At 40.5% G+C, this 144,179-nt stretch overlaps 2 protein-coding genes across 3 annotated transcripts; one reads left to right on the top strand and one right to left on the bottom strand.

Annotated features, from left to right (window-relative positions):
• The first annotated feature begins 5,514 nt into the window (after positions 1-5,514).
• LOC118699607 (chondroitin sulfate proteoglycan 4-like) lies at positions 5,515-42,648 on the top strand. The gene is made up of 10 exons (XM_036403707.2): positions 5,515-5,593; positions 10,864-11,027; positions 11,614-15,174; positions 16,026-16,496; positions 17,299-17,475; positions 23,333-23,531; positions 27,496-27,627; positions 31,673-31,845; positions 36,287-36,470; positions 36,971-42,648. Exons 1-10 carry the CDS (start codon positions 5,515-5,517, stop codon positions 39,019-39,021), a joined length of 7,191 nt encoding a protein of 2,396 aa, XP_036259600.2. The 3' UTR covers positions 39,022-42,648.
• A 39,202-nt stretch (positions 42,649-81,850) lies between these two features.
• SNX18 (sorting nexin 18) lies at positions 81,851-143,544 on the bottom strand. Of its 2 annotated transcripts, none has more exons than XM_036403507.1 (2): positions 141,870-143,544; positions 81,851-82,632 (listed from the first exon to the last, which is right to left on the bottom strand). In XM_036403507.1, exons 1-2 carry the CDS (start codon positions 143,413-143,415, stop codon positions 82,508-82,510), a joined length of 1,671 nt encoding a protein of 556 aa, XP_036259400.1. In that variant the 5' UTR covers positions 143,416-143,544; the 3' UTR covers positions 81,851-82,507. The 2 variants fall into 2 exon arrangements, with proteins under 2 accessions (XP_036259400.1, XP_036259398.1); XM_036403505.2 differs by lacking the exon at positions 81,851-82,632 and adding an exon at positions 120,433-124,719.
• Positions 143,545-144,179: the final 635 nt, after the last annotated feature.

The following is a 144,179-nucleotide window of genomic DNA, read 5'->3' as shown; positions in this document are numbered from 1 at the left end:
AGTTATTATATTCTATAAATAAGTAAATGTGTTGCTAGAAAATAATTACAGTTTGATCTATAACTAGGAGAGACCACAGGGTGAGTGCCCTGTGTTTGCTAGCATTTACCCTACAGGGGATAAGGCAGACTCTATGCCATGCCATCATAATATGCACTCATGCTTCTTTGTCTCTTCTAAAACTCTATTGGTTTAGCAGTCTTTATTAGAGCAATTGAGCAGCCATGACAATTCAAGCATGAATGTGAGGACAGCAAGTGAGGACAGCAGAACTCTCACTGCACAGTCTGAAGATGCGCACAGCTGCAAACTGATGTAATTGAGCCTTACTACCCACAGAGGGAAAAAAGGAGGATGAGCAAACCTATATCTTATGAATAGCTTAAGGGAGAAAAGTCTGCTATATGGCCTGCTTACAAGGCTGTGATTTTTCTCTTGCCCTGATAACATTACTACCGTGGGGATCTCCATTGGTCTGGCCTCTTAATAGCTTAATCTCAAAGGCACACTACTGCCATGCAGGTAAAGGGCACCACTCCCCACCAGGGTCATTCCACCAATTTCTTCTCTGGGTTCTCCAAACCTCTTCCTCACAGTAACAGTTGCAGCCTCCTGCGCTGACTGCTGTGTTGAGTTTCTCAGACTATACCATTGTAGCAGAAAAAGATAATTATATTTTCCTGGATGACTTATGCCCGAGTCAATCTTAGAGCTCTCTAATATTGCTCACTCAACATCAGGAGAGGAGCAAGAGGTGAGCACTCATTCTGTGATATCCTGGAAAGGACAAGAAAATGGTGAACACCTGAAGCAGGCTAAGAGGTATTGGTTTGAGCCATAGGGAAGAAAGGAAGCATTTTGATCCGTAGTGAATGCCTATGTCTTCCTCCTGCTTAATTAAGAGCATAGGACTTTGCCTTGCTTTAGGCTTACAATTTAGGATCTGCAACATCACAATAAATCACAGTGGCACAGGATAAACTATAATTGTGAGCTACTGAGTACTTCCAGTCCTGCATGCGCATGAATTTCTCTTTCAGATACCTACAGTTTCCAAAATTGTTAATGTGGTTTAGGAACATGCATGGGTCAGCATACCACAGTAACTTGTGAGATGCATCAAGGAGCTTTTAGGAAACCTATTATTATTGCAAATGTGATGCTGAGAGCTGACGACTGCCAATGACTTTAGTAAAAGTCTTTAGTCTAACTTGAAAACATAGAGCCTATCAATCTTAAGAGAAAAGCATGAGGAGAGCATAGCTTTGAAGAACAGGTCCCTTGTAATTTAAATTACCAGAACAATAATGTGAGAGATTAATTTTGAATGATGACTTTAAATACACTCTTTACTAAAAAAAAAAAAAGCTTTTATTAAAAAAAATGCCCTTTAAAAAATTCAATTGTATTAATGAATCATTGCAAGCTTAGAATTTAGAAGTTAAATACTGTTTGATCCCATCTAAATTAACAGCTCCTTCACTTTTCCCAGAAGCTCTGTTTCAACATTTTCATTTGTAAGGCACTATTTACTTAAGGAGATGTTACAAGAAAAAAGGACTCCCTCTAGTGTCATTCCAGCCAACATCTTTGGGGATTTGTATGGACCACTGAAAGCTTGTGCCTGCTTTTGATGAGACAACAGAGCATACATACACAACTACTTTCTATCTGTGATATTAAGAAGCTTTGGTCCACTACTCTGCACCTCCATTCAGGAAATCGAACTTCAGTGTTTTCCACCTGACAGAGTGTAGCCAGTGTTCAATCTTTCGCATTATATTTATCCAGACACACCTGCTAAGTGTTTGTAACTTACCCACAATGGCAATTTCAGCATAATTTAACCAAATTCAAAGAAATAGGATAGAAGATGTTTCAAAACATGTTGAGACCTTTGGTGGGGGATTTTTGTTTTTTTGTTCTTAGTTTTGTATTTTTCCCCCTTAATTGTCTGAAAGCCTATGGGAACCCTAAGAAAATCTTGTCTGCAGCCGCAATTTGCAAAGAGTATTATTAATTGAAAATTAAATAGGAACTAATCTTTAAAGTGGTTTCCAGTATCACATGAGAATCCTGTCTTCTCAGTGGAACCTTTTTCCAAACAAGTAAAATAAAAAGAAACTGTTATACTGGCTGTCAGATGCAAACAAGCAGATCTCCATCATTATTAGGAAAGAATCAGTCAACTAGTTGCATGATTTTACACATTTGCACAGAACTATTCAGCACTGAGATCAACTACTGGATATGCAGCTGGCATACAGAAACCATTCCATGACTGGGATTTTTTTATAGGCAACAAATCCGGGTGTGCTTTTAAGACATAATAAATTCCTTGAATAATATATGCTAAATATTATAAAAAGGGGGAAAAAATTAAAACCCCCAAATCAGAGACATATGGGAAAAGCAGAAATAAAAAAGGAAGAAGATTGATGGTGCTTAACAATGATGAAGTATAGTTTAACAAGAATAGTATTTATCCAAATCTTTAACACTTTTCTTTAGAAACATATGTTCCACTAAAAGCAAGTAGGACCCATGGTTGGAAAATCCTAAATGACTTAAGAAAATGTGCCTTAAAGCTATAGCCATGTAGGCATTGCTCAAGATATGGCCCTTCTCTTTTCAGAAGTCTCAATGTTTGTTTTAAACATCCATGAAGATTTCTGAGTCACAGCACCACAGAACAGCTGAGGTGGGAAGGTGCCTCTGGAGCCTGTCCAGACCAACCCCTCTGTTCCAAGTAGGGCCACTGCCAGCTGTTGCTCAGGGCTGTGCCCTCTCAAATTTTGTGAATAAAGATGGAGACCCTGCCTGAGCAACCTGTTCTAGTGCTTTATCCCAAGCATGAAGAGGATTTTTTGTATTTAAATTCAATTTCCTCTATTTCAATTTACACTGAATTGTGCTTGTACTTTCCCTGGACACCTGTAACAAGTCCTGCTCCCTCTTTTCACATGCTCCCATCACCTGTTCATAGACATTGATAGAATAATGGATTAGATTCCCCCGAATTTCCTCTTCTCTGGGCTGAACAATCCCAGCCCTGTCAGTCCCTTCTCTGAGTCAATTGGCCTCAGAGTCAATTGCCTTTCTTTGGACAAAAGGCAAATTTTAAATGAGCATACAAAAAAGAAGATTATTTTGTTTAAGGAAAGTATTAGTTCAGTGATTCCTGCCATTACTAACTAGAGACTGATTACATTTTTGTGACTGTACTGGTTGCTCTAATGTGAAATAGATTACCTAAAATAACTGCATCATATTCCCAAATTTCATCCATTCATACCATGAATCATGAGGTATTTAAAAAAATATGCCTCGTTCATATTTTTTCATATTCACAAACTTTCTGTAGCTCAGCCCAGCAATATTGTTTATTTATTTTTCCTTCTCTGAACTCAGACCTCCAGTGGTGCTCTGGTCCAGCACAGACGTGCCCCTTGCTTGCACAGTGTCCTTCTGCATGAGCCTCAGCAGGTGTGCATGTAAGGCACACCTGGGCCCTCATGCTCCCTATCTCGCTGTCTTTGCATTTAGCCCCCAAACCCCTCTCATGCATGGGACACTCCTTTACCTACCTTGTGCCCCTCATTCAAGAACCTTGCTGCAGTATTTTTTGACTACTACTTCTCAAGGCCCACAGTGCAAGTGATGCTGTCCCTTCTGAGGTATAATCCAATGACTTTCTCTGCACAGGGTAGGGATAAGCTAAGTGAGACCTGTGTAACTCAGGTAAATGATGCAAAGGCAAAACTTTTCCCCAGGCATCCCTGTTGCAGCACAGGAGTTTGTTTATGCATATGTGCTTTTCCAGTATCTGTCATGCTATAAATTGTTATCCCACATTAAATCCTCTTTCTGACCTTCTTGTTCACATCTTAAATAGATGCTTTTTGCAATACCTTCTCCAGGTTTTCACAAATCTTCACTGAGTGCAGTCTGAAGAGAATGAAGTTTATCAGGCCTCTGCCTTTGAGATCTTTAATAAAGTTTTAAAGTGATATTTAGGAGAAGATCCTTCTCCATGATTTCCATCTGGGCACAGATTCCCCCTGCTGTCACATACATTATTCTAAAACTGTAAAGATAGCAAAGCCTGCCAAAAATTTCTAAGGAAAATCTAGACTAAATGCTGATTGCAAACCTAAAAGGAAGAGAAGAACCAGACAGCTGACCCAGAAAAGATATTCATGCCATCACCATTTTTTCTTCTTCTTCTTTTTTTGTTTTTTAAGTTTTGGTATCTCAGTTACTTACTCTGATTGCTTGGTGTCATATTTCAGGTCACAGATTCCAGTCCTGTGCGTGAGGGAGTAACAAGTTAAAAAAACAACCGACCTGTTGAGACACATTGCAATGCACCCTGCTAGCTGATAAAATTGCAGAAAATTTTATGACTCCAAGGCAGTTCCTGGCACGAATCATTTATGCAACTTAAGGCGTGTCTGCATATTTGAATTAAGTGTGGTAAAGGCTTATAAATGACTGGCTGAAATGTGCTCTTTAAAAACGTTTCCTAAGGTGACTCTTTGTGGTTTTAAGAACAGGACTGCAGTGAGGAGGTGCAAACTGTATATTTTTTCTAATTTAGGACCTGTACTTGTTATAATCAGACCTTACCACTACAAATAGCTTGGAGGATGTTGTAACCAGGTAGTGGTTAGCCTCTTCTCCCAGGAAACAGGATGAGAGGACATGGTCTTAAGCTGTGCCAGGGGAGATACAGGATGGACATTAGGAGGAATTTCTGCTCAGAAAGGGTGATTAGACATAGGAATGGTGTGCCCAGGGAGATGGTGGAGCCACCTTCTCTTGAAGGTGTTGAAGGAAAGGCTGTATGTGGCAGTCAGTGGCATGGCTGAGTTGTAGTGGTGGTGTTTGGTCATAGATTAGCCTCAGTTTCAGAGGTCTTTCCAGCCTAATTGATTCTATGATCATCTCAGCTTCTGAAACCATTGTTTGGTCTACCTGTAACATGTTTCTTTGCTAAAGCAGTGTGATGCATTTCTTTATGGACAGCACGCAAACACTGTGAGGGATGTAGATGTTCCAACCAGCAGAGGGAAAGGTTTGGGGTACCTCAGAGCAGCCTTCCACTGCGACAGGCAGGCAATGGAGACACAGGGTGCGCAGTGGATGAGTACGGACAACAGCTGTAACCCACATCAGTGGGACAGCAGGTCCCACCCGAAGCACGCTGTAACCCACATCAGTGGGACAGCAGGTCCCACCCGAAGCACGCACTAACCCACAGCCGTGAAGGGCACTCAAGGCCCTGGGAAACCACTTCCCCATCTGCCGTCCCAGGCCGGCGCTCCTGGAGCGGGGGCGGGCCGGCGCTGGGGCTGCGCCGTGAGGAAGGCGGGAAGGAGGGGAGGAGGGCGGAGGCCGTCCCGGGCGGCGGGCGGGGAGCGGGGCCGTGACACTCCCCGCCGCTCCCCAGGGCTGCCCCGCGGCCCCACCGCCGCCGGCTCTGGGGGAGCCCGGCCGGGCCGCGGCTCCGGCATGGCCGGCGCGCCCGCCGCGCTGCTGCGGCCGGCGCTGCTGGTGCTGCTGCTGGCCTCCGGCCGGCCCGCTTTCGCAGGTAGGGCCGTGGCGGGGGTCGGAAGGCACCTGCGCCCACGGGGAAGGGGCGGCCCGGCCGCAGTCCCGGCGCCCGCGCTGGTCGGAGCGCTGGAGCGACTTGTGGCCGGTGTTCCCGCGAAAGCAGCAGCCGGACGGGGAGTGGCCCTGCCCCGGCCCGGTGGGGCGGCGTGGGCCCCGTGCTCGGCCCAGCTGCCGCCGCAGCCCCTTGGCCGGGAGCGGGAGCAGGAGCGGGGGCGGCGGGAGCGGGGGCGGCGGACGGGCGGCGCTGGCGGCGCACAGGTGGTGGGACGGCGGGCATTTTGTGAGGGCGCGGTGTCCTCTTGTCCTAGAGTGAAGGCCGAGCTGTCCGCTCCGATGTGAACCCGCCTTGTGCCTGCCCCCTCTCCTGCTGCAGAGACCCTGGGACTTGACATGGCTACCCTTCCCAATAAAAACGTGGATGCTTTGCAAGCAACGTAGATGTACACCTTTTCCCTCCAACTCCTATCATAATTTTAGTATGTCATGAGGAAAAGTGCTGAGGTAGAAACAGGAATATTCCCTGCAATTCCTTCCCTGCTCCGTGCGTGGGAAGTAGTAGTCCCGATGATAAGTATCAGCCAGCAGCTGCAGGTATCTGGGTTTTAGCATGCAGCTTCGGCTGTCCTGTGGCTGGCTTTTCAAGACAGGCCAGGCACCTCACCAGTAGTGATGCACATTAAGGTATGCGTCTTGGGCAGTCATCAAAACCACTGAAACAGCCAAAAACTTAACCTGCAAATTCTGTTTCTTCTTGAGATGTAACTTGAAGTGCATTGCAATTTGAGCTTGAAAGACTGCTAATAAAGTTTCTTAGTTATATATATTTTAAAAACTATTGGATTAGCACGCAGTTGAAGAAATATGGTTTTTCATCCACCTTCATCCACCTTCTGTTCCTCACTGTAATCCCCTATGAGACAAACCAATTGCTGTAACATTCTTTAGAAATCTCGAATGGTCAGTTTCTGTGGTTGTGTGGCATCTGTTTCACTAGCTGAGAAGACTGGTTAGAAATGAACTAATATTTAATTATAACCTTAAAAAAATAGTTTTTATCTCAGAAGTTAATGAAGATATTAATGAAAGGATTAAATTCAGATACTGTAAATGAAATACACCAATCTTTTCTTTCCATGAGAGAATTTCAGTGATGGAGCTCTAAGTGATGTTCATCAGTTTTGTGAGAGAAGACCCTGCAGCCAGAGTGGATGGAGGAATTTTTTTATTCCACATAGAGATGTCTCAGATGTACCAAGGATGTCAGAAGATTTGAGTGCCACTGAAATGGCAACCTCTAGTAATAGTAGCATTGTCTTAAATGACATGAAAAAGGGTTTTGTGGATATTACTGATGGGGGTGTTAGGCCAACCAGTGCTTTATAGCTTGTTAGAGTAGTGTCGTCTGTCCCTGGCGCTGCAGGGAGTGCAAGGCAAAGCCAGATGATACATTTCCAAACCACCTGGTAGGAGCACAAGCCTGCTGCTTCTAGGTGCACCAACCTGTGATGCTCTGCTTGAGCTGCCTTCAAGCTGAGATTTGCTAGGCCATGTGGACTGACTTCATCACCAGGAGAGCTTGTTAAAATCCAGCTCTCTTCATTTACTCCAGGTGCTTTTACAGCTATAACCTCACCCAGAGGCAATCTAGCAAAAGGAAAGAAAACAGTCGAAGGCTGGGAAGGGAAAAACCCATGAGCTTCTTAGAGGCAGTACACTGAAATTAGGTTTTAAGTGACTTTCTCAACTCTTCAGTTGTCAGTGAGTTTCTGTAATAGAACCAGAAAATAACATTAGTACTGTTCATTTCACATTCAGTGCTTTAACTACAGGACTGTCTTTTATCTGGAAGTCATAGAATGCTTTGGTTTGGAAGGGACATTTAAACATTGTTTCTGGTGTGTAAAGCATTTGTAGATGCAGCATAGGGATATTCTTCATTGTGTCCATTTTAGGTGAGTATAAGAGGCTTACACACTCTGGTAGTTTTTGATTTACCCTCAAAATCTCACTAGATTTTACACTGAGAAAGTGTGAATCAACCCTGAGAATTCCCTTTTGAATAATTGTTATATTTAGCCTTAAAGGGCATTCCCAATGAATCTGGCAGCTTCCTTTTCCACTTCCATTTTTCCTCTGTCTGTACATTCTGTTAATACCATGTGCTATCAGTTTAGATAAGCTGACAAAAATTGGAGGAATGTTTTGTCATTATAAACTGTCCTGTTTTGATTCTTTGGAGGTTTTTTTCACCTCTTATTCTGCTGCATTACTTTTGCTATTTGTCCTTGTAACAAAGCTTCATTAACCCAGCTCCTGTGGGTTGAAATATCAAGACCATGTTTTGGAGAGTGTAAGATTTGTGAGCAAACCATATTATATATTCTGTGGTAGTGGTGATGTTTTTTTCAATCTCAACAGTGGAATTTGATCTTATCTATGATACCGCAAGTAATGTGTCAAAAAAAATAATAAAAAGGTTCTACTAGCTGTAAGAGAAATCATACCAAGGTACTGTAGGTGGCTCAAAATCTTGTTAACTGGTGGATCAGTGCCTACCTGCCCCACCTTCAGTGATGCATTCTGACTCTGAGGAGTTTTGTGGAAGGCAGAAGGTTTAACTTATGTTTCTTTTTTTCTTTCCAGAAAATTCGTTTATAGTATAAATATCAAACTGTTGCCCAGTGGTACTCTGCAAAATATTGACTTCACAGCTTCATTCTAGTTACTCTAAATTGCAGTGAATGATGCATAATCTCTCTGCCTAATTTCTTCCCCCAAAATCCAATATATGAATTTAGCATAATATAATAAAAAATTACAATTATTTAACCTATTTCCTGTCTTTTTAGTTAGTCCGTATTTATACTGGGGATTTGTCTCTAGTTATGTTATTCCACCACTTGCTTTAAAGAGGAGGTCTTTCTTTATTTGCCCCACAGAATAACATTTTTACATACAACAATAGGTCCTCTCAGTGTATAAATTTAATCTAAAACCTGCAAGGTGTATTTGAGCTTTTTGATGAATGCTTCTTTTAAACTAGAAGCAAACTGCTGGAAAAGCATTCCTTTTTGTTCCATTTGGGATCAGTTTTTCTAGGCAGAGTGGTGACTCTTTGGAAGAAATGTATGTATTTCAGTAATGTAAAGATCTTTCCTGTGTTTCTCTGGGTACTAATATAACTTGATATTACATAGTTGTTGGCTGTGAGTTTTGCTGAAATCTTGCTCTTAGAAAAGCTACGTAGAATTCTTATATATCCCATAGCAAATTTTTAGATACTATTACTGATTGTTGTTTCATGAATGAGCTACTAAATTAGGTCTTTGATTTGGTACTCTGCACAGAATCCAGTTCAGAGTCAAAGTCACACTTTATAGGAGTTGTCAGAATGTATTTGATTAAGCAAGGAGACAGCTAATATAGGAACTGGAACATTTAAACCTCAAAAGTCCTCTGTAGTAATGCTTGATTTTAAAATGAGAAAATTCTTTCAGAATGAAGCTAACAACTGCAAAATAAATATTTAACTGGTGGTGTTCTTACAAGCTGTATCCAAACACAGCTGAAAGCATCATAAACTTTGGCAGATGGAATTTGAAAATAGATATGTCTAGAAAAAAAAAAAGGTCAAGGATCAGCTTGAAGGAATCAAAGCTTTTACTAAGTCCTCCTTAAGTACGTCAAGAACAAAAGCCCTGCAGAAGGTCCATGCAGCCAGTTGATGAAGTTACTAGTATAAAAGAGGCACTCAGAAAGGGCATGGCTGCTGCAGAGAAGCTAAACTAAATGGCATTTACTTCTAATTGGGAAGATTCCCAAACTGAAACTCCTTTTTTGGGGTGGTGGAAGGGGAGAAGAGGTGTTGACCTAAAAGAACTTGGTGATGAAATGACTTGCTTGCTAAGGGTAATATCTGATCTCATGCTTAAACTCCCTGGTACCCTGGTACTCCCTGGATGGTGGCAGGTTTTATGCTAATATTTAAAACAAGAATTACCAGGGGACTGTAAGCCTGACATCCATAACTCAAATTTGTAGGTATTGTAACAAATGATAAAAGATGCACAAGTGAGATGGATCAGTTTTGAAGGAGTCTTTAAGATATCTTTAAAAAGTTCCTTATAAACCCCTTGGAGTTTTCTTGATGGGGGTGGCAAGGTGACCAAGATTTAGAGTTTCGAAAGACTTCTTATAAAGTTTGCTGCCAAAGGCTTTTTAGCATTTATTGGAGTGCAGGGCTTTGTATATTGAGTAATTGATTAAATAGGAAGAGTGGTAGATGATTGATATATTTTTTTAATGTGTCAGAGAGAAGTTACCAGCAGAATTTTGGAGGATTTGGTCTTTGGATCTGTTGCCTTGTTCAAAATAGCAATAATGGGGATGGTAAAAGTAGTGAGCAGTCACATGAAAACTCTTACTGATGTTACTGTTCCTCAGAGCAGAAAAGACAGGAGAAGACAATGAAGGAGGCTTGTTCAGATTTGAGTGGGTGGCCACCAGGATGGTGGGGTGGTTGGAAGTTGCATACAGGAAAGAAGAGGAACGCCCCACATTAAACTCTTCTTGATCAGGTCTAGCTGCATGCCTAGCTCTCCTCCTAGCCTTCATAGTCAAAGCTCCCGTATACGGCCTACACCTGTGACTGCCTAAAGCCCACGTAGAAGCCCCCATTGCTGGCTCCATGCTGCTAGCAGCCCTTATGCCTGGAAGAGAGGTATGAAAACATCTGAAAATGACACAGGTGGCAGGAGACTTGTGGGTCTTACCTGCAGAGATGACATAGATCGTCTCTGATGGAGATGTAAGAGCATGTTGTAGATGAACATGTCCAAAGAGAAACTAGAGGAATACTTCATAGAGAAATTCTGTTGCAACTCCAAAATAGACTGGGTGTGACAAGCTCAGGAAAAGACCTGAAACAAACAAACAAAAATTAAGGAATACTTGAAAAAATTTTTCAGTACAATTGCATGGTTCTTACCATTCCAGTCATCATTGTTGGAGATAAGAAAACTGGGCTGTATTCATCCCTTGTCCACTCTGGTATGGCCGTTGGCCTCTTATTAAATTGCTTGGACAGATGAATTTGATATCTGAGATTTATTTTCATTTGTACGTGAATAAGTATATAGAAAATAATATAAATTGTTTACATATATAGAGGTATGAATGAGAAAGACAGATTTTGTGTGTGTGTGTGTGTGATTGAGTTTCCTATTTCTTTTCCTTTATTTCTTTCAGTATCATTTTATGGTGGTAGCTTTGTGGAGCTGAACATGGCAGAAGCATCCCCTCAGACATCCTTACAGTTGCAGTTTCGAACAAGCCAGCCACAGGGACTGCTTCTTCTTGCAGCTGGGAAGACCGATTATTGTTTAATGGAGCTGCGCTCAGGATATGTACAGGTATGCTTTGTAACTGTAGCTAAAAATTATGTGTAGCCTGTGCTTATCAGAGTTTTTCTTAAGCATGTTATCTCTAACAAGATATCTAAACAAGTTGCTGTTCAGAGAAATTGAAATGTCACTTAATATAATTGATAATTTCAAAGTATGGCTTTTATTTCTTACAGTTATATCTCTATAGCCTTTGAGGTCTCTAGATCTTAAAATTAAGATCGTTGTGTTCAAAGCATGAGGTTCAGCAGAGACAAAATTTCAGATTTGATGATGTTAGCATTACAGAAAATGCTTGGATCTGAGTAATTGTATTTCTGTAAGGTAAGTTTTTGAAAGATCAGTTTCAGTTGGGCTCTCAGGAGTTGTTGTTTCTAGCAGAATTGCAGTCCATTGCTTCTTCTGCAGTTATTCAAACATCTGTGATCACAAGTAAACACAGAATGTTATTAGGATTTAATTTTTTCAAATCTATTTTGTAACTTATATGGTTAGTGTGAAAATATATGAAAATTAATGTGTTAACTATATCTTAATGTATGATTGTGAAAAAGATAATTTTGGATTTTTATACTTAAAATTCTGTCTCTTGCAGTTGAGAATTAACTTTGGTGTGGGAGAACGAGTACTGCATTCTCAGCAAAGATCTCAGCTGAATGATTTGGCTTGGCACCTTGTTGAACTACATCATGAACATGATAATGTCACATTGGTAATTGATAAACATGATAGAACTAGTGCAAAAATGCCTGGAATTCTTTATGAATTAAACATTGATTATGGCTTCTACATAGGTGGTACTGGTAAACTTGATGTTCCCTACCTTGTTGGAACACTACCTAGTTTCCGAGGGTGTATTGATGGTGTGTTATTCAATCAGTTAGACATTCTGATGCCTCTGAGACCTTCTCCTGGCTTCAAAAACATCCATGAAGTTTCAGTGGGGTGCAGTGATGAATTCTTTGCAGATGAAGAAGAACCTATTAGTTTCTTCAGTTCCAGGTCCTATATTTCTTTCCCCTCATGGAATGTGGACAACGAGGGAATCTTCGAGTATGCTTTACAAACCTCAGCTGCACGTGGCTTGCTGCTTTACCAGCCTGGGCAAGCAGGAGATTTCATTGCAATGGAAATGGAAGATGGTTTAATTAAAGCTTATGTTGGAAAACATGAAAGTAGAACCCATCTTTCTTCTCATAGGTCAGTCAATGATAGTCATTGGCACTACATCAAACTGAAATTTACTGCAGAATATTTGCAGCTAACATTGGATGAAGAAACTGTGAAAAAGTCATTACCCCCCCAGAGTAAGTTGCCCCTTCTGAAGGGATCCTTCTTTGTAGGTGGGGTAGATGACAGCATACGATCAGAAGTGATGAAGTTAATCTCAGTATCTGGGAAGTATGCCAGAGGAGGATCCTTCAAAGGCTGCTTAAGGAACCTGAAAGCCAACTCAGAAAAGAAATCACTGAAGAATGTTCTAGTAACTAAGGACATTTCAGCTGGATGTGAACTGCCAAGTTCTTTAAAAGCAAATCTTTCTTTAGAGACAGCTGAAAAGAACCCTCCTGTGAAAGCAGCTCCTGTATTTGCCATTTCCCATGAAAGCTCGATTTCTCTGGGCAAGGAAGACAAAAGCCACCTTTTAGTTCTGAGTAACTTGATTGTGCTAGAGGGTGAACAAGCTTCACTTGAATCTAAGCATATTAAAGTTAACTTAGACTTTCAGAAATTAGGAATTAATCAGTCACAAATTCTTTTTGATATAAAGAAACCACCTTCTCATGGACACTTGAAACTGAATGTTGAACCATTGCAGGAGGTAAATACATTTACTATGCAGGATGTGTGGCAAGGGAAGATTCTGTATGTCCATGATGGCTCTGAGGACACTTATGATTATTTTAATTTCTCCATTTCTGCCAGCAGTGAGAAGATCGTGCCTCCATATTTGCAAGGAAATGAGCAGCATATGTTTAGCATTACTGTTACTCCAGTAAATGATGCACCTGAGATCATACTTCCTGAGGGAAACTTGCTTCTTCTCTTAGAGAACTCAAAGAAACGTTTGACTAATGACCTGATAAAGGTTCTAGATGAAGATACTGATTCTGTGGGTCTCAGACTTTCAGTGCTTGGAAATCTGAATGCAGATGCAGGATTTTTAGAAAATTCAAGGCATCCTGGAAAAGCTATCACTACCTTTTCTAATGAGGATTTAGACAAAGGCACTGTTTTCTTTGTCCACACAGGTGTCAGGAACTCAAGGATTGTTCTCAGGGCAAGTGATGGTGAAAAGGTGAGCAACACTGTTGTGTTACGTGTCATGGCAGTTCCTTTGGATTACAGAGTTGTCAACAACTCAGGAATAAATCTCCTCCAAGGTGTTACAGCTCTTATAAGACCTAGGCATCTGGCAGTTGAAACAAATGCTGTCCTCCAGGAACTGGAGATATGGTATGAGATCACAGAGCCACCTCACTTTGGTCAGGTCCAAAGGCAGCATTCAAGGGGGGTATGGAAGCAAGTCAGCTCTTTTTCTCAGCGCTCTCTTCAGCGCAACCGGGTGAGATACTGTAGCACTTTTAAGGACATTCAGCTGGAAAACATTACCGACCAATTTAAGTTCAAAGTTAGCATAGGAAACAGAATCAGTGAAGAGCACACATTTCCAATCAGAGTGAAATGGTTAAGGTACAATCTATTGAAACATGCTCCTCTAGAAATTGAAAAATCAAAAAAGAAGTACTTGAATTCTGATAATCTGTTTGCTGTGATTGCAGATCTAGAAATACCTGAAGATGAGCTTCATTTCAAACTTCTGTCCCTACCAAAGAATGGACAGATACTGCTTAATGACCAGCCTTTGAAAGAAGGTTCAGTCTTTAGTCAAAAAGATATTACTGATCGAAAAGTGGCATATGAATTAATCAGCCAGTACCATGAAGGCTATGATTCATTTAGATTTCTCATTTCTACAAAGTATCTGGATTCAAATTTCTATGACTTTGAAGTCTACATCAAATCAGATTTCCGAAACATTATTTTGACTAACAATGGCCTTAATGTTGTTGAAGGGGAAGGAGAATTAATAACAAGCACAAAACTATTTGTGCAAACACCAGATAATAAAACTTTCCAATATGAAGTTATACAGTTTCCTAAGCATGGGAAATTAAAACTTACTAATTTTTCTGGTTCATTTGAGAATAATGACAATCTTACAACTTTCACTAATAAAGATATAAATGATAAGTGCCTTATGTATGTGCATGATGATTCTGAGACCGTGTTTGATGAACTTCTTGTCAGAGCTTACAGCAAAGAATCAGGAAAGGGGGCAAGCTTTGATCCAGAAGTAGAACCTTTGTCAGTAGAAATCAGATTCTATATTTCCATCCAACTGAAGAATGATGAGAAGCCAGTTCGCGTAGTTGATAAGATATTTGACATAGTGAGAAATGGGCAGCGATTATTAACTTTGGCAGATCTTTGCTATCATGATCCTGATTCTGATTTTGATGATGGACAGTTGCTATATACTAGACGTGGTATTTCCAATGGGGACTTGGTGCTAACAAATGATACTTTGCATAGACTCTTCCAATTCAAACAAGTGGACCTGGAGCAAAAGCAAGTCCTGTTTATGCACCATGGTGCAGATTTTGGGCGTTTTGTGCTTTTTGTGACAGATGGCAAGCACTATACTTCCTTGCTTCTGGAAGTTAATGCCACCGACCCTTATGTTAAGTTGGTAAATAATACAGGATTGTTGGTTCAAAAAGGGAAAGAAGAAACTGTTTCAACAGCTAACCTCAGTGCTATTACAAACCAAGACATAAGAAATGATCATGAACTTACATACAAGATACTCTCTTTCCCAAAATACGGAAGAATATATGTGAATAATGTGTTAAAGGATTCCTTTACTCAGCTTGATCTGATAAAGGGACATGTGACCTACAGACATGATGACAGCAACAACCTTATTGACACATTTAACTTTACAGTCCATGCTGGAGATGGCCATCTGGATGCTGGACTACAGGTTCGCGTGTACTTGGAAAGTCAGCAGCAGCCACCAAGGATTGTGAACAGAAACAATCTCTTGGTTGAAGAAGGAAAACCAGTTAAAATCAGTAAAGGAAAACTGCAAGTAGGTTAACTGTGTTGTCCATTCCTCCAAACTTGTAGTAAGTTTTCCTCAGTTCTTTTAGCCGTTGGCAGTGTCTTTAGTTTGTGTCTTGTCTTCTTTAACTCCATTTGATTGCCGCTAATATGACTGCATTCTGGGTGCTTAGTTCAGGAGAAACTGACACTAGCAAGCTTCCATTTTTAGGAAGGAAAATGGATCATGTTAAAGAAAATACTGGCCATAGTTTTTGACTCTCTTACATATTGGTGCATAAGAAAATGATCATTTGGAGATTCTGCATGTATATTTTTGTTTTAGGTGTAACAATTATTTGTACTCCATGTAATTGGTCTTAATTGAGCTGATGGGAAATGCCAAGGAAGAAAGGAGTTTTTTTGATTTAATTTGGAGCTAGCCCAGTTAAAATTGTTTAAGAGTGACATCCAAAATTTAAAAAAAAATAAGTCACAAGCCTGAGGCCATTTCTGTGTGATTAATTCTTCTCTGCCCAATTTTTGTGTGTAGCCTTCCAGAAGCCACCACGAGAGGGCTCTGGCTGCATGTTGCTGAAATCCTGAATTCCTTGTTTCAGGCAGGGATCTGTAGATGTGAGGCCAGTAGGTAATTATGCAGTACATTCCTTTTAAAAACTTACAAAACATATTTGGGGTTGCAAAATGGCTCCCATGCAACCTTTATTTAACATGTGTCTGCTTAAAGTATTATATTGTTTTGGGAACTGTGTAACCCAACTAAGTGCCAGTTTAGTTAGGTAAACAATCCCAGAATTAAAAGTGAAAAATTCAGAAGAGAATTATAGAATTTTTCCCACTTCCATTTGAATAATTTTGGGATATGTTCTTGAATTGAAGGTTGTTCATGAAAATAGTCCTCCATCTGAGATTGTGTTCACAGTAAGACAGCTTCCAGTACATGGATACATTCGGAAGTTTTCCTCGGAAGAAAGTTATCTCAGTTCTGACCAAAGGCCAGCTTTGAGCTTCACACAGCAAGATGTCGACGAGGGCAAAGTTCAGTATGTGCAGACAGTTTCTGACCAACTACATGACCATTTTTTTCTGGATGTGACCAATGGTGTCAGAACAGTGAGTGGAATAGAGATCTCTGTAGACATCATCCCCAGAATGATTCCACTGGAAGTACAGAATTTTACAGTATTTGAAGGGGGCTCAAAAGCCCTGGTGGAAGACTATTTAAAGATTTCTAGTAGACACTTTGCAGGACTCAGCTGTGAATTCATTTTAACTGAGCAGCCAAAACATGGGTATGTTGAAAATTCTCGTGTTCCTGGAATAAAGTTAGCCACATTTACCAGAAAACAGGTAATGTCTGTAGATCTTCTTAGACATAGTCTTGATTAATTATTTGCTTTGCTGAAAGCTGTGAGATTTTGTGAGAGGTAGTGAGATACAGGAGTTTGAGCTTTATTCTGGCCTTGAGTTAAAGACCTTTCTGTTTTTTCTGTCTGGTCTTTGGAGTGGGGAGGGAGGCTGCCTCGTTGTGGTGAACCACGTCACTTCCTTGATGGCACTATTGGCACAGACTAATGTACTGTAGCCACAGTAGACTGATGGGCCACTCACATTCAGGCAGAGTTGTAGATAGTTCCAGATTTTGCACTCTGGAAATGTGAGACTTTGGGTGCATTTTGAAAAGATCAGAGGAAGTGCTATGTAGATTGAACAAGTAGAAAAGTGGGAAAAAAAGTAATTTTTTAGGTAATTTCTTTGCTCACAGATAGCCACTATATGCACAATGTGCTAATTTTCAGTAATTCAGCTCCAAGAAGCAAGATGGTATCATAGGTCACCATCTACTACTAGCACTGTGTTCAGTTTATAGCTTCCAGGAAACACTGTTAAATATAGTGGGGTTGGATTTCCATTTTTCCTTCAGGAGGAAGGAAAGAATGTCAAGACTGGCAAGATATTCTGACTAGAGGAATGGACAGATGAGCAGTAAAATTTACTGTTGTGAATGGAGCAAAAATAGAGGTACAATCTGATATTACATCATAAACAAAATGTTAATAGAATAAATAGAGAGCCATGACTAGGATGTTTTTCAATGTGACATTTATTTTCTTCTAGCCTCTTTAGTTTTTCAGCTTGTTATATTTTTCAGGTGGAACAAGAATTAATCTACTATGTTCATGATGACAGTGAAGAACTGATGGACAGTTTTACTGTGATAGTAAATAACACGGAGTTGTGGAAACAGAGTTTACCCCGAACTGTGTTTGTAACTGTTACTGCAGTAAATGATGAAGCTCCTGTTGTAAAAGTAAACAGAATTCTTCAGGTATGTTTGTCAACCTTTTGAAGTGTTAAAATAATTCCATTAATTCTGATGCCATTTAATGCACCTTCATTAACAGACTTATGTCTGGTAGGATAGTTAGTATAATATGTAGTAGTCCTTGGGTTTAGAGAAATTAATGCTAATGAAAGGAGGCAGTGCATAGGTTATTTGTATTTAGGAAGATTTTAGACATGGAGAACTATTTTGGCTGTTGTAAAGTTTATCTAGATGGCCGAATGAGCATTCTTTTAATCTTAATGTTATGTGAAGTCTCTTGGACTGATGTAGGGCTTGTGAGGGTGGATGGCTTGCACCTGGAGGTTTGTTATATTTTTGTGTTGTTTGCCGAGGTGTCTTGAGGGCTGTTAATGAACATGTAACTTAGGAAAGTACCAAGAATAGTGATGAGAATGAGAATGCCAACTTTTCACTATTGTATTTGCTCAGCCTTCCAACCCTATGCCTCTTGCCATGAAGTGCACTAAAGGGTCAGACCTGCTGAAGTACATTCTACTGCCTGCTCTTGTCCAGATATGCCAGTAAGATGGGACAAGAGAGAATTTATTATGTGTTGGGTATCTCTTAAAGCAGGAGTGGTTTTCTTTTAAAAAGTTGCAATAATATAATGCAGTCTGTGGAAATCTAGGGTCATCAAAATATTAGTCCAATCACTGAAGCTATTACTTCACAATATCACAGTGTGATACTGTGAGCTAAGAAAAAACATGTTATCTTTTTAACTGCCTTCTCCCCAGAAAATCCTGAAGAAAATTTTAAAGACACCTTTAGCTAAAGCTACCTTCAGCTCTTAATAACCATATCTGACTTTTTAATTTACAGATCTTGGAAAAGTTATCTACCACTACAGAAGTGACTACTGTCACTTCAGTTTCAGTGCATTTTTAGATTGATTAATTATTTTGTTTTTGTATAGTATTTAAACCAGGACATATTGGTATAGTATTTGTTTGTGATACGATAGCAGTCAGTAATGAGAACCATTTTAGTAAGGACTCTGTGCCTAAAAACCTCCCCACATGTAAAGACTTTCAATCTGAGATCTGATGAGTAAAAACAAATTAAGTGACTCCAAAAATCAGGATGAAATGAACATGGTCAGCTAAGTGGTCACAGTAAACCAGCTGGAAGACATTAACATGGAGAAGGTATTTAGGAATAGGCTTGAAAGAAGATAAGCAGGATATTTTGAAGCTCCAATCATTCCCAGTGCTCTGTGTTGCAATTTATAAATGGGTGGTACCAAAACATGCATTTAATTTTATGTAGTTAATTGTGTATTGAAGAGGGAGAGTGCATTACCCTAAAGATGATGGTAACCTTGTGTTGTATATTTCACATCTTTTCATATGAGAAAATACATAATTTTTAAACTAGCTGTGGTGTAAGTATTGTACAGCTTCGCAGTGGAAGCAGATAATCTGCAGATGCCCACAACAGAAGATAGCCTGCCCTGTTCAGAGAATGCTGACAGAAGGGCAGACTGCATTAACAAACATTTGGGTGGCACAGAGCACAGTCTTCCCCGGTTTAAGTAATCACAGTAGTACTCTACAGACATCAGCACAGCATGCAGCAATCTTTGTCTAGTCACAGAGAAGAGAGCACCGTGTTCAGCCAAGTTTTTTGGGGTCTCTGTTCTGGTGCATTGCTGGCATTAAACTGTTGGCATTGAACTGCTGGAGTTGCAGTCTGTTAAAAAGATCTAAGGCTGTGTAGTGCACTGCAATGCAGCTTATGGATTTTTCTAAAAATATCTGTGAATCTAGGCTTCCCAAGAGCAGGATTAACAAAGCTTCACCTACACAGAGCTGGTCCTTTCTACTGGGGAGGCAGTCTGTGTACTAGAACCGGGATGCTGCATTTGTGCCTGTGGTTCTGCTAATCATGCAAAAGCTATTGTTGAAAAATCAAGTTTGTATCTGTTTTGAGTGGCTACCATTATGTACACATATGGTGGATTCACGTGCAATCTAAAACAAATTTGGCAGTCAAGTTATCTGATGGGAGGACAATGCTGAGATGAGTCTTCCTCGAATCAAACTGGTACATCCTCAGTGGATGGAAGAAAATGGGTTTTCCTTAGTCCTCCTAAATATTGAGATGAGATGGGCATTCCTGTGTAGGGTGATGGTGGCTGGCTCCATGTTCAGCCAAACAGTCTGTGCTCCTCAAGAACATTGCTAATGTTAGATACTGAATAATAGACAATGTTGCTTTTCAAAACTCAGTAGCTCTTTTATCTATTTTGTAAGGTTGGAAATGTATACAAAAGTATAAAATGACTGACCACTACTGTAAAAACAGAAGTCTACTAGAACTGTTGGAGTTGGCTGAAGTTTAGGACCTCAGAAATTTTGCAGATCGCAATACAAAGAGTCAGAAAGAAATGCTGATTGATTAAAAATACAGGCTAGGATATGGCATCTGCTGCTGAGAAGTAGCTTATGTGAAGAAGTACATGTCAAGAGGTGAAGAGGCCAGTGATGCTGCTGTGGGCGTGTGGAAGTTAATTTAGGCCTTTGGGCTTCTGTCCAAATTCAAGAAACTTTTGGGTTTAGCATGTGTGCACACATGCTAAATGAGTCTAATTCTAGCTTTCTCACTTCAGAGACAGCCATAACATCCCTTCTTCAAACAGCCTTGTCTGTTGCTATCAATGTTATGAGCACCGTGGGGGGAGTTTCAGAGTGACAGACATCCAACCATTTTGGGAATTTTTCTCTGTTTTTTTTCTAGGAAGCAGAAGTAAATGAGGGTTTAAAGTGTTTTGGTTTTGGTTTTTTTTTTTTTTCTGGCTCAGAATTTATGACATAACATCTGAGATGCAGAAAGTTTTACTGTCCTGAGAACTTCTGTAATCCATTTAATTTAAATACTTTCCATTGCAACAAATTTGTGAGATGTATTTTTATTTAGAAACTTAAATTATTAGCATTTTAGATATAATTTCTTAAAATTTCCACAGGTTCTATGGACTTCTTTTTTCTGAAATGGGAATGGGTAAAGGAAAAATGATGTTTTGAAGAAAATCACTATTCTGGCATTATATGCTGCAATTATACGTGTTTAAATACATGGGTGGCAATGCTATGAAATGACTGTATTCTTCTGCTGCCACAAGAGGGCTATATTTTCCTAGAATTAGTTTTTTTTTTTTTTAAAGCACAAATTTAAACTGATTATTTGTGTTGTTTTCTCTAAATTGCTCTCTAAAGTGTTAAAATGTGAATACAGACTGTCTGGTAGAATATGTGGCATGCAAGAGATACTGATGAGCTGAATCCTGTAAGTAGAGCAGAATAAATTATTTTACATCAGCAAGGTCATGAACCTTTTTTTGGACTATGCCTGTGGAATATGTTAGGCCATGAAAAATCAGTGTCATGCTACATCATGGAGGTTCAGATATAGTTTTCATGGTGCTCTTCAGGGAGATTTTGATCTCAGATATGAAAAATAATATACTTGTAACACTCTGCTGTGTTCTCAGTGTTTGCTTCCCTATGGTTCTTTTAGCTCTTAGATCTTTCATTCTTCAAGGATCATGTTGCAGGCCATGTATAGTACTTAAAAAGCATTAAGTGGTAGTGTGCTGAGACAACAGAATTAAATACTGACATTACAGAAAAAACGGTTTTCTATAATTAGAAATTTTAATTTCTAATTATCTAAATTTCTAATTTAATTTCTTTTTTCCTTTAGTAAGGAAAATAACTTGAAAGTTAGTGAGTCATTTGTAATAACATGTGTCCATTATAATTTTATTTCTTTGCATATTCTGTATGTGACCTTTTATTTTCTTCATAAAATAATTACACAAGTACTACTGAGACAAATTAAAATGTCTCAGTGCAAAACCTGTGACACTGATGTGCTTATTTGGTGCCACTCACTAAGTCACCCTGTGCTGTTAGTTGTCATTCTGTGCCATAAGTGCCATTCCTTATCAAAACTTAATATTAGTAATTACGTTACAGCAAAATACATATTTCAGGGGAGAAAATAACTATTTGTTAGTTGAAAGGTATTTTTTATTATAAACTTACTTCTCAAACTTCTTCTGATTAGAAAAAAAAATCAAACTTCATTTTAGTACCTCTTTTTCCATGGCACATATTTTGTGACACAATGTAGGATCAAATCTTTCCTCTGTTGAAGTGTGGTGGCACAAATTTCAGTCTCTTAAAATGTTTTCTTTCATGGTTCATGTTAAAAATAGAATTAATACTTAGTGAATTGTGATTGCTGATTTTTGGCTCTGTAGAGGTAAAATGCTCTTTGTTAAGGATCATGTGTCCCCTTCAACCATTTGGTGTGATGTTACTACCAGATATTTATTAAGTGTACTTAGACCCTAGGAAGACAGGGAGGAATGATGCAGTGTGTTTTGAAGCTCAAGCTGAGGTATTTAAAGGTTTAGGCTGTTAAGATTTTACGCTATGTTATAAATTGTGTATGGAAATAATTGATATTGATGTAGTGAATATTTTAGAAATTTCACTTCATGTTGAGATAAATATGTATTGTTCTTTGTTAGCACTTCTGTCTGCATTTCCAGATATATGCAGCAGAGATGAAGAACAAAATAGGCCATTGCTTATCCTTTCCAAACAAGAAATTACCCAGTCAGATAGGAATGAAACCCAGAGGGCAGTCCTTTCTGCTTGAAATAAGGGACCTCAAAGATCATCTAACTCCCCCTGCCGTGGGCAGGACCATCTCCCACTAGACCAGGCTGCTTGAAGCCTTATCCAGCCTGGCTTTGAACACTGCCAGAATTCGGGAATCCACAACCTCCTTGGGCAACCTGTTTCAGTATCTCACCACTCTCACAGTAAAGAATTTTATCCTAATACCTCACTGAATTTCCCCTCTTTCAGAGTGTACCCATTTCTTCTTGCCCTGGCACTCCAGTTCCTGTCAGAGAATCCCTCTCCAGCTTCCTTGTAGACCCCCTCAGGTACTGGAAGGTGTCTGTGAGGTCCCCATACAATCCTCTCTTCTCCAGGCTGAACAGCCTCCATTTTCTCAGCCTGACTTCATAGAAGGGGTGCTCCAGTCCTTTTATCAATCTCGTGGCTCTCCTCTGAAATTAGGCTTAGAATGTGCTCCAGCTTTATATTTACCAGAAGTAAAAAATGGTTTTTATACCATCTTTCTCAAAACTAGTTAACTATTTTTCTGCAATTGTAACCTGCTAAATGGTAGGCAGCTGTTGTTGGAGAAGGCATTGGTTGTTTCATCTCCCTGAGTGCTCCAAGTGTCTCTGGGTTTTCAGTGCACTAAAAAAGGGCCTCTGGTGCATTCAACTAGAAGAAAATAGTGCAGCTACAAGAACTGTTCCATTTGTATTAGAGTTTGTGCTGTCCCCAGGCTGTTTTTCTTTCATCTTTTCTGCTGGTGAAAGTAGAACATACTCAGTGTCTTACCTGCTGTGAAATACATGACACTAATATTCATGTGTATGTGTTGGAAAGCAGTTCCTTGACTCAGTTATCATAATACAATTTTTGTTATGTTTCTGAGAATTTAGAGCACTTGCACTCCAACTGTCTGAAACTCTTAACTGGTGTAGGGTGTGTTTGCTTGTATTATTTCAAGGTCTCGTATTTTACAGACTATTTGCCAGGATGAGCTATGCCAGTCTGTGATCAGAGATTTGGATGAACAGTTAGGAAACCTATTATAGCTCCGAGTGTTGCACAGCACAAATCTTTATTCTTCCTTTTTCTTGGAGTCATGTGTCATCCATCCCCATCCCTTGTCTCCTGTTGTTCCAATTTGCTTTTGTATGCATTTTCTTTATTTATTTTTAAAATTGTTTTTGCTTTTCTAGGTCTGGGTGGGTTCAGTCACAGAAATAACTGTTGATGACCTCTGTGCAGAAGACAAGGACTCCTCACCATCAGAACTGGTGTATTCTATTACTCCACCTAGCAATGGATACTTGGCTCTGAAGTCTTCTCCAAACAAGAGCATCCTTACTTTTACCCAGGCTCACATAATTAAAGGGCAGCTGGTATTTGTACACAATGGTATGTGGTTTCAAAAATATCACATCTGATACCAGAATAGTGCTCCTATTCAGTATATTTGTGTTTGTAATGCATCAAAGATCCCATTGTAATGTCACAAAGATCTTGGAACACTGGTTATGTGAAGTACTATACACTGGTTATACATTATCTCTAAAACTAAACAAGATGTCTATTTAAATGTGTGCTCACTGAGAAACCTTGATGTTCTTTTGGTTCATTAGATAGCAGCCTTCTTTCTGAAAGCAGTTTTGCAGTAGGGGAACATTTCCATGCACCTTTCTGAGATAGGAAATCCATTTTTTTGACTCCTGTGATCGAAAATTTCCTGAAGCCTTTCTGTCTTGCTACAGTACAGAGCTGTTCATGGACCAACAGTCTCACAGATACCTGCCATAGTGCAGTGATGGATGATGAAGTTATGGTTTATCTGTGTGATGTCAGTGTCCCTTTCAGGTTCTGAAAAAATTAAGTTTTAAACATTGACTCTTTCTCTTATTGTCCAGAGCTAGAGATCAGGGATTTTTTTTCATGTGGAAGAATGTGTGGGAAATAAAGAAGTTGGGGCAGCTTCATGCATCCTTGAGTGGCAGTAATGGGAAGCCACAGGAAAGAACTTCCCAGTGGGGTTCTAGCCAGAAGAGGTAGGGCTTTCATAGGGTGATAGCTACCTGTTTTCTGCTCCAGCTGTATTACTACTTGCCTCAGTTGAAAGAAGAAAGGAGTTGCTACAGAAGGAATAAATCATTGTTTTGGGATGGAGATAGAAGAGACACACTGCTCTCCTACCAGCCCTGAGGCAGGCTGTGCTCCCTTGGGTGCAGAAGTCACTCCAGATTTGTGCTGTCTTCATGAGGCTGAAGTACTGTGCCTTATGATGCACTGTCTTGGAAGGTGCATATGTGTTGCTGAAATTGCTTTACAATCAGCTGCTGGTGAGCTGTAAGTATCCTGCTCAAATAATTTGGTCAGGAAATAAAAGCTCAAGAGCATGATAGAAGTGAGCCAAGCTATTTAAATTGTTCCAAGGGAGACTTTGACATGTAAGAAGCCCTATGATGATGGTAGGACAGGGGTAAGTGTGGGGAAATTAATCTGCTCTGTGTTCCAGAAAGGGCAAATGCACATATGTAGTCCTAGAGAGTGAATCTTGATTAATAAAACTGAAAAGAACAGAAAATTTCATTTTCCAATGAGTGGGAATGTTGTAGAGTAAATTTGTAACATAAAATTACCCGGCTTGTGTGTCAGGTCTTGCAGCTGCTCTGGCTTTGCTGTCTGCTCAGCCTTATGGTCTCCAGTGCTTCACAAAGTACTCTGGTCATTTTGCTTCTTTGCATTTCTTGTTCAGTGGTTTTCCTCCCTCCTTCATCTTGACCTGTTGCTGGAAATGTAGTTGTTACTCCCATCTTACTGCCTCCAGCCTTACCTGGGGCCTTTCCTTATGTTGTTGCTGTCATTCAGCTTTTTATCCCTTTTCTCTATGTTTCCTCTGTTCCTTGTTATCAGTCTTACAGTGTGTGCTGGCTACTTTGTCTCCTCTTGGAAGTACCCCTGTCTACTCTTCCTACTCACTTCAACCATTTCCAAAAGCACAGGTTCTTCTTGGCTGAGGCAGCTCTTCCATCCTCTGGCTACTCCCCATGGCAGTATGCAGTTTTTACACCTGTACATGGCAATGACTCTTCATTCTCAGTGTGTTTTTTACTGCAAGTGAAAGTACTACTCTACTTTGCTTTTATGCCTCTAAATTAGACCTCTCAATTTTCCCTTCACATTGCTCAGCCTTATGAGTTACATTTTGCTGCTTATTCTGTAGTGTGAGTTGCAAATCTTCCTCTTTCTCTCATGTTTTCCCTTGGATTTTTGTTTCTTTCCTCCATAATCTCTGATTGTTCTATCACCAGTGTAAATGCAAAACTAGAACACACTTTCCCTTTTCTGTACCCCTCTTTCAGCATAAGAATTCCTTCTCTTTTTCACTCTTGCTTCACTCTAGGGTTCTCCTCTCTCACTTTTGCAGTATGAGCCCTGCCCTTAAAACCCTCAGAGTATTCTTCTTAGGGGCAGTAATAAATTGAACTCTTGTTGCTGATGAAGTCTTTGTGCTTCTCAGTGTAGCTTTTACAAACCCTCTTTCTAGTGTCCTTTTAATCACCTCTGATCAGACACATTTTAAAAAATTAATTGTGATAAAATGATAAATACTCCACCCAACCAGAACTTCAAGATGCAGTTCTGTTCCTGACTGCTGATGACAAAATGTCTATGTCAATCAAGCAGTTGACCTGCCTTAGCCAAAAAAAGCAAGAGAGTCTGCATAAGCAGGTTCATTTTGGGTTATTTTTCAACTTAGTACAAATAGTAGACTCTCAGATGCTTTTTTGAATAAGCAACTGGTTCTTTTTTGTTAGAATATATAATAAAATAAAAACTTTTAAAATAAAAGCAATATGATCAGATCTTCCAGTGCTTCTTCAGCTGTCTGGCTAATATAAGAGCATTTCCTAGGTATATTTTTAACTGTAATCTCAGAACACACATTTGATTCTTCTGATATGTTAATTTATAGTTAGGCAAAGTATGATGATCTTTACATGAAAGTATGTGGTACTCTCTGGCTTTTAGTATCTATATTCTTGTAGCAATATCTTATTGCTAAATTGGGCAAAGCAAATACAAGAGCGTGGTAATTCTTTGCAGCAGTTAATGTTTCACTTCTTTTTTTGTTTTTTTACCTAATTGAATAACATGGAGAACCTCTGCTTAAAAGCAGCCTGTCAGTTCTGAGATATGTATTTTTACAGGAATCCACTCAGACTCCTGGAGCTATTTTGCTATTGCTTCTGCCAAAGTACATACAGGTCCTAAGATTAAAGGGAAAAATGTGCATTTATTATGAGTACACATAACCTCTGAAATAGTTTAAGCTGTGACAACATACCTTCTTCAGCAAAGCTGAAGTGCAGTGAAGAGGCTAAAGAAACAACCCAAGAGTTTATTCAGGCCTTTAAATGTAAAACAAAACGAAAGAACATTCAAGTTACCTTTCTCCCCAAATTCCTTCTTTGCCAAAATCTGACTGCCTAAGTGCTTTGGACCCTCCTAAGACATAAATGGAGTTGAACATTTTGGAGTAATTTTTTCCCCAAGTTTAAAATTTCAGCTCCACCATGTCAGTGAAGAAGAGAAGGGGGCACTCTTGCTGATTTACATCTAAGGGGTGTCTGGCTTTCACTGAAAACAACAGCCAGTAGTTCTTCCTGGGGAATGTGTTAATTGCATTATCAATTTATTTAATTGTAATTAAGATAGAAGGGCTCTGATAAAAAGTTGCTTTCAGGGTGATCTTGGATATATTGCTAAGGAAACTTTCTTGTCTGCTCATCTGGGAGTCACTTTGGCAGTCACACTGATACCACCCGAGACTTTGATTGTTGAGATGGAACCCCTTTCTCATCTGGTGCCTCCAGTGAACCCTGCTTGACTCTCTACATACCCAACACACAGTCAAACAAGGTTTCCTCACTGACTTCACTTCAGGCTTCCCTTAGCAGAATCTCAGGTGCCTCTATCCTTAATTTAATTATTGTGCAACTACAGAATAAAGGCTCTGGCTGGGAGCCCCTGACAGGGGACCCTGACCAAAAGGCTTTGCAGTCTAAGCCACGAAAGTCTGAAGTCCTCAGCTCCTGCCATGTCTCTGAGTGTTGGTCCCCTGGCAGCAGGTCCCAGTGCCCTTTGTTAAGCAAAGGCTCAGCAGTTCAGGGCTGCTTGCCTCAGGCTCTGGCCACCCAGAGCTCAACCTGCACAGCTCCACTGCAGCTGCACCCAGAGCTACCTGCCCTGAATGTGTTCCTCAACAATATTTCACGGTAGCCAAGAATGAAAGGTGTCCAGTGTATGTTTGTTTTTTGTGTGACAGAGTAATATAAGAATAAATTTATGGTTTTGATTTCCACAGGAACAATGTCTGGAGGCTTCAACTTTCAGGTGACAGATGGTTTGAACTTTGCACCCCGACAGATTTTTAGCATCACAGCTCAGATGCTGGTCATTAGCCTTGAAGTGAACAAAGGGCTCGGAGTCTTTCCAGGTAGATTTTTTGAGATGGTCATGATTTTGTCCACTTGAAAATATTGCCTAATAGAGAGTTATTTGTCAGATAATTAACTGACTAAACTATGGAAAACTGTAGCTGGGAATATTTATGTGTGTTTTTTAAAAAAGGGTGAATGTTTTCTCAAACAGCATACTGCTTTTTTGCTTTGCAGTCTTTAACCTTTTGATACGTGCATGCTTGGAGTCATAGAAATTGGCAGTGAAATGTTCAACTACAATGTGATAACACTGTCTGCCTAAGCTCTGGAGATTTCCTATTTAGGTTTGTTTAAAATCTCTGTACTCCATTCAGATATTTAGAGATTTAGGAGGTTGTGATAGTGCCTTGTAAAAGCAATAGAGGAATGAAGATTGTGGCCATGAGATTCTGAATACCACGTGACAGCAGCACAGACTCACTGAGGAATCAGAAGGCTGGAAAACTTTGATTCACATTTGTGCATTTGTAGCTAGTTGGTTCAGCAGCTGAGTATTTTTTAATGAAATCATACCATTGAAGGAGTTGATGTGCTAAGAGGTCTCATCAGAGCCATTTATTCCTTTACTGGCAAGAGTAATCCCTCATTGAGTTAGGAATCTAACATTTATTGCAGGATTAAAGGAGAAATAAAGATTAGTTTTCTCTCAGTAGTATCTTGCATCACACTTTTGTTTGTGATGCCTTCTTTTTTTGTTTCTCTGAATGTGATCTGTAGAATCAGAGAGATACTAAGAATTGGCAGAGTTCTAGAGGTTGTAATCTGTACCTTGATTTATTAATTGGATATGGAAGAGGAGCACTTTGTCTTCTTACACTTCCTGAATTTAAGTTGCATAAACAAATGTTTGCAGCAAAAGCCACTTAAACACTTAAACACAGGCAACAAAAAATGAGATTGTAGCAGCATGATCTTCTAATTCAGTCAAATAAATGGGATTCACATAAGTCCACTTACAAAGCTTATTAATCTGCAATTTTGGTGTGTAAGGTTGCCTTGGGCACAGGGATTTACTGGAATTCTATCTTAAGCCAATGATAATTGTAAGAAAAGTATGCCTAATACTTCCATAGAAGGCAAAGTCTCTAGGCTGTCAATCAGTTCTTCCGTTTATAAAATACAGTATTTCTTTCAGCACTGCAAACTGTATTCATCCAAGATTGCAGTTTTTTCCTTGCATTTTCACTTATTTTGGGTTAGCAAAATTCCTTTTAGATGTTATAAAAGTGTTACTAGCTTTTTCACTTGTTCTCTTTATGGTATTTTTTAGAGACATTCTGGAGCAATATGGCTTTCAGTTGTACTTTGCCATCATGAGATGACTATTACAACAACTAGAGTGCCAAATGGTTACTATATATAAAAACAACAGCCAGTGTCCTGTTAGATTTTATAGCCCTACTAAAAAGGGATAATTTTGAGCCAGCTTGAGAAATCTTCTCTCTGGGGTAGTAAAAATTGAATTTATTGTGAAGAATTTACCATGTCTTTGTGACGGGGTGTAAACTATTCTCTAAAGCATATTGTTCTGCAATTTTATAAGAGCATGAACTGCTTTTTTTCATGTTGGGTATACCAGATCTGTTTATATAATTCATAGATTTTTTTCTGTTTTAACAGAAGCTTGTTTTATTCAGCATACTCAGAAAATTGACTGCTAGATATATTAGTTTTTTCTACTGTATCCTAGATATGTGCAGTGGAAGGATTTGCTTCTTCAGGAAGGCAATTGCTCAAAAAAGAAATGAGCTGAGTTTCTCTGAGGAGAGTTAAGCCTGACTTGTAGTTAATTGGAAGCAGAGCTGTCAAATCAGTCTGTAGATGAGATGATTTATAACTCTTCAGCAGTGGTAGGGAGAATGCTCATGCCAAAGCATTTTCCAAATCTTAAATGTAGGCAGTAAAAATGTGTAACAAAATGATGAGGCACCAACATTATGCTGTTGTACTCTACTTGAATTGATTAGCTTGGCCTTACTCAGTGTCACCTGTTCTTGTGTGTCTTCCTCCTCTATCTGTTCCTGTCCCCTGTGTTTGGGTGGGGTTTTTGTGATTTCTCCTTCTGTGATTGGGAACACACAGGCAGTGTTCTCACTTCATTTTATTTCACCCAGTCTGCTGGCTGGCAAATAACCTTCCTCTCCCTGTTGAGGTGTCAGACCTGAGAACTACTGTGAGTGCCAGGGAAGTTCTCAACTCTCAGGTGAGAAGTGGATGAAGGAGAAGGTTAAGTTTGAGGAGGATGCTAATTTACAGAAGGGCATGATAGACTGTGTTGTCTGTGTCTCTAGACTGTATTTCAGCCTGTGGAGTTCAGTGAGTGAGGTCAGGTCTGCTAGGAATTGAGGGAGTTTTGTGACAGATGCCCTTGTTCCCCATGGCCATGCTCTGTGATGGCAGTGGTGTGGTACCCTGGTATGGTCAAGAAAAATTGCAGCAGTAACTTCCATCACTACAGTGTGACCATGTTTTAGAGTTACTTTGTCCTAGTCTGTTAAGGCAATAAGGCCTGATTTGCATAACTAGCAGGTTGTGCAAATAACTGCCTTTGCAGGTTTATGTGGTCTGATTAACTGTTGTGCTAAGTTGTACATTCTTGACCACATCTGCTGTATGCACAAGGTCATGGTTCCCTCCCTTCCTGTCACAGGAAAAAAAAGGAAAAGAAGGGAGGGGTAGAGGACGGAGACTTCTTGAATTAAATATTGTCTGGGAGAATTTTTCTCAACCTGAGAGACTCCTTCACTTTTCAAAAAGTGTGCACACAGAAAGACACGGGAAGGTAAAAATGGGAAAACAGGAAGAGACAGAAGATCTTATAACAGCTCTGTTTCAAATCAGTTGTTATTTGAACCAGAGCACATGCAGATGTGAACAAGCAGGCTCCTGGTATTAATAATGGCTTTAAAAGCATCCCTATTCTTCACTGTCCTTACAATGTTTTTTCCTTTTGAATATTATGGCATATATATGTATATAATACATGTGTTATTTTGTGTTATTCTTGTATGAGATAGATTGATAATTCAGACTTCAAGTATATTTAATACCATATAGTCTTTGAAATTATGTATTGAAACCTATAAAGCTTGTTGCTCAAGGAGAAGATAAAATGTAAAAACGGAGGTAGAAGTGGGGATACAGGGGGAATAGGATGATGGGAATCTTGCTCCTCTAAAATGATCATTGAGCTTAAATTTTAGTTTGCTGACTGTGTACCTTGAAACTGCATTAAAAAGAAGCCAGATTTTTTTTTTTTTAGGAAATTACTAGCTAGGAAATTATTGCCCCAGCTGTGTCAAAAATTGTCTTGCTTTGGCTAACTCCAGAAAGCTCTTTATAATCTTTAAGACAGAAGATAGTAACCTTAGTAAGGTTAGCGTCATGCTATGTATTAAAAGAATTTTGTTATCACTCAGTCTCCATCTATCTTAATAAATAATGCATTATTTCAGTTCAGGCTGTTACTTCTGTTACATGGTGTTCTTCCTAGTTTGTTTAATTCAGTACTTATGTTTTAATTTTATTAATGAAAATCCTATTTCACATTGATAAAGTGTACTTTTGTTAATAATTGATTTTGGTTTATGTGTTCACTAGAAACTTTGCCGTTTTGAGTCTTCTCTGAGTCAAATCACCTATGTCTCCTGTCACAACTGGGAATACCAAAAACATTGGAGTTTGAATTTGGTTCTAGACATGTGATATAGAAACAGAACTTCTTATACATGCTCTGATCTATACTTCAGGTAGTTTTTGCAGAAGCCAGTATTTAGCGATTACATGTGCTGAAGAGAACTGCATTTTTTGCATTTTTAAAATGTGGGTACATCCTACTGATAGGCTTTTTAATTGAAAAAGCTGTTGAAGAGTTGTAACCAGAAGGTAACTAGAAAAAGAGTAACTCTGCTGATCTTATAAAATGTTATTAAAATGGTAAGTAGAATACCTGGGTAAGAGTGTGAGTTGTGCATGCAAAACTTAGACTTTTGGAAAAAAAAATCTGTTGTAAATCTTCTTCCTATACTTCACATTTTTTAGGTTCCAGGAAACCTATTTCACAGCATGATCTGAAAGCTGTAACCAATGATGTGACCAGTGCAGGAAACAGAACTATAACTTTTGTGATTGTAACTTCCCCAAAACTTGGAAGGCTGATCAGAGTAGATTCTGATGATGCCACTCAGGAAATCTTCAGTTTTACACAGTCTATGGTAAGCATTTACTTTATAACAGCTAGTTTAGGGGTAGATTGTTACTTCAGAGAGCATCTCAGTTGCTAATTCTTTGTGTAATCCACTTATATCTGTTAAGTAACCAGGCATATGTGACCCATCAGTACAATCACCAAGATTTGCTATGTCATTAAATATCTGGCGTCTAGTAATGAACACAAGAGGAACCTTTGTTCCCTTCTGCTTGGATACTAGCAGGGTCTTGGCAATTCCCACTGTTTTGCTTGTAAGACTGTTTGTCAAGAAGAGCTGTTCTGGTGCCATTAACCAGCAGTCAGAGGTTGGAAGCTTTTAGTTTTTGGCAGAAGGAGCAGCCTTTTTCTCTATGAAAAGTCCAAGTATCAGATCTGTTTCAGCTGTACAAAGTCCTCATGGCTGTCCCCAAGATGACTTTTATTGACTATATTGGCTGTGGTACTAAATGTGTGAAGTATCTTAACTGTGATACAGACTCTCTTACTGAATGACTAAAACGTGGCAGCTTATGTAACTTGATGGAAAAATTCTTCTGCAAAAGGAACTACTTGTCTGTGGGCAGAATTCGAATATAAATATCTTTAGCATGCATTAAACTATTCTCAGAAAATTAAAGGGAGTGAGATAAAAGAGGGTCAGTCTTCTGACTTTGCTCATGGGAAAATGTATTTTTACAGATTTTAAATGCTATTTGATTGAGTATATGAAGGAATAAGAAAATCTATTGGCCAGAATTTGAACTTGGTCAGTAAAACCTGGTAAAAGGACAACATTTTTATTTGTTGTCATCAGGCTTTGAAACAACCTGACCAAGGATGGTTGTAGAATGGGTCTCCACCTAGACTTAATAAATCAAGATGAACACAGAATGGTTTTCATGAAAAACATGTTGTAATCCTGTTATGTCATTGGTCTTGTTTCAAAAGTTGCTGAGTTTTGTCTTGTTTTATGAAAGCAATGAACTGTATAATGACACTTTACCCTTCTGATCCCAAAATATGTGATTTTTTGAGTAAATTAAGCGTGTTAGACAGAAAATATTTCAGCTAAGGTTTTGAAGTGTCACTCCTTTTGCCTGTGGATGTGACCATTATGTGTGTTTATCGGACAGTACCATGTCAGAACGTGTCACTTATTCTCTGTAGCTTTAGTTCTTAGTAATGTATAGCTAACTTTCATTTTAACTTTGTAAACTGTGAAAGGTTTTGGGCTGAAATAATATGCATGCTTTTCTTGTCTGTTGGAGATACTTCTATTGACCATTTTAATTTCAAAAAACTAGAGTTAAATGACTTCTTGCAGGGGGAATTCAAGTATCCAAACAAGATTGCTGTTTATTCTGGTAGAGGGTGGGATGTATGTAAGAGAGAGAAAAGGGATCCTAAATAAACTTTCAGTTCATTGTGTTGTAATCACAGGAAGTTAAATATGAGTGAAGAAAATAGCATTTATGTTACAAACATTGTACATTGTCCATGTAATGGAGACTAAAGCATTTAGTTTCTGTTTGGTAATAAGCTTGAAAAACTGATTTGAATTGAAAAACATTTTGCATTAGTGTAGGTCTGCGGGTATTCATTGACTTAATTCTGTGTTGAGGAACTTGAAATTTCACTTTGGAAAAGTAGTTACTCCTTTTGCTGGGGTGCTGAACTCTTCTGTATTCGCTGTGGTTTATTGCTTTGTTGCCAAAGGGGAAAAAAACAGCGAAAAGAAACAGAAATTACTATTGCATTCCAAGACATTTTTCTTGAACAGATGTTGTTCAGCTAATATAAGAAAATTATTTGCACATTATACACTCTGGAGTAACTCTGGAGTTTTTCAACATAATGTTTGGTTTTTGTTTTTCTCTGTAGTACTTTCTGTGATATCTTAGAAGTATTTTCATCTCACAGTAAGCCACAGCTTCTTCATTATATAGAGTCATTGCAGAGGTAAACACAGAAATCCTCACCAATTACATTCAGTTCTTAGACAGACATTAGAATGGATTTGCAGTCAAAAAACCCCAAAATAACCAACCAATTAAGATGGATAATAAACACTGCTGAATTTAAATGATGTGTACTGTGCCTGTATTTGTTACAAAAATTTGCTGTCCTCAGCTTGAAGTCCTAAAGAGGTTTTGGAAAGTTACCCTGAGCTAACATACCCTTTTGCTATTATTTTTTTTTTGTTTGTCCTATAATAGCCATTAAGAATTAAATCAGTATAGGGTAAGCAGAAACCTGGAGATGTGCACAAAGGATTTTATCACATCAGTCTAAATTTTTTAGAGAAAAATTGGGATGGTTTTGAGGCTGCTGAGAAAACTGACCTTGAAAGCCCAGTTTGCCTAGTGATCTCAGTGGGGGCTGTTGCAGTAATTTCAGGATTCAGTCTCTCTGTATTTACACCTCAGATTCTATACTTTTAAACTTCATCTGTGATAACACCAGGGGGGTTTTGGTTTCTTTTTTCACATCTTTCAAGCATATATGATAGAAATGTGTACTAATGAGTCCCTTCAAGGTGTTTGCAGGGTGTGAGGAGTGTGTTAAAATAGTAAATTTAAAACCAGCACCATCTCAGACAGGAATCTCTCAGGCAGTTACAAACTAATGTGGAGGTCTGGTCAGTGGTTGCCTGGGAACTTGCCAAGGATTTAATGGGTGTAGCTGTCATCTCTCCAGGGCAGTGAATGAATTATCAAGCAGACCAGATGCTGAATCTACTGGATAAGATTGAATAAGTAGTCTAGTCTTGCTATCATTAGGAATTCTATTACAGTTCTAGTGTATTATAGTATTGATCATAAAATTCAGGTATAGTTCCAGCTGGTGAGAAATAAATCTGAAAATACTGCCTTTTGCTTTGGGGTCTAAAGAGATAAACGGTTTTATGTTACATGTGCATTTGTTTCTCTGGAGAAGTACTGCAGTATCTTGCAATACTTTGAAGCTTGATTACTTAGAGTGGACTGATTAGATTCCTTGAGTGGACTGATTAGATTCCTTGAGTGTGATGGTCTGCAAGGTCAGTGCAGTCAGGGAGAGGACAAACTAGATTCCTTCTCATCTTTTAGGAATCCCTGTCTTGCTGTGATGTAGAAATGTTCCCCTGTGTAGTTCCATCAACTTTTTGCTTGTAAGTGAGAGTAAATATCAGTGGTCATTACACTTCCTTCAGATTTTCTTAGTCTCTTACCAAGTGTCTTTTGCCATTTGAAGGAAATAACTGAATCAAAGTCCTTCTTCAGCCTTTCATATGCTTTTTCAGGACAAATAATTCAGCCCTGCTAGTGTCCTTGCAAAGAAAACCCAAGACATTGTTACTTTGATTTACTAAAAATACTGTCCATCTGAGCACATGATCACCATTACTAGTTTAAGGCAGTTTCTCAGTGTTATGTATCTCTTTGCTCATCATGTAAGGCTTTTACTAAGCATTCATGCCCAGTAACATTTCACTTATTTTCATGTGTTTATCTGGCAGCACAGAGTCCATCTTAAGAGAAATGCGGGATTATCTCAGTGTACATACAAGCTGGATTGATGGGCTGAGGCCGATGGTGTCAGGTTCAACAAGGCCAAGTGTCAGGTTCTGCCCTTGGGTCACAACAGCCCCAGGCAGTGCCACAGGCTGGGGGAGAGTGGCTGGAAAGGACCTGGGGGTGCTGGTGACAGCAGCTGAACATGAGCCAGGCTGTGCCCAGGTGGCCAAGAAGGCCAATGGCATCCTGGCCTGGATCAGCAATGCTGTGGCCAGCAGGGCCAGGGCAGGGATTGTCCCCCTGTGCTGGGCCCTGCTGAGGCCACACCTCCAGTGCTGGGTCCAGCTCTGGGCCCTCACTGCAGGAAAGGCACTGAGGGGCTGGAGAGAGTCCAGAGAAGGGCAATGGAGCTGGGGCAGGGTCTGGGGCACAAGTGCTGTGAGGAGCAGCTGAGGGAGCTGGGGGTGTTTATCCTGGAGAAAAGGAGGCTCAGGGGTGACCTTATCACTCTCTACAGCTGCCTGAAAGGAGGCTGTGGCCAGGTGGGGGTTGGCCTCAATCTGCCCAAGTAACAACTAGTAGGATGAGAGGACATGGCCACAGTCTGTGCCAGTGGAGGTTTAAATGGAATATCAGGACACCTTTCTTCATGTGAAACACAGCTGAGTATTGAACCAGACTGCCCAGAGAAGTAGTTGAATCACCAACTGGATATTTTAAATGACGTGTAGATGTGGCACTTGGGACATGATTTACTGGTGGAGTTTGCAGTTCTGGATTAACAGTTGGGTTTGATCTTACAGCTCTTTTGCAACCTAAACAATTCTATGATTCTGTATACTCTATGCATGAACTAAGGTACAAAGGTCTCTTTGAAGAATGTTCTCAAGATACTTTTTCTGACCTTAACACTCCTCTGCTTATAATCACCTTGCTCTTACACATATGTCTACTTTTTACCTGAAACAGGTCGATGAAGGTGTGATCATGTATGAACACTTACATGCTGAGTCAGCTGACTGGAGTGCAGAAGATTTCTTTACATTTACTGTATCCTCTCCACCATCAGCTCTAGATATCCAGATGTTCCATGTTTTCATTTCATATGAAATTGACAGGCATGATCAGAATAGTCGTCTTCTAGCAAATACAGGTAAAAATGCTTCACTGTTTTGGCTCAAAATTGTTTTGGATCTGTCAGTGATCCATTGGAGAAAAAACAAAAATTTCTTTCCCTTCAGTAAGCAGTGACCAGAATACTTCTGAGACAGAGAGTACTGTAGGGTAGTAGCTTGGAATGCTGCATTCACTGCACCCTTAGAAATGAGATAGCTACGTAGGTTTGATGCTATAGAAGATATTTTGTTTTCTATAATGGTAGGTGAAAAACACTATCAGAAGCTTTGAGATACTCATATTTCTTTAATCTTAGTGTATGCATCATCAAAAATCTTGTCTTTCATATCTGATTGTATTTTAAAAGTAGTGATAATATATTTTTGCCATGACATGGAAATCAAGGATACCATGGAAATCAAGGATACCACAAAGGATAAAAAATTTTTGAGCGTTATCAGTGTTTGATATGTAGTTTCTAAAATAGTGCAACTATAAAATGTTCAGTTTCTAAGATTCTCTTGTCATTTCTGCCAGGTGCCATAGTCCAGGAAGGAGGTAGAGTATTAATCAACAAAACAAATCTAGATGCTTCAAACCTATTGATTAAGCTACCTGATGTACAGCGCTCCGCATATGAGGTCTGGTATCAGGTTGTGTCTTTACCCCAACATGGCATGATTGTTGTTGGAGAACGAAACGTTACCAAAGAAAAGCCTAACTTCTCCCAATATGTACTGGACAAATTTGGAATTATGTACATACATGATAATTCTGAATCTCTATATGACAATTTCACTTTTGCTGTTTGGTTGAACCTGAAGAGCAAGCCTGCTACAAAGCCCCATAGTGAAGTTTTAGAGGAGATGTTTAATATCACTGTTTTCCCAGTGAATGACCAATCTCCAGAACTGAAGACTAAAAGACTGCACTTGAAAGTCCTGCAGGGAGATGTGTCAATGCTGGGGGCAGAGAATCTGAAAGTTGAAGACTTAGATAATGCTCCAGCTGAGCTGAAATACACCATTGTTAGCAACCCCAATAATGGTTACTTAGCAATGATAAGCAATCTCAGTGTCTCTATAAAAAATTTCACACAAGCTGATGTTGACAGTGGTAAAGTGTGGTTTGTACAGGATGGAAGTGCATCTTCTGGGGTGTTTTATTTCAGTGTGACTGATGGTAAACATCGCCCTTTATACAAACTGTTCAGTCTTGAAGTTGTACCAATTGCTCTCGTCCTCGTCAACCTTACCAATGTTGTGCTGCCACAGGGCCAGACATCTGTCACTATTACTGACGTTCAGCTTTCAGCCATCACAAATGGAAAAAGCACTAATATTATGTATGAAATAACTCAGCCACTCAAATACGGGCACCTCATGATTGGAAATGAGCAGGTTACTAAATTTGAGCAGGCAGATTTGTACTCAGGGAGGCTCTCTTACCACCTGACAAATCTTACTGCTTCCAGTGATGTACTGGAGTTTATGCTTTTTACTGCAGAAGGCAATATAACAGGACAAGTGCTGAACATCACAGCGAAACCTTTAGTACAAATTGTGTCTGACCTGCAGGTTTCAAATCAAGCAGCTTATAAATTTGGAAACAGTGACCTGGATGCTTCTGAGCTAGCCAATTTGACAAGTAGCAATCCTAGATTTGAAGTGATAGTGCCCCCCTCTCATGGGAGGATTGTTAAGAAAAGGTTTGTAAATGATGCAATGTTTGAAGATATTCAGACGTTCACCCAGGCTGACATTGATAGTGGTGTTTTGCTTCTAGACATAGACACAAACATGACGGGCATCGATCTGTTGAATGACTCATTTACATTTATACTCAGGGCAGATGCTGTACAGCCTGCTGTTGGCTGTTTTCAGTATTCCATTGTGCCACACAGTCCTCCACTTGTGCAGGGTTTTACAACAGAAGTGCTTTTTCTAACCAGCATGACCACTTTCAAGGCTGACTCTACCTCAAAGGATGAGGCACTAGTCTCCTCACAGAATGAAGAGCCTGCAATAGCACCACAGAAGACTGAACCAACCAAGTGGCCAGGGCAGAATCACTGGGGAAACCTACATGAAGAAGGTCCCTTGCTAAATCAGGCCATGGGAACAAGTGCATCTGTGGAGTTGAAGATGACAAACCAGGTTAATGCCAGGAGTCCCAGAGAGCAGGCAGGTGAAAGCAGCCCTTGGTACATTATTATCCCCCTCGTCCTGGTGTCTGTCCTACTCATGATTGCTGTTACTTCTGTGTGCATTTTGTTAATGTGTCAGAAGAAAGAGAAGAAAAAACCTTTAGTCAAAAGTCAAACAGATGCAATCCTCAGTAGTGCAGATCGATGTCTGGAACGGAGTTTGACTGTGCCCTCTGTCACAGTGACTCCTCTTCTGAAGGGGGCTGAGAGGAGTACAGCCTCTGCATTTGTGGCAGTAAAACATGAGCAGCTGCTTCCTACAGTGGCTTCTCCAACTACAGAAAGGCATCTGAAAAACAGTTTTTTAAATCTTGATCCTGAAATGATCCAGTATTGTCGAAAAACAAACCCAACTTTGAAGCAGAATCAGTACTGGGTATAGTTACACCAGTTTTGCTCATGCTAACTGATGTCATATGGAAAAGTGAATATACATTGTTGACATATAATTTGTTCTTTATTACACGCATTTATTATAGGTTAAATGATACACTGTGTGTTAGATAAAATCTAAATACTTGTGAACCTGTGAAATAATAATAACAAAACCCCTACTGATTACAGTAGCCATGACAGAAGATTTGCAGTTGGTATGTCAGCAAAATTCTCACTTAATTCAATGGGGAATTTGGCCTTATGGATTTTGAGTGCACCCCATGTATGCAGTATTTTTTATTTCCCATGAAGGGTAAAATAGAATGTTCTGTCATGGATTATATATTTTTTATTGAATTGTTGGGGTTTTCTTTAACTGATTTTGCTATAAAGGTCTTTTATTCCTTCTGAATCACTACTTCTCTTTGAAGAACTTCAAATTGTCTCAATAAGTAATTTTTCCATGATGCTAATTTCCATAATGCAACTTTAACCTGAAGGCTGTTCAGAGGCCAGTAGTAAAGAAACAAAACTGCATATTTTGACAGGTCACTAAACTTGATATCCAGAATTCAATTCAGCAACAACAGTACAGCAGCGAATAAGGATTCTGCTGGAATACTGTGAGATGTTGTTGGGTTTTGTTTCGGTTTATTTTTTCCTGATTTTGTACTGAACTCTAGCCTTTAGTGTCTGAAAACTGCTAAAATATATCCTTTAACTCTACTCCATATGGCAAAAATTGAGTATCTGTCAGTCAGCCTGTCTGCTTAATTACCTTTAGGCTTAGATTATGTCTGGATGTGCATAAAATTTCCTGCTCCTGAGAAACAGGTAAATTCTTCCAGTGAAGCAAACACAATTTTCTCTGGAATCTGTGTACTCAAGCAGATGGCAGTAGAATCAAGGCCTGGGCTGCATACTGTCATGGGTCCTGAAGCTACTGACAGAAGCAATCCTGCAAGGTAATATGTATCCTCTTTGGAAGTTTCACAGTTTACCCCTCATCTTCCAGAACACTGAACAAATATGCCTTATGCACTGCTACCAAGTACCAGGTACTCCAACTTTGCTCTGGTGATAAAGTGTGCAATAATTTCTGTGCAAAGGGAATATTACACTCTTTTTGAAAATCCAAGCTCAGTAGTGATGTGCAGTCTCTAGTTAAGACCCAATTTTATTTCCACTGAGAACAAATAGTATAATTCCTGTTGACTACAAAGAATGAACTGTCTTCAAGGAAATGGCAGTGTGATAATAACCAGTCTCTTACTAACAATCTCTTATGAACTTCTCATCTATTTTTCACCTTTAAATTGATATGGGTTCCATCCAGTGTCTTTGTAAAAACTCTCTTCTCAGCAGTCTCAGCACTGCACCCACTCAGTAAACACTGGACTATCATTTTTATTTAGGCCTAATTTTATTTAGGTACTGCCATTTTCACTTTTATAGAATGGATTTGCTGACCTCAAGATCCTTGGTGCTATTAATCTCATACTACTTTGTTTTGGATGCTGTTTAAAATTTTTGATGATTAAGTGTTTCTGTCATTTATAGATTCTAGTTATGGGAAATTTCACCCACAAGGTGGGCCAGATGTAAACTGTGCTTACTGCTGTGTTCTGGGAGCTGAACACATGAGCGGTGGGGGTAGTCCTCATCTCTACTGCCTCTGCCTTGGGCAGAGATGATTGTGGTGCATTTTTAGAGGCCACTTCAAGAAGAGTAGTCCATGACAGTGGAAAGTATACAAGCCATGTCTTCAGTTGATCAAGTTAGAGTACTAGAGACTAAAGGTATGAACCCTTCATATGCTCAAACTAAATGCATTAGAACCTTGTTACACAGTTTTTACATTTGTCATTACTCTATCTTCCCTGATGCCAGTGTGGAGTTCAAGCATGTGATCAGTGTGAAGGGCTCTGGGTGTTCGGTGTCACAGCTGGATCTCACTGTAGATGGTGGACTCTGTGTGGTGGACCTTTTCTGCTTTCCCAGAGGAGGTCTCTGGGACTTTTCTGAGCAGCTCTCAGCCAGAGGTGGTGTTGCCAGCCACCACAGGGACACCCCTGCACCCTCTGTGGAGGTACAGCTCTATGTCTCTTGCATTTCCTGGGACCCCTTCTACCAACACTGAGCAGACACCAGCTCCTCCAGATCCCAGCTGTCAGGTGCAGCCTGCTTCCAACACCGTCTAGACAGTAGCAGCAACCTGATCCCTTTACACCTTCTCCAGGACACACTCCAAAGAGGAGTAAAGAATTTTAATCTCAGCACTTTTGTAACACATGAAGAAGCCTGCTTCGCATTTTTCTGGCTCTGGGACCTTCCTGTGAAGAGCAAAACACACGTCATGCTCCAGATCCTTCCAAACAGTGCACCTACAGTTTGATACCAAAATAGTGCACTGCTGAAAAGTCCTGAAGTCTGGTGACAAAATCCACAGTCAGCTTGTGACAGGGTGAACAAATATACAGAAATTAAATATGTACTTTATGAGATTTTGATAAGTTTATCAGTGTAAAGACACTGTGCCTTAATTTGTGGTGTTTAGTGTGTGGTGGAGATGGAACATAAGGCTGATGTAGTGCTGGTGGTGTAAAAAATGACACTGTGACATAATAGTCAAAAAAACTGCCATTCAGTTATAACTCTGCAATTCAATGGGCATTCTTGAGTTCCAGCATTTGCACGGTAGGAGAGAAAAGCACTATATAAGAACATCAAAAAAGGTGGTAGAATTTGTGCTGGCTCTTTTGGCTTTAGCATAAGGGGCTGAAATCTTGCTCTCTTTCCGAAATGGTTTTGGTTGACAAGAGATGTTCATTTCCAGTAAATTAGCCATTATGGGATTATATCTTGTGCATTTTGCTCATTTTTTAAAGCATTGAGGGTTTTTTCAGTTTTGTTTTTGTTTTTATAGTTAAAATCAGCCTTAACACCTAATTAATCAGGGAAGTGTGCCAGCATTCAGTTTTCTTCCTCAGTTTTTGCTGCTGTGAGACAACTGTGCCAAAGTGCCTGCCATATTATGGAATGTTTTGATGAAAACTTTGTATGAATGTAAGTTTATTGTTAATCAATGATTACTTGGTTTAATGCAAAACGCAGAGACGATATTGTAACTGATAATTACATGAGAATTTAGCTTTATCCCAAGTATGAATCCCTAGTAAAAAAACCCCAAAATTAAGAACTCTGATTATGTTACACTTTCCCTGTGGACAGTGCAGAATAGTCTTTGGCAGAGGATGGTTTATCTTGTTCATACATAGATATGTAATATAGATAAATCTGCTCTGGCTTAGCTAGTCTAGGTTTGAGATGATAAAAACTAGCTGGCATGAATCTCATACTGGGTTTCCTAAACCACAGTCAATCTAAAAAATGCAAAAAAAGCCTACCCCATTTTGTGGTTATGGATTCTTTTGAGATTCTAGGAACACACATATTTTATGGTCAGAATCTGGGTTGAATATTTTTGTTGTTTCCCTTGCCCTTGAAATTGTGTGGGTTTTTTATTGGAGATGGGGTTTCTGAAGGATTCCCCTTTTTAGCAAATGGAGTTATAAACTGCAACATGAAAGTGCCTTGAAAACGTATATTAAATCAATAAACTTTTTGTTTATAATCCATGCTTATAATTGTGCTTTTTTTAAAGACCTCTGAAGTGCAGAGACAGAAGAGAATCCCATTGCCAGTAACAGCGTTCTTCTGAGTTTTCTAATGTATTTTTTAAATTGCACATGTGCTGGGGTGGATGCTGTGCTGTGCCCAGTGCCTCTCAGTGTGTGTGGCTGGAAAAGGAGGCACTTCTTTCTCACTGTGCACCTAACCTGGCCATGTCCAGCACTGGCAGGAATGTAACATCAAAATAAATGCATTGGTTTGAACTTGCTCAAACAGGACTGCACTGGGTTTATTTCAGAAAGATTTTCTGTTATTTAACTGCATCTGATTTTAAAATATCAAGTTCTTAAATACATTAATGTTAATACATTAGTGCTGTTTCTTCTTTGATTTTCATCTTGATTGAAAGTACTCCCTCACTCCAGCCTCGCTCCAAATGTACTCTTGAACCCCATTATTTTTCTCAATCAGAACTTAGCTGGTTTGCAGTTGTTCTTGTAAACTGAGGTAAGGAACTTCCTCTTGAGACATCAGAAATGCTGGTGGCCCTGGGGAGCAGCTTCCTGTACACCATGCATTAGTGCCCTGTGCACAGAAATCTGTCCACAGTAATGAGTTGTGTCCCCCTCCTACAACTCACAAAATACTGGTTTGGAAAGAAGAGAAAATAGGACAGAAATGGTCATAAACCCTTTACATTCCCCTTTTATTTATGTATGGATGAGGGCCAGGTACAACTTTTGCTGCAGTAGCCTTTGCTACCTTCTGCAATTCCAAATTCAGCAGAGAGTCTACTTACGTGGCCTCCAATCTGCTTTGCACCACTTTTTTCAAGTCAGTCCTTGTGATGCTATGTTGAAATACATTCTGTGAATATTTTTATACAGGCTGAAAATAATTGTCCTGGCATATTCAATGGAAACTGTATTAATTTATCTTCCCTCATTTCAAGCTAAGTAATTCCTGCCAGAGCTTGCATATCCCAAATGCAGTCCCAGAACAAAATGTTCTTTCATTGCAACTGGTGAAATCTATATTTTCACATCTATTTGTAGGGAGATTCTGCATGGTGAAATGCTTGCTTTACATGATCATTTCCTCATTTCTAGTCTTCCTGCTTGGTTGTTTCTGTGGGAATGCTTTATACATGCTGGTAGGCATTGCTAGACGTGAAATTATTTGCAGGTTGAGGTTTTAGCTGTGAAGCATTTTCATGGCTTCACAGTGAGAGGGGCATTACTTCACATAAATTTGTTGAGGAAAAACAAAGGAGGAGCAGATTGAGAATTGGGATGGGAGTGTCAAAACTCGTTGCAAGAACACAGGCAATAGATCTGAATAAATTAATGCAATGTAAAACGTGTGACTGATCACACGTGCTGGAGTGATTTGCTCCAGCTCATACACTTCATCTTGCATAGGTTCAAGATATGGTGCATGAAAGCACATTAGGAAGAAAATTCTCGAGACAATAATAAGTAATCAAAAGCTTGCTTTTCATATACAAGTATAGACATCCAAGTACATATCAATGAAAATGAATCTCTTAGGGAGAGGCATGTAGGAAGCTGTTTTGAGACATGCAAAGCCGGCATGTAGGAAGCTGTTTTGAGACATGCAAAGCCCCTGGGAAGCTGCTTTGCTGGCAGTGAGTGCTGAGGAAGGAGTTGGTTAGAGAGGCAGGGAGAGATAGGAGGATTACAGAGGCAAGCTTTCTGGGATTAGATGGAGTTTCTAAAAATGGGAAGGTCGTTTGGAAGCAGACCCATGGGTTTGTTTGAAAGACAGAGGTGATGTGCTGGGCTGTGCCTTGGGCAAGCAGGCTATGATCGGCCACACTGCCTGGGAAAAGAAAGTGTCAAGGTGAGTTTTGCTCCTACTAGAAGGGAGAGTCCTGCTTAGGCATGGGGGTCAAGAACTAGAAGCTCAGTTTGCCTTTTCTTTTGTTCCCTCTGTAGCTAGAAAGAGCTGTTATTTCTATTAGAAATAAACAGTGTATGACATGAACATTCTGAATTTTGACTTAAGAAGGTTCTTTCAAGAAGTCCAGATGTGGAGTTCATCAGATCAGATCACTAAAATCCTTCTTTAAATAACCACCACCCAGACTGGCTGAGTTAAATTGCCTAGGACGTAATTCAGATGGTAGGTCTGTTGACATCAATGTTACCTTAAAAATAGAGTTGCAGGGTTCCTAGTGTCTTGTCAAAGTGCAGAAAGGATCAGGATGGACTTGCTTTGGATTTTGACTGATTGTATTAATTGGAAGCAATTAACGATTAATGGTAAATCTAGCAATCTGCAGATACAAAAGGTATTTATAAGTAAGGCAGCAGAAGTGTTGATTTTGAGCACTGAGCTAATTACACAGACAAAAATGGACCTGAGCTTAATCCTTGAAGAAATGAACGTGTCAGGAGAGCTGATCGCATTTACACACGGTTGCACAAAATACTGTTGAAAAGCAGCATGAGGATTAGATCAGGCGTAAAAGTAAGCAGAAGTGGGATGAATCAACTAGAACAAACAACTGCCTTCTTCATTAGCCATCTGAGCAAGACATTGACTCAATCTGTATTAGCCATTTAGTCCTATACACTTCTAAGAATGCTGCAATATAATTATCAGCGAGTGCCCATTTTCCTTCCTGAAGTCACCTTGTTCCTGGTTGCAGCACTTAGGTTCATTTAGTCTTCTCTATGGTGCTGATTTCTGGGATCCAGAGACATCTCCTTGGTTCTCATTGTGGAATCTGCACTCAGAAGACAAGTACTTCTGTGCATGCCATTCAAGAACAAGGAGGGAGGTAATGGTTGTTCACCACTGATCTCTGTAATGGCCTACTCTAATCTGAACCCCCAGTTTAAACTTAAAGGCACTTTAAATCCATTTCTGTTTTATTGGTTCCCCAGGAAGCCTGAAAGGTTGTAAAATGGCGGGTTCATGATGCCTCTGTGTGACTCCACAGCTCAGGAATCAGCAGCTTGTTCCCTCAACACCAAGCTCAGCTTGTGCTGTGCTTGGCAGACCTTGGACATTTAGCAGCCTATTTCATGTCCCACTTGGCTGCTGCACAGACAGAGGGCGAGAGCCTTCACTCACGCAGGTCAGTGCAGCCTCTCTGCACTCCTCCTGCTGTTAGAGAGAGGCCCTCTCCTGCATCTTCACTGCAGCTGCAGAGGAAGAAGTTGCTCTCAGGGGCTGTCAGGCAGTGGAGCCCTGACCTAGTTTCACAGATGTCCTACTGCCACCCTGCTGGGGAGTTCTCAGGCTGGCAGCTGTAATCAGAGGGCAGTACTTTGCTAAGAAACGCCTCAATAGGTGCTCTGCTTTAGAGTTTTATCTTCCTTAAAAAAAAAAAACCCAACAAACCAACCTCTTTTTTGAGAAACACAAACACAGAAAAAGAATATATAAACACAGATATATATATATATATATATATATATATATATATATATAATATATAATATAAATCAGACGCTCTGTCAGATATTGGAATAGTTGTAAACAGTGCATCTCCTTCCAGGCACTTGTGCTACAAGCTGTGTAGGATGGATGTACATACTAAATGCAGTTTTGCCCATTACCTGAGTGGTAGTTTAAGTCATTCTTCATTTCTTTAACAAGTCTGACTGCCTAGGAATTCATGTGTCTCTCTTAAGTAACTGTTATGTGGTTGAATTGCTCATTGGCCACAAGTCACCAATACATGTTTATATTATGGGAAAGTTCAATGAGAAGATGTTCCTGTGCATAGATTTTGGAACAGAAAGTTTCTTGTTCTTCAAATATTTGAAAGTCTTTGTAAGTCCAGACATCTTGGAGCTGATATGTGTATTTCAAAGAATAGCTTGGCTGCTGCCAACAACTTGTCTAACTTTTACCACTCTGGGAAAAAATACACCAACCCTGTTACATGTGGGTAACTGTAGAATAATTTGAAATAAATAGCAAAATTTATTTTGTCTAAACACTCTTTTCTGGTATGCAAGACATGGACCTGCTTATTTCTTAGCTATTGATAAAATAAAGCAAAAATGATGATGCCAGTTGTTTGTACAGCCAATGCAGAGTCCACTGAGACTGACTGCCTTTCTTTAGCAAGTGCAGAGCAGCTGTAACTGGAAATGTGTTTGGATGCTGTGTGGGTAAATCATCCAGCTGGTTATGCTGACAGCATATGCTTAAGAAATACAAAAGCAAGAATCCAGCAAGTATCTCAAAAAGGTGTTTTTTCTTGTTTACGGTTTCCATAGAGGAATGGATGTTGTTTTTTTCCTGTTAGGAGATACTTATATTTACAAAGCATTTGACTGAGCTCAACTTTTTGTCCTATGCTAGAATAGAAGACACAAGTGACTAATAGCTTCTACATAAGCACGTGATATGGAAAGGGGGAGATGCCTGATTCAAAGTCTCTGCAAACTGCCTTTGAAGATTCCACAGACACAGGAAATGGCATGGCCTTTCTTGCTTTTAGGGCAGACAAACAGGATGCCTACATTCTTTGAAAATAAAATGGATGCTGGAAATTTGGATGGTTACACAGCAAATCTGTAGGCTGTCTGATTGGAAGTGACTCCTCTGTGTCAATTTGCTACTTCAAACCTGGCTCAGGGGGATCTCACACAGAGGTGTAATGGGAGCAAGAACTGTTAGCACTAGGGTGTTGCTCAGCCTGTGAAATCTCCTGGGTTGGCCATAGCCACTGATAAAAAGGAAGAATATCAAGTGAGCTCTTTTACTCTGAGGATAAAGAGCAACAAGGACCTGGAATCGTCATACCTGCATATTGATGACATACACCAGCATTCACTAAACCTTCAACACCCCAGCCAGAGTCTGACAGTGCCTGGTTTCACTGGAAGGTGCTGAAATCAGAATGACCTTTCTTTGGGCTTGCCTGGGATTTACACTCTGCTGACTGATGGAGGAGAGAGCCTGAGCTGGCAGTTCAGGGTCTGAAGTGATCCAGCTCTAGCCTACATATTGCCACTAGGTTTGCAAATCCCATATACTCTGGGAAAGTCTTGGTGAGGCTAGATAAGGATCATGATTGGGGCATTCATGTAATATTGGGGAAATCCAGATTTAAACCTTCTGTCTCTGACTGAGAAAATGTCCCCTTCACTCCCACAAGAGAGTCCAAACCTGTGAGCCATACAGGCTCTTCGCAAAAATACTGAAGGAGCAGGAGGACACTAAATCATGCAGGGTGCTCTCCAGACAACCAAGACTTCACTAAGCCAGGTGAGTGTTCTTTTTCCATTATTATGTGCAAAAAGCAAGGGAAAATATGTTTTCTTGCCGATGATTCTCCAGGGCCTTCTGGGGAGGACTGCTGAGCTGGTTTAGTTGTTACCTGAGTCCCTGACTGGTGAGTGCTGGCAGTTCATGGTGAAGGGAGACTGGCCCTGTCCTGCAGCCCACAGCTGGAAACCAACCTCTCTTTCATGACACAGACTTGTTCCTTTGGTTTGACACAGGCAGCTGTATCAGATCTGTATCAGTAGCTACTATGAAAAGTTTTTTCAGATATCTAATGCTCCATGTCTAACACATTACCTTGATGGTTTTATTTGTAATTTTTTTTTTTTTTTAATGTAAAGCAACTGACTCCCAGCATGTTTTTGTCTAAGTATTCAGGTATTCTGCAACAACATCATTGCATACATTTTCTTCTCCAGACAACCACCTGTAGATGTTAATACTAAGGGTTTTTCTTTCCCAATTGTTTTACGACTTCTTTTGTTATTTTCAGTTCTCACATAAATAGTCCCACAGAAATCATATCATCACACTTTCCTGCAGCCCCAGGCAAAGCAAATTTTTGGACATATTACTGCCACACAGCAGTTAACCAACAGACACATTTTCCCATTGCCTTTGCAACAATGCTTATTTGGTTTTCAAATTTTGATGGGTTATATTCAACTATGTCTTCTTTGTCTTGACAGATTGTTTTCCAATTGCTGCTCTATCTTCTTCTGTTTTCTCTAACATCCAATAAATGGGCCCAGCTGGCAGCAGATGTGATTTCACCATGGTAGAGTCTCTTTCTCAGATGAGTACAACACAAAATCACACTCATGCTGTTTTCGAATCACTTTGCAAGAGGTTATTTTGACTTGCTTTTAAAAATGCAGGAGTCTTCACAGAATACTGCCCAAACTTGCTGCTGAATGAACTTTTGTTAAATGCTACTTTTTGAGAGTGGGAATAATAACATAAGGGTGCAGAATCCCTTGTGACATCTTGCTAGGTTTCTCAGGTTTGTACATTTCAAAACCTGGTTCTGTACTTACCTGAAAGCAATACAAAGAGCTACACATGTCTAAGCTACAAATAGGGTAGGGGCAATATTGGCACAAATTAAAGGCCCCATCAAGTATAAAAAAAAAGATTTTTATTGGAAGCTGATAGAAAATGTAATCAGCTCAAATATTTCATTTGGCATGGTGATCTTTTGCATATAGTAAGGATGGTGTGAGGTGATGACTACACATTAGGAAAAGCTGGCATAACAGATGTGTTTGTATAATGCTGTCATCTCTCCATTGAGTTTTCCAGATTTAATGGAATTTCCCAGTGTCTTGTCTGTGCTTTCCTTATCATAATGAAATAACTAACTAAAGCCAGTGATCATGTGGTACTGAGTCCAGAATTTACCAATTCTTCTCCTTTCCTTGTTCTCATTAACAAGGTGGTAATTTCTTGAATATTAAACGGTGGGAGATGAGGAGCAGCAACATGAATACCTTCCTGTGGTTGTGTGTTTTATAGGCCCTGGTTCTGCCCTTGCTCAGCTTCACCTTCACCTCCTTTCCCCCAGTCTTACACAGAAAACATTCAGTGTTTCCTGTTGCTGATCCAGAGCTACATGTGTAGGCCCTGCAGAGGGATCTGGGCAGGCTGGATTGATGGGCTGAGGCCAATGGTGTGAGGTTCAACAAGGCCAAGTGCCAGGTCCTGCCCTTGGGTCACAACAGCCCCAGGCAGTGCCACAGGCTGGGGCAGAGTGGCTGGAAAGGACCTGGGGGTGCTGGTGAGAGCAGCTGAACATGAGCCAGGCTGTGCCCAGGTGGCCAAGAAGGCCAATGGCATCCTGGCCTGGATCAGCAATGCTGTGGCCAGCAGGGCCAGGGCAGGGATTGTCCCCCTGTGCTGGGCCCTGCTGAGGCCACACCTCCAGTGCTGGGTCCAGCTCTGGGCCCTCACTGCAGGAAAGGCACTGAGGGGCTGGAGAGAGTCCAGAGAAGGGCAATGGAGCTGGGGCAGTGTCTGGGGCACAAGTGCTGTGAGGAGCAGCTGAGGAAGCTGGGGGTGTTTATCCTGGAGAAAAGGAGGCTCAGGGGTGACCTTATCACTCTCTACAGCTGCCTGAAAGGAGGCTGTGCCCAGGTGGGGTTGGCCTCATCTCCCAGGCAACTAGTGACAGAATGAGATGACATAACCTCAATCTGTGCCAGGGGAGTTTCAGGTTGAACTTCAGGAAAACTTTCATCATGGAAATGTTTGTTAAACAGTGGAACGGGCTGTCCAGGAATGTGGTGGAATCACTGTCCTTGGATGTCTTCAACAAATGACTGGATGTGGCACGTAGTACCACTGTCTAGTTGCCAAGGTGTGATCAGTCAAAGGTATGTTTGGAGATTTTTCCAGACTAAATAATTCTGTTACTTTGTGATTCTGTGATTCTGTGTCTTGACAAACCAGCCAAAATGTGCCTACATGCTGGCCAGATGGCTGCTGCCTCTTCAAATAGAGACATTGAGATGGATCTGACTTTGACTCACCATGAGATACTAAATTTGGCTTCTTTCCCCTTTTAGGCTGCTAATTTTCCAATGAATTTGTAATAACTTGTCATCTTTGAGAATGCTGCACCTCTCTCAAACTTGGCTCAAGGTGGATGTTGCACTGAATTTGGAGATGGGAGGCAGACAGGCAGATGGCATGGTTGTACAGGGGTGGTTCCTGTGGAAAAACAAACTAGAAAGAAAGAAATACAATTCAGAGTTCAGTAATTTTTCGATGTTTCTTATATTGAAAGACTGAAATGTAAAACAGCTACACCAACAGTACCTATTAATGTGGATATTTGTAGATAATTGAAGAGTGAGGAATTGTGTTTTAAGACATGTTCTGTGATTGTCAAAGATAGATGTTATTAACACACTGCTAAAGTTTTCCCTCCCCTTCTTCTTCCTGTGGTACTCTTAGTTATTGGGTTATTTTTTTCGCCCCTTCTGACTCCATTTTTTCTTTTCTGAACTTCATTTGCAAGAGGAGAGCGGACTTTGGAAAAACCTCCAACTGCATTCACACGTAACCATATCTGAGGAAAAAAAAGACAAAATGAAGTTTTTCCTCTTCCTGGAAATCAGTGACACTGAACAGGACCTGCATATGAATGCAGATGACAGTAGAAAACCTGATCAGTGTAACTGGTCTGTAGCTCAGTTTTAGGTCAAAGAGGATAATCTTAGGCTCTAGTAGCTTAAGGAAGAAGTATTATATCCATGCAGCATTGATAGGAGCAAAATGAAATTGATTTTTTGATGCTGATGTCCATGTTTGTGAAGGAAGGAACCTAGACCAGTGTTATAGTGAGGAGAGATATTTGAGGAAATCAAATTTCTCCCTCTTGTGAAAATATGAAGAAGTCACAAATATTTTGCTTTATGAGAAAATGACCGAGATCTGTCTTGTTGATGGCCTGTAGTAGGTTAACAAGTAACCAAGGTAACAAAAAAAGGCAGAGTGAGTAGAAGAAATTTCTGCTGCACAGCTTAAGCATTGCAAAAACATACATGGGAACATAATTTTACTGTTATTTGGAAGTCTTCAAATTGAGCCTTCAAATTGAGCCTTTCTTAAATATGAAGACCTGAAGACATTCACAGGCTTGACCAGACTAAGTCTGAAAAATTATGAACTCAAGGGCAGAGTAAAGTGTTGTCAAGCTGAAGTGCTGTGCTGAAAGAAAGAAGTAAAAATGAATGCCAGCAGGCAAGCAAAGAGACCTACTCACCTCATTTCCTTGAAGAAGGGGGACATGAATGGCTGGCCTATCCTGATTCCTGAGTACATCCTCATGGGCACAGCACAAGAATTCTCCCCTTCCTCGCCTCTACTTTCTCCCATTCCAACAGTCTCCAGTTTCTGGGTCCAGTGAGGGTAGGTACTGCCTGCCTGAACACATGGGCTTCTGCAGTGGTGGGACAATCATTCAAGTCTTGACTATTTCACACTTTGCTCTCACAAACAGGCTGGTGTCAAATGTTCTCCTAAAATAACAGTTCTTTACCTCTTGGATTCAGTCTATGGTGTAAGTATTCTGCCAGGCATTTTTGAATCTAATCAAAGCCACCTTAAATTTTAACGTTGGCCCCAGTGCATTCAGTCTCTGTCCTAGCAGATGTTTTTCTCAAAGACTAGTCAAGTTTTGGTTTGGGAGGGAAGTTAAAGGCTTGGGAGGAAAAAGCAAATCTAGAAGGGTTGCCCTGTACTTCCTTAGGCTTTTGGTAACTGATACTCTTTTTTGGAAGAGTCAAGGAACCATCTGTCTGCAGCTTGGTACCTGTGCAAAGCCCAGCAAAGACAGTCCTCACCGTGCTGTGCTCCCTGAGCACAGCAGCTCTCCTACTGACCAATGCAGAGACCTTTGGGTCATTCCCCATGTTTAAACAGAAGAAATCACTATTCCTTTTCAAAAGGAAATGACATTAGCATGAAACTTAACCTATCTACCTCAATGAGCAAGGCAGAAAGTGTCTACGGTACCGAAGAAAAATATTCTACATGTTTTGTCCTGCATTTTCCCACTATGTATACTGCTTACATTCTTGGAAAAATGAATAAAAGATGTTTCTCACTCTGTTTTTAAATTCCTAAAAGGCATTTTTATTGTATAACACCTAGCTGCTGTTTAGTGTCCTCAATGAAAAAGGAGAGTAGTCAGAACAGGTATTTGTATCAGTGGCAATTACCAAAGTAATTGATAAAGAGGCCAGAATCTCTGGGGATATGCAGGGTAAGTAACCTTTCCTTAATGAACTTTTTTAGACTGGTAAACTGTGTAAGGTTGAGCCTGTAGGTTTTTGGCTTTGTTTTTTCTCGGACAAAAATGTGAAACACCCCGATGCCAAGTTTTTGGTGTTGCTGTATTTCTAATTATAAAATGGCTTAGGCTGGAAGGGGCCTTAAAGTTTCCTAATTCCACTGCCTCTGCCATGGGCTGGGACAACTTTCACTGGACCCAGTTGCTCAGAGCCCCACGTGGTGGGTGCTGTATGCCTGTCCTGAGCATCTTAATCAGGAAATAAATATTTGTGTTAAATTAAATGATGGAAAATACAAATAAAACCAAGATGATTTATTTTTAGAAAGCTCATTTTCTTGTCTTTTGACACTACTGTTTTGAATTATAATAGCTAAATTGCTAGGGTGAAAACAATGTAAATTATTACAAAAGAAAAAAAAAACAGGTTTAATACCATTAATTGCAACTCAAGAAGTAAATGACATGAGCCTTTCCTGTTATAAAAATTCGCAGTATCTTATAAGCATGATATATCAGCAAAATAAATAAAATCAGGTTTCAGAAAATTCGTTAAACATTTAAAGCTCAACAACAAAAGATTATTTTGAGCAAGAACAGATTTGTTGTGGGTTTTCTGCCTCAGAGTGGAGTTTAAATTAGATTCAATTATTCAGTAGTTTTATGCTTTTTAAGGCCATTAGATGGTAATACCATCCCAGAAGAAACTGTTTGCCAATCAATTAGAGAGACTCCTAATGGGTTGTTTTAGAATGTACCCAGTTATTTGGGTTACATTAGTAACGGCAAGAACTATATATTTGAGGTACATATTCAAAGCTGAGTATTTAGAAATTTGGGGAATTATAGCAGGTGTAAGGACCTTAATTTTACTAATAACCTGAAAATATTTTGAGTGTGACTTTTAGCTTTCAAATGTTAAAGGCAGACTAGTATTCCCCTCTCAACTTCACAATAAACAGAGAATGACACATACTTGTGGTTGGTTCTGCCTGAGATCTCTCTGTCATGAAACAAAACCCTTTCATTGCCCAGAATTTACTGCTGGTCATTCAATTTTGCAGGAAAATGTAAGCTTTTGTTTCATTTCTGCTTACTTCAGTTGAAGTTGATATACCAGTGACTTCCTAAACAAAAGGCGTATTTGTATTCCTGTATTGATTAGAATAGCATTCAAGGATTGAAGAGAATTCAAGGATTCAAACTTAGCAGCAGGCAGGAACATTAAGACAAGCAATTAAAATTTTATCTCTATGCTCCTCATATTTCAGTTCAATTATTTCCACAATTTTTATGCCATGTACAAAACGTGCAGATCTGTGGTTTATCCGTGATCACTTGCTCTAAACAGGAGGAAGTAGATAATAAGAGGTAGCTAAATATGCCTGTCAAGATTTTAGAAATCTGGCTTTGCATTGTAATTCACACTGATTTAGTCAGTGTCTTTAGCTGAAGTTCATTCAGATGGAGACCATTTGCACACATCTTCAGTGCCTAAATATTAAGAGCATCAGAAAACAATGGCTAAATAAACATCTACGCCTTATCTTTTGTTTGTCCCCAAAAAAATTTATTGACTTTGAATGATGATCATATTTGCTGACTTGACACAAATTTTTACATATTAATGTTTTTAAAAGAATTTTTTTGATGCTTATTATGACTAAATCTATGCAATTCAGTCATATTACAGTCTCAGAAAAGGAGGAGAGCATGGAAAGTGAATTGCTGCTAACAGGAGAACATAGGAGTGGGAGATCTGAAAATGGTCTGAAAGCAAAGGTCCCTGCAAGGATGTAGCAGCAGTCTGGGGTGCCAAGGCAGGGGCAAAGGCTCTAGTCATGTTTTGCAACTCATGTTCTCACTTCCCCTCATGCCAATCACCCCAGTGGGCAGCAGGCAGACAGCCAGTGCCTGCAGTGGCATCCACCCCCTCCTTTCCCACCGCAGTGGGAATAACCCACCTGTAATATAACAAGGGCATGAGGTCCCACACCTGCTCATGGTGGTCGATCCCTCTCTGTGCCTTGCTCATCCTGCTCAGATCACACAGCTAACTCTCCCTTTCTCCTGCTTGCTTTATGCCACAGAGCCCTTGCCTACAATTGTTGAATTAGTTCCCTTTAGCTGAATTTAACTGTCTTGATCTTCTGTAAACGCAGCTATGGCTAATTCCACACACATCAATGTGTGATGGGTAATGCTGTAGTCTGATAGGCTGCTCATTGTCCAGAATTTTCAATACTGAGAGAATTCCTGAATACATGATTAATGTCTCCTCAAGAGCATTAAAAGTGCAGTAATTGTAGCAACTGGAGGCAGATACCCACACATCTGAATCTGTCCTAGTGGCAGTTCTTGGCAGTTCCCCTTCCTTGCAATGAATCTATTCACAGGATACAGCCATGCTACAGGCTGAACATTTTCTTTTTCATGTGTTTGTGGAAAGCACTATTTTTGTGCTGACAACAAAACCATTTTGTTTGACTATCATAAGGCCTTTCAAGGCAAAACAAAAAAAAAAGTAGTGGGCATAAAACTTGTGTGACCTTGCTTGCAATGTGTCTAAGATGGAGAATTACTAAGATTCAGGTTTTCTTTGTAACTCCATTATGTCAACATTTCCTGGTTGCAATAGTCATGGGTTTCTCTTTCACTGAAACATGAAGAGTTGAGCAACTGGCTTCTTGCTGGGCTGTCTGGAAAGATGACGCTACAAACTACATTAAATCCACTATTGCAGATCCCTTCTGTCCTCCACTCCTGCAGTGCTTGGTTTTCCCTTTGTTCCATGGGCACCTATGCTTTCAAATTTTATTTTTCACTGGTCTGATGAAGAAAGAAAAAATGAAAGAGAAATACAGGGGGAAAAATATAGTGGGAAAACTAATTGTCCCAGTCCTTAAATAACAAGGCAGCTTCTAACTGCACAAAGAATAAGGTAGTTCTTATCTATTATTATTTTGAAGTTATTTATTTCTATAGGACTCTTCCTGATTTAGAGGGATGATACATTGATTAAAGTTGACCGTCTGCATGATATTCACTTTTTCTGAAACTTTTGTACTCTTTTGCTTTATTCTGACATTACAAGTTGATAACACGACAGTTTGCAGAACTGTTGCTGCAACTATATCTGAAGACCAAAATTAAGAAAAAAAGCAGCCAGTTTTTATGAGTGGTAATTTCATATGTGGTTTGTTCATAAAAATGCCAACAAAAAAATTTCTATTGGCTTCTTTGGACTGAGCTCCTATTGCTGGTATTTGTTCTCTTTTCTCATCCAGGAAAAATTACTTTTAAATTTCATTCCAAAAGCACAAGAACTTGTCAGTGCTTTTTCTTTTTTCCAAAGACAAGTTCCATTTTCCTGTGTTAGCTGTCCAGAAGGATGTGTACTGGGGCTACCCAGTCCTGCTGGTGCAGTTATCACTTCCACTGAAAGGTACTCATGGAACAAGGTCTCACATCATCTGTGTCAGCCTCAGAAAGAAGATGGAAAAGTTTGATTTAACCTAAGGTCAAGTCAGGAGTCTTGCAGACAGCGAGGCACTGCTGTTATGGGTTTTACCCTACTGTGCTGTGCATGCTCTAGGGCAGATTTAGAGGCCATAGAATGATTTGTAGATACCAGCTATTGTAATAATAAAATCCAAAGATCACAATTAGTGAATCATTGAAGTAAGAGTTCCATTTGTTGATTACATTTATGCTTGTATATCAATGATAACAGATTTTAAATGGCACAGAGGCCAATCCTCTTAGAATTCTGAGCTCACGGCTTGTTAGCCCCACTTACATTTCTAAACGTGATGGCCGCAACTGGAAGTTACCATATCTAGGAGGTTTTGGGAGTCTGCTTGTTTTGTGAGACCAAAACCACACTGAGGGTGATCCTAGTGATTTAACACCATTGAGTGTCACTGCTTAGGCAAATCCCACAGCACTGAGCTACTTAACATAACTGTACTCCTGAGCTTCAGTGCAGTGCTAACCCCCAGTACACAGTGGTGCAGCTTGTGGCAGCACCATGTTACATCACTTTTTTGGGCAATGTTTCAGTTCCTGGACCTTATGTTGAAAGAAGTGCATAATCCCCAAAATATTAAGCCTCTTTCAAAGAGAGATTCTTCCCCTAAGCACTGGAAGGCTCCACTGGAGGAGATGAGAGCACAGGTACAGCAGTGCCCTGTGTCTTGCCAGCTGTATATTCCACTGTTCAGGCACTGTCATGTGAAAAAATAGCCCCACCTTCTGTGGGACTGCAAAGTCCCCAGAAAGATTTCCACATATAAAATCAATCTGGGGCACAATTCGTCATCAAAAAGTGTAAAGACTATTTACACCAGCAAAATGCAGTGACAAAATGCTTAAAATGATAGTGGATGGTAAGAGAATATAGAATCCCAATGACTTCACTGTCATATGTAGCTTCCATCACTGAGTTGTGTTTGCCAATCTTTAAAAAGTATATGTGTTCATATGTATGGTTTGGCTTCATGATTCTCTTGGCACTGAATTATTCTGCAGAACACGAAGGGAATGGCTTTTGTACTGGTTATGTTTATGAAACAAGCCGTTAGTAGGCAGATCTTCTCTAGAGGATGTTGCATGTGAAAGGAACAGGAGAGAAACGAGTGCTCAGAGTGATTTTCATGACCTCAGCACTGAGGAAGACAAGTAGTGGCTTACACCCTGTTCTTGAAAAGTATGACATCTGGGGGAAACTGAGTCCTGTGAAACTACTTGTTTTTATGGAAAAAAGAAAAAAACAGCTGACTGAAAACAAACAGGAATTTAAGATTATGACCGCAGACATTCAGCATCTGACACAAAGTGCTGAGTAAGTTTGAAAAGATTTCTTCTCCAGCAAACAGGAACTGTTAACTAATCTACTGGCTTAGCTCTGATATATTTTTAAAAGAAATGTCAAAATTCTTGGGGTTTGTTTCCTGAAAGAAAGGTCTCATCCTACAATTATCACCCATCCTAAGTGCTGTTGAGGCTGCCTACCCTAAATTAAATTTCTCAGCAAGGTGCACTTTAACATGGCAAACTGGGTACTAAAAACTAGGTCCTTTAGAGTAATGTTGCTCAGCTGGAAGAGAATAGACAGCATGGCTCCAGGAAGAAACAATGAAAGGTTGATGTTTTAGTTGCACACAACTGAACTGAATGACTGAGTACATCTCTACTATGATCTAACAGTCCTGCTCACACAAATGAGAACCCACATTTAAAAATGAGGAACTGAAGATAGTCCTTCACTTCCTAGGGAATTAAAATTATTTCAGTGGAAGGAACCTGATTTATACACATTCAGCTTCTGATTCCACACTAGCTACTCTGTCCTTAATTTAATTTTAAAAGACTTTTAAATATTTTAAAATTTAAATTTTAAATAGTCACAACTAGTATTGCAGATGATCACATCATTTTTGTGTGATTGGTAGCCTAGGAAAGGTAGTTGGACAACCTGATTCAATGTTTTAAAGTTATTTAATGGAAATGGATGAATTATTAATAATGAGTAGTTAAGCTGATCAACATGGAAATTTCTCTGCATAGAAATAATACATTTTAAAAAATTATTGCTATTGTTAGTTATTGTTATTGTTAATATTCATCCTGCCTTCATGTTTAAAAAGGCTCAGAATTTGGCCCTACGTACATTAAACATTTCAAAAAGTGTGAAACAAAAGATCTTTTAGACTGACTGCCTAAATTGATTTTTCTTCCTTCTTCCTTTTGTTATGATATTTTAAGGTAGTGTGAACAAAAAAAACCCTCAGTGACTCCCAATGTGAAAGAAAGAAGTGAGAGAACACAGAAGTTCCTCATGCAGACTTTAGGTCATGAGAGTTTGTGCTGGTTTATGCATTTACAGTTAAAATATGGGGAAGGCATCAATTTCCTCGTGCAGTTGTGTATATTGAGCAATGTTTAACAAAAGCCCAGTGCACACTTTTCTGCTTCTCTGCAGAGAAGTGTGGTAGTATTGAATTAACTGATAAATAAACTGACAAATTTAACAAAATTAAATTTGTTGCCTTTTATAAAACTGGGACTGCTTTTGGAAAAAAACTAGGTGTTTAAAAAGTTCTATCTGAAATGGCACAAGTTGATTTTATTTTATACTTTCATCTGCAGATGTCACCAGTCTTTTCCACTGCATGGAAAAATACAGCTCATTTAGAGGAAATTTAAGCCTGTTGATAATTCGCTTGGCTTTCTGTTGCTGCTTGTGAACCTCACAGTAATAGTCTACAGATCATAAATTAAAAATGGTAAACTAGGAGAGAGCATTGTAAAATGCTTTTAAATTACTTCTGTCATTTCATCGGTAGGATATAATGTCTGAGTTACTTAAAATGAGGGAAAGAGTGCTCACTGTGACATACTTATCACAGTAAAACTATGGTGCTAATCCAGGAAGACTGTAATATTCACACTGAATGATACTGGGAGAGTTATGCATCTGCCTTGACATTTCAGAAAATAACCACCAATGGTGATTATTCCTCCAAGACTCTACTGTAAACCATATGCTGGATCACTACACTTAAAAGTCAGGTCATGATCTGCATGTCTGAAATAAAAGTTATCTCAGCTGTTGCTGGTAGTCCACAATCTTGCTTGTGTTTCTTTACATCTGTGCTCTTCTGGGACTATTTTCATTACACCAAATAATCCAATTAGTCCATTACCTGCACTTAACCTTTATCAAGACAAAGTGACATATTGACTTACAAGCATTACACAAATGGACAAAGCAGGAGGTGCCATTTGAACATTAGTATTCCTCAGAAATTAAGTTAGCTCTAAAATTCACAAGGCCTTTCTTAGTGTTTCCTTCTGAGTAAACAGATTCATTTATAGAAAAATGTGTTGTATGTGACAGAAACATAGTATGTTTTAAAATTTCTCACTTGGATACGAGTTTTAAGACATTTGGAGGTGTAGTTCCCACAGACAGTTTAAAAAATAGTGCTGTTTCTTCCATGTTATCACCAATTTTTCAAGATGTCCTGTGCACATTAATCCATATATGATTTACAAACCCATGAAGACTGAGATAATTTCAGCAGCAATTTTAGAAGGTAGATATGTAACAAGTGCCACACTACACACAGGTGCAAAGGTTCATCTATCCCATTATCCTTTGTCCACCACTGGCCAATATTGGCTACCTACCCAAAATGTAAATCAAGAGAGGATGCATACATAATATTTGTTCAAGTGCTCCTAATATCTTTGGTGGCTTTCTCTACTGCTATTTTGTTTGGTTGCTTCCTAAACATATGTGATTTTTTTTTGCATAAGTTTCTGTGGTGCATGACTAAATAACTAGCACTATGTTGGGATATTAAAAAAGAAAAGAGTGTTAGCCTGAATCTCTTCATAGTATTCATGAGCTTATCTATGTCTTTAATATCTCTTCTGATTTGCCACTTTCCAGTCCCAGTCTATATGGTCCTTCTGTATTTTCAGTCATCTGGGTCCAGTCAGGATCTTATTTACAGGATAGCACTGTTTGTCTAAATGCATATTGAATGCATTTAGAGGGAGTGCCACCCTCAAAGCAGGTAATCCTGCTTTGGATTCAATTTTCTAATTGAATTATCCAGTGTCCCTGACGGAAAAGACCTTAAGAGCCCAGACCATGCAAAGAAGATATAATCTGAAAGCAAATCTGGTTCACATAGCATATCAACCTGTGCATCTTTCTGAATTTTGCCCTATTTATGACCCAATGCATGCAGTATCTGCTATTTTTGATGTCTAAGATAAAGATTTATCTCTATTTCTGGGACTGAGTGGATAATACAGGAAATCCTTCTGTTGGAACAAGAAAGAGCTATAGCTGTCACCTAAGTTATTGGCAGCTCTCAAGCAGCTCCCTTGGGATTCCCACCCAGGACTCAGTTAACACCTGTTTGTGAGGCTATGATAATCTCCTCAGCATTGGGAAGAAGCAATCCCAAGGATGCAGTGAGCCTAGGAATGTTGTGAGACTGGAGATGTGGTGAGGCTGGGGATGTGGTGTGTGTCAAGTGCCACACCCTGCACAATGCAACAGAGTCTGGCTATGCCCTGGCTGCAATCCAGTCACCTGAGCAGCTCAAACCCTGCTTTTTGCTTTGGAAAACCCCTCCAGGTTCTCCTCTTCAGTAATGCCTTCAGTGATCACTTTCCATCTTGCACCTCTGATTCTGTGTCTCTTACTGACATGAGAAATTCTGTAGGGTCAAGATGGTAGGATGAATCCTTAGCAAAGTTTGTGGCCCTGTCCTACAGAGCAAGGACCAGAGGCTGCCCCTATGGCTGAGGGCTGACTTCAAGGCGGAGGCTGCCTGTGTGCTGTCCCACTCAGGAGATAGGAAGATCTAGCTGGTCCTGTAGGATGTGAAAGTAGACAATGAGTATTCCTGTCTTACTGCAAGGAAACTGAGTCAGGGAACTGTCAGGACACATCATTTCATTTGATTGTATCATTGTTCTTGACAATTTCCTCCAGATATTTACCATCCGGAATGCTAAAAAACCCCACCACATTTCCTCATTTATCATGTATATTTGTTTGTTCCAGCTTCCTGACACGGAGACTTTTGCTGTCTGAATTTGCTTAGGTAATAATATTATACACACTTCCTGCATAGCCTTTTTTTTGGTTAATATTTTGTTAATATTGCTTGTGCATTCATCCTTCACTTCCAGTGACCCCAATAACAAAAATGAATTTAGTAACCCTTATAAAATAATGTAAATAAAATTTCTAATTTTTATGCGTTGTCAAACATTTGAACTACTCAAATTGAAAGAAGAATAGCACAATACAAAAAATGTATCAGACAACAGCCAGATAGGGGAAGGAGGATTCTCCTGGGTATATAATTGGACACTGCAAAGTAGGCTAGCAAAAGGTCTCAAGTGAAAAGGAGAAATCTTAACCTAAAAAGTTAAACATTCTGACTAGCTGGTGACTCAAAAGGTCTCTATAATCTGATAGTTAACTTAATCTTTCAATTTTTCTTTTTTTTTTCCTAGAAAGGTAGGAAAAGGGGAAAAAACTTATTTCCCATTAAAAAAAATTGAAATGGTGTGTTTTGGATGACTTTTGTTTATAAGAAATTAAATGCTATATATTAAAAAATACTGTTGTTGCATGCAGGAACCAGCAAAGAGTGGATATATTGCAATACTTTACATGGGCTGTTTTCCTCGGAAAAAATTGGCACTACACTGTAGAAAAGTTTTTCACACTCTACTTCTGAGGCAAACAGTAAGCCTATATAGAAGTTCTTGTACAATCTGTGGGATTTAGTGTAGCTTTCTCATTTTTTGCAGGGCCAGTGAAGTGGGGCAGCAGGAATAAAACATTGAAATTCTAAAATACAGAATCAAATCACAGAAAAGAGAACAATTTATCCTAAATTTAGGTGGACCTTTTTCATGTGGTTGTGATTTAACTTGCTGTGTAGAGTACAAGACACCTTGGTAAATGTTGTGATTTGCTTTATGTGCACTCTGCATTCCTTTTATTTCACTCTCTTCGATCTGAAGTTTTGATATTTATAGTGAAGAAGCAGATAAATATGGAAAATATGTGTAAGATTATGTAGAAAGGCAGAGGAAAAATGTGGAGAAAGTAATTCATACACTCTATTAATAGTCTACTTGTAGAAAAGTCACTGTAAGTTTGACTTTGTTTGACAGCTCCTTTCTCTAACTCCAGGCAGGTACAGCTTTGACTGAGGCTGGGACAAAAGTGGAAACAAAGTATTGACTATTCAAACTTTTAGTTGAGAAGTTAGAGTCCTGGGCCTGAGCTCCATTTTGTCATGAATCTACTGACAATAACAAGGCACAAAAAGGTCACCTTGAGCAGAACCTTGGTCTTATCATGAGTTTAATCATGATAAGATGATTAGTTATAAGATATATTATCATAATCATGATCTTATCATGAGTTTAATCATGATAAGATCATCAAACTAATCTTATCATGAGTTTAGGCTGGCCTCAGGCATCCTGGCTGGCTTAGACCTGGTCAGAGAGGCACTGCCTCCCCTCCTGGTGGCTTTGCTTTCTTCTTGCCCCACTTCTTCCCATGTGCTGCACTGAGTAAGGGAACTGATTTTCTGGTTTAGATAAAATATATGGTTGAAGTAGGGGCAAATGTTGTGGTTGTCATAATCAAATAAGAACACTGTTTACAAGGCTGAAAATTTTCTTGTTTCTGAATGCTTTAAATGAATCCCATTCACATCACAATGTTCAAATATGAGAGGTTTCTGAGGAGGCAACTCCCTAAAGTGTGGGAAAAAAGCAAGGAATACATAGATGTACATAGGAAGTTGGTAGAAAAAGTAAGAGGAAGGAACAAACAGCTAAAATAAGCATGGAGTGAATAAGGAGGAAATAATATGAAGTTGTGTGTAGATAACCTAATGCCTCAAGAGAAAACAGGAAGAATAATACCAGCAGAAAAATGGCAAGCACCAAAAAAGTAATAGGAAAAGGTCACTGTTGAGTGTCTGTAAGCAAAACCACAAAACCATGGTATTTGGAGATAGTGGTAGAAGCATGTAATGATGTAATGGTTGATGTCTGACAAACTGATTTCTTTTGTATCTATATTTTCACAATGGAGGGAAATGGATACTGTTCTACCAGTAGCATCTACATACCATCATTTTAAAAAATTCTATTTCCTTTGTGAACTTCAGAGAACTGTAATCAGCCTTTGACAGGATCATCATCTCTCAGACTGCAACATAATTTGAGCAACAAAACCACTTCATAATCAGTCATGAAGTCTGTAAGCTTCAGGCCAAGCTGATGAGACCCTGGGGCATTCCTGTGAGTGTGAGACCCATTAGAAGGATGTTAGCTGCATCTTTGGGCCTGGAGGCAGTTGAGGGGTATGATGCGGACTCAGCTCTATAATATTCACATCCAACAGCTAGATACTGAAGAAACCATATCAAGTTAGGAACATGAGAGAAAATGTGCTTCTTTACTGTCAGATCATCTTATTCTGGCTCATCAGAGCCACTTCCAGCTCAGCAAGTGGCTCTGCAGCATCACACGCTTACTCATCTCACCCTCAACTGACCTGCCTACCATTGTCACTCCCTTTTATTTGCAACTGTGTACCCTGCCTTTGAGTTTTGGATGCAGCAAGAACAACCACAATAAAATGTTCTAAAAATCAGCGGAGCAGAAAATTTTTTAGGGGGTGAGCAAGATATATGAAGGGACTAATAGCTGAGGAGCTAATATGACAGAAGGTTTGATTTGAATTGAAGTTGTAGTAGTGCTGCAGGAATAAAAAGTTGCAAGTTAGACTGCAATGTGAGTAGTTACTGTCATCCTCAGATAGCATGAACACATGAGCAAATACTGGAACTGTTCAGTTTGGGAGAAGTGGAAATGAAGGAAAAAGATTCCAATCCGTAGAGAACTTTACCTAAAGTAACGCTAACAGCATGCTGTCTAACTGGAAATTGGATGAAGAAAGAAGAGAAAACAAATCTATGATTTCAAAAAGTACTATCAGAATTTAAATCTCCATAGGTGCCAAGAGGCTATCTTTTTCCTATCACAGATACTCTGTATGGAAGTTAGTTGGGAACATCAAGATTGGAGGAAGGCTGGGCTGTAGTGATCATGCACTGGTGGAATATGCAGTCCTGAGGGATATGGGTCAGGTAAGGACCAAAGTTAGGATCCAGAACTTCACCTAAGAAAATTTAGACCCTGCCCTCAGGTCCAAGGGAGTGGAACAACTCTTTAAGGAAATCTTCCACAGAGTGTGAGACCTGACAAACCCCAGGAGCAAGAATCTGGACACAGAAGGCAAGAGACCAGGATGGCTGAGCAGGGTCCTGCTGGAAATACTAAAGGGAAAAAAGCAAACAAAGAGATGAAGTTCAGTTCTGTAGGGATGGGGTGAGAAAGGCCAAGATGAAGCTGAAGCTGACAAGGGATGCAAAGAACATCAAAAAGGGCTTCAATGGGTGTGTTTACCAGAAAAGGAAGGACAAAGAAAATGTATCACCCTTGATAAACAAGGCTGGGAAACTTGCAACAACAGATGAGGAGAAGGCTGAGGTTCTCAACAACTCTTTTGTCTCACTCTTCAAAGGTTTTATCTCTTCCCACACCTTTTGAGTCAGTGGGAGTCACTGACTTGTCAGCATCACTTCTGTGCCTGGGAAGACCATGGAATAAAGCCTCCCAGAAGCTGTGCTAAGGCACATGGAGGACAGGAATGTGATTTGAGACACCAGCACAGCTTCACCAGGTTTAAGTCCTGTCTGACAAACCCAGTGGCCTTTTGTAGTGGACTGACTGCATCAGCGGACAAGGGAAGGGCTGTGGATGTCCTGGACTTCTGTAAATCCTTTGACATGGTCCCTCACAACATCCTACTCTCTAAATTGGAGAGAGGTGGATTCCATGCATGGAATGTCCTTTGGATAAGGAACTGGTTGAGAAGTCACATCCAGAGGGTCATGGTCAAGGACTCAGAGTCTGAGTCAGTGACAAGTGGTGCCCCCAGAGGTCTGTATTGGGACCATTGTTATTTAACATCATCAATTACATAGACAAAGGGCATCCTCAAGCAAGTTTGCAGATGACCCCAAGCTGAGAGATGCTGTTGACACAGCTGAAGGATGGGATGCCATCCAGATGGACCTGGACAAGCTCAAGTGGTCTTATGGGAATCTCATTAGGTATAAAAAAACCAAGTGCTGCACCTGGGTCAGAACAATCCCAGACAAGAGTAGAACACCGACTTGTAGCACATGTAGCACACAGATTTGCTTTTGTAGCAAGAACAAACACTTAGAACTGTATCCTAATGAGGATCTGAAGGTGCTTTCTGCCTTACAAGCAAAACTGAAATGCCTGATGAACTTAACTATCTTCTTTTAATTTTTGGTGTGTCTGGTTTTTTGTTGTTTTGTTTTTGTGGTTTTTTTTTTTGTATGGTTTTATTTTTTTGGGTTTTTTTGGGGGGGTGGTGTTGGTTTTTTTTTGTTTGTTTGTTTGTTTGTTTTGTTCTTTTTTTTTTTTAAATTCAGGCTTTACCATTCAGCCAGTTTCCTCCCAGTCTGCCATCAGCAATAAGCATAAATCAGCTGCAGTAGGATGCTTCACACTCACCCTGTCTGAAGGCACACACTGTTCCATACTGTTGGGTCCGTGGCCTTCTCTGAGGAGCTGTCCTGGCAGCCTGGCAGTCTCTGGGAAAGAGGTGCACAGACTATAGCTGCATTAGTTGTAGGCAAAGGATTTGTCCCACTTTCTGTGGCAAGGTACAGAACAGACCACTCTCATAAAAAGGAAAATGAGCTGTGGGTAAGAGACAGGCAGAAGTAGACTGGAAGCTTGACAGATGGGTGGAAACTGTAATGACATCAGCCTTTTTTCCCAAGAAGTCAATAGGTGACAGATGTTGCATGTGAATGTAGATTTCCCCAGGGAGGAAAAAGAAAGGGTGAAGTAAACTGAGTTCACAGCAAAAAAATTAAAATTATGAGACCATACATCAACACTTCAGATTAAAATACATGTAGAAAGTACCTGTTCCCATAGGGGAGATGTGAGCTGGATGGAGCCTGGCAGTGAAGCAAGAATCTAAGACAATGTCCTTAAATATAGAATAGGCTCCAAATAAGCTTGGATGTGGATATCATCCTCATGATGATATGCTCAGTGCTCTTTAAAAAGTAAATTTTCAGCACAGACACTAAATGTAATCACTTAGTCATATGTTGTCCTGAAAATACACCCTGTACATGTTAATTTTTGAATGTTGGTTAGAAAAGCCCACGTCAGGGCTCAAATATAGTACCTATACTGGAAAATCTGGAGAATAAAAGACTTACTCAAATTAATTCATATTCTATAAACATGCAAAAGTTGATTCAGCTCTGTCTATTTGCACAGCTCAATGTCTGGTTTGCTCTGCATCTTTGATAACACGTCTATTGCCCAAGAGTAGAGGTGATTGCTGAATGAAGATTTCACGATAGGATATTTCACAATAGGCATTACTGCCCTATTCCTCCATTCCTAAATACAGGAGTTGGTGTGGACATTGTGGTGCATATTCAATAGAACTACTGCATTTTCCACATTAGAGATATTCTCCAATCTTTCCCATAATTTGTTAATCTTCTGCCATTTCCATTGGTAGGGTGTTACTGCATAGCAGGATACTGACTGGGGTAACAGTGAAACTTTCAGAAAAAGTTTATGTTAAGCAGCTCAAGCTTTTAGGAAAATTCCAAGTCTCCAGACTGTACAAATATTCACAGGTTTTTCATAGCTTATGATATGCTGAAGTTTGGTTCACAATGTTTTGTTGGTTTTTTTAGACTTGAGATTAAAATTAAAGTAGCTGGTGATTCCAAGTAACTCTCCAAACTGCCTGCAAGTTTAAAGATAGCCTCACAGGATCTGAGAGTAGTCATGTATGAGAGAGGGGGCTAGAGTGAAAAAAATGTATAAATAAACTCTGGAGTGCTTTTGACAGCTCAAAAATTTGAAGAATGCTGACTGTCACAACAGTAGAAATTAAACCTGCAGTTGGATTCCTACTTGTGAGATTTAAAAACCCAAATGGGATTCATAATTTTCCTACCCTATTCGAAGACCACAAAAAATAAAACAATAACACATCCATCCCCTTCCACTGTGACAGTTGTTGTTCAATGCTCCAACAGTGCATACATGGAGCACTTTGTGATGGGTCTGTGCACAGAGCAGCAGCAGCTGGGTTACACTCCTTGGGATGCTTTCATCATTGGGCAGCATGATATTGCCTAAGCCAGCACCTGGAAGAGGAGCAGGATGCTAGTGAATGGAGCTCTTGATGGTGCAAAGGCATAAGAACAGACAAACAGACATTGCATCTACAGCCCTGTCACTATGGGGAGGTGATTAATGCACACTGGTACAGCTGGATGATTTATCACCCCAAAACAACATTAATTATTGCTTTTCCTATAGCTGGTACCAGGGCTGCAAACATAGCTGATGATGTACATGGTGTTCTCGATTCTGGTCAGTCAAATGGGTGACACATACCCAGCCTGTAGGACAAGCCATTATATCCCCTCTTACACTCAGCTTTTTGTGCCACCCTTGGCCTCACCAAAGAAATTGGGGCCATCTGATTGCAACCCCAGGCAAATACAAGGGAGTAAATAAAATGACCCAGACTTGCTGGTTCCTTACTCTAGTTTTATTGTACTTTGTACTTATAAGATTACAAGTGCATTTGCTTACTATTCAAAATAAAGATTTTTAAAAGGAAAATGCATCGTTGTTAAAGTGACTTCTGAAGTTCATTTGTAAAGAATTCTGGGAAATGTGATTACAAAAGCCTCTAGTCAAAAAGCTTTATAGTCAAACACTGACCACAAAGTCTGCTCTCAAAGTAGCATAAATCTAGTTTAATACCCATGGTTTGGTGGAGCTACTCCAGTTTTACACAGCAGTAACTGGGAATTGAACCTAGCTCTTTGCCTTTACTTTTTTTTTGTCCAAAAATGGGAAAATAGAAAAAGTATTCTTTCGACAGGGAGTCCCACAGGAATTCAGAGTCATCACATTGAATAATTTTCCCAATTGCTCCCCATGACTTCCCACAAAACAAGCAAACAAACAAATAAACAAACCCAACAAAAAAAAACCCCAACCCAAAACAGCAGCAGCTCAGTTGCTCAGTGTTGTGTCAGCTCAGCTGTCAAGAGAAAAATAATGCAGATTTTCCTGATGTGCACATGAACATAGGTGTGAAACATCTGTAGTGCGATAACTTGCTGTACAGTTGTACTGTGGAGAAGAATAGTTATTATATTATTTGTTATTTTCAAAGGCTTTTTAAGTGTAGGTGAATTATGACAGCCATCACATTTATAATCATTGTAAAAAGTCTTAATTAAGAAGTCAATAGCAGAACTGTGGTATGCACTCTTTGATCTTTGCAAAGACTGAAGGCTCAGGTATAGATTGCAGCACAAGGCACAGTGCTGAGGGATTCTGTGATCAACATCTCGTTCCCAGGATGTGGTTAGAAGCCTCAGCATCCTTCAGAGTGGTGTGTTAAGTGTAAGGGCTTGTCCGTATAGGGACTTACCCCTGATCAACTCCATATGTGGACACTCCCATTCCAGAATAGTGGGTGGAGAACTAGTCCTTAAACTGAAGAAGCATTGTCTCCCTCACCGTATTATCCTTGGCCATGACCTCAGTGATGGTTCTGGGGACCTCTGATGAGGAAGCTGAGGACAAACTGGCAAATAAAGCAAGGATTGCCTCCCCAGACAGCAGAAAGGGCCCATAGTCTGCGGTACTCTCTGAAACAAAGCCCTGGCATGATTGCTTTTACATACAGCACTATGGCAGGCTTCCTCTGGAAGGAAAATTGGAATCAGCTGTGTCAACATATGCCATAAATAGAATACTTTTCTCAGGAAAATAGCCAGCAAAAGTAGAGCACAGTAATCTTCAGCGCAATATTTGCATATTGCCAATGCCAGAAAAAAGCATTAAAAGGGACAATGGAAGAGGATTATTCTACTTAGAAGAACAAAGCATTAAAAGGATGTTGACCCTGGTATTAGAATTCTACAAACCGGTGTGAAGAAAAAACAATTTCATGACAATAGATGAAAATTCAAGAGCAGCATTATGGTTATTTGAAATAGCTTGAATCATTGTAATCCTGAAGAGTCTAGCTGGGAATCCACCCATTGTGGCATTTTGCCAAGATGAATGTGTATATCTCAAAGTGCTTTAAGGAGGCAGCTTATAAAACGGATTGAGAAAGAGACTAAAGTGTTTTATTAGAATCTCTCTCTTCTCCTAAGACTGTGGAATGTAACTGGTGGATTCCCAAAGGAAAGACACAGCTCAGCCCAGTACACTGGCATTGGCAGGACTGTATGGCTGTAACCTTCCTGAGTTTAGTGTTTGCAGCATGCATTACTTGCTGATTTAATCACCATTTCTACAGTGACACTTGGTCAAACAGTTGAGCACACCTTAGACAGCTGTGCTGTGTTATTATGGGAATGCTTGCTGCAGTGGGGGGAAGTGAAGGGCAAGGTCACATCATTTTGAGAGGCTCTTTGTCTGATTGCAATACTGAGGTCTACACATATATAAATTCTTCCTTTCCTGTGTTGCAGGGTGAGACATACACAAAACAAAAAGGCTGTTTTCTTGAAATATTTTTATAGGGAATAAGATTTCTGTTTCTCCCATGCACTGTAGAGAAACAGGAGCTACTTTAAAAAAAAAAAAAAGGCAAGCAGATTACTGAGCTTGTCTTACTCTTCTTTCTCAGGTAGTTTTATCACCTCTTTGCATGCATATCTCAAAGGGGGCTGTTACTCTTTGTAAATAGATGGTTTTTATGTTGTGCTGAGCAACAGAAGAGGAATGTGGATTTGCAGGGAAGGCAGGGAAAGAGCAGTCAGCCTACCAGAGGTCCTGATGCTGACTGATACCAAGGGCCAGTTTCTTACAGCTCTTGTGGCAGGCTTGAAAAGCTTATTCATTTGGTAGAGCAGCCACAGTATTACCCAGTTGTAAGGATAATAATAGCCTGTGTTGAATTCAGTAGGCTGTGATTAGGTATAGCTAAACAACTATTCATTTTAAGTAACTCACTTTTTTATGCACCTTACTCTCCATCTGCTTGGGAATTAAACGCATAATAAAGGCCATTCCTGTTCCTCACTTGTAGTGTTTTACTCCTACAGTGCATTTAGATATTTTAGTGTCTAGATTTGAACAGCTTATGCAACGTTTTGCTATTTGTGAGTGCTTTAGCACCATCAGAGGCACACAGTGCTATCTCCATTTACCCTGTGTGTGTGTGTGTGTGTGTGTGTGGGCACAGGGGTCTGAGCTGAGCAGCCGCAGTCAGAGCCCTGCTCACTGGGCTGGTGGGTCCGTGGGGCCAGCACGTGGGGCAAGGGAGCGTGGGCAAGTGAGCGTGGGATCACAGCAGGTCCCAGGCTGTGGTGAACAGGCAAAAAGAAATCAAAGGAGGCTGATGATTTTGAAAAGAAAAAGTGCCGGTTTATTAAAACCAAGAACAACAGAGGACGAGGCCTCAAGGTAAGTGTAAGTCCTACACAAAAGCTGGGGTAACACAAACAGTTTTGTGCAACAAGCGGCTTTGCCAGACACAAAGTACCTTAGAAAGACAGGAGGTGCTCGGAACCAGGGGTTTTAAAGTCTCTTAAAGGTGCAGGATTGGTGCGTTTTCAATCCACTTGTCCCTTTTCTGGTGGCTGGTTGGTCCATAAGATGGGGCATTCCTGGCCAATCATTCTGGAATTCGAAGGCCTCATTGGCTGGCAAGTCTTCCAATCACAGTCCATATTAATGCCATCAGCTCATGAGGTAACTTTCTAGAAAATTCTCTTACTCAGACTTTACCACGCCCCCTTCTAGTGGGCACGCTCTCATGTTACAGTACTATTTAACAGTGCTATTCAACTCCATAACTTATTACTTCATAACTTATTACATAAATTAGGTATAACAATCTATTACATTAATTAACAACTCAGAATAAAATTACATTATTAACAATTCATAACTCTGCCTACGAAAGCAAACTTTGTTTATAACAAGGTGGGACCCATTGGCGAGTAGATTAAGTGGCCTGGAGGCCACTCTGGGGCAAGTTTCTCCTTGTTACTGCAGCAGGTGCTAAGACATAAATCTGATATAGTTTATAATGCTGTACTCATGAAGGTGGCTTCTTTCTAATTTTTGTTTCATGGAGACATTTTTGATATATTGTTAACAGGAAATTTATGGAACAAGGGGCAACAGCTTTAAACTGAAAGAGGAAATATTATTTTTAGGAAGACATTCTTTACTGTGAGGGTGGTGAGATGCTGGAAGAGGCTGCCCAGGGAAGTTGTGGATGCCTCACCCCTGGAAGTGTTCAAGGCCTCATTGGGTGGGGCTCTGAGCAACATGGTTTAGTAGGAAGGAAGTGTCCCTGCCCATGGAAGTGGAGTTGGAATGAGAAGATTTTCACAATCCCTTGCAACTCAAATCATTCTATCATTGTGTAATCCAGTGGCTGTAAGTCCTACATGTCAAAACTAGCAGAGAAAAAAAGCAACTGCTGAAATCAGGTCAAGAGACGTAAGGGATATTTTCTAGATAATAGGAAGAGAAGGTATATCTGTTAGTGAATGCATTTTATTTTAAGATGTGTTTTTTTTAAAGGCTTGATGTAATTCTTTTGAACATCTGGTGACACAGAATCACAGAACAATCTGAGCTGGAAGGATCATCAAGTCCAACTCCAAAGTAAATGAGTTGGGAGTATGAATACAGGGATCAGACCCCCAACTTTGGCACTATTAGCACCATCCTCTAACTTATTGAGCTAGTCCCAGTATAGTTGATGGAAATAATCTCATTTTTGCATGGTTTGAGCTGATGACCCTGTATTGACAGCAATAAAGACAGAGTAAAAAGAGAAACGTTTTGGATTTGTTTTACTTCCTAAGGTGGGCAAGGTGGGTTGTGCCTAAAATGTGTTTCTCTTCACTAGTATGATAAAGGAGCCCAGGATTATTTGTTCCATCTGTAGACCTACTCATTGTAGGCATTGAATGTTCAATTTGCCTTGGAGGAAGAAGTTTACATTTTATGCCATGTCTTTAGTGAAGCTTAAGAGGTAACACGTACAGAATTTGATAACAGCCAGGGAAAATATCATAATGGAGATCAGATTTCTTGGTTTTATTAAGATCTGAAAAAAGTATATGAATCCTGAATTATACTAGAATTTCTAAACTGTGCAGCTGTATGAATGTGTTTGACCTTCTTTATGGGTTTTTTGTGATTTTCTTGGGGGTTTATTTGTTTGTTTGTTTGTTTGTTTCATTTTGTTTGTTTGTTTGTTTCTAGATTTTTTGCATACCATACAATTTCTTTCTGATGTCTAACAAATATCTGTCTATATTACTAGGCTCATTAGGAGTCCCAAATATTTTTATTAAAAAAATATTTCAGAAGTTGCAATGAAACTGTACTTTAAATTGACATTTACAGTTTTTCCTTAGGAAAAAAGCCTTTTCAGCTTACTTATCCTTTATTTTCTGGAGGGCATTTTCTGTTGTGACCCTAGCTATGAGAAATTTTTCTGGCTAGATATTGAGTTTGCATAATATTAATTGGTCCATCTGTATTTGATTGATAACACAATGGAGCCCTTTAGAGTAGCTATTTTTTCAGCCTGACTGTATTTAATATTTTACTGTGGCAATTCCCAGTGTGAAACAATGAATATGCTTCTGAAACACTTGGCTTATATTCTGTGCTTTAGAGGATGCACAGAGAAACATCTCGCTCATAACAAGAAGCCACATCAAGAGAGGTTCATGCTAACCATAGCCAGAATATATTTACAATGTAATAGCAAAGATAGTCCCAGGTAAGGAGTAGATATCATGCAGTGCTCTTGGAAAGCTCTCAACTTGTGATGCAGTTGGTATTGGAGTGTTTCACACAGTGAGCAGCAGTTTATGGCACAGCATGGAAGCCTCTCAAGAATGAGGTGTCCCAAACCTGGCAGTTCTCCAGCTGGCAATAGGCAGCACTCTCTCCTTTACAGTTAATTTGCCCCTGCATCTGAATGCACTCTGATTTTGTGTCATCTTCACAAAAGTGTCCCTAAGGTGCTGGGGTAATCTTAGATTTTACGAAATTGACCACACTGGGGATACTTGGCTAAGTGTGTCTGCAAAACTTCCACGAGAGATCAGAGAATTGTAGAATGGTTTCAGCTGGAACGGACCTTAAATATCATCCATTTCCTGTTTTTCACCACAGGCAGGGATGCCACACAGTAGGTCAGATTGCCCAGGGCCCCATCCAACCTGGCCTTTACATTTCCAGGGATGGGTCATCCACAGTGTCTCTGGAAACCATGTTCCATTGCCTCACCATCTTTTGAGTTAAGAATTTCTTCCTAATATCTAATCCAAATCTCTCCTCTTTCCATTTAAAAACATTTCCCCTTGTTTTATCACTATCTGCCCATGTAAAAAGTTCCTCTCTCTTTTTTCATAAGCCCCCTTTAAGTACTGAAAGACCTCAACAGGTGCCCCCAGAGCCTTCTCTCCTCCAGGCTGAGCAACCTCAACTCTCTCAGCCTGTCTTCAGAGGAGAAACGTGCCAGCCCTCTGATCATCTTGGTGGCCTCTTCTATTGTATTGGCAGCCCCAGAAGTGGATACAGCACTCTGGGTGAGGACTCACAGGGGCAGAACAGAGGACAGAATCCCCTCCCTTCACCTGCTGTTCAGGGATGCAGTGCATGGATGCTGTGCTTTGGAGACAGCCCAGGACACGTTTGGCTCTCTGAGCTGTGACATGGCTGGGTCATGTCCAGCCTCTCACCCAACAGCACCCCCAGGTCCTCCTGAGCAGGGCTGATCTCAGTGACTTTTCCAGTCTGTGCCCATGTCTAGGATTGCCCCAAACCAGGTGCAGCACTTTGCACTTGGCCTGGTAAAACTTCATGAGGCTCTTGCTAGCCCATTTCTTAAACTCGTCCAGGTCCTTCTGGATTGTGTCCTGTTCTTCTGTTGTCAGGTGCGCACGTCAGTTTGGTGTCATCTGCAAACTTGAGGAGGGTTCTCTTGATCCCACTCTCTGTGTCATTGATAAAAATATTAAAAGGCACCAGTCCCAAGACAGAGCCCTGAGGGACAGCACTTGTCACAAATCCCCACTGGGACATCCAGCCATTGATCACAACTCTCTGGCTGTGTCCATCCAGCCAGTTCCTTATCCACCAAACAGTCCATCCTTCAAATCTAGCTGTCTCCAATTTAGAGATAAGGATGCCCCTTGGACCACATCAAAAGCCTTACAGAAGTCCAGGTAGATGGCATTGGTTGGTCAATGGATGTTTGCTTTTTCTACTCACAAAAACAGGGTTACTATTTTTTCATATGTGTGAGGAATTATCTTCAAAAACTGCAGTTAATTCTGTATTGCCCAAAATATACACAACACTAGAGAACAAGAGAATTTCTCCTTGTTTTCTTTTGCACTTAAAAGGGCTTGTGACACATGCCGGTGTTATTTAAGTTGGCCCAAAGATTTGTTCACTAACAGGTTGGTTAATTTCATGTTTTATATTCATAAGAATGCCAGACTACCAGTCTGTGCGACCAAGGAAAGCGGGACTGCAGTTGTTATGCTCCAAGACCTCTTTCATTCAAGCTTCTGCAAGTTTTTAACTAAAACATGTCACTCTCCTACATATTTGGTTCCTGGCAAATGTGTAATTCTGGCTGGAGTATTGAAAGCTGCAGAGTTTTCCTTTTAGAAATGTAACTGTAGCAGTTTCCAAGGAAATAATTTGCTCATAAAACTCATCAGGAAAAAGACAGTAGTACCTAATGTGTTTACACATCTTTCAGCTGGTATCTGTATTAGCAATTTGTTTTGAGGAGATTTTGTTTCTCTCTTTACTATGTGCTGTGTTTTTCCTCCAAATTGTTGATGTGTTTATCAGATTTCCTCCAAAGGGAACTAAGTCAGATGCTCCAGTCCCCTGCCTGCTGGCATCATTAGGTTCCATACCCATGCATGAGCCTTATCCCCAAGAAAGTACACAAAGGAGACACTTCCATGATATCACCATCATAAATAATTTAATTTTTTAAAAATATTTTTAAATTTTTTTTTTCTTGTGTTGCATATTTGTAATTCTTAAAAAACAAGCTTAGGCTTTTCTGTTTTGAAGACCAGATTTAGCCATGCATGCTTCGGATTAAATCAGTTTTTGGAAGCTCAGCTGCTTTACAATGAAGTAGAATTAGTCCTGCTGTTTCTGGCATATAAGAGTCATGTCCTATCCCTTCTCATTTTGTTCCTTTCCAACATTACTGCAATACCTGAGTTTCCCAGAAACCTCATGACTGCTTCCAAGCTCTGGCAGTGCGTGGTAAGGAAGTGTGTAAATTTTTGGTTTGTGTGTGGAGGATAAGGAAGCCTCCAAGACATCATGGAACAGCTAGCCTGACACACAGAAAGTTTGTTAGGGAGTCCTGAAACTAAAACTTTGTCTGCATGAGTAACTTATGCTAACTTTTTTTTTTTTCATAGAATCACAGGATCATCAGTTCTGGAAAAGACCCTCAAGATCACCTATGCCGCCACAGTCACCCTAAATGTATGTGCCACATCCAGGGACCCTTGAAACACTTCTAGAAGTGGTGACTCCTCCACTTCTGCAGCCCAGAAAAGATTTGTCATCCTTCAGATGGCTTCCTAAATGGTGTCAAAGGTACAGACAGGCTGTGGACAGCAGTCTGTGTTTAGCGATTAAGCCATGCCACTTCTTGCCTGCTTCAAATATTGGGTGTAGAACAGGCCCTGTAAAAAGCCCCCCAAAAATATGAGCCAAGATGACAAGGAAGAAAAATTGTCTCTAGCTATCAAAATCAAAAAGCAGGAGTTTTAAAAACTTTAACTAGTGCTGAACAATCTTCAGTATTACAAGAGCATTTCAGCTCACTCTATGTGTTTCAGATAAATGTGAGAGGCAGAGGGAATCACAAGTGAAATAGATTTTTTTTTTAAGAAGACTCAAGGAAACTTTATACAAGAAATTTTCAATGAATTGAAAAATTGGGTTATTGATGAAACAGACAAAATTTTATTCTTTGATGTTTGAATAATATTAGTGTATAAAAGTGTACCTATTGTAGAAAATTATTTTCAGTGCTCATCCTGAAGAAAACAAAGCTCTAATATAATCCTACAAAAAGTGAAGTTATAGAAAAAGCAGAGTAGGACCTTCTCAGAAGTGCACAGCCAGAGCACAATGGGCAAAAAGCAAATATCCAAATGGCAGTTGGATTTAGAGGAACAAAAAATCCTCATGATGAGAGTGATTAAGCACTGGAACACATTCCAGAAAAGCCATGAAATTTCTCTCTTTGGAGATTGTTAAAAGTCAGCTAATAACACCTTATACTTTCAGAGATTTCCTTGCAGGAAAACCTGCAACCTGCATTAGGCTAACTAGCACATTTTTACTTTTTTAGACCTAAATGTGACTTTTTTGGTTACAAAACATAAGCCAACAGATGGAGGCAAGGATCCAGGCAGAGGCTTGGGTATAACCCTGTTTTTACTGGATCTCTGTCTTTGAAGAGTAGGGTTGCACTCCTATGCAAAGCCTCCTCTTCTGTCAGGAGCTTGTGAGTTACAATAAACAGCAGAGAGACATTTTTCTGTGTGAATTTATTATTTCTCATTTTCTTTAAAATTCTGTAAATATTTTAATTCATCATGAGAAAATTAATTATATTTTAACAGTATCTTATTCTTTTGAGGAGAAAAAGCAGCTTTGATTTGAAATAGTTTGTTTCCTTTTAGGCACAAAAAAGTAAAAAAAGAAGGTAAACTACATGGCAGAACAGTTTTCATTGGTTTTTGTCAGCTTCAATTCAGAGACTGCTTTGTGTGCTTTTTTTACCTTCATTAATAAGCAGTTAAGATGTTGCATATTTTAAACACATTTTGTAGCAGGAATGGGGAGGAAATTGAACTGGAAAGAGAAAAAAAAGATTAAGAAAAATCCCAAGATATTAGACTTTTTTTCCAAATCCTTAAGAAGTTCTTTTTGCTAGGATACTTACACAATATATCCTTTTGAAGAATTGCATTGTTTGTAAATATTTTATGAAAGGGGATCTTAGATTAAACTCTGCTGAAATCTTAATTGGAAAGATTTCAACCAGCCCTGACAAATAGCCTTTAGCTGCATAATGTTTGTTAGAGTCTATTTTGTTATCTAATCAGCAAAAGCAGTGAAACAGATTCCATTTACATGCCAGGAAGGCAAAGGGGTAATAATTCAGTGCTGGGATGCTAAACACAAGTGCTGTGTGGAAACACATCTACAAAAGTAACGGGCTAAATTCATGGTAATGGTCTGTATTTTAAAAGAAAGGGGGTTATCTCCTGTTGCAAGCAACATTATTTTTCCCCGTAGAGGTCACTTATCAAAGTGTTTGGCCACACTCCCCTGCTGTTTAGCAGCAAATCTCTGGAAGAACACTTCGGCAGGCCTAGGAATGTATGGTGTCTATGTTCCCTGCTTCCTGCTTTTGTTAGGCTTAAAGCTGAATTGCTGCTGGACTCTTTCCAATCACAACATTCTGTAGTGTACTGGTAGCACTCTAAGAATTCGGTTTAAAAGCCAGAAAAACTGGAAAGGATGACAGGCACCTGTTTAGGGGCAGATCTGATAATCTGAACTCACTGGTACCACAACATTTTCAGAGAAAAAAATTCAGGCTTTAGTCAACCGCAGTTAAACACAATTTAACAAAATCTTTTCCCTGCATGCTTACTTGAGAGCCTTGCTGGGTAGCAAACACTTCAATGAGTGCTTGGAATTTGTGATAAAGTACATTTCAGAGAGATTCACATTCAGATAAAGATAGGTATATTCAAATAGAATATTCTTCCTTATTATCTGTGTGATTAATGATGCAGCGATAGAATATGCTGTGACTTGAATGATCCCTGAAGGAACTGAGAGACTTGCAGGAAACCAGCAAGGGAAATGTGCATCAGCTCTAAGCTATGCATGACGTTTCCCTCTGAATTAAATAGCTGAAAGTGTACTTAAAAGGGTTTTCCTTGGGGAATTTTATGAATAAGAATGAAGATCCTAGGCAGCTTATCTTAGAAGCAAAATACTCTGTCCTGGACAGGAAGAAATAATATTTACTTTTACTTCTTTGGATTTGACACTCTGGTGCTTATTTCACTGGGAATTTTATTCAGCTTTTAACTGCAGGAAAACAATTTCACAGTTAGCACTAAACATACACAGGATTTTAGAAAGGAAGGGTAACGGTTATTTCCTACCTCTGTACAAAATCCTTTTGAAGTCAGACCTTCTCCCTCTTATAATCTTAAAGCTTTTCCTCTAAGATCTTAAGTATTTTCTTGAAGGGACAGCCTGCAGTTCTTCAGAGAGAATAAGAATATTAATTCTGTAACTGAAGTGCATCCAAACTTGAAGTCATGTACTTGAATGTCATTAAAAGGAAAGCTAGGATGCAAACATCAGCTATGCATTAAGTTAGTAACCACTATTTCTGCACCATTGATTTCATTCTGATAATAGCTGACACAGTTAAATCAACCCATCACTTCATTCTTATGCTGTCAGTGTGAAAACTCAGTCGGTAAAAATGAAGTTTCAGCAGAAAGATGGTCAATGTGCCATTATATAAAGTGTGAGGGTAGATCTCTTTTTACTGAGTAACAGAAATCTCTTTTTCTACAGGCAAAAGAGATTTACAGCTAAATACAGTAAGTTAAACTATATATCATCATTCCCTCTTTATAATGTACATTTTAGTAATGCTGCAAAATGCAAAGCAACTGTAAAGTTCATTGAGGAGGAAACTAAACGCTCACCACATAAGTTTACTGCAGCTTGTTACCCAACTCTCCATCCTTGCAGAACGACTTTTGGAAAGCACAAGACTTTATAAAAGTGTCCTATATTAATTTCTGCAGTGGTGGAAATTAAATCCCAAAGAAATGTGCTTGAAAACATTTAGTGTTTCTTGCTTCACGTAGAAACATCATCAGGAGGAGAAAAATGTGAGCATCTGCTGTTGAACTGCAGAAAGGAGCAATCAGTGCACAAACCTTGATGGAAAAGCAAAAGTCATGGCAATGAAATAGTATAAGAGAAAATTAAATCAGGCTCAAATATCTTGGATTTGTTGACAAGATGTTGAGGTGGTTTTCTGGAGCTGATGTTCCAAATTGATCCCCAAATCACACTGCTATAGTGTGACAAGTGTTTCCATTGCCAGTCTAGAAACAGTCTTATAATTTCCCCATGTAACACGTTATAAATACAGTGTTAATGCACTGTATTTATAGAAATTGTAGAAATTGTGAAAGTGATGGATTCTAAGTTACTGAACTTTTAATGAGAATTCTAAATGGAGGGAAAAGTAACTGGTCTTTACAAATGATGCAGTTTCTGCTGTTAAAATGAGTCAATAATGGGCTGCAGGCACAGCAGTTATCATATGTAGTCACTGGTGTTTGCTTCTGAACCTGTCAGAGGCTATGCAGCAAATTGTACAGTGAGATTTCTGGACACCTGTGGGAGAGATGCAGACACTTCTGCTTATGATGAGCATTTTGCCTGAAGACAGAGGAAAAGAATGTACGAAGGACTCAATGATTTCCGGGCTAATTACTAAACGAATGCTGAAATAAGGGTCAGAATTTTTCACGGACTGTGCTGCTGTGGGTGTTTCACACAGTGGGTGTCTCTATAAAACTCAGCCTCTAGAAAACACCACTGTATTTCCTCTTGGAGGCATAAATTTAATGTCACAATGGATGTTATATGGTATTTTCTGAAGCTGGCTGGTTTGGCATTCACAAAAATAGCTTTGCAATTTAACAGGCAGGATTTTGTATCACACCAAAGCAATCAGTATTTGACTACTATTTGCCAGCAACTCTCAAAGAGATATGTATTTCTAGAACGCCAAAACCTCTAGAATCTCTGAAATGAAACTATGTACAGGTACTCAATACTTAAAAGGAAAAGTACATACATTCCTAAGATTTCTGTTATTCCTCTTATTATTTCAGACCTCCAGAAGTTTCCTGCTGGCAATGGCAGAAATTCCCTTCCCCCAGAATTGAGCCAGGCTGCAGTTTTCCATAGTACTTAACATGCTGCTACATATTCTCATTTTCCTACAAGTACATGCTCTGGGTTTCAAGTGCTTGTTAAACACAGCCACAGTAACTTTGTGGGGAATCATCCCAGGAGGACCTCTGGAAGCTTGAAACAAAGAACTCAGTATACAATAGGCATCTCTCAGAGTTTCCCAGAATAACGAGCAGTACACATGACACAAAGGATTTCTGTGGTTTGAATGCTGCCTTTTTACCAGGAAGTGAGTTGGAAAAGGCTTGGCTTATTTGTAAATAAAACATAAATGTTTGGATGCTTATGTGATCAACAGCATGACTTGCTCAAAGTACAAGACTGTAAAGGTCAGTTCTAATTCTCTGTTCCCTCACATCATAGAACAACACTGATAATATCAGCATTTATAACATTTTTAAAGTTTTGAAAGAAAGCCAGGATCAATATCATGACTGCCTTCTTATGCAGTGTCTTTCAAGATAGGATATTGCTTAATGGTGATCTCCTGTCCTGGCTTGTGCTATCCCTTAAATAATGTTGACAATAGTGGCTTTGTTTTTTTTGAAGTACCCCTAATTTTGCTGGCATTAACAGATTCTGCTAAAAGGAAAAGATCCATAAAAAGTGTGGGCCTGGTTCTTCTCTCCCTTCTCACTTTTTTACTGACCCTGGAAGAACTGATCTCACTGACTTACTTTGGAGCTAGCCCTGACTCAGCCAAGCCCTACAACACTTAACTTCCATTACACAGGAGATCCTTTTCCTGTTCACAAATCAAACTATGAGCACTTAATCAAGTCCCCCTAGAGGCCCAGGCAGGTAGAAGGAAAAATTCCTAGGGTGCCAGGAATTAAGACCAATCCAGGGAAGGATGAGCAGAGCACTGCTACACACAAACACATCATTGGGAGTCATAAACCCACTTGCTTGATCTACAAACAATCACAGGGGTGCTTTTTGCCATGAAACAGATGGTACAGGGGAAAAAATGTGTTCCCTTCTCCTCCTGTTAGCATTCTTGATTTTCAGGAAAACTGAGGAGTCCAAAGCCCTGATGCCTGCTCCTGAAGGCTTAAAGGACTGTGCTTGAGGCAGCGGGGTAGTTCACTGAGAGGGGAGCTTGTCCAGCCCTCACATGCTTGGCCACAGGACAGCGATGCAGGGAGGCAGCTGTTTCAGCTCACCAGACCCACAGTGCTGTGTGCTTGCTGTGCTCTGTAATCCTGACAGAACTTCAGGCACTATTTCCTCTCTCCACCTCGAGCCTCTGCCCAGGTTTTAGCCAATTACCAGTCACTGTCTGCCTCCAGTGGAGAGAATCTACCTATGGATTAACATCCCCTGCTTCTCTGAAGTCCTTCACCTTGCTGTAGCCCTGCTCTTTACTGAAAGCTAACCTCTATGCCATGGTTTACAGTGCAATTGCCTAAAAACCTTTCTGGGTTTCAGCCATTACATTGCAGACTGAACTGGTTTTACCCCAGCCAGCATGGGAAGCACTCGTCCTGATTGTGAGGCAGATTGAACATTTTGTAGTTAGATCAGTGTGAAACACCAGGTAAAATAAAGTTGGGAGAGGCCTTTGGCAGAATTTTAGCTGTGGTGTGTCAGGTACTTTAATTGTATGTGGGCAAACACTGATGTAATCCAGAACAAGAAGATTATGTACAGACCAAACAGTTATTACTTTACCAGGATATGCTTGACTGACCTCTATAAATAGAGTAACAAACTTTAAGGCACTGTTTCTCAACCTTGTTTACAGTGGATTCTTTTTTTAAGTTATATCCAATTCATTAAACAAAAAATCTAACATTTAACTCAAGCTGAACTACCAACCACTGCCTCTATGGGAAAATATTTCAGAACAGACACAGTGACACATATAGAAGCCATTTCCTTCTATGATCAGAATACATTTTTTCCAGCAAGGACTTAGGTCCATACAGCACACCCTGCAGTCCTTATCCTTGCTGGAGTCCCCATGGGTTCACCTGAGAGATCACAGCATAATTCCTTTCTGGGATAAGAGGGAGGACACACCTTCATCTTGCCCAGGTACAGGTTTGGGATGCAGCTGGGTCACATCTCCAGGAACACAGGCACTGTCCTTGCCCCAGCATAGGCCTAAAAGGAAACAGGGGATGGAGGAAAATGAAAGATCCAGGAAAAAGATAGAAAAACATATAGCCTAGGAGAGAGAGAAGCAGCAAATAAACATGCAGCATGCAGACATAGAGTCCAAACTGAACCAGATCTGTTCACATGTCTTTTTCAGGTTGAAACCACAGCTGGCCTCAGGGAAGAGCCAGTCTTGAGAGAAACAAACTATTTTAAACTGGCCTCGTGCTCCTGCCCTTTCACAGTGAGTCACACTGTTCTGCCTGCTGCCAGCTTCAAAGCTCAATTCCCTGCTTGGACTTTGGTTGAAAATGTCTGGAGGTCCATACATGCATACTGACAGTGTGCTCACCTTGGCTCCTAGAGAAATTGGGGGCTGGAAGGGATTGGAGTATCCCAAACTATTGAAAAAACATTCCTGAAAAAGGAAAAAATAAAACTGAAATCACAAGGCTGCTAGGAAGTGCAAAGTGCAATGTCAGCACTGTGCTTGCCTGTTGGGCCAGCAGAGGTAGGGGATGCAAATGACTCTGAGCCACAGTGGGAGTTTTTATTGAAACTGTGAATGGTATAGTTAGAGCTGGACCCTAAAAAGTAGCCAAAGCAATACCACCCAGAGAAAAACGAAGACAAGACCTTATCTGTAGAATTCTTTTCATGGTGTGTATCTGGGTAGAGGACAATTTGAAGTCAGATTTCACATCACCACTTACAGTAGAAAGTATTTTTCAGTTAAGTCCTGAATGGGGCAGCATCAGTCACATGGTTAGTCATGTTCCAGTCAGAGCATTTGTTCTGAAATAATCTCCTGTAGAAATGGTGGTACAGAAAGAGCTGTAGCATGGGTATGCCAAAAAGCAAGAAAATGAATGTCCTGACTCTTATGGTACAGCTGCCTTTGCATACAGTCAGTCTCCATCAGTGGTTATACAGTTGCCACTGTTAAATCATCTCCTAAATTCTGTCAGTTTTTGTTGCTGTACAAATCTGACCTCATCCTGGTCCCCTGCCAGTGCCAAAGAGCTGCTCTATTTACCCACTGCTGATGCAATATCTAAACTCAAAAGGTTTACAGTAAGATATTTAAAGTGGAGGGAGAATAAAAGCCAGTGCTAGTACAGCAACTTATGCGTGAAACATAGTTTAAGGTCGTTTGCCAGTTTAAGAAAAAAACAAAACCCCTTTGGAAGGGTTAATCAGCTTATGGAAAATTCCAAGGAGTGCCAGAGCCCTGTGTTAGGATCAGGGAGGTTGCAACAAGCCTGTCCCTAACCCTCAACCTGCAACATTAGTCCTGCTGCCCATAGCCTCAAACAGCCAGGAAGTACAAGGAAAGGCTTTTGAACTGTGTGTAAATACAGACTAAATGCCGGCTCTGCAACACTGCTTTTACATGTGTTTAATTAGATTGAGTAGATAAATGTGCAGTTGCATCCTGGGGAGTACAGGGAGGGACCCTGTACACCAGGGACAGACATCAGAGAAGTCACAATGGGTCTAATGTCTTTAAAATAAATTTAAGGACTTTATTAAGTCCTTAATTTTTCCATAATGATTTAGTTCTCAGGACGGTTGTGTAAGTATCCTTCTTTGGATATTATGACCAAGAACTCAGTATGATGTGACCATTTCTTTCAGAAATATTCTCAGAGCAGCAAGTGCATGGCTTTTTTTTGTTTTGTTTGTTTTGGTTTTGTTGTTGTTACTTTTATTTTTTCTTGGTTTGAGTTCACTGTCAGGGTTGCTTGGTTCCATCCATATAATATTTTTCAGGACTTGGCATACTGGAAATACACCACACTTCAGGATAAACAGAATAAATGAAATATCATAACTGGTTTTATGTGTGTGCAATATGTGGTAGCTTTCATTAAGAGGGTGTGGCTGAGCAGCAGGGCATCTGGCTGCTCTGTTTGCCCAGTTTTAGCTCTACTTCATAGATTCAGATAAAATCATGAAGAGGAAGAAAAGTGTGCTTTGAGACCTGGGCATGGTCGGCTGGGGTAGCCCAGGATCCACTGCAGATGTGGTAAAGGCCTTTTTGGGTCACAGCAAGGCAGTGCCAAGCCTGAGAGATATCCACGGAACAAGCAGGCCTCCTCAAGACCCAGGATTGGCTCCGTGCAGTTTATTAGAAAGCCAGCAAACTGCTGGAGGTCATTAGAGCAAGAGCAGGAAGAAAAAAGGATGGGCATTGCACTGTCACCGTGCGTGCAAAGAGGGGGAGTAGCGATGGGGATACTTGTTTTCAACTCTCATGCTGGATTTAAAAGCCTCTTATTTTAATATACAATTGTTAGTGCTTTTGGAGACAAGTTGTCTCTATATTGGTGGTGTTACTGTAATTATATTTGCACATTGGGTTTGCAATAACTGTAACATTCTGAATATTGTAATACATTTAAATTAACTTGCAATACTTGGAAGTATGAGAGAAACCTCTTTTTGAGGTTGCTGTGCTTCCAAGAGCCAGAAAGAAGATTGTGATAAGAGATGAACAATGCTCCAGTGTGCCTATCCCTGCCCCAAACTGGGCCCAGTGTGCATTTTTCACACAATTTGTTTAACTGTCACTTAATCCAGACCCTTAGTTCCTGGATCACGCAGACTGTCATTCTGCAGCCCCTCCCAAGTAAGGCTGCAGCACTCAGCTCTCTTTCCCCCCAAGCCTTCTTCCAAACTCAGTTCCAATTAAGTCTGTCCCAAGTCCTAGCCTGGTTGTAGCTTTTGGGCTCCCCCAGTGCTGCCTACCAAGACCCCTCTGGTGGGCTGCTCTGACAAAGTCTGCACAGAGGAGGCTCCAAGAACAAAAGGTAGACTACAGGCAGAAAAGGAAAAATGCTATTTTTAGTCGTGTCAGATGTCAAAAGGTTTATAGCAGGTTCTTTATAAAGCTCTGAGATTTCCTGAAACTCTTAAAATTCTTTGAACTACACCTTTCACAGAAGGAACAATCTTTCTACATCAATTTATGTATAGATCATATGCCAGTCACCTATCTTAGCTTGGCAAACTTTTCCTTCAGTGCAACTTCCAGTAAAACTTTATGTTAAACAGAAAGGAAAATGTTTTATAGATGTCATAAACTCCCCACTTTTTACTTAAAGCCAAACCACAGTAACTTCATAAAATGAAAAAAATTTCCATAATGCATCAGAGATACTGTGATCAATAGAGTAGAAAATAATCTGTTGTAAAATTCTGACATGAGAATTACAAAAAGAATTAGAGTACATGTAATCTGTCTGATAAGTAGCACAAGATTTGTTTTGTGTCATAAAATGTTTGAAGTAAAAAATTACACCACAAACAGTATGTGAATCTAACAAAAGCCATAATGTGTATGGCTGGTAAATAATTTATTTTATGATAGAGAAGTTTTTCTGGTGTTGCTGTCATTTTAATTATTTTGCTCAAACATATTTCTCACTGGCATCTTCTTGTAAGTCACTGACCTTTTTGCTTGTTTTGACTCTTTTTAGGAGTGTAGGAATATGATGAATGATTAACTTCCTTCTGATGTTATCTTACTCCACAAAATTCAAGTAGATCATTAGATTTTTCTTTTCTCCTTGCTAACAAGGAAGAAAAGGAAAGGAAAGGAAAAATACTTTCAAAATGTTTTCAAAATCCTTGGTGGCTGATTCGCAAAATAGTGAAAAAATCTCATCTTTTTTCTGAGAAATAGCAAAATAAAGGTCAAAGATTCAGCAGAAATCATTACACTGAAAGAAATATATAAAATGCTCACATGAGAAACTTTTCAAGTTTGCCATGTTGCTCAGGCTTTCCAGTGATTTTGTTTGATTTTTGTTGTTTTTCATAAATCTGTGAAAGACATTTATTACTCGGCATAAAATCCTTCTGAAATTTCTCTCCTTCCTCTGCAGATTGGTGGCTGCACAAAAATGTGCCAGTGCTCTCCATCATCCATAAATCAAGAGCATTAGCCACAGCTGTTCACAACACTGCAGCCCTTCACCAGGGCCAGTGGTGTTACTCACAGTGACACACATCAGTTTTACCCTTGGTCTAATCCCCCAGTGTACCCCTTTGTAACCACCAGCCTGCTCTTCAGAAATTCACAAGTCACAGCCTTGCCCAACCCTTCATTCTAGGTTAGCACACAATGATTGGGTGTTGTTCCCTGGAAAACAAAAGGCTCCAGGGATCTTTTTTCTCAGCTCCCTCTGGTGTGTCCGCAGATTATAGAGATGAAGTCAGTACTAGTTTTTTATATTCTTAGTCCTAAAAACCTCAGCACAGCTGAACTTTGCTCTGTCTTAAAATACTTTTTCTCTCCTTGGGGCTTTTAACACACTAAGTCTTTCAGTTTTACATCAAACCTTTCCTGGACTCCTAACAGTGCTCCTTCAATAAACTCCTTGGCTCAGCTGGAGTCAATGACCTAAATCCTTTGGCCTGCAGGAAAGGCAGGATTTCAGCTCTCATTCTTGCAAACTCTCTTCATTTTCACTGTATCCCTTCATCTTTATTTTTCATTTCCTATTGCTATTACCTAAACCTCCTTCATTACTGGTTCATAGAAATTTGTCTCAAATTCTCTATTTCCTTGGCATTTGTTGCTCTTCAGATTCTCTGGTTATAAATTTTGTGTATGTGCTTGTTGTGGGTGTCTATGTCCTGTTGCAAATGAAATCATCAGAGCCTTTTTACTGGCTGGGTACATCTAATGCAAAGTTTCACTGCAAGTGTATGTGTTTGCTCAGCTCCCTGAGCCAGCTGACTGTTCTTTTTTAACACCATGTGGTGATTATTGCCTTGGGATTTAGGTCATTTGAGGATAGAACATGGAGAAATGGACACAAACTGAAAGTGGGGAAATTTAAGCTAAATATAGGAATAAATTCTTTACTGTGAGAGTAGTGAGTCACTGGAATGGGTTACCTAGAGAAGTTGTGGATGCCTCATTCCTTGCAGTGACAAGGCCGGGCTAGATGAGGAGTTGAGCAATGTGGTCTAATGGGAAGGGTCCTCTATGACAGGGGGAGTTGGAGCTAGATGATATTTAAGGTCCCTTCCAACTCCTAATATCCTATGTTTTCTAAAATAATGTTGCTTGTGAATGCAAACAATTCAGGGAACTTTCCTTCTGAATGAAAATGGAACCTCTGATAGCTGGACCCACTCACATTTCTGGTCCTTGCTGGCCAAGTGATGCAACAGGCACAGACTCACAGAGTGACCTTTCTCTTTGTTGGAAAGATGCCCATGCCTCCTCCTCTTCATGGCCCTTTGTTTGGAGATGATTAAGATGCCATGATTTTGAGAGGAGTGTTTGATGTGTGAATTGTTTTGGCTGGCTATCCACAGGATGATATCAATGTGTCCTTAGTGATTGCTCCTTGGATGTGATGTATTTAAAGCAGGAGCCTGAAGCTGTGTTCTGGAATGCAAACAAGTGAAAAACAGAAGGGAAATACTGCCAGCCTGAATGGTGCCCTGCTGTCTCCTCTGAAAGGGTAGAGGTACAATACAGAAAGAAAGATTGATTCAATCTATCTACTGGCTGCTGGGCCAGGCTGGGCTGTAAGCAGTTGCTTCTCTACATGTAGAAAAGATGTTTATTCATGGCAATCTCCACTTAGAATGTACTTGTTATCTTGAAAACTGCCAAGCTGGGAAGCACTGCTCTTCCTGTTTTCTCTACATGCATTTACAACATAGTGAGGTCTTAAACTTTCTTTGAAATGCCACAAAAAGTTTCTCTGTGTTGAATCTCTGTTCTGAGTCTTTGAAGATTCAAAATCACTGCCCCTTTGGATAAGGAGCTTGCTAACAGTGGTAGTCTTTGAAACTTGAGCCTTCAAATTGTTGACTCATACAGCACTTGGCTTAAAAGAAATGACAGTTCTGTAAAACGTTGGTTTTAGTTACAAAAATATCCCCTCCCTCCCTGCAGGGATCAGGAAGAAGGTTTCTCACTTCCCTTCCTCACCAACATTCATGTTCACCAGAATGTTCCCTGTTTAATTCACTTCATACCTGCTGTTTTTTCAGACTCCTGATGCTATTAACATTTCTTTCAGCCTTTCTCAATGCGATGGTAGAAAACAATGGTTTTCTTTAGGGCATGGGGTGTGAAGGACCAAAACTTAGCTACTATCTGAAAGCATAATCAGAAAATGGATTTTGCAAATATTGTGTCTTGTGGATGGAGTTACAACAGCATTTTTTTGAGTCCAGCCTTTCAGTATCAAAAACCATGTTGAAAAACCAGGAGCTGGCTGAAGTATCTTTTAGAAGCTATATGACATGCTTGTCATACATTCTTAAGACACATTGTTCCAAAAATATCTCAGGTCTAGATGATTTTATCCTAAACATGTGGGTAAATGCACATGCATACAAAAAGGCATAATGATAAATATAATTTTAATTTTCCTTTGAGAATAAATATTATCAGTTATAAACCAGTCACTAGCAATTAGCAATTCATTAAAATTTAATCTCCTTGAGTAGATGGTAAGATACTAGATGTGAGTTATGACAACCATGTCTAGACTAAGAAGCATAATCTTCTTTACTCTTTTTTTGTCAGGTGTGTTGGATACCTCATATCAGATTTTTTAACATCACTTTGGCTGTTTTTAAGCTTTCCCTCTGCTTCCAAATTGAAACTGGCAAAAACTGGATGTGAACAAATATTCCAGCAGTGGTATGAATGCAATGCCAGCGGTTCTTGAACAATAGAGTTCCCTGCTGAAGAGCTAACAAAGTTGTTTGGTGTCTCTCAAGCCCCATTTTACTTGTCTTTTGGGAGTGGTCCTTGTGGTCAGCCACCTCCCTGGTGCTGTCCAAGCCCTGCTGTGGAGGGAGATGGCAGGAGGAGCCTGTGCAGAGCTGTGAGCCAGCGGCTGATCAGCAGAGTCAGTCACGCCAGCAGCCTCAGACTGACGCCTGGCCCTCCTGCATCTGGCAGATAGGCATAGCCCTTGACTCATCTTATAACAACGTCCAAGGGCTTATGTGGTTTGTTTTTGCAGCTCTGATACTTAAAATCAGTTTAATAACACAAAATCCTTCCATTCAGACTGACCTCTTCATGAGAACTGGAGCTAGATTTAAAGAACACAGAATAAAGTTCTTGCTGTAGACCAGAGTTTGAGGTCACATCAGGATTGCTGTGTGCACCCTAGGGCTCCTGAGTCTGAGAAAGGCATGAGCCTACCTGCAGGAGGGAGTCCAGCAAAGGGCCTTGAAGGTGATTAAAGAACTAGAACATCTGATGAACAAGGAAAGGCTGACAAAGCTAGGGCTGTTCAGCTTGGAGAAGAGAATACTCAAGAGGGATTTTATGAATGTGGATAAAAAACTGATGGGGGAATCAAGGAGCTGGATTCCTGGCTCTTCTCAGTGAAGCTCAGTGAAAGACAAGAGGCAAGAGGCAGGAACTGAAACGGATGAATTTCCATTTAAATACAAGAAAATAACTCTTTTAACCTGAAGGTGATTAAACCCTATAACATGTTACTGAGATGTTGTGGAGTCTCCACCTTTGGAGGTACTCAAAGCCTGTTGGAACAGAGCCCTGGACAGCCTGTGACCTTGCCTAGAGCAGAGATTGGACAGAGCAATTGTCAGAGATGCCTTCTAGTCTCAGGTGTTGCTCACAGAACATAATGTCAACAAAGTAAATCTGCAATATTTTTAACCTATTGCACAGACAAGGATTTTTGTGTCTTATATATAAACCTGGTAGAAGCCTAAGTGGAAAAACACCCAATTTAGTTGTGCTTATGAAAATTACATATGTAAAAACCACAAACACTGCGTCAGTATTAGCCATAAATTCTGATGGTCTCTCTCCCTCTCTGTTCTTGTGACAGAATTGCTCACTGTGACTTCTATTTTCAACCTCAGTGTAGAAGAAGCCACATCTCCCCTGCTGGTACAGGTGGTGCCAGCCACCATGTGTGGGGCTTCTTTGCCCCAGCTCGAGCTCTGCTTCCATGGCCAGCAGAAAAAAGTCCTGTCCAAAAGTGAAAGGAGCAACTTCTGAAAGTTTCAAGATACAAGGGCAGCCCTTTTATCTTGAAACAGCACCTAGTTTTACTGCTACTACTCTAAGCCAAATTTTCTCCAGTAAAATATCCAGAAGATTTTGAAGGCTTTAACATGTGAGCACATGTTTTAATAAATTAATAGCTGGGGGACTGAAGCTGACTTGAGGCTGCCCCTCAGGTCATAACTGAAGGTCATAACCTGAAGAACTGCAATAGTTATAATGTTTGACATTGGAATGATTGACACAAAAGAACAGGAGCTGCCAGGTTCGGAGAGATCGTCACAAGGGAAATCAGAAATGATATTCAGGAAAAAATACAAGCTATAAGAACTAGGAAGACTTGTCCTGATGGTAAAAACATTGTAGTCTTGTGTAGGAAAAAGGCAGGGATAGAAAATATTTTAAATAAAAATCATGTGCTTTTTCTGTGTTTTCCCTAGGGGTGGTGGAGTATTTTCATAAATCTATGACTAATTTTTTAGTTCTGGACCTCAAGCCAACTCTGCAATTACCTAAACATTTTAGTATTTTTAGTGAGATTACTATACGGGTGTCTTCAGCCAAGTTAGTCACACGCATGAACTCTTATTTTTTTGCTTAACATCTATTATTCATGAAGGTTTAGTAAATAGGATTGAGGAGGCAAACAAGGGGTTAACAATTCCTTCAGTAATGGAAAGGCCATATAATTGATGTGATAGGTCAAACCTTACCGAGAACTAGAACACAAAATAAAAACTGCTTTTACAAAAAAAATGCCTATCTTTAGATGTCTAAAGATAGCCAAGTCTATCTTTAAACTTGGCTTCTTCTATAAAAACATTATGAAAGATGGGAGGGTTTTAATGTAATTAACTGGTGAAGAGAGTAATGAGGCTGTTACTAAAGGGAAGTGACATAGGATGCTGGTATTGCCTGGCTGAATGTGAACCTACTGAGTATGTCAGTATTTCTTTCCTTAATTATGAACTAGTAATATGACTTTTATATTAGCTATGTTGCATTTTAGATTTATCTTTTAATTTTCTTGTAAGGTTGTTTTTATAAATGATAGAATTCTTATAGTTAATCATATATTCAAATTTTCATATTTTTTCTCTTCTTTCTTACTTCTTGAACTCCAAATATTCTTTTGAAGCCTTTTAAATCTGTGAAGCTCTATAAATAACTTTTTCTCATATTCATATTGAAGTAACTCAGCTATGTTGGATCTTGAAAAGTTTTACCAAGTATTGTAATAAATGAAAATCTTGTCAGATGCACACAAATGTTTTCCATAACCCTAAGAATTGTTATGGTGTGTAATAAATAACTTTGTGAGTAAATAGCACAACTCTCACTCTGCAAGTATTAGAAACATATTACTGGACAAAGCAGTAATGTCTTACAGTAAGCTATATCTTGGAAAGCTACCGTATGGATTTAGTTGCTATATAGCAGAGATTTATTAATTTCAGACTTCTTGGGTCCCTGCTTTTCATTCTTTTTGGTATTTAATATTATTTCTAGCAAACCTATTCTAAATTAAAAGGAATAGTTACAAGGGAGGTTTCCAGTTCAGAGTCTTTATAGGTACCTATTTCATTGCTTCTTATGTTAAAAACGATGCTTGAGGGCTGCAAAATTTGAACATCAAACTCATTTTATATGTATTGTAGTAAAATATGATTTTTTTTTTAAGTTGCATTCACAGGTTATATATTTACCATTAAGATGTCCTGTATTCCCTTGCTAAAGTTCTTAGTGGGGAGCTTATTGAACAACATGGGAATTCAGAAAACAGAAAAAATGTGGTAGATGTAAAGTCTTATGATGCTGGCTGTGCTGTTTCAGTTTTTCTCAACTAGCCTCTGGAGACTATAGATCTTGGAACAATCCTCTCAGCTCTATTTGGCTCTCTCTCCATCTCTCCTTAAAACACAAACCATGAAGGAGAGTGTTGGGACCACTGAAGACCACTGTCTCCCTCACTTCCCACATGGTTAAGTTGAAAGGACAGCCTTCTCAGCTTGGCTGTCAAGGGCAAGCATTTTCTATTATGAATTAAAAACCCTGACATTTTTGAGATGTGAATAAATGCCTCGCAGCAGGAAAAGGTTAAGCTTGATTATTTGTGTTTTTTCTTTGTTGACAGTGTTTCCAAAATCACACTGCTGTTTTGTTCATGGCCATGTTCTGAGCCTATTAGTAATAGGCTAATAGTAATTAGTTAGCACTCCTCGTAGTGCAGCAGTGCTGAGATGCTCCAACCGTGTAGATGGCTCCATACAAGCCTGTAATAAAGAGCTGAAGGTTTTTTTTCCTCCTCTGAAATGACGTGAAGTGAATAGGCCCAGAAGTTGGAAGGGCACAAGGCAGAGTAGGCAATAGATATGATTATGGCCTGTTCAAGTTTGAGCCCATTTTTGTGGGTAACCAAGGCAGTGGAGGTGTGGTGACATGCTTTGACACATGTCCAAAGGAAAGCCACCCCTTCAGCCCCAGGTGCCCATGCTGCTGACAGGAGCTAAGGCACACGTCACTGTGGCTAGGTGGAGACAGTGTAGGTTTAGCATATATCATGGTTCTATCTTCATTTTGGTCCTGGAGACATGCAGAATCAGATTGCACAATAAATTGGATGGATTATGCATGCCAGCTGTCTAATACTCGCCAATATTTTGTCATCTTTGGTGCAGAGACAATTTCAGGAGGAAAGCGACGCAGGATGAGGGGAGTGATGGCTTGATTTTAATCACAGCTGTTTTCTCTCCACTGCCAGGTGTGTTTGGCAGGTAAACTCAGGGTGTTGAGCTGGCAGTGGTGCTGCAGTTGTGTAATTTGCTCTGCGCAGAGCAGTAGGGCTGTGCCAGGAGCTGTAATAGAGGGAAGATGGATTCAGAGGGGCTGGGGTAAGAAGTTGAACCAGCAGGATGCAGTAATCTTGATCCTCAGTGAATCTAGGCTCCAGAAAACAGAACACCTTTATTAACACTGGAAAAATAAATTATTCAGTATATTAGAGTTATTAATTGGATCAGACCTTGTGTTGCAACACCCTGGCAACAAGTCCCTCCTTTTCAGGCAAGGGATGAGTACCTGAACTCACATAGGGGTCCCTTCTTTTTGCAATTACTTGATTTAGAGTGAGTTTGACTTATTCACTGCTTTGGTGTTAAAAGGTGTTTCTAGCATTTAAAGAAAACTGAAAATTTATTGCAACTTACAAAATCCTTAAAAAAGAGTTTTCTTTTTTCTTTTGGTTTTGCACAGATTAATAGAAAGGCAATGGTCAGTGATTCTTCCTTAACTAAAATGAGCAGACTACAGAAGCCGTCTTTTTTCCATAAAGTGGTAAACTTAATGTTTTCTTGACTATATATTTGAATAAGGACTTTAATAAATTTGAGAAGATTAGGGATTGGTTAGGTTGCAAAAGGTACTTTGCAAGGCGTAATGTGGGACTAGCTCTTCTTATTTCAGGTCAACCATTAACATAAAATAAGGTTTTGTTTGTTTGCCCATTTTTGTGGAAATGGCAATGAATATGGAGTCCATAAGAGAAAAATTATGTGGCTTGTGTTACCGTACCTTCAGCAAATGCTTTCTTAGTATCTATTACCCTGAAAAGTATGTTTTGGATTCATGCTAATCAAATCATGTCAACCCCTCATCATGTAGCTCTGCTGCGTCATTTCGTGATCCATACTGTAACTGGCATAATAAAGATCGAGATTTTTGAAGTACACTTCTCAAAAACAATTACTAACAGACTATACCCTCTCTCACTTGTTTATTGACCAGTAATAACTTCTACCTGATGACAAAGCTCATTTTTCTGGGAGCCTCCAAGTTCCTGTGGATCACACAAGCTGCATGTAAGGATGTACTAGTCCCAGGTGGCCATCTGTCTCTTCTTTCCCCCAGCCCATTCAGCCAGGTTTCCTGATCAAGGGTGCATGAGGTATCAGCAGGTCCAGCTGGAGACCTGCATAACAGGATCAGGCTCACGTGCTTATATTTTGTTTCTGATGACAATAGGAGCAGGAGAGGGACTATAGGATTGTGGGTTTGGAAGTCAGTAGAACAAGTGAGTAGGGACTGTGGCTGCTTGGTTGAAGACATGCATCAGTTCTCAACTAAGTGCAGCAACTGACTGTGCTGTCCTTATTTCTCATTAACTAAAATGTCCTAAAACTGTAGAGTATGCTGAGTTGGAAGGAACCCTTAATTATCATTGAGTCCTGGCCCTACACAGAGCATCCCAAGAGTCACACCTCTGCCTGAGAGCATTGTCCAAACACTTCTTGAGCTCTGTCTGGCTTGGTGCTGTGACCATTTCCCTGGGGAGCCTGTTCCAGTGCCCAAACACCCTCTGGATGAAGAACCTTTCCTAATATCCAACCTAAACCTCCCCCAACTCAGCTTCAGGCCATTCCCGTGGCTTCTGTCACCAGTCACACAGAGCAGAGATCAGGGCCTGCCCCTCTTCTTCCCAAGGAACATGTAACTGCAGTGACGTCTCCCCTCAGTCTTCTCATCTCCAGGCTGAACAGACCAAGTGACCTCACCTGCTCCTCCTATAGTTTCCCCTCAAGGCCATTCTTCATCTTTGTTGCCCTCCTTTGGGCTCTTTCTAGTAGTTAAAATATCTTTTTTTACATTGTGGCACCCAGAAGTGCCCCCGGCACTGGAGGTGAGGCTGCCCCAGTGCAGAGCAGAGCAGGACAATCCCCTCCCTTGCCTGGCTGGTGATGCTGTCCCTGATGCCCCCAGGACACGCTTGGCCCTCCTGGCTGCCAGGGCACTGCTGGCTCATGTCCAACTTGCCATGGACCAGAGCCCCAGGGCCCTTTCCATGGCACTGCTGTGCAGCCTCTCATCCCCCAGTCTGTCTGTACATCCCGGGCTGCCCCATGCCAGGTGCAGAATCTGGCACTTTTCCCTATTGAACTTCATTTGGTCGGTAATGGCTAATTCCTCTAATTGTTGAGATCTCTCTGCAGGGCCTCTTTGGCCTCCAATTATGTGTCATTGTCAAACTTAGAATTCCTTTGAGTCCTGTGTCCAATGTATAACATCTTGGTATATATTTAATGTGATTTTTAAAATAGCTTATTTTCAAAGGGAAAATACTGATTAAGCTCAAGAATGAGAATGCCAGAACAATTTCTTTTATCTCCTACTGAATTCATTGTTGGAGGGGCAAACCTTTCTAAGGCAAGGTCTGTTTGTCAACCCATATGCTGCCTAGGAGCAAAATCTCTCCACATAAAAAATTAATTCTGCATTAAATGTTTTACCTCTGAAGAGTTCTTGCTCTTTAGCAGCTGCAGCATTACAAATGAATCTTGGAGCAAACACCTAAGCCCTGGGGAGTGCTGGAATTTCAGGTACATTGTTATTCTCAGTGATTTCAGTGCAGTAATTTCAGGCAGCTTCCAGCTCAGCATGACATGTTGTGGAATTGTTTGTCTGAGGTAGTGAACCTAGATTTGAAAAGGGGTGGGCTTGCATACCAAAGGTTGATACTATGTTTTTGAAAATTTGCTTCTTCTCAGCATAGCTCTTTCTTTAGGACAAATAATGATGTGAAATGATTCTTACCTTTGATTTGGGGCCTAATGGGGGAAACAAGAAGTCATTCAGGGTCAAGCAACAGCATGATGGTATGGGCCACGGTGCAACACTCCTATGTGACCTGCTAGGGGTGGGCAAGCCCAACTGCTCAGAGTGAAAATGGGACTGGCCCCTGGGCTTCCTGCCAGCCAGTGCAGCCTGGCTGCTCTCTGGGAGCAAACAATAAAACTGACTAATTTTGTTCCGTTTACAAGATGGTGCCCTTTCCTGCCAAAGTCCAAGTTCTCAGGGAAAACATTTATTTATTGCTTAGGCAATTTTGTAAAAGCAAGTGAGTTCTACAAACAGAATAAAACCTGTCAGTGAGTGAGTGTTATTTCTCTAGTTCTGTTTTCACTGGTGTTGAACCCCATTTTCCCCTTTTTTTTTTTTTTCCTAGCACTACTCCATCTCACCTTACCTGTTTTACATATTAACTGAATTAATTAGTAGCGAAGTATTTGAGCCAGCTGGATTTTACTCTAACTGGATTACCTCACAGGAACATGCAATCCATCAGACAGGCTAAAGTAAACACTTAGCTGGGTCACAGTCTTCCTACAGCCCAGCCCATCTGAAATCCTGTATGAGATCACTGAACTCTCTAAGCAGATAACATGGTTATCGTTGTACTGCGGGAGATGTTCTGGTAACAAAGCGTTTGCACCCAGCAATCAGCCGCTCTTGCCTCAGCCAGCCGCGCTGCTGGGAACAGGAGGTGGTAGGGACTTGTGCTCTTTAGTCATTTACAGCATTCCCTATCTAAAGGCAAGGCACATTTTGATTAGAAATGGGATGTTCCTACTCTGGCTTTATGGGCAGCTGTTTTATTTATTTGAAATACTTTCAGGGATGAAGTTATTTTCTATTCTTCTGTCAATGCAAGCTGAACGTCGAAGGTATGAATGGTGAAACACCCACAGATCTAACCACACTGGCGAGTGGAAATCTGTCAGCATTGTACTAGCAACAGGTATTATCATCATCGATGCCAGTCCTGTCAAACCTGCCTGTTCAAGCCTCTCTGCTTGCCCCTGTGAGCCCTCTGACAGGAGCCCTCTCTAAAGCACCATCCCATTTTAGCTGGTTGCTGGCCTGGGATTCCCACTCCAGTGGGGAAAATCCTGTTCTGGCCCTCCAGTTACACCAGCCACTGTGAGTGAATTCATCTGAATCATTAGTCTAATTTACTAAAGTGCCCTTAAATAATTCCTACCAGCTGCACACTGCTCAGCATCACACCTCAGTGCCTATGGAACTGCTGTCTGCTGTGGCATAGAGAGGGTCCGAAAACCTCTGCGCCATGTGGGGCTCTTGCAGCTGCAGTGGGGATTTGCTCCTTTATTTCTGTTTGGAGACTAGATGTGTTGAGCCTAACCGGGAGCATTCAATGGCAGTTCTCATCTTCCTGCCTCCGGGGCTGTCAAGGCAGCAGCTTCTTTGTGTGGCAGAAATACAAATGTTTCTATTTCAGCCATCCAGAATATTCAAATATACTGTACTGAGATTTACTAAGAAAAGACACTTCTAAAATATTAAAATAATTCCATGAATTAATACTTTCTCCCCCACCTTCCCTCGCTCCCCCCTCTCCCTCCCCCCCTCTTTAAATGAGAGAACTATATTTTGGGCTAATCTGGAGCAATGAAAAGAGAGGTAGAAGATCTGCTTTTAACTTGCTGGAGAGACTTAATGGAATAACATCACTCTGAAGTGTACAATTGCAACAAAATGGTTTATGAAGAGAACAGAGGAAACAGAAATTGTTTAAAAATGGAAAAAATTCAACTTTTTTGTGTTTTGGAACAGCTTTCAATAAAGTATATTATATTGAAACCAAACAGCCTGGAAAATGCTTTGGAATTTTATTCAGAAGAAAACAGAAGTTTTTGGCTTTTATCCAGCTTAAAATAAAGTCATACTACAAAATATGAAAAGCTTTTCTGAACTAGAATTTCCATAATTTGTATGGCTGTTGTTGTATTATCCATGCCTTACTTAAGTTGCTGAAATGGGATGTGAAGACCATTGCAAGGTCAGGTTTTGTAAATACAAGGAGAGTTTATTCTTCCATACATTCAAATTTTCTAGTCCTCTTATTTTGTTATTTTTTCCAGCTGCTGAGAGGTTTTCTGCTGATTTCCTGTTGGAAGGGAAATTCCACATAAATGTGGAAAGAAGGGAAATCAGAATGGGAAACCAATGCCAGATGAAAGCATAGGTATCTTGTCAGTATTACACATGTGGCAGGGAGCAGTAAAATTCTTCATAAGCAGCTGTTCTATTGGAGACACAGTGTAAAGCTCTTTTCTTCCAAAATAATGAGAGTTTCCACGTAGGGCTTCACCACAGTGTGACTTATCTTTCTTCTGCATTAAATCCTTTGGATTCATCCACTGTAGAATCTCAGCCTTGTGATTCAATCTCAGTAACATTTTGACAGGCAAAGAAGTGTCATAAAGCCTTACCCTATTGTCTCCCCTTCTGAAATAGTCCTTGTGAAGGCTGCTGTGTTTGACCCACAGCTGCTAACTCAGCCCCACCCAGCCTTCCTGGGTGCTTTTGGCAGCTGCTGTACCTTGGAGTAGCCACAAATAGCAATCAAATCTTCAGAGATACTCAGGTGTGTAGCAATGGATTATCTAAGATGAACAGTGCTGCCTTGGAAAAGGTACCACTGCACTGCACATCTGGGTTTATGTGATGGGGTATTGTTTCTGAAGTTACAGGCTAAATGTGCTTGCAGACCTTTTGTATGATAAGGGTGGCTCCAGGGAAACAAATCTGTGTTCCACATCTTTTAAAATCTTCCCCTGTAGACTCTCAATTGATAGAGCACAAATACTTTTAATCTGCTCTGAAATGGAAAGTCCAGATTCCTCAGTGATTTTCTGTTTGTGCTCTTTGCTGGTCCTGTTTCTCTTAGGTATTTTCTCCAATACCAATTCAATACATATTTAAATTACATGGAAACACTTCCCTCCCTGGACACCTCAAACATTCAACAAATAGTATGCATAACCAACAACATATCATCCAATTGCCAAAAGCTGACTATTATTCTGCATGATCAAATCACTAAATCCCCTGTGTTTGCCTCCTATCTGGGGCATGGATTTAAAAGGCAGCTGTATTCTGACTTCTGTTCATTTGTTTGGAGCATTTTGCACAAGCCATGCTAACAATTACATAAATCAGCCTTTGTTAAATGTTAACTGATAGTCTTTTTTGATTACTGGCCAAACTTTTTTTTGAATAATCTGTATTTAGTTCTGTATTAATAACTCTTCTGCGTGCTATTATAAAAACCTGACCAATAAAGTCCTTTAAAAGAGTCATTTTACAATGTCCTTCCTCAAAATTCAGCTCATTGCATTAGTTTCCAAAACCACACAGAAATATCCTTTAAATGAGTATGAATTAGATGGAACATCGGGGCTTTGTTTGATCTTTGATTAATTTGGTATACTGTGGGAACAGTGTCATTACCCACTGACCCTCTCCACCACTGGGTTAGCCTCAGTGCACACTGGTGCCCTTGCCAAGCCAATTCCATGTCTGTGACCACGCTCTCATGCCAGGTTCTTTCTCCTGTTCCACCTTGTGGAACACAGAAACAGGATGGATTGATGGCTCATCATTTTTACTATGGTTATTTATTGCTGCCTTGCTGTGTGGGCAAAACAGATGCAAAACAGAGAGATTTAGAATACAAACACCAGCTAAGCCATGCAAAGCTGCTTGTGGATCCCTGAGTCAGCAGCATCCTGCTCTGTGTCTGGATGGAGGGGGAGAGAGCAGCCCTGCAGCCTACTGACACATTGCTCCACAGCTCTGCAAGCTGGATGCATGTGTCCACACCTGCCCTTCCTCCTCAGAGTGGTCCTGCTGCAACTTCACCTGCTGAGCTGGCAGCAGGGATGGAGTGGCAGACTGCTGCTAGGTCACCATTTATCTTGTCTGATGCACAGCCAGTTAAGTGATCTCAATCAAATATTGTTGGAAAAGGGCTTTCACAGTCTGTGGGGAAATGGATCCCATCTGTCTCTGTGCCGTGACATGCCTCATCTTTGCTTATGTGATGGATTCTTTCTCATACCAGATGTTATGCTAGCTAGGCTTGCCAGCCACAAACACTTCAGCAGTTTCACAGGGACTGTGATAGCTCTTTGCTCAGCTGAGCTGGTTTGTCTGCCATAGGCAGGATTTCATTAGTGTTGAAGACAATAAAGAAGAGCCAAGGAATTACTACCTTAATTCTTGCTCTATAGGAACAATCTGATACACATTGGGTCTGCTGAACTGTTTTAATGAGATTGCACTTGCATGTGAGATCTGATCCTGGGGCACTCTTGACCCATCAGCTTTAAACCGGTTGCCAATCAGCAGTTACTCATAAAGATTAAAAGCTCCAGTTTATTCCAAGCTGGAAATAAATGAACTCCCTCCAGTTTACTGGGCTTCCTCACTTCTTCCATCACTCATCTCTGGCAGAAGTGTTAGTTTCAAGACTCCATTGACCTCTCCATGTCTCTGGCTGCAGATGTTCTCAGCACATTAGAGCTGTTTTGAGACAGTTGTGGTGAAAATAATTAGAACAGCATAGAATAATTTACTTTGGGAAGCATCCTTAAGATCACAGAGTCCAATCATTAACGTAGAACAGCCAAGTAGTTCCCTGGACTTACAGCTCTGTTCTTCCAATATACATTTGTGAGGATATTGATTTCCAGTATATTCTCTGTTCTACATCAACATTTTCAAGGAATTTAATGTTTCTCAATCACTGGAGTATTCTATTCTTTTAAAGGAATTCTACATATGCCCCATTTATGCAAGGATGTGTTGTTCTTGGCATTCAGGTAAGATAGACTTAGTTAAGTCCTATCTGTACCTCATTTATATTGATGTCACTTGGAGTTAACTTATTGATTGGCCAAGTTTGGCACTTACCATTTCATATTTTTCTATTGTGCAAGGCATTGGGGATGTAGAAAAAATTGTATTTTGCTTTTAATTCTTTGGGACATAACCTGGGATCCAAATCCATCCCTTTGTATCAGGCTTTTATGGCTTGTTGGAGTGTGTTTTGGAGATAGAAAACTGTGGCTTGTCTTATACGGCAGGTCCATTTCCCTTATTGATTGCTAAAACTAAGTAACTGGGGAAAGAAATTATTTTTTCTTCCTATTTATACTTTTATGCTAAAAAGACAAGCGACTGCAGTAGCATTGTTTGTTCAGCCATGCAGTCTCATCCTGCTTCTCTTTAAACAGCTCAGACCAACTCTGTGGCTTCTCTTTAAACAGCTCAGACCAACTCTGTGAATGATTTGGAAGCACTGCTGGCAGCTGGGTTGTGTGGACAGATGTGTGAAAGGCACCCCTCAGCCACCTCTCCAGGAACTGTCCTGCCCCCAAATATGGCTGTCCCATCCTGTGTCCCATTCCAGCTTCTGCTCCTCATGGGGAGAAGGATGCTGATACCAGCCGGGAAAAATTGCCTGTCTGGCACCGTTTTGACCAGCAGTTCCCGTAAGCTGGGCAGACTCCACTCTGACCTGCAGATTTGCCTGACTCCAGCTAGCCTGCTTTGGAACCAGATTGTCACTGACCTACTTCTTTCCTGTCCGTGGCCCGGCTTGGCTGCTTTCTTCACTGCTGCATGCCCTGGCACCGCACAGCTCCCTTTCCATCTGCATGGTAACACACCTTCCCCACAACAACACATTCCTAACACTTATCGGCTCGTTCCCGTTGTGGAAAGATCACTGTAACCCGATGTGCTCCCTCTGATATTTGGCAGCTTTGCCTGGGGAGACGAGAAGGGAGAGAAGAGTTGAGAGAGCATCTCTGACTGCAAGGACAGAAATTTTTGCTTTTTGCATACAGTTTTCATTTCCCCCAGCTAATGCTGGAACCAGCCAAAAGAATTCCTTCTTATGCCAACTTGAGTACATCAAGAAGTCATTTAATGCAGTGTCCAAGTTTGGCCAGAGCTGTTTTGATTTAGTAATGTCTCTCACAAATACATGCCAAAGTATCTAGTTTTCTAGTAATAACTTTAGCCCTGGCAGTATGACTTTCAGAACAAATACCAGGTTTTAAAATATATCATGGATGTGTTTGCAGTTAGTTCACTTTTTATCTTTCAGATTTAAGAGGAGGATTTACTTAAAGGTGGACTGGCAATAATTTGATCTATATACCAAAATAGGGCTTTGCTAATGAGGGAGAAAACAAGCAATTGTCTAACGTGAGATATACAGAAATTTATCTGTCTTTATAGAAAACTCTTCCCTCTAGCACTTTTTTAAATTCACAATACAGCTGAGCACTATGATCCCTCTGCACATCTAATTTGAAGTGATTCTTTAACACATTATTAGAGATTTAAAGTGTGAAAAATTCAAGAACCATTGAGACTGGGGTTTTGGCTAGGGGACTTTATTCTGAAAAATTCAGGTTCCTGAGAATTTAACTTTTTGGTTTTGGAGATATTGCCAGCTACCTCAACAAGAGAAGGTTCCTGCTTCTTTATTTTCATTTCTTCTTATTTCAGTGATTATAAAGCAAGGAAAAAGTTTCAGGAAAACATTCTTTGTGGGAAGTAACTTCTGGCAAGAATAAAATGTGATTTCTTAACCAGCATTTTGAAGCAATGAAGTTATCCAGTAGCCTATTAATATCTAACCTACTATTGCTGTGTCCTTGACTGTGGTTTTGAATAATGTCTGCCTCTGAATCTCTTTTTGTCCTTTTTCTTTCTTTGCTTTCCTCCTCCACCTCTGTGCAGTCCCCTTCCAAATCATGCAATAAATTCTCAGTCTAGGATACAAAGTCAAATCCATGTTTCATAAACAACACAACTCTTCCAGATTTTCTCTTTATTAGGGAAAAAGTTAGAGCCCTCTCAGTAGCCAATACACAAAATATAAATTCCTGCTGAAATAACTATATATTAAGGAACCCGGTTTAGTTATTGCTGGTGTCTGTGAATGTAATTTTCCCTCATACACTCTTGTCTGCTATTGTTGCATGAACATTGCAAAGATTTGGGAGGGTGTCTCTTGACTACACTGTTTATTTCATTATTAGAATTTAATTTTTTAAAAATTAAGAATTTCCTGAGTAATCTCCTTAAGACAGCGTCTATTTTCACAGAAGAGCCTCAGTTTGGACAGCAGCCAGTCTATTAATGCAGGAAACTTGTATAGAATATTTGTACAGAATAGCTTGTATAGAATAGTTGCTAGTCCCTGCCGGATTCGAGTACCACTAAAATGTTTCCAGTACTTTGATTGCAATACTAGTGAAGACCTCACATTTTTCTTTTTTATTTAGTCGCAAAAAAGTACACATTTTAGTTTTCAGCAAAGTTTACAGTAAAAGCATCACATACTCTGCCTTAGTCTGCTATATCTGGTGTATTTGTTCTATTTACAGCAACCACAGATATTTCCAAGAAACATTTATATTGACAGGAAAAATATTGCAAGTATACATTGATGGAAGTATCAAATATAATACATTTCACTTAGTAAAACATCAATTAAGTGTATCTGGCAGTTTTCATACACTGGTAAGGAGGTAGAGAGCACTGGGGTTCAGCCTGCAACGTGACCTCCCACTCTTGCTCCAGACACCAACTCCATTTTATATATTAAGAAGCCCATTACAGTTTTAACAATTATGTGAGTAACAGGGTCTAGGCAGTGCAAGGCACATGGGATCATCCATTACAGCTGCAAACTGTCATTCAGTTATAATGCTCACTCATAGCTACTCTGCAGCTCCTCTGACTGGAGTCAACTCATGTAAACCTCAAGGTTTTCCTTTCCAGGGACAGATTTGCCCCCTTCTCATAGTGATTCACAGGACAGAAAAATCAGGTTCCTTGAGCAGAGCCTGAGATTTCTGCATTGTTGAAGAAGCATCCTAATATTTGGGACTGCCCTCCACCCAAGGAAACATACTTCATATGTGTATTTGGCCCTGGAAAGCCACCATGTTTAAGGAGGCCCTGCTTGTGCATATATGTAACAGGTCACTACTGAACCCTCATCTCCTTGATACCCACTGAGACACCCAGCTAGTACAAACCTTTATGAATTGTAAGACGGGCTAGCTCAGCAGTGAAGTGGAATGGTAAGGCATAATCTGTTTTCAACATAACATTCTTCATACATCTCAGCTGTATCTTTATAGAATGGCATATCAACATTTCAATCCAGCACTCTATCCCACATAAGACTTGGACAATACTATCAGGTACATGGTGTGATTCTTGGAGTTGTCCTGTGCAGGGCCAGGTGTTGGATTTCAATAATCAGTACAGGGACTAACAGGGGGACCTTCCAGCTCAGGCTATTCTTTGATTCTATGATTTACTTTGTATTATCATGTGGTGGCAGCTCCCTCTCTTTTCCTTCAAAATGGATTCTGTGGAAATTCTGTTCTGTTCTAGCTGAAATTCAAATACTTTTACACCTAATAGAAACAAAAAAATTTCTTACTGATAGATACCTTTTGGGCAATAATCTTTCAAAAAATTACCCAGGTGTAAAACCACTTTGGAAGGAAGGAAGAGGTGAAAACTTCTATCAAAGTAATGCAACTGGAGAAAAATATGTGTGCTTTTGGGTATGCAACTGCCCCCATTATGTCCTGAAGAAGCAGCTGAGAAAGATTTTTCATGTCCCAAACCTTAGGAGTTGATGTTCAGTTTCCTTTCTTCCAAATCTCAGTTGCTACACTTATGAATGCTGACTCTCTTATCATTTTAGACCACCATGACAATAGCAGCACTAGGGGCTCAAAATTTAGGATATTTGATGGGTCTTTCAAATCTAGTGGAATTACATTCATCTCAGTTGCCTGGAATTATTTTTATCTCATTTTTGTGTCTCTTGGTTAAAATACAAATTTAAATTCAGTGATTGCTTACCTGTCCAGATAGAGAAATTGTCACCGTTGAGCAAGAAATGACACAAATTCACCAGAAGGCTGGTTTGCACAACAGCAGCTTTAATATGAAAACTCTCTTCTTTTATAGATAGGCTCGACACGTTCTACTTGATTGGCTAATTAACAAAAATATCTTTCTCACAAGCAGTCCTTGAGAAGAACAGAAAAACAGAGCAGGAAAACACCACCTGCAGGTTGTTTATACTAACAAGTTATCATTGTTTCTCTACAACTCCCAAAAAAGTCTCACAAGTCCACTGTGAGAAAATGAATCCCATTTTCTCACTCTCTGACCAGGCTGTCACATCCACAGAGAAATCACTAATAGGCCCCAAATAAAGGTAAATTTGAAGGGTTGTTATTTCAGTAAGGAATAAAAAATACACTGAAATTGGCCTTAGCAGAAAAGATTTTATGGTGGTCAATGGAAATAAATACAGTTGGAAGCCAGACGCTAGAGGTGCTCCCCCAGGATTCAGTGCTGGGACCAGTCCCGTGGTCTGGAAAAGGGAATTAAGTGTACCCTCAATCAATTTGCACATGACAGCCAATTGGGTTGGAGTGTTGATCTGCTGCAGATCCTCTGCAGAGGGATCTGGACAGGCTGGATCATGGGCTGAGGCCAGTGGTGTGAGGTTCAACAAGGCCAAGTGCCAGGTCCTGCCCTTGGGTCACAACAGCCCCAGGCAGTGCCACAGGCTGGGCCAGAGTGGCTGGGAAGGACCTGGGGGTGCTGGTGAGAGCAGCTGAACATGAGCCAGGCTGTGCCCAGGTGGCCAAGAAGGCCAATGGCATCCTGGCCTGGATCAGCAATGCTGTGGCCAGCAGGGCCAGGGCAGGGATTGTCCCCCTGTGCTGGGCACTGCTGAGGCAACTACTCAAATCCTGCGTCTAGCTTGGGGCCCCTCAGTTTAGGAAGGATATTGAGGTGCTGCAGTGAGGGAAGGAGACCAGAGAGGGGCAACAGAGCTGGGGAAGGATCTAGAAAGTAAGTGTTATAATGAGCTGCAGAGGTAGTTTGGGTTCTTTAGTGTGGAGAAAAGGAGGCTCAGGGGAGACCTTATCACTCACTACAACTCCCTGAAAGGAGGTCATAGCCAGGTAGGTTCAGTCTCCTCTGCCATGTCTCAAGTGAAAGGATGGAGTAAATGTCTTTCAATTGCGTCAGGGGAGGTGTGGGAAAATGACTGGGGCTAAAATCAGAAAAAAACATGGAAGTCATATCGACATTCTAGCAGAAGTAATAACAGCAGAGAAATTATAGGGTGAAATGCAGATGATACTCCCTGAATGGGATTACCCACTTCCCAAGTGCAACCACTTCCCAGTGAACATGATGAGTTACTCAAGCTCTCCTTAAAGGTAAAACCAGTATAAAAGTAAGTTAAAATGGGGAGAAATAAAAGAAAACTCCATCATAATTTCTTGGATCAGTCAACAGGATGAACATATCTTCTTCCCCATAGGAATGCCTATTGGGTAAGAATTGCACTTCATGCATCTGATTTATTATCTGGACCTAACTTTTACTGGTGATTAGATCTTGTCTGCTTATTGCTTTGAATATATTTTTGCAGCCAAATCCTATCACCCCCAATCTTTGAACTTTAACATGTCACAATTTTCTACTATATTAATAAAGAATGTATTCTGCAAACTGTGATCATGAGTCCCTCACAGGCTCCAGCAGTTGCTGGCAGCAGCTAACACTGTGGAGACCTGGGAAGGGGGCTGTTGTTGTGTGTGCCTGAACAAGCTGAACTGCCTCCAATCCAGGTGGGGTCACCATCTCTGCAAGTGTTCAAGAGGTGCCTGGATGTGGCACCTCAAATTCAGAGACAAAACCTTTCTAAAGTCAATATAGATGCAGATTACATGCTTCAGGCTAGATGGTGTGTATTCTAGCCCTTTGCATCAAATGCCAAGCAAGTGGATTTTTTTGGGGGAAATACATGAAAACCTACTACACTCAGAGCAGACTCTGAAGATACTGCTGTTAATTCTGGTACTTTCTCAAAGCACTGTGCATATAAGATATGGCAACATATAGGTTGGTGTAATTAGCTCCTGAATCTAGGAACTGTAAATCAGTACAAGATTTAAACTGCGTATACTTGAAGGGAAATAAATAGAAAATTTGTGCAGTGAATATGCTGGAGGACATTTCATTGTGAGCAGTCAGTAATCAAGAGAGTTCACATCCTCTGGTGATAATTATTATGCACAAGAGTTTATTTTGCATGAGTAGCTATTTTCAAAGTACAGAGAATGAATGTGAATGTATGCATGCATGTGTAACTACACAGGCATTCATAACTTGAAATTATGGTCCTGATATTTCAGACAACAGAAAAAGCAATATAAAATAAAGGCTTATTCCATTGCTTTGTTCTGTGCCTGCTAACATCTGTGCATGCTTGTTTTCATGGACCTACAGCAACCCAAGCTCATCTGTTTGAGTGAAGCCCTCACTTCTGCACAATAGCACAGTTCCTCCTTTATGGCAAGTTGTTCAGTGTATGGGACTCTCACAGGCACAGCAACTCTCAGCAGACAGCAATAGTAGTATTATTAGGCTGGAGACTTGCATCTAAAAATATAAATATACAGATATTTCCTTGTAAAACTACCATCAGATGGTATATCTGTAATAGAAACCTCTCTTCCCACATCCATCTCCTTTTGCCAAAACTGTCAAGATTTTTCTACTGTTCCCTGACATTTCAAGCTGTTCCCTGGTCCTCTGATGCTTATGGCTGCACAATAGTGCTTTTCACAGTTAATCTCAGTGTTATATATAAACACATCATTTCCAGAAATGGAGGTCCAAGTCTTTCAGACATGGTCAAAATTTCCTTTTGGAGACCCAAATATGACCTCAGCATGGTGCCTTTAATGTAAGAAAGTAGTGTTTTTACCTTGAGATACTGTTGTGGGTAATAGCTCTTGAGACAGAGCCAGGGAAGAGACAAAACAACACTGGCCCTTTGAGATCAAGGCCAGGGGTCTCCCATGGCTGTTAAATCTCTGCCCTCCCATTCCCATAGGCAGGCACTGGCATGGTTACTATCAAGCCTGCTTTCCTCCCAAAATGATTGAAGTTAAATTTGTCCTTTTCTCCTGTGACTTTTACTCTGATATGGGCAAGGGTTGATGGTCAGCATTAGGGATGACCCAGACAGACCAGAGACACAGATCTGGGCCAGAAAGGGACAGGCAGGACTCAGCAAGAAGGAGGGGCTCACCCAAACCGGGCAACAGACATGTTGCTTTCCTCTGCTTTCCAGAGAGGCTCTTGACTGGAAACATCTTGTTTCTTCAGGAAACAGTGTCTGCAAAAGAATTTACAAATCGAAAATATGACCTGGCAAATCACTATTAAAGGGTGCTAGCTCCAGTGTAGCCAGGCAGTCAGTGTCAGTACTGGGCAATGAGCTCAAAGTGCTGGCCTACCTTATCTTAGGCATCCCCAAGTAGACAAGAAACATTTCTATGCCTTCTATGTGGGAAATAATACACCATTATGCTCAAAATCTCTGTGAACTAAGAGAAAGCATGACACATACACAAAAAAGCAAAAAATTTATTGTTACTGCAACAAAAATCTTAATGGTCTACTTCAAGAATTATTAATTAATCTACAATTCAAGACTGTAGGTGTTATTATTGCAGAAGAAGGGAGACCAGGAATGCAGTCTGTACAGTAAAAGTCTCAATCATAGCAATAATAAAATTGTCATGCGTGTATTTAATATTTTCTACCCCTTTCTTTGGACATATGCTCACCCTTCCACTTTCCTCCAGACCTTCAGGAACTCTAAAGGTTTGGAGGAAAGTGACAGAGCTCACTTGGACCAACTGGAGAGGATAACAACATCAACCATAGCCCTTGGAGTCACTCACCATGAAGAATGTGATGGTCATGGCATTCCTCCTTCCTGATATGTACTTGGGATAAGAGGGTTTTTTTTTAATGCTTTCCCAAGCAATTTTTTACCTTTCTTTTGCTTTCCTGGTCTATGGCTTCATTTTACAAATGCATTTACTACACAGAGTACTATTTATGCATGTTAGATATTATTTCCTTGTTCCCTTTGTTAGCTGTCAAATTAGATTAATCCAGATCAGGATCCACATTTCTAAAATGGACAACTGGTGAGTCTCAAGCGCCGGGCATGTGGCCCATCTCTTACTGCTCCATCCCCCTAATCCTCTGTGATGCATTCTGTATCTCCACTTCTCACATCCTCTGCTGTCATACCACACCTCTATTTCTTTGCCCCATATTGTGTGTCAGAGTCTTAAACATCTCATTTAACACAGCGCCACTGCCAGCTATGTAAAAGCATGATTGTACCACACAAGTATAGGATAAACACAAGTAGAGGGAATTAGCCATAGGCACCTGGTTAACTGGAGCTTAAACAAAGCGTAACAGAGCTGCAGGCAAGTCAGGAGATATTCAGACAGAGCAAACCTGAGGAGTCTCAGTCATGAGGCCTTGGAAAGCCCCTGCAGAGCTCATGGGTTCTTGCTGGAAGGCAGTACTGCACTGCAGGGCTACAGGTTTACACAGCAGAGAGGTCTTGTCTCTGGAGATATTTAGGTTTCCATAATAATTCTCTAATAGGAACACATTCACAAAGAACTCAAAACATTTCACAGTCATCTTCCAAGCCATGATGTATGTGCAGAGACTGAGAAAGCTTGGGTTTTCTTTTAAAGCTGCTGGGCTGTAGGAGCAGCTGAGGTCACTTGGTCTGCTCAGCCTGGAGGAGAGGAGGCTGAGGGGGGACCCCATTGCAGCTACAACTTCCCTGGGAGGGGAAGAGGAGGGGCAGGCACTGATCTCATCTCTGAGTGAGCAGTGACAGAACCTGAGGCAATGGCCTGGAGTTGTGTCGGGAGGTTTAGGATGGATATTAGGAAGAGTTTCTTCCCCCAGAGGGTGGTTGGGCACTGGAACAGCTCCTCAGGGAAGTGGTCACAGCACCAGCCTGACAGAGCTCACTTGGACAATGCTCTCAGGCACAGGGTGTGATTCCTGGGGATGGTGCTGTGCAGGGCCAGGAGCTGGACTTGATGATCCTTGTGGGTTCCTCACAACTGAAGATATTCTGTGATTCTGTGAAAACTCACATGGTGAATTTCAGTGCTATCTATAAGAGGTTAAGCATAGCTCCAGAAATTACTGTGGGTTAAGATGATTCCTGCCACTGTGGTTCTTTCATGGTCTGGGATGTTTGTGTGACTGAAACACCTAGTGTCCTAAGTTTACTCCTTTAGATGTTTTTTGTATTTCTCCGTCACACTTCCTGTACGTATTTTTGGCCATTGCTTTTTGATAAGTATTTTATTGTGGCTAAATAGAAATATTTTCAAAAGTTCTTTCATGTTGTTTCATCCTTAGCAAGGACAAATTCAAAAGTTTCTATTTCCAGTAGTTTAGCATATGAAAGAAAATTCTATGACTTATTAAGAAATTATTGAGACTTTTTTTTTCACAGATTGTCTGATCAGTCTGACTGATCCAGCATGTTTAGGACACTACATGTGAACAGGGTTTAAGAACTAGAGCTGGTCTTCCCATGAGATGGCAGTTCTCACAGGTGTCACCTCAGGGTGTCATGCTGTCCTGTACCTGAGGTCAGCCCAGCTCCCAGTGAGTAGCCACTTCTGGGTATGGTTCATTTGCAGACTCCTGCAGGAGTTCCCCCAAGCTGGACTCTGCCTCCCAGCCCAGCCTGTGGCACTGCCTGGCTCTGGGAACTGCTGAGACCAGCAGCCAGGCATGGGGAGAGCAGTGTCTGTGCTCTGGGACACCCATCACTGACTTCGTGGGCAGACAGCCAAAACACCCACTCTGTGTGTCTGGCTGATTCTCTTCACCTCTTCTGTTCCTGTTTTAGTTTGACGGATAGGGCATGAAAAAGCACTTTGGAAGGGCATTGGAATGACCTGTCCTGGCACTACAAAAACACTAAATAAAGAGGAACAGCAGAGCTTTCCAAAATGCTATTCCTCTGCATCTTTGTGAAATGCAGAACCCAAGTTTTCAGACAGTCTTTTAAATATCTTAGTAATCTTTCAAAAATGTTTAAACAATTCCAACTCCAGCTGTACTTACAGTTGGCTTAAATTTTTCTTTCATACCAAACATATTTAACAGAGGCTGCATTATTTTACAGTACATTGGATTTTCAAATTAGCTTGATTTGCTCTCATATTATTTCATTGCTTTTGATATATCTTATACATAAGTAATTCAGACATGCCAAACATTGCGCCGTGTTGTTGAAAAGTAGCATAAAGAAAAGAAAAAAAGCCTTATAAAGTATTCAAAGGCTGCAGTTTTTAAATTGCAACACAATATATGTAAAGTTCTCTAAAAAACTCACATTGTAACAGATTTGTATGCATTTAAATATCAGATCATTAAAAAAAAAATCTATTATAGTCTCTTTATTCTACCTCAGGAGACTTTAAAAGGTTTCTCATGTGCTACAGTTGCCCTATAATCACATTTCCAAAAAATGAATTCAAAACTGAAAATATAATTTATTACCCTAGAGTAAAATATAATGTGGTGATTCATCTCATCTAAAAGCTGCTGCTTTCTTTGTCACCTTTGTAAGTAGCATTCATTTCCCTGCCATGAGCACAATTTACAAATTCATCCCAAGGCTCAGATAGCATCATTAGCATATATTTAGCAGTAGCAGACAGTGAGCAGCAGGTACAAATGGCTGGCTGATGAGCTAATATGCTTTGGGCACTCTTCCAGCTTGTATGATAAAAGAGAAAATACACTACTTCAAAGTCTGCGAGTCACAAAACAATTAGCAGAAGAGAATGACAAAATGACCTAAATACTCAGCAGTGAACAGGGGGTATAATATACTTACATTATGTTTATAATTCTAGTTAACACATGAAATTATAACCTGAGTGAAGAGTTGCATCAGTGTGTTATAGACTCATTTAAATATATATTTGTTTCTTTATGTGTCTTTTGTCTGGCTGGCTTCTTATTTTTCTTTTTTAAGGGAGATGCCAGTAATGAAAAAGCAGGCATCTGCTGCCTACCATCAGTGTGGGCAATAAATATCCACCAAATCATAGCTGGGAGATACTGCTGTCAACAGGATCTTTATATTTTCATTTTATTGAAGGATGCCAGTTTCCTTATATGTTGATGAAAAAATGTGCAAGAACTAGGGAGTGTGTTTGTTATAATTTGTTTTCTTCCAACCTGAAAGTAGATACCTGCTACTGTTACTCAGTGACACCTGTATCAGCAAGCCCTGACACAGGCATAGAGTCCACTTCAAAATACCCTGATAATTAACCTTCTTTTATGTTAAAAAGACATATCTTGAAGAAGGTGAGAAAGACTATGTTACAGTTTGTGGTTTACCCTTGTTTCCTAGTAATTGTCACGCTCGAAACCTTGTCACTGGTTTCAGAAGAGCTTACTGCCTGAGCTAGCACCATGCGGGATCACCACAATTCACACATGAAATATTGGCTATTTTATCAGACAGGACCATTCAGTGGGACCTGGATAGGCTGGAGAGTTGGGTGGAAAGAACCCTAATGAAGTTCAACAAGGGCAAGTGCAGGGTCCTGCACCTGGGAAGGAATAACCCCGAATATCAGCTCAGGCTGGAGCTGCCCTACTAAAGAGTAGCTCTGCTGAGAAGGACCTGGGAATCCTGGTGGGTGACAAGTCGACAATGATCCAGCTGTGTGTCCCAGTGGCCAGGAGGCCCAGTGGGATCCTGGGTGGATCAGGATGTGTGTGGCCAGCAGGGAGGTGATCCTGCCCCTCTACTTGGCCCTGTAAGGCCACATCTGGAGTGCCCAGTTCTGAGTTTCTCAGTACCAGAAAGAAAAGGAGCTACTGGCAAAGGGTCACAAAGATGATCAGGGGTCTGGAGCATCTTCTTATGAGACTGAGGGAGCTGGGACTATTTGGAAAAGAGATGCACATAAATCCATCTAGGACTACCAATGCACATAAACATCTCAAAGGCATGTGCCAAGAGGATAGTGCCAGACTTTTTTTGGTGGTGCCCAGTGACAGGACAAGGAGGCCATGAACTCAAACACAAGAAGTTCCACCTCAGCATGAAGAAAGCTTCTTTACAGTGAGGGTGACACTGGATCAGGCTGCCCTGAGAAGTCATGGAGTCTCCCTCACTGGAGATGTTCAAAACCCACCTGGCCATTTTCTTGTGTCACCTGTCTTGCTGACACTGCCTTGGCAGGGGATTGGACTGGATGATCTCCTGGGGTCCCTTCCAGCCCTAATAGATCTGTGATTCTGTGAAAGACAGTTTAAGGCAAAAAAAAATAGCCAGCATTTCCAGATGAGTGTAAGTTCAAATGCACCTGGCACTCAGAATTCCTAAAGAGAGGCTCTCAGCTTAGCTGGGAAGTGTTCGGTCTCACCCTTGGTATGTAAGTTTTGGGACTCAACCCTCTGGAACCATGAACTCTCCTACCAGAGAAAAGCCTGCATAATCAACCAGAAGAAACTGAGTACAGTTTCTGGACACTGCACTTAGGGGGCAGATGCATAATCTAGACCTTGCTCTCCTTCAGGTAACCTCTAGCAATATCATCACAACTCTAAGAAACTCAGCTAGAGCAAGGTCCAGTACATCTGTGCTGATGAATTTTACATGCACCTTAAGCATTGAGGTATTTGACCATAGGAAGATCTGAGCAACCTTGAGAGAGGTGCAAAGTACCTTGAGGGAGGTGCAAAGTGCACGTCCATTGCATCACTTCCAAAAACATAAACATGAAAATGAAAATAGTTATGGAATTAGGCACATTCAGGATTGAGTGGTGGCTGATGAAGGTATTTTAAATATGTAATTTGAGAATTAGATGCCTCCTTGAATGTATCCCCAAACATTCTTGTTTTGCAGCTCATGGCAGCAGCTCATATGTTGGCTTCACTACACTCTGGGACACATCTCTGCTTTGGGCTCCTTAGTAGTGTTCATCAATATTGTTCATCATCAGGAAAAGTCCACTTACATTATCTCCCCACTGATAGAGATTAGGTTCTGCTCACTGTCAGATTATGAAATTACAAACATTTGAGCAGGAATTAAAAATGTGTCAGAAAGAGTTCAAATTAACCACTGAGACATTATTTCAGTGACAGCTATTCACAAGAGAAAAGAAGTATCTGACAGGTAAAATCTTGACAAAAGTTTTAATGAATTTTTAATACAAGTTCTAAGAATCTAGCCAGCCCAACTGGAATAATGTAATCAATGTAGAAAGGATACATGTAAGGAAAGTTTATACAAAAAGAGTTGTTTCAGACAGAACACGCCTGATGCACCAATAATAGGAAAAACGTTGAGTCACCCCTATGCATAAGCATGTAGATAACATTGCCAAATGCTACAGATCCCAAATCAATTTATCAACCTGTTTTTGCCAGTTTTCCTTGTTATGCTTGCTCCTCCCTCGGGCAGTGGGGACAGTGACTGGTCTGGGGGAATACAGCGCAGCAGAGGGCTGTGAGCAGAAGGATGGCGTAGTGTGCTGTGAAGGGCAGAAGGCACATCGTGCCTCGCACAAGTGGTGATGTACTGCAGCAACCCTGAGAACCATGTAGGCTTGAAAAGCCTTTTCTCACCCTGCTCTTCTGGTTTTGAGATTCCTGTAGATAGGCAGCTGTAGCTCCTACTGGGAATCTGACCTGTGCTAGAGCAGTCTTAGCCTCTAATCCCAGTTTAGAAAAGATGCTAGAAGTGAGAAAAGTTGCTCAGATTTTGTGTAAATTCTGGAATATTCAGGAAAATATTTGGCATCTTTTCTGTGCAAAAATTTTCAGACTAGTTTGCATGTGTCAGCTACATATGGGAATTTAGGTATTAGAGATGCATAACTCCCTATGCAAACGCTGGGAACTCTTGTTCAGTATTAAGCTTAATTTGATTTACTTTATTTCAGTATGTGAGCAAATAAGGCTAAATGGAATAGCATGAATCCTGAATGAGCACATGGACATAATGTTTTAACGTGACTTTAGGTCTATTTTGAACGAAATTTCCTGACTATCCAAGCAGCTAACTGCTTAAGGCCCATAAGGAATGCAGATCCTGTAAACCTAGCTTAAGGTGCCTGGCTTATGGAGATGATCTCTGCATCAGGTGACTTGACTCCCTGAACAATTTGCATACACATTTCCCAGGGGGAGAAGCAAAAAATCATATAGAAGTAGTCAGGGGATGGAATGAGCACTGGGGTAATAAGCACACAGCCCCTTGAGAGCTTATGTCCTTCCTGTACAGCTTCAGATGAAAGCTTTTATAGCCAGGGGACTAACATCCCAACTACTCTCTGGAAGGTGGGCACCTACAGTGTGTCCTGCTAAGGAACAAAGTCGTGCTGAGCCCTGACTGGTGGCAGTGTGAATGTTACTGCCTCCTGCACAACGTCCTGGATAGTGCTGAAATAGTTTCACCCATGAGTAAGGGAATCCCAGCACCTTTGGCCTCAGAGATCCAGGAACATATGTCTCAGGAACAAGCATCTGTGATAAGTGTGAGCTAAGGCTTGTCCTTTCCTTGCTGTCTCAAAGTGCAGAAGAATGCAAAGGAGGTTGTGAGATGACCTTTACACCTTTGAGCATTTACTGCCAGAGGTTACTCCTGGCAGGGCTGCTCCTGTATTTTAGACTAAGCAATAATGATTCTAAAGAGAAAATAGCCACAACTGCCTTCTGCAGGATACTTCACCCATTGGTCATTCATGATTCAGAATGATCCAAAGGGAACCCTGCAGCATCTTTGAGCTTCTCTTTTTGGTTGTCAACAAACAGCTCCACAGTCTGCACTTGAGCTATGAGGAAAGAGACAATTATTTCCCCCTTCCTTCTCATCTTCCTGCCCTAACAAGTTTCAGACAGGCTTTCCTTACCACACTGATACACTGAACAATGTTGCAAGGTGCAGAGTCTGCCCTTTATCTGGTTACTACTGTGAGCAGTTAAAATTCCTTCCTCCCCACTCTCAGGCACAGGGACATTCATGTTGCTCAACTGCTTCAACCAAATGCACTCCTTAACTGCGGCTCAAAGTGTGAGCAACCAGTTCTTGAAATGAGACACACTTCCTTGCCACTGCATGTGCTGTGGGGGTATGGACAGCAGAGCCCAGAAACTTACCTATTTGAGACACTGCACGACTGAAGTGTTGTTGCTGACAACCACCTGGGGAAAAGACCAGCAGAATAGGACAAGCTCACCACTGAGCTGCTCACCACTGCAGCATGATGGATTGGCCACATCCTTAAGCATATGTATCATCATAACTTTATTTTTATATCTGACATTCATGACACTGAAAACAGAGCTTAAAGGCACCTTGCCACACCATTTACCCTAAAGCAGAGATACAGCTGCCTTTCAGCTACAGCTTCTGAATGGATGTTGCTTATGGAACAGTCCGAGCTGTCTGAGAGCAGCTGTTCATGCTTATTCACAAGTGACTCCCACAGAGACGGCGGCAAGGAAAAGAAAAGAAATTGAATACACTGCATGTTTGAAATTAAAGACTCTCCCAGAGAAGGTAATTGAGCTTGAGAAGGCATGCTTTTCTTACTAACTAGCAATTCTTCATTAGCACATTCAGTCAGGTTTGCATTAATCTATTGGACAGACTGTTTCTACACAGCAACTACCCATGGGCACAAAGCAAACCTGGTACCACACTCTGACAGCAGGGACCTTACCTCTGATAAGCTTGCTTCACAGATCCTGAACAATGATGCAAGCAAACAAGGTTTTCCCAATGCTTACTAAAGCTCTGAAAAAATTCTTTCTGTATTTCTTACAATTATATGAAATTAAATCTACCCTTGATAGACAAGCACTGGCACAGATTTGACACAGCAATTGAATCAGCAGCATGGTCCTAAATTCCTTTGATTTAAAAATTGGGGTAGTCATCTTGCCTGCAATTTCTCTAAGCAAAGCAAAATGAAAAATACTGAATGTGGCAGCACCCTGCCAGGATGCCACTGGGGGACTCTGACAATTACCATTTTGCAAGTGCGGTTTTGCAACATTGTTCACGTGTTTGCAAACAGAAATTGTCTGTGAAACGGAACTGCTGTTTGCAGCTCTTTCCCCAGTCACCTTAGGAAGCACTGGGGTGGAGGTGATGGGTGTGGCAGCCTCCTGCAGGACAGGGAGCCAGTCAAGTGCTCCTCAAGGACAGAGGAGGAACTAAATGTCTCCTGCAGCTCTTACCTGAGGGCTAGTGACTAGAAATTGAAGGGAGGATACTCTTCCAACACTATTTCACCATCTTCACTTCTAATTAAAGACCTGACTCTAGTTTTTTTTCCAAAGAAAAGATCTTAAAATACAGCATGGGGTGTACCAACAGAAATACAGTCACCTTAACTCATTGCAAATAAAACTTTGTACTGTCTCACCGAGCTCTAAAATTTTTAATGTATTTATGTGATGTTCTTCCCCTGCATTATTTTCTCCATAAAAAATAGTTGTTAATGCCAGTTAAAACACTCAAGAGAGAAAAGATGAAATTCAAAATTCCTGATTTTATCTTCTCACAGAAGGTTTTCATGCTCCTTGGAAATGTCTTTTAAAACCAATAGCAGTACCATTCTTCATTTCAAATCATAATGTTATATTCCCCAAAATAGGGGATGGTTTTGATTAAAATTGCAGGATAGAGCTTTTTGACAGGCAACTTCAAAATTCTGTATGTTAAATTCAGTTGTAAATGAGCACAGGAGGGGAATAGTCTGGGCTGAACACTTCTGGGTTGATGGAGGGATGTAATTTCAACTCACTGAGACTGATATTCTTCCCAGTGGAGTTAGGCAAAAAAAAATCCCATTGATTTCAAAGTGGGACCAAATTAAGTGGCAAGCCTATCAGTCAGTCAGTACAGGAGATGCCTTTTAACTTTAGAAAATTAAGTTTTACTGTATCTATTACTAATTTGTATTTAAATTAACTCAAGGCATGCCTGAGCTTTGCTGCCAACCGCATGAGTCTGAAGTATATAAAAATTACATTACTTACATATATTACACAATTTACTTTTCTATGTGCAACACATACTATACTGCACCGTGTTACATTGAGAAATTATGGAATTACAAGGCAGCATCTCAAGCCTCAGGAAATGCCAGAAGTAAGTTAGCCCACGTGGCTAATTCTGCTTTCCTGTGAATATGCATCCAAAATACACGTACAAATGATCACTCTATGATTCATCTCAGAAGGCCTTTATCATTCTATTCATGGAATGAACCGTACCTGAGTGAGAATCCTTGCTACTCAACATGTGGCCCCATCTCTTATTTCCTAAATAATACTCACACTTCATTCTGAAGGCAAAATATTAATTTTCTCAGGAGGGATTTTTTTAAAATAAATCAATATCTGAACACCAATTTCAAGGAGATTATACTTACATTTGCAACATTCCAACAATATGATCTGGGTTTACTATTCCTCTTTTGCTGCTAATGGATTACAAATGTTCTCCAACTTGTGCTGGTCTACCTAAAGAAATGAATACCTGATTATTTTTTTCCAGACAACTTTGCATTTGAAGTATTTCCTTTATCCAAAGCAGAATGTGCATAACCTTCAGTGAAAATTGTGAATTCCCAGCACCTTCTTCGGTGTAACTCCTGGGTTTAAACTCAAGCCTACACAAAATGGAGAGCATATAAATGATTTATCTCACATGGCTTATATTGCATAGAACCTGGGTAGAGACATGGACAGAGTCAAGTTCTCTGAACACCACTCTGCAGGCTGACAGCCACCCGTACCTGATCTTCACTCCCCTGGACTTTCTCACAGTGCAGAGTACAACTGAAGCTGAGAAAGAAGTAAGAATTAGCCAGACGACAACCTCTCTGAAAGACCTTAAGCTGATTAGCACAATGCTTTATATCATGTGCACTTAATCAGGCAGGGAAACAGTGCAAATGTCTCATGAGATGTCTTGATATACTAGTTACCACAGGCAACTTTAATGCTGAAATATTTTTTAATTTTTCTTTTTTTTTTTTCCTGAATGATTAATCTTAGTATTCCTTAATACAGGAGTTCTTATGTGCACAATTTCCTAAACTGATCTCCTCTTCCCAAGAAAAAAGGTGTGTGACAAAACACATCAGACCACACTGACATCCACTGTGCTGCCTGACTGGGCCTGAATTATAGCATTTCCTTCAGCCCCAAAACCTACAGTTCTTCAACAGTTTTCAGCTGCCCACGAGACCATCAAGCAAAGAAAGTAACTTCTAATGATGGAAACAAAACGTTGCTGTCCTCATCACAAGCAGAACTAAAGCTGCCCATTTTCTGCCTGCTCATGATGGCTATTTAGAAATAGCAAAAGCCTTGGATGCTTTGGAAGCTCAAGGCATTCATTAGGCACTGGAGGAACAGGCCTTTGTAGTCAAAGGGCTTTCTCTCCTCCCCATTTTCTTATCTTCATGTTCCTCTTCAGCTATCTCTGACATCCACCTTCTTGTAGCTGCCAGGCACAACATCAAACTTGTGTTCCAGGCTGCTGCTCCTCTTCTCCCATGGCCAGGCCTAAAAAGTCAGCAGCACCTATCGACAGCTTCTTTGCTCAGCTTGTGGCCTGAGAACTGCAGATCCCCTGAATGAAGGGGAAAAGAATTACAGTCAAAGCCTCACTTGCTGCTGACTAAGGTCAGAATTAAGTTTGCCTGGAGGAAAAGGGAGTTACAGAAAATTCATCTGTCAAAATTGCAGGTCCCAGAAAAACTTTGGTAAAACTTGGAAACAGATGGACAAATTTTCACAGGCTGTGCAGAAAGCACATCTAAGGTTGTAAAAGATAATGAGTCTGCCAAATATCAACTCCTTTCTCCCAAGTATGAAAGAACTAAAGATTTCCAGCAAAATTGTTTACAGAATTTAAAAATAAAACACCCTTTTAAAATTTTTTTACGAACTCCTTTTGAGAAATAGCTGACCAATTCTCACTTAAGCTTCCCAGAAGAATTCAGGTTGCAGCAGACAACCAGCAAGGAAGATGCTAGCTGGAATGGTGAAGGTCTGGCAAAATAATCAGGTACTGCCAACCAGATGTTGTAATTCACCAAAAAGATACCCGTGCCTCACCAAGTAATGTTGGCATTTTCAGTGCAGGCAGCTGATTAAGGTTTTCTAAAACCAAACCAATTTTATTTGCAACAAGAATGTAGAGAACATGCACAAATCATTGGGGTAACTCTCTTCTGCAAATATCACAAAAAAAAAAAGGGATAGGAATCAAACATCTAATAATTTTAGTATGCTGCTAATTTCTAACTGTAAACCCTACAATTTGAACAGAAATATTATTCACTCTCCACTTGCTGGTCATTTTATGTAGATATATTACCCTGAAGGGTTCATTCCATTGTTCACAGGATTCAGCACTTTAACACAAACCAATACCTCAGTGGATCTTCTTGCAGATATCAAACCCCAACAAGCATACCAGATTCTTACTACTTATCAACACAATAACTGTGATGCATTGAAAACAAATTACATGAATCATATGAAACAAAAGGGTTTATGATACAGAGCAAATTTGCTTTCTTTTACATTTATTTATTTAAATTGTTAGATTTCTTTTGGTGCTTCCATAGTCCTACATAATATACATTCACATTACGTAGAGTACACTTGGATCCCAGACCACGTCACTCAGTAGTCAGTCAGTCATAAGTGGTCAATGTCATAATTGGTCCAAATACAATTAATACTGTAGTTCTTATATAGTGCAGCAAGCATTAATAGAGTGCAGGCACCCTACATCATAAACTCATGCTGAGCTAGAAGACACTTGTCAGGATCATTAAGTCCAACTCCTGACTTCAGACAGGAATCCCCAAGACACACCATATGCCAGAGCATTGTCTAAACACTTCTGGAACTCTGTCAGTCTTGGTGCTTGGACCACTTCCCTGGGAAGCCTGCTCCAGTGCCCAAGCACCCTCTGGGTGAAGAATCCTTTCCTGGTATCCAACCTAAACCTCACCTGACACAACTCCAGGCCATTTCCTTGAGACCCATCACTGGTCACCACAGAGATGAGATCAGTGCCTGCCCCTCCTCCTCATGAGGATGTTGAAGAGCACAGCAAAGTCTCCCCTCAGTCTCCTCTTCTCCAGGCTGAACAGACCAAGTGACCTCAGCTGTTCCTCATCAGGCTTCCCCTCCAGAACCCTCAACATCCTCATGGCCTTCCTCTGGATGTTCTCTAGTAGTTTAATGTCTGATACTGTGGCACCCAGAAGTGCCCCCAGCACCTCATTCAAGGTGAGGCTGCCCCAGTGCAGAGCAGAGCAGGACAATCCCCTCCCTTGCCTGGCTGGTGATGCTGTCCCTGATGCCCCCAGAACACGCTTGGCCCTCCTGGCTGCCAGGGCACTGCTGGCTCATGTTCAACTTGCCATGGACCAGAGCCCCAGGGCCCTTTCCATGGCACTGCTGTGCAGCCTCTCATCCCCCAGTCTGTCTGTACATCCAGGGCTGCCCCATGCCAGGTGCAGAATCTGGCACCAGCCCTTGTTGAACTTCACATGATTGGTGATTGCCTGGCCCTCTGATTTGTCCATCTCTCTATGGGGCTTCTCTGCCTTTGAGGGCATGCACAGTCACTTCAATCTTAGCCTCATCATCAAACTTAGTACCCCTTTGAGTCCTGTGTCCAAGTGATTTACGAAGACAGGGAAGAGCACAGGGCCTGAGATGGAGCTCTGTGGAACCCCACTGGTGACCAGTCACCAGCCTGATGCAACACCCTTTACTGCAACTCCTTGTGCTCCACCCATCAGCCCGTTCAACTTCAACTCTATAATGACTGAGGAAAAGAAGAAAACACTAATATAGATGTAGACCAGAACCTTTCTGTACTCTGCAATAATTTAAACCAGGATTCCAACCAAAATTTTCTGGTACATCAAATTTAACCAATTACTACACTCAATTTTCCTGTGCTCAAATAAACTCACAAATGAGAAAGTAAGGTGAAGGCCATGACAGTTTATTAGGGAAAACTGTACCTGTCTGATAACGTTGTATGAATACATATCACAGCTTAATTTCCTCCTGGACATGAACATGTCATTGATACCAACCTCCTAAAATACTTCTACTGAACCAAGATCAATTTCTGAACAGGTCTTAATACCTCCACGTAGAACCAGCTTGATTATAGTCTGATCTAATTACTGTAAAGACATTTTCTAAAACAGTATGTGGCTTAAGCAAACATCAGCCATGGAACTCAGCTCAAACCTAGCTCATGACTCTGTCACATAATTAAATGACATATGGGAAAGCAGGAGTACTGCTGGGAAGAGCTGTTAGGGGAAGTGGTGAGTTTTGAATGTAGTATAAGACACCATGAGGAAGGTAAAGAGCAAGTCAGCTCTATGACTGTGGTCCTATTTTATGGTCAATCTTGTTCGCAGAAATGTTTCAACAGGCTGGAAATAGAGTCTTTCCTCACTGATTGTCCTTTCTTCCCCTCTTCATTATTCTGTATTTTACTGCTTTATATGTGTACTAGAAGCACCACCAAACACAGCTTGTGCAAAACAGCCATCTCCAAAAATTTGGGGATGAATCTTAGAGCCAAAACTACATTCTTAAGTGTTATTCCTCTGAAACAGAGGTGTGAGGTTAAACTACAAAACCTCATATGATCGTTTGAAAGAACTGCACATTTTTGCTGAATAGGTGAGGAATTATTTGTACTTAACTGTAACTGTTGCTCAACTTCCTTTTCCAGGCTTTCATTTGTTTAAGCTATTTTTGATTAATTCAATTAAACAAAAAAGAAACATTTTGCTTCTTTGCAAAGTTTTCTTATTTTTGTTCAGGAGAAAAAAGATAGGATAAACAAAAACCCTCTTTCATACTGACCAATAAGAAGGAAATCAATAGGTAAGAAACACAGACTTAATTCAAAGGAAATAAGCCATAAACCTCTTTAAAAGATAGTGTTTACATATCTATAAATGCACCCTGCTTGTCAAAAATATTTATACAAAAATTAAGACAATTGTTAATTCTTGAGTGTTACAAACATAAAAATGCCACCTGTTTTCCAAGTCAGTTCAGCCAAGCCTTCAGATAATTTATTTACTCATAATCCCCAAAAAACTTTTAAGTTCGTAAACTAATGAATCACAGTGGAGTTTAAACTCAGACAACTGGCAGTGCAGATGCAAGTCTGAAGTTAAACTGAATCAGCAACTGAACAAAGCGCAAATAATTTGAAACTTAAAAAAAATGTTGCAGCCACATAGCTTGCATTAATATCCCCTTGATATATGTAATTTTTATTAGGCTAGCTCTTCAACTTTCTACTTACAGTAATGCTGTATACCAAAAAAACAAAAAAAACCCCAAAAAAACCAAACAAAAAACACCAAAAAACCTCACCCCTTACTATTATTTCTTTCAGAAAGGGAATTAAGTGGTGTATTTTTGTACATGTGCTTAACATCCTAGTACATTTAACAAGTAGTCTCAATTTCCAGGGAAAGTGTGAATAAATTTAACTTTTCCCTTTTGAGCATTCGCCGTAAGATAGTACTTGCTATGCAAACTGGATGGCAGCTGAATTTTTTTTCCAGTCAATGTGAGGTTTCATCATCAGTTCCCGTCATAGGCACCAACCCTTCATTCATTTAATCATAAAAATGTGACTTACTAGAAAAGGAAAAATAGAGTCTAAAGGCACAGAATCACATAGCTGCTCTAGTAGGAGTCTGTAAACAGAGAATTGCTTGAATTTAGGAAATCCAAATCTAGGAAAGTAAAAAGGCATCTGAAGCAGGCATTTATCTAGCCAACTTCCTTAAATACCCAAAGGGCATTGAGGTCTATGAAGTATGCACTAAGATACTGTATTTCAAAAAGCAATAAGGCAAATAGTATACTCATTATTTCAAAAAAGTTACAATGGTGTAGGCATACACAGTATAACTTAGTTACAATGCGTGGTACTGTTTCTACTACATAGCCCTATAACTGTTTCCTTTCTACATAATCAGAGATTAAACCCGGGTTCCAGGTGAACACAAACCCATCCTTGTACCGCCATCTACCACTGGCAGCAGCTCTTCAGCAGCATTTGCTCTGCTGCCTGGGTCACGTTCATGATGAGCAAAGTCCACAAATCAGGGACTAAACACTGTCATACTTGTGAAGAGCTTCTTCTAGCTTTTGTGTCACTTTTTGAAAAAAGAGTATTTGCTGTTGCAAGAAATGCTGCATCTGTGATTTAAAGTCCCTCACACGAATTTTGTGGAAATGATTAATTTCTGCGAGGGTTGCAAAGGAAATAATGTTACAACGTTCTTGAATGCCCTCAGCTTTTTGAAGCTCCATCTTCCCCTCTTCCACGTGCCGCTTACTCTCCTTTACTTTGGTAAGGGCTCCTGTGTAAAGAACAAAATGAAACAGTTGAACTGTGAGGATCATGTAGACTTGACTACTGAACTTTAACAAGTGATTTAATAACAACAAGGATTTGTATAAAACTTATTCTCAGTGTATTTACAGGTGTGCACAGACATATGTGTGAATGAAAGACAATAAAACAAAAGCTTTTTAATGTAAGAAAAATCACACACCAGTGGATCCTGTGTAAAAAATAAAACCCAATACTTTTTTAAGGCTCAAGCATACTAAAGTCACTAGAAATCCTATTTTACAACCTTAAAAATCAGATGGCATCCTTCTGAGAATATGTCATCATTATACCAGTAGAAGAGTAAGTGAAAGCACGAGAAAATTAGTAAGATCAATTTAAGCCTATATAAATACCAGAAACATAACCTTGTTAAGAACTGGACTATGTGAAATATCCCTTTCCCAATCCTTGTGAAATGTCAAAAGCATATCTTAATACACAAAATCTTGTCAAAACATGTTTTTGATTTTGCACCAGAGATACTCCAAAACTAATTACTGATTACCAGAGAATCTAAAAGTTTATCTCAAAATCATAGATGCCCAAGCAGACCTTACGCTTACACAGTGTTGTAAAACATAGTAGAAAAGCAGAGTTATAGAACTGACAATCCTCCCTCTCCAAATAGCTAATGAAGGCACACACATCCTACAAAAGCAAAGTATCATCCAAAACAGACCTACCCAAAGCAGAGCCATCTTAAGACATTCATATTGGACTCAATTTCCCACAGAGCAACTTCTTCCCCTTACTTATTTTATTCATTTAACTAAACCAAATCAGACTAGTACAGCTTTTATCATCTCACTAGATTCTTGTTCCTGTAAATATTTGTAATGTCGTAACTCTCCTATCAGATTACACTTCTTACATGTGACTACAGCATGCTGCCTGAAGGCCAAGGGCAGTGTCTGTCTCTGGGGGCTGCGAGGCAGAGGCAGTGTTCCACACCTTCCTGGCTCCCATGGCATGACAGTGGGGTGGCTAAGGGCTTGGCACTGGCTGTTTCTGCTGATTAACCTCATCATCTCCAGCCTGGCTCCAAAAACATCACTGAAAAACCTTCTCCACTAGCAGTGACGCCGGCAGTGACACTGTGCCAGATCTGTATGTTGTCCTCTAAGAAGTAAGGAATCTGTGAGTTAGGGTATGATCTGAAAAACATTTAATCCGTTCTCCTACAAGAAGAATACTTCTTTCAACAAATTTAGGCTTAGCAAAAATTTTTCTGTGTGCTGTGGGCATGACAGGAATCTATGCACAGCTGTGAAAAACTGAAATTTGGGACTTACTGGAAGCCAGATGTAGCTGGTTAAATAAACATGACAATTCTTCAGTTGTGATGTGAGAAACAGCTTTAGATGTTATTTCTAAAATGACCAAACTGGAAAAGAAATACTGAAATTCATAGCATCAGCAGCTGAAAGCATAAGTAAGCTATGGAGCATGTATAATCTTCAGATTATTTTACATCAATAAAAAACATACATTACCAAAACATACATTACCAACTGCTCTCCAGACTAGATATATTATGTATTTTTTGCTATTAAAAATAAAAGAAAAGAGAAAGATTTATAATTAGTGAAGCAATCCAGCGGGGCAAGTACAGTGCAATCACTAACACTGCTCTATTAATGCATGTGGATCATACTGGCCCTGTAGTGGAATTTCTTTTAAAACCTGGACAGACTTTAACCAGATGTCAGCAATATATGAAAAAGCTCATACATATGCTTTAGTATAAAGCTGTACTTTATTGCTTGTTTTTTTAAATGCTTTTAAATGAAACTTTTAATTATACCCGAGAATTAGTAATATAATTAATCTTAAAATAACTCTATAGAGGGATAATATTATCTTATTTGAGGACAGTCAAAGAATTCTCCCTAAACACAGAGAAAAAACCTCCAAACCACATCCTTTACTCTAAGAAGAAACTAATTGTTTTAAAATGTCATTTTTAACCTGTTCAGCATCTACGGACATTTGCAAGACTTAGTTTAGCAAATCCAAAGTAACCAAAGTTATTAGTTGGCATGGCTTTGAAAGCAGCTTAAGCAACAAAAAATTGCCCATTTTTCTCCAAACACCTTTCCATAATCTACACTTCTTGTACTTTAATCTATGTGAGCAAGACCCTGAGCTGGAACAGAGATTTCTCCATGTGGAAGGTTCAATGATTCATCCTACAGTGAATAGAAGACAAGGACTGGAGAGCAGCCCCTTGTGTACATCCCTCAAGAAGAGAAGGGTCTTGTGCAGAGATGCCTCAGTAGGTGATAAAGGTAACCTTTAACAACTCCCAGCTCACAACTCTGGACCTGCTGCACCCCAGGCTGCAGACCATCAACTCCCCCAGCTCCAGCCTCACTAATCGATCCATCCCACTCAGTGCCTACTCTGGCACCTCACAGCTCCTGCTGCCACCCTGGGGTGGGATGCTGCGGGGAGCAAGGCCCACTGGGCTGGAAGTACACCTGCAGAAATTTCTCCTGGTTTCTGATTTTAACTATGTGAATACCTAGTATTGGTTTGGACAACAACAAAAAAAAAGGAAGATGTATTTAAAAGAAAAGAAGGCTGAATCACAGCAGTCAGAGAAAAGACTAAAACATATTTAAGGAAGAAGAAACAGAAGGAGCCACCTCCCAATGCATATTACCTCAAGGAAGCCTCTTGCAGAGTACATGCCTGGGATAAATATATACCAGTGCACTGTTCCCAGAGGGATGGAATATATAAAAATAAATTCTTGGGCTTTTTTTTTAGATCCAGATGTACAGATTCTGTTCAATCTTGCTCATGCATTTAAAGACCTTCTGTCAGAAGTCACTTCCCAGTGATCGGGACTAGCTTTCAGCTAGTGAAGAGGGCCTGGATTAAAAATGATGCAAAAAACTGTGCCACATCTATTTCTGTTCTTCAAGGTGGGGAAAAGCTTATATGATTGCTGTTTGTCACTACCCAAATCCTTACAGTAAACAGACTCCTGTACTCACTGCAGCTAAGGGTTTAAAAGAGATTCAGATTTCAGTTCTTGTTTTGAAGTATGAAATTAGACAGCACAAGATGATACAAACACATTCAACAAGGAACATTCATGCTAGCAAAATTTGTGCTAGTGTATTGTGCTAGAAGCCAAAAAACAGGAACAATGCAGAGTTCTCAATAGAAATAAATAATTCCAAGCCATAAAACAGTGTACTAGCAGCAACTTAAATATTGCTAAGGAGTTATGAGGAAAAAATAAGTGTATTGAGACAGTAAGCTACTCATGCAAACATGAGATTGCTATGAGGTAGAAGGAGTTGTACACATTCAAGAAAAGAAAATATCCCAAACCCAAAAGCACTTAGATTTGGGTGAAATAATCTATTTTCACATCATCTGCAGTTTTATTCCAGTAACAAATGTTTTGAGATTGTGTGAAGTGTCAGACAAGGATGGGTTTGGATCCATACACTCAATTTCCCTCCACACAGTTAGTACATGTGTACTCCTATGAACCCATGCTGAAGTATATGCATATCTCCAAGTCCAAGTTGCAGCCTTCAGCGTGGCCAGAAGGCAGAAGTTTTGGGGTTCCTGTCTTGCAGACTGCAATCCAGACTGTCACTCAATTCCTTAGTCTCCTTAGGAAGACAGGCTTGTCCTGTGCCTACTAGCCCATGCAATCAGAATCCAAAGAGCAGTGATACCTGCAAAGGATGTATCATCTTTCCCTTTCCACCTCTTCTCAAAACACCCAAACATCAGCTCTCAAGTGCTGCATGCAACAGATAGGAGTGAAACATCAGCTGTGTCCAAAGCTACTAATCCACACAAAGAATTCTTCAGGGCAGGAGCCCTTTTTTTGCTCTCTATTTGCACAGTGTTTACCACAATGACATCTGTTTCATGGCAGGGCTTGCTCCATTCTTAAAAAACACAAACAGTACATTGCTGTAGCAGCAGCAATTTAACTGCATACAGTAATGCTGCACATGGATGAAACACAAAGAAGCATCAGTTCAACACTGCTGAATACAGCACCTGAAGCAGTGGTAAGCACCAGCTGAATTCACTGGGGTCTGAAACCCACTGTCAGTCTCAAGAATCCATTAAGTCACCAATATATCAAAGTCTTCAGTATCTCACTTCAAAATATTCAACTTGAAAACTCACCCACTTGTGAGAGCCAGCTGGTTACTTTTTTATACACCATGATTGTAATGCCTTTATCATTGCAGCTATTAAAGTATCTCTTTCACAGTGATAAATTATACTAAAACAGAGCAAACACATTTTTAATGATCTCTCAGCAGCTGTACATCAGAAATCTTGTGCCAATAAACTTATCTATGCAATAAATATTTCATCTTTCTACTATCAGCAAGCTATAAAATAACATTTAGTGCACTACTTACTAGAAGGGAAAACAACATAATATCCACACCATTCATCTGTCCAGCATATTAAATACTCTAATAGGATGCATAATGTGTCCTTCAAAGCACCTTAATGAAGAGAGAGCTTTGAACTTGTCAAAGAACTCCCTTAGCTTTACTTTTCTTATAAGAAATCTAAGAAACCATCTCTAATGGAAAAGGAAATAAACATATTAATGATGCTACTTTCATAAAAAGATGTAGAAGCAGATAATGTAACTAGAAACATTTTCTTCTTACTTAATGATGAGATTATTTAACTAGAGATCTTTGCTTAATGATGCGAAAAAGCAAATCCTAGGTAGCTCAAGTGCATGGAAACAACATTATTTCTAATCCAGCAGAGTGCTGCCAGAGCAAGTTGGTCTACGTCGTTGTCCCTCTTATTCCAGATCTAGCAAAGATGTTGTTACAAGATGTCTCAAATGACTAATCCAATAAAAGAATGCAAGTGGCCTGGGGAGAGATGATGCCTTAGCTCTATCATTGGCTTAGCTATGTGATCCAGGTCAGCTCTGGGTTACACAATCATTAGCTCCAACACAAGGGAAATTGCAGAAGCACTTCAGGAGTGTCCTGTTTTCAGCTAGGGTAGAGTCAGTGTCTTCTCAGTGCCTTTACAGTGCTGTGTTTTAGATTCAGAATGAGAATGGTGTTGAAAACACACTGATATTTGGGTTTTTGCTATGGCATGTTTCCAAGTAAAGGACTTTTTCTGCCTCCTAGTCTCATGTTCTGCCAGTGAGGAGGTGCACAAAAGAAAACTCGACAGTTGGGCAGGTGATTGGAACTGACCAAAAGAACATTCCATTCCACAGAAGCCATGCCCAGGATATAAACTGGAGGAGTTACCCAGAAGCACAGCAGATCTGGGTTTGGAAGGGGGTCTGGCAGTCAGTGGGTGCTGAGCAACTGCATTGTGCATCACCTGTTTGTTTCCTTTTTATAGTCATTATTATTAATTGCCATTATTATTGCATTTTACTTTAGTATCAATTATTAAACTGTTCTTATCTCAACATACAAATTTTACTTCAAGTCTCCTCCCCATTCCACTGGGGTTAGGGTGGAGGGAGAGAGAGGAAAGGGCTGAGTGAGCAATTGCTCGGTGCCTAGCTTCCAGCTGTGCTCAAACCATGACAATGAGATAACACATAGTGTGAAATCCAACTCTGAAAAAATCCCCAAACTTCTCCTTGTCCATCAAAAGTGAAATAGTAACAGAGCAGAGATTTTGCTACACTGACAGATTATTTTCTTAAGAATGCTCTGAGCACTGATTAACAAAAGAAGCCTACAGAGAGATTCTGCAAATTCTTTACATTTTCTGGCCAAGATTTATAATGGAAAGCAACATAATAGGAATTTGCCTGAAATTAAAACCAGAAGACAGGGGAAAAGTACCATTACAGTTATTAATATTGGAATGAGTTGCTTTTAAAAAATCTAGTTTTACAGTTTTACACCAAAAGAAGCAAGTGATTTTCAAAACCAAAGGCAAAATTCTGGCACTTTCTTTTGGTAAGTGCCAACGCAACAGTTTTCAAACCCAGTCTTTGCATTTAAAAGATGACATTCTTCTCCTTTAGGGCACAAAACCACTTTAACAATACTCCCTTTTCCATAGTAAAATGCCAAAAATATAAAACTCAAATGCATCAAACTGCCATTACTTTAGTATTATAGAGGTTTTTGTAGATACATGAAAATAGCTATAATGCTTTTAGAACCTGCAGCCTAACAATAGTTGAAGAAGTGAGCTTTGTTTTCCCTTGTTTTGTTGCCCATTGCTCAAAAAAAGCCCAGAACAACATAGTACTATCCTGTAAATTTAGGTTTATAAATTACAGCACTCTGCTGACATCTAGATCAACACTGACTACAGAATTATTAAAATCAGACATAATTATTTGCTCTTTCAGTTACCCTGCTGCAAAGCTAATTGAAAGCTGACACTAAAAAACACATTCTTCAGTTAAAAATGAAGTTGCTTCCTAATTTACACAACTCAAGAGCTCACACAGTCTTTGCTAGATATTTCAGGACATTAATTAGCTATAACCTCATCTGATGGTCTTAACTTACAAATTCATTTAATTAACATAAACCAAATTAACAATGATGCTAGAATGCACAGTGTAAAATGTCATTTTTTCAAAACTACCAGTGTGACTGGTAGTCTAACTAATATCTTTTTAAATTTTAAATAGAAGGATTATTAAGATCTGATTAGACTCATTAAGCATACATTTGTCAGTTAGTATACACGGAGGAAGAGCTGATTTATTTACCCAAATCTACAAGGACTGTAATCATACCTGTGCATGTTCAGAGAGTAAAATGATCACACTACTGAAAAAATATTTAAATCTCTACACTGTCAATGTGCATTTCAGTCCAGAGTATCCCAGAGGAATCTATGAGCCTTGGTGTGTAGCACCTCCAGTAGCAATGTTTTGCTGGGCCATGTTACACCACACTGCCATGTGAGCAGATGCCATAACTTCCCTTTGGAGGAGTCAATAACAGAAAATTAGAGCAACATGGTCTAGTAAATGAAAGAAACATCATAGAATTATCATTTTAATGCATCTACTGCCCCACATAATGCCATTAATAAAATTTTTTAAACCCCAACAAAACATAATGCTAGGTAGCCACATAGAAAAAGTGTGTAAAATGCGATTAATATTTTCCATTCAAATGTTGAATGCAGAGATGTTAAAACTGTTATCTTCTGATGCATTGTACACTAGCAGTCTTCTAAGCAAATAAATGACCTTATTTTAGACACTAAAGCATGTTTAAACTGTGTTTGTGAGTAGCTTTGACTTTACAAGCACCTACAGTGATGTCTGAAAGGAGGCCCACCAGGAATCATTTGACTGTAAAATCCAGTTAAACTATGTGTACAGCTGTCTGTTATCACAAACATAAAATTTTGCACCACAGCCTGAGAGGCAAATGCTAACTTATGCTGGGTTTGCCCAGTTCTAAGGCATTCTGTACTTTTTGGCACTCACATGTACCATTCAAAAGACTTTTTCTTTGGTGTGGTTTCAGCTGGAAATGCAGACTAGGGGGACCAAAAAGAATGAAACATAAACTAGACTGGTCACCAGAAACACAGTACATTTGCCCATTAGAAAGGTAGTCATGTTTTTTAGGGCCACACTTGAAAACCTAGGCAATTGCAATTTGCAGAAGTACCAAGATGAAACCTTTCAGTCATTTTTAGTACTTCTCATTAGTTTACATCTAACTAGGGCATCAAACAAGCTTTCTAATACAGAACTACTCTGCTTTTCCAGAATTGGTCTATTACAATTCAGTTGTCACAGGTTTTGTGAATTTTTCCTAATTAGGATGCTAGGAACAAGCACTTTATGTTAGAAAGATGCTCCAGTTTTAACAGCTTTTGTAAAAGCCCTGTTCATACTGCTGACTTCAAGACAACAACCATCAGAAATTATGCTGTCTATGGATAAAATAAATTAATTTTGAGTAGAAATAGTTAACAACAAATGAGCAGAAATGTCTCCTCCTACTCCTCCTCTCCAAAATGGATGTGAGCACTATTACATTAAATGCTGACTTCTTTCCTTGTTACAAAAAAATTTTTGTAAGATTCATGGGAAGTGGATGGACGGGGCAACCAGGTAACACTGTATATCAACATCCAACTATTACTGAGAGAAGTAAGTATAAATTCAAGTTCCATTGACTCTTACATCACTGCTTTATTGGGGCACAATGAAACACCTGTTTTTGGATGTTGTTTTCTGTTAAGACTAAAAGAGAAGCAAAGAACAACTACAACTTACAGTGTTTGCTTGTCCACTATCATCTGTTTAGCTCCACTACTGTCGTAAGATGAGCAAATAAAACATGTATAGGCAGTTTAACATAAATTCATATAAAAGAGTCAAGATGCAAATGAAATGCAGATACTGGTTTATGTTATCCTAGTACCCTTTAACTGCCCTCTCTTAGATTTCTGAACATTTCTCTGCAAGAACAAAAAGAAGTTTTCTTGTTTGAAAAACTGCTTTTTCTGCAGTTTCTCTGTGTAAACAAAAAGAAGTAGAATTTCTGTAGCAGAAAAAAACATTCAAGGTAAGCCATCATTAATGCAACCAATTAAAATATGTTAAATAATACAAAAGCAGAACATGTGAAAATTTTAATATAATGCTATACTTACATTATTTAAAAGAAAAGCTCCTTTAGTATACTGCTAGTTATAGGCAGCATAGCTATTCATGCATGTAAAGATTCAAAATCACAAACACTCTAAAAAAAATCAGAATAGTACAGAATAGTAAGTTGCTTTTACTATGGGACAACAAAGAAATGTAAACTCCGAATCACAGGATGAACCTGCTTTTCACATTGTTAATGAACTGCATGCAGGCATAAAAAGCATAGGTCAGTTCACTATGATTACAGAAGCTGTCCACCCATGATGTGTACCTACTTAAAACAAAGGCTGAAAACATCACACTTCTTCCTGTTCTGCTACAATAACAACCCAAAGCCACTGGCAAGAACTGAACAGATTGTTTAAATGTTGGTGGGTTGTTTGGGGTTTTTTTCCATTTTATTTAAGTCCTCATGGCTTTTATGAAAGATACAAACAAAACTGCATAAGAAAGCATGTGCCATTTGTTTGCTCAAGTCTGTTGATAAGGCTCATGTTTGGGAACTCAGCCAAATGTAATTTCCTATTTTTTCAATTAAAATTTTCAAATTCTGTGTTATTTGAACCAGGAAATTTAAAATACATAAGATGCCAACTGGCTAAGTTTACACAGTCTGCACTTACTGACTTGGCATTTTAACTGTTCAAACAAAGTCTAACAATGAAGTCATGGAAAGATTCTGGAAAGGCTGAAACATGTCCTTGTTCTAAAGGTGACTTACAAACTAAAAAAGTTAGGCAGCTTGTTTGTTTTTGATAATGTGCTAACAAAGAACTGGAAGAGCTCTGGGAGCTTCTTTCCATTTTCAGTCTACTAATTCTTGTCTTTCGTATTTGGATAGAAGCCTATCAGCCAGACAATGAGCACCTAAGACTTCAGAAGAACCAGCCCTCTCTACAGATTCTCCATATGTCTCTCAAAAGGCATTACTTTGTTTTTGAAATAGAATTCCTTTTTCTACAGTATAATTTTTAATTATTCAATGTCTACACTGTTCTACTACTCCCTTGCTGCTCAACTGGGTCTTCCCAGTGGATAAAGCCTTACTACTTGTGGTGAGCACATAGTATTGGGACATTTTCTATGATCTGACTACAAATCTGATGAAGATTTGTATTTAAATAAATATGCACTGCCTGTAGTCAAACCTAGAGGTGTCAGCTCCAATCAAAACTTCTCCAGTTAGGACTAGCAGGGTAGACTGGACAGACTTTCTGGAGTGCAGTAATGCATGTAGTCCCTCCCACAGAAGGAATAGCTATAGTCTTCCTCTGATACCAGCAGTTTTTGAAAAAAACAACCCACTTGTGTGTTATTAGCCATGAAATGTCTCTGTTACTGAAAGTGTATGATACCAGATCAGTTTCAAAAGGTAACAGGAAAATGACCCATCACAACAGCATGAATCTCCCTCCCTTAAAAGCAACAGAGATTGTGAGGGAGTGGAAAAGGAAAATTAATCGTACATTAAGAAGACCAATTTATCTTTCATATAGACAGGGCATGGAAGTCCTTTTTTTTCCCCTCTTACTGTTTAATTTTCTTCAAGTAAAGGCATTGCTCAATTTTACTCCTGTCCTCTGACTTCACACAAACTAAGGCAGCTGTAATTTTATACAGTTTCTAAATGTGAAGATTATTTCACATTTTAGCTCCATTTCCTTAAGGTTACCTTTAAATATTGTGAGACAATATTGGGTAATGCGGCAGCAAGCAGACAGTGTTACATCATCATGTGACAGCTATGGGGAGGCTGACATGGCAAAAAATAGAAGTCATCCTGGAGCATCCTTTCTCACCAAAGCTCTTACACAGATGAAACACCCATCTCCTTTTACTGCTGCAAGGGTCATCTGGCTAGGATTGCATGCCTAGCTCTTACCCAGCAGCTACCTGAGTTGAAGCCCATGCAGAGTGTATTCATCTGAGGGACAGAGGAGGAAAAAACCCTACAAGGTGGATAATAGGAAAAACAGTGATGAGAAAAATCCTGTCTGCACAACAAATTTAAGAGCTAAGGAAGTAAGCATAGGAGAAAAGCACTGCTTTTATACTGTGATATAAAAGTTTTAGGTGCCAATATTAACCAGTCTGATTTATTCCACTTCTCCATGGGGGGAGGAGGGAGAAGGCGGAATAACTCTGAAAATGTTACAGAGTTCCAGGTTTCAGTGCTGTTTGGATTTTCTGGTGCTTTAAATTTTGACGCATTTCCATCTGGATAGATTTTTTACCTACAGTTTTGTAAATAATATAAAAATATATATGTAATATTTATAAATATTCTAAAAACACAGCAAGTGCATTCTTTAAAGCCTATGTCTAGAATTAAGTTAGCTTCAGGTAAATAAGACTATTTGCTTTATTTTCCTTTTCACAAGCAGTGACCAGAAAACAGTAAGTCATTCAGGTATTTTTTAAAAATAATTCTCTTAAATCCTGGCATGCAAAGGAAATGGAATTGCCGCTATCTCAGGAAACATTTAGACCACTTTTTCAGATCTCTTTTGTAAAAACCATAGCCAGAAATTTCGCAAACAAGAACATCATAATGTTAAGAGAGAAGAAATCTGGAAAGCACAGATGAAACAGCATGTTAGTCAGTACTTCCTCCACTTTCATGAATTGCAAGGCCAATTATAGTAATTCCTAAAATAAAACTTGAAAGAAAGATATCCAAAACTCTCCCAACTTCTCTACCCTCACTAAGCAAATATGAAGACAAGAGAGCCAGACAAGAATGAGCTAGGATACTAGCATATACTGTCTCCAATTCCCTCAAGTGCATGAATTTTCTGAACTTGCATGGGCCTGCAGTGAGCATTTGTGTTGTACAGAAGTAGGAAGATTGCATCAAGTTGAGCAAAGCTTTAGCAAATACGTAGAAATTATTTCACCAAGAATGCCTAGGGAATTTCCCCAAGTAGACCTTAAATGCATAAAAGAGAAGGTATTATCCCTTACAAATGGGAAGCTGCTTTGCTTCTCAAAGTTAAAAAAACTGAACCAGTATTTCTTGAACGATAGACCAGTTCTGCAATAGAAAATGATAAACGCAGCTTAGTGTATTGCACCTCTGGAACTTAATATCCCTCTTCTGCAAATATTTCGCCAGAGGCTAAAGAAAACTGTGTACAAGTGTATCTGTCTAATATGTACCTTCCATTCCAAAAACCCCACATACATGCCCAAGTATGTTTTCATGCATGCGCATCAGAGGCACTTACCTACAAGGATCTGAGGGCTAGATGCATGAAAGCATTGGGATATTTAGAAGCTCGAGACACCACTCTCCCATTGTCTACCCTATCCAGGCACTGGTTCTCCCTAATCACTTAATTTTCCAAATAAGACCTATAGAACAGAAGTCATTGTACGGGATGTATGCCTTGATACTGATATGTTCTATACCAGACTCAGTGGCACTCTCAAACCAAATATTTCCAGATGGAAATGTGGGGTTTCCAGCTTGGCACATTCTTTGCTGTAGGACTCAATCAAATGAATCCAAGACCCGGACTAGGGTGCACATGAAACCAAGAAAGGTCTCGAAGCATTGACCTTTTGATCCTTGACTGGCATGTGGTACAGAAATGTTCAAATACTTTGTCTGTCTCTCTTCTGTAGCAGGAACATTAACTCTTCCTGCAGAAAATTACTTAAACACTAGGAACTCAAGATGAAAGAAAAGGAATCTTGTAAATCTCCTATTGAAGCTATTGCCATTTCATAAAATATCAATTAACAATATTAATAAGATAGCTAACAGTTTGAAAATATTTCCACAGTCCGTTGGTACATGTGTTTTACACAAATTACACAAATCAGATCACATATGATGTCCTCAGCATAGAAGGCAGAAAGACCTGAATCCCAAAACAATTAAAAGCACAACAGTTAACACATTTTCTTGGTTAGATGCAGACAAAGCAATGGCAAGGCTTACATGGCTTTGGTTCATAATTCTAGAGAAAAAGAAAAAGCCCACATAGAGGGGAACTTTTATCTCTGTGGTTCTTTTTGCATAAGTTGCAGAAAGTTTTTAAACAAAACCTCAGACATGCAGAGTTCTCAGTCCATAGCACAAATTGCACTTAGAAATCATATTCAGCAGCTCTTCAGCTAACTGCAGTACAGCAAAAGCATAACAGGGCAAGACAGTTAAAATTACAGAATCACAGATTATGCCAAGTAGGAAGAGACCCACAGGTATCACTGAGTTTAACTCAGCCCTACAAAGGACATGCCAAGAGTCACACCAGGTGCCTAAGGGAATTGTCCAAATGGAAATCTCCAAAACAGGAGCCTGTTCTAGTGCCCAAAAACCATCTGGGTGAAGAACGTTTGCCTAATATCCAGCCTCGACCTCATCTGACATAACTCCAGACCATTTCCTTGGGTCATGTCATCAATCACACAGAGATCAGTGCCTTCCCCTCCTCTTCCCCTCACAAGGAAGTTTCAAGCTGCAATGAGTTTTCCCCTCAGTCTCCTCTTCTCCAGGCTGAACAGACCAAGTGACCTCAGCTGTTCCTCCTCAGGCTTCCCCTTCAGAACCCTCAACATCCTCATGGCCTTCCTCTGGATGTTCTCTAGTAGTTTAATGTCTGATACTGTGGCACCCAGAAGTGCCCCCAGCACCTCATTCAAGGTGAGGCTGCCCCAGTGCAGAGCAGAGCAGGACAATCCCCTCCCTTGCCTGGCTGGTGATGCTGTCCCTGATGCCCCCAGGACACGCTTGGCCCTCCTGGCTGCCAGGGCACTGCTGGCTCATGTTCAACTTGCCACGGACCAGAGCCCCAGGGCCCTTTCCATGGCACTGCTGTGCAGCCTCTCATCCCCCAGTCTGTCTGTACATCCAGGGCTGCCCCATGCCAGGTGCAGAATCTGGCACTTTTCCCTATTGAACTTCATTTGGTGGGTGATTGCCCATCTCTCTAATCTGTCAGGGTCTCTCTGCAGTGCCTCCCTCCCTCTGAGGGAGTCAACAGCTCCTCCCAGATTTTTATCTCCGGAACATGCTTAGTGTCCCTTCCAGTCCTTTATCCAAGTCATGTATGAAGATGTCAAAGGGCACAGGCCTGATGATGGAGCCCTGTGGAACCCCCCTAGTGACAGGTCCCCAGTCTGATACCACCCCATTCACTGTAACCCTCTGTGCCCAGCCCATGAGCCAGCTCTCACCCATCCCATGATGTGTTTGTCCAGCTGTGAGCTGATTTTGTCCAGAAGGATACAGTGAGAGAGAACAATGGAAGCTTTAGTGAACTCCAAAAAGATCACATCAATTGGTTTCCCTTGATCAACTTTGTGGATAACCTTGTCATAAAAAAACAAGGAAGACTCAATAAGCAGGATTTTACTCTCATGAAGCTGTGCTGGATGTGACCAAGGACTGCATGGTCTTTCAGGTGTTTTTCAACACCTCTCAGAATAAGCTTCTTCATAACTTCACCAGGCACTGCCATGAGACTGACAGGCCTGTGGAAGGGGTCCTCCTTCTTGCCCTTCTTTAGAACTGGGAAAACTGCCAGCTTCCAGTCAGCTGGGACTTCTTAGGATTTCCAAGACTGCTCAAAAATCAATGAGAGGAGCTTCATAATGATATCACCCTGCCCTCTGAGCATTCTTGGATGAATCCTATCAGGCCTCATAGATTTGCAGGGATCCAGCTTGAGCTGGGAGGGTTGGGAGTTGATCATTCTCACACTCATAGTGCTCCAGCTCTATGCACAGACACAGGCAAGTTTTGGTACAGCTGCCTTTGTTCTTTCATCCTTCTTAGGTCCAAGGGAATATCATCTTGGGTTTTATCAGAAGTAAGTAATATATTTGCATTATGTAGCAAAAAAAGAGCACTGCTTATAATTTCAGGGTTCATAGTTTTAAAGACATGGCCATTTATACAATGTATCAGTCAGGCTGCTGCTTCTGCAACTTTTAAGGGCACTTTGGTGTAATTTTACTGCTTAATGAGCTTGCTCACTAGAAAATAAAACCCTTGAAGAAAGATATATCAACCCTGTTTTTCACATGACTTCTTATCACAAACACAGTTTCATAGCTATTGACTATACAAACAGATATTTGTGTAGTCTATAGGGGCAATATTATTTCTCAAAATTGGAAACTATCCCAGACAGTAAATTTAAAACAAAGCCTTTATGTTGCAAGAACATCAAACAGTTCATATTTTCATCTGAAGTTTACAGATTGGCATTGAAAAGCTGTACCTTCTTTATTACCCTTTAAGAGTAATAAACCAGCAATACGGAGCACAAAACATTGCTCTCAGTTTTTGTCTAGTTTGCTGTCTGTTAACAGAAACAACGAAAATCACACAACTCACACAACTCTGTTCCTGCAATGGCCATGCCAGCCTCAGTGGGGCTATACCAGCCTCAGTGGGACTCTCAAACCCTCTCAAGACCACCCTCTCAAGCCCCTGCCATATTCCTATGACTACTATGTGCCATGGATGATACTGTGAACACAGTGCTAGCTCAGAGGTGCTGGAGCATTAACAGCTGCATGCAGCGGAGCTGGACTTTTCTCCAGTCTGCTCCAGGACAGTGCCTAGCCCAAAATCAACTCTACATACTTCATGCTCATGCACTGCTCTAGTTATTTACATGAACCTTCAGCAGTTCAGCAAGGTACACTTTACCAGTAAGCGTAAATTCAAATAGAACTACAAGGAATTACTTTACCAGTAAGCGTAAATTCAAACAGAACTACAAAGGAAATAAGGATGGTTTCAGCACATATCTTATTATTACCAGTCCTCTCTTCAAAGGCTTGTTTCCAAAAATACTTCAGTGAAGACCTCCATATAACCTTAAAGCCTGAGGATATATTATTTAAATAGTATATACAGTCTGCTGGATTTTTCCATCTAATACAATTATCTGTCCCTATATTTTTTCCAGAAGCTTACAGATAATCCTATTAGATGACAACTCACTTTAACATGCTCTGCTCCCAAACATGAGGCATTGCCAAGTCCACTCATCTCTCCAAATCTAAAATATTTGAAAGCTGTTATCAAAACACAATACCACAGCAGCTAGCAAAGAAACTCCTCAAATGCTAACCTTCACACCTCCCTTTCTTCTTCAAAATAAAATTAAGATTGTTTTAGTTTCCACTCACAATTTTTGATATTTGACAGCAGAATGGAAATCAGACTTTGATGCATACAATTTTTATGAAAAGCTTATTTTCTTAAATAACAACAAATTGTGCACTTTGTAGCAACTCTCTTTCCTCAGATGTTCCCAGCAATGCATACCTCTAGACACCTGTCTTTCTGCTCTGTTAAAAAAACTTTTCCAACTCTTTTTACTAATCTTAGTGTACTGTTTCAGATGCAAAACCCCTGGAAATCTCATATAAGGACAAAAAAACTGATTTGCTCTGGGGGACAATTCACTTGGGATTTAATCTCCAAAATAATTTTCTACAAAGCTCATGCATTTTCTTGGGTAACTTATGGATAACCATTTCTGCAGAGCATATGTGATGTTTTCTTGGCCTTGGTGTTATTACTGAAAGGCCACACTCTCCTGAACTTTGAGTTGAAAACTACAGGTAAGGAAGATAACAAAAAAAAGAATTAATGATGGACTTACCTACTTGCAATGGTAAAGAATGTATGACTATCAATAATTTAACAGCAGCATCTCCTCTTATACAGTACTTCAAACTTCTGTTTCTCTGAACACATATCATTAGTTATACAGCAGATTTTTTTTCATTTTTGAATTTCTTTCTTTCTGACAGGTCACTAAGAACCTTACAACTAGCAATCTGAACCTGGGCAGCGTGCTTCAGCTAGAAAGATGCTGAAAGGGTAACAGGTGACCAGCATCTGTTCATGATACTAAGGGTGAAGGTTGAACAACTAAGAACACTGTAGCTGACCATTACTCTTTCACAAACACCACAGGACACTTGGCTGAACAAAGAGGCTGCCCCAGCAGCCTTAAACATCTCATCAGACTGATGCTGCAAAACACACACCTCCACGTGCACCTAGAACTGAGTGGTCAATCAGAGGAGTACCTGCATCATCATGTTACTTCATATTCAGTACCTAATAGATAAAAGATTCAAGATACCTCACATACCTCAGAGTAATATGTTTGCAAACCACTTGATTTCCAGCTTGTAAACAAGCTTAATAAGTTTTAATATATAGGCAGTTTAGTTCAACGCGGTTACTTTGAGAGATATGCAGCCGAACGCAGCAACCTCTGATCAGCAAAACTCCCAACTATGTTTAGGCTTTTGGCACATAATAAAAATTGTCATCGATGTGTTTTTTGTATTTCTAGAGAGAGTTTACCTAAGTAAACATAGGAATATTGAACACAAAGCCAGCAAGCCAGACACAAGGCAAATTTAGGCACTGGTTCTATATCTGTTGCATGCCACTGATACATAAAAGTTAAATTGTTTCAGAAAACACAAAAGGGTCTTACCTTTCTGCACATGGATGATGTCTGGAAAGTTGGCCAAATGCCCCTGATACAACGCTAACAAATCCATCACAGGATCTAGGTCCTGCCGGGGCTGATCTGCAAAGAGGTCCCCGATGGCATCATAGGCTTCTGCAGTGAAGGCTATGGCTTGGTTGAGGCCAGCTGAAAAGGCCTGCTGGTCCAGCTCAAATGCCTGACTGAGGCACTTGAAGGAGTGCCCCACCTTCTGGTATTCCTTCTTGAAACCAGTGACTTGTTTGCGGGCAAACTCGTTGGCCGTGTGATTAAGTTGCAGGGCACTCTCATCCATCTTCTTGGTGAAGGCTTTGAAGCCATCCACCTGGCTTTCTACCTCCTGCAAGTCCAGGCTGGCCCCAGGGCCTGTGGGGACACTGATGGTCAGAAAAAAGTTGGCACCCACCATTTCATCCTTTTCAGCCTTGCGCTTGCCTTGTTTCCAGGCCTTCTCATCCGTGCTGGGACAGGTGAGGAAGTGCTGGAAGGCATCACACTGAGCGAGCACAGGGTGGCTGCACATGTGGTCCATCCACCAGGCCAGGCCTTTGCGACGTTTGGAGATGAAGTCCTCCTCAAAGCGGCCAGTGGCCTGCTTCTCTGGCAAGTGTGGCACGGAGATGACAGGGAACTTCTCAGCCAGGCGCCCATAGAGCCAGTCAAAGTGCTTGTAGCGGCGGTGCACCTGCTGCCCGGTGTGGCTGGGCACCAGCTTGTAGGCGATGTAGCTCTTCATGCCCTTGAATTTGGTCTGTTTGGTGGGGTCCTCGATCGAGCACTGGAAGGGGTAGGGGTTCTCTTGCCACTCGGGGCCCCTGGGGCCCAGCACTACGCACAGCTTGTCCCCATCCTTCACGAAGCCCGACGCTTCGCCCAACACAAAGGCCTCTCCGCCGGACTTGACGAAGGTGGAGAAGCGATTGAGATTGCGGCTCACCGTGGCCGAGCTCTTGGCGGCGCCGCCGCCGCCGGGGGGGTGCGGGTGTCCCGGTGGGTGCCCCGCGCCGCGGGGGCCCAGGGACGGCTCGGAGCGGGTGGACAGGCGGTACCGGCCCGGGGCGCCGCCGCCCGCCGCCTCGTAGTCGGGGTAGGAGCTGCCCAGGGCGCCCGGCTCGTCGGCCACCGTGGAGCTGTCGTCCCAGTCGTCGTCCCAGTCGTCATCGCTGCCCTGGCTGGGCTGGTAGGAGCCGCCGTAGGGCGGAAAGGGATACCCGGCGGGGGGCGGCGGGAAGGACTCGGGCGGGGGCTGCTGCGCCGCCGGCTTGAAGGCGGCGGGGGGCGGCAGCGGCTCGAATCCGCCGACGGGGACGTTTGCGTAGCGGGCGGGCGGCGGCGGCTCGGCGGCGGGGGCGCGGATCACCTGCACGTAAGAAGCCGGGAAGAGCCCGCGGTCCCCGCGGCTGTTGACGCCCTCCAGCCACCCCTCGATGTCCTGCTCGCTGCACAGACTCAGCACCTCGTGCTCCCGCAGAGAGATCTCACCCGGGTTCTCCGACCTGAAGTCGTACAGCGCCCGCGCCCTCAGCGCCATCGCCGCCCACCGGGGCGCTCCCTGCGCCGCCGCCCCTCACCGCGTCGCGCTGGCGGGTCTGCCGCAAAGAGTGCCGCCGCCCTCGGGCTCCTTGTCCCGTCGGCGGCCTGCCCGGTGCAGCTCCCGGTGCAGCTCCGGTGCCGCTCCCGGAGCCGGCGGCGGGCGCGGGGCCGGGCCGGGCCGTCCCACGTCGCCAGTTGCGCTAATCCAGAGCCGAGCGGCAGGGCGGAGCAGCCGAGCGCGGAGCAGCCGAGCGCAGAGCGGCCGCCCCCATCGATGCCCCCCCCTCCGTACGCCCTCTGCCGGCCGCGGGCCCGGGGGGCCGCGTCCAGTGCCCGGAGTGTCCCGGCCGCGCCGGGCCTCCGCCGCTCCACCGCCGCTAGCGCCTCCCGGTGCCCCGAGGGCGCGGCAGCGCTTCCCCGCGTCCGGCCGAGAAACCTCCTGAGCCCCCGGGTCTTCTCCCCGCGCTCCGGTGCGGCCGCCGCGGGAGCCGCGCCAGGCGGGTGCTGAGGGGCCGCGCCGGTGCTGCTGGCGCTCCTCCGGCTGCCTGCTGCGGCCAGAGAAAAAGAATGTCAGGGTGCGTTTTGCTCGTGGATAACGCGTATTTTAGCCTTCGCAGAAAATGTAGTAATGCCACTGATGTTGGTTTTCTGCGGAGCAGCCTCAGTCCGGTCGAGGTGCTCTTTTCCCTGCGTGGGAAATAACCCTGCGTGGTTATTTCCCCACCTGTTGCTCCTGTGTTGTCTAGTAATATGAACCCCGTC

Source organism: Molothrus ater, chromosome Z (assembly GCF_012460135.2).
Source record: "Molothrus ater isolate BHLD 08-10-18 breed brown headed cowbird chromosome Z, BPBGC_Mater_1.1, whole genome shotgun sequence".
NCBI classification, from domain to species: domain Eukaryota; kingdom Metazoa; phylum Chordata; class Aves; order Passeriformes; family Icteridae; genus Molothrus; species Molothrus ater.
Note: the sequence above shows the minus strand (reverse complement) of the source record. Positions and strands in the feature narration are given on the sequence as shown.

Excerpts from the sequence above, each read along its gene's own strand:
- SNX18 (XM_036403505.2), bottom strand. The coding sequence starts at position 143,415 with ATGGCGCTGAGGGCGCGGGCGCTGTACGACTTCAGGTCGGAGAACCCG. Across the intron at positions 124,720-141,869 it reads CATCATCCATGTGCAGAAAG|GAGCCCTTACCAAAGTAAAG; the intron begins GTAAGACCCTTT and ends TTCTTTACACAG.
- LOC118699607 (XM_036403707.2), top strand. The coding sequence starts at position 5,515 with ATGGCCGGCGCGCCCGCCGCGCTGCTGCGGCCGGCGCTGCTGGTGCTG. Across the intron at positions 5,594-10,863 it reads CGGCCGGCCCGCTTTCGCAG|TATCATTTTATGGTGGTAGC; the intron begins GTAGGGCCGTGG and ends TATTTCTTTCAG. Across the intron at positions 16,497-17,298 it reads CCACATTTACCAGAAAACAG|GTGGAACAAGAATTAATCTA; the intron begins GTAATGTCTGTA and ends TATATTTTTCAG.